This window comes from Myotis daubentonii, chromosome 12 (genome assembly GCF_963259705.1).
Source record: "Myotis daubentonii chromosome 12, mMyoDau2.1, whole genome shotgun sequence".
Taxonomy (NCBI): Eukaryota; Metazoa; Chordata; class Mammalia; order Chiroptera; family Vespertilionidae; genus Myotis; species Myotis daubentonii.
Window position 1 is genome coordinate 28931070 of NC_081851.1, and position 144179 is coordinate 29075248.

Consider the following 144179-nt stretch of genomic DNA (forward strand, 5'->3'; position numbering starts at 1 on the left):
CCCCACAAATCAGAGACTACAAAGAGGTCCTTGGTATGTATAATGTTAAATGTTCTGCAACTGTTTCAGGAAGTCAGATAAGTCAGGCCTCTGTTCAGTGGTCCTAATAACATTGTTTAACTTCTTTGAGACTCAGTTCTCTCATATATAATCTTATTACTTAAAGTGCACTCTAACAATATCTATTTCATAGGGATAGTATCCTAAGTTTTATACCGTTTATCCTCCCCTAAATTAGCTACCTTAGAATGTGGAACCACTTAAGCCATGTCGAACTCCAGTCTTTCAAAATGGGGATGCCCAGCTCATGCGCTTCCTTTGAGTCACGAAAACCCACCATATTCTTTCATTCTTTTCTGTAGCTGATCTTCTCTTCCTTGTGAGCCATTGTCCTATATACTATCTGGGAAACTTACATTTTTCAATGTAAAACATCTCATTCCTTCTAGTTTATTTTTCTTATTTTTTTAATTAATCAAAAATTTTTATTGAAGTATAATTGGCATACATTATATCAGTTTCAGGTGTTGAACATAATGATTCTAGATTTGTACATATTGCAAAGTGACCACCTCAGTAAGTCAACATCCATCACCATACATAGTTACAGAGTTTTTGTGTGTGATGAGAATATTTAAGGTCTACTCTCTTAGCAACTTTAAAATATGCAATACCTCTAGTTTAAAAAAATATCCTTTCAGTTTAACTATCCTTCTAAATATTCTAAATATTTGATTACATTTAAAATGTTTAAAATTTTGAAACATCTATCTCTTATCATAAATAGTTTAAATAAGCTCTTATAGATGATTCAGTCCATTTAGGGGGAGGGAAAAATCATCCCTGAGTTCTGTCCTTTACTCTTAATCCCCTTTATGGAATCTGGGCATAGACAGGTACTTAATGCATTTATAGTTGTAGGGATAAGGGGCTCTTCTGTGGGCGCTGTATTTTCTGGATCTCTGTTGCATATTGACTAACTGAGGATCCTCTTCCAAAGGTGATTTTGAGGTAACATTGCGACGTGACATGCTGGAAGTCACTGCAGGAGTTGTTGGTCAAAGTAGTTGCTCCTGCTATCTAAGCCACTAGAGGGGTTCAGAATATGTCTTCCCAAAATATGTCACTTTGTTAGACTGATTGCTTTGAAATAAAAGCATTTAAGAAACAGCAGGTGTAGGGAGGGCACTCTTTCTGTCCTACTGAAAGCAGGGGGGAAAAAACCCCATGTGAAAGGGCACACCCTCATCCCAGAAGGCTTAACACATGCCTGCCACCAGAGACAGGGAATCGGGGGCTAAGCAATCTGTACAAACAAACCTTGTTAAACTAACCCTTATCGTCCTGATTACATTTCCATCATTTACTACCCTTGGCTTAAGCCCCTTTGTTTTGTCAATTCTTTACAAATTCATCATTTCTTTGCCTAAAAGGTATAAAAGCTTCTTGCTTTGGTCACTTCTTTGGGTCTTTATGTTCCTCGCGAAGGATCCCCTGTGCATGTGAAAATTCAATATAATTTGTACGCTTTTCTCCTATTAAGGTATCTTATAGCAGTTTAATTCTTAGGAGTATCCAGAGACCCAAAGAGAAAAGAGGAGAATTTTTTACTCTCCTACCCCACAGACACCTGGCCTCTGGGCCCAGCTGAGCTTCACGTAGGGCAGTCACCAAAGCAAGCTGAACACGGGGGCCCAGCAGTCTGCAGGCAGCTGAGGAAGAGCCAGGAACCAGGCCTCAGATTCCTCTGAGCAGACATGCCCCATCTAGGACTTTGTGCCCTGCCCCTTTCCCCCTTAGGAGTAATCATTTGCAGGATTTCGCTTATTACTTGGGTGCTTTGGTCTGCAGTGGTCTCAGACTTCCCACAGCCATCTGAATCTCCCTCTCCCTTCTTCCACCACCTCTGGGGTAATGTGGCTATGTCCACCGATACGTGTTAGCCTCTCTCATTCTTTTCCCCCCAAATCTCTGACCTAGAAAGAGTGGATTTTCATACACTCCAAGTTCCCTGCTGGCTTTTATTCTTTTCTGGCCTGATATGATGGAGTGTCTGTGGTGTTAAGGAGCTTTCAAATGTAGTATTCTTTATCTTACTGTGATATGGCGGCATTAAACAAACAATCATCTCCCTAAAAGCAGTCAAATAATTCAACTGAATAGTAGCCTCTTTTCTTATAAAGGAACTTTTCGTCTCCTTCCTCAGGCGGTATCTCAGCCTTGGAGCATTAAGGCATGGAGAGAATATGATTCAATTGTGAAATAAAGAAAGAGAACTATGTTTAGAGTCGCCGTGTCATTTTTAAGATACTACACAAGTTTGGACATATAAAAATGACCTTGAATAACTTATTTATTTAGATTTTGTGCATATAATTTAATGGAGAAGAAATAATGTTTGAAATTATTCTTGTAGCAAATAAAAACATACATGTATTAGATGTGTGTGATTTATATGATAGCAGAGTGTAATTGGGAAGAAGTACAGAATGGGAGGCATGTGACCTGCTTTCTGGAGTAGTTTCTGCTTTGCAATTATCTTCAAGCCAAATCTCTGCTAAGTCTAATAGGCAATGATTCCATAAAATACTTCATAAAAATGTTAATATGAACTTTTGTGAATAAAGCTGCTTTTCTTTCATTTATCAAAAAGTCTTTCCTCCTTCATTTGAGTCTTGCATCAGGTATGTTGCATCTTAACTGCATGCGGCAACTAGTCCGCAGCTTCACCTGATTATGTGCACTTTATGTCTTGTGACAAGGCCATGTACACGCTGAAACATATCGCTCTGTTTCCAAAAATCAACCTGAAATGGATATCTGTCAGAAGTCCTGAAAGACCAGGTTAGAAAGGAACTAAATAGTGAATTCTGCAGGGGGTTTGCATGCTGTATGGTGAGTCAGCAGTTCTGTCTGTACCCGCTCATGTTCCATTGACTTTTTTTCAGAAGGTGTTTGAAACACAGGAATATGTCCTTAACCTGTGTGAAGACAGATGGTTAAAAAAAGCAAGACAATGTGTGGCCTGACACTGACCACTGGCTGGAAAGACAGCACAATGTCCTAGCACATTGTTCTGAGTGATTAAATCAGCATCTCCATGGATCAGCACATGGTGCTTCTGGAAGAGAGTCCCCTGAGTCGGTACATGGACAGTAAGCAGGGAAAACATTTCTCTGGTCTCTGAAACTGCAAGCCTCAGCCACCTAATATCAGCAGCACCGTTTCATTATGGAAAAGCATGCTGGTGGTTGTATGGAATATCAGCCGTCAAAAGCTGTCGGAACTTGAGCAAATCACTTGAAGGTGAACTTCAGTCCCTTTCCCAGCACTCCCTCCCCTGAGTCCTTCCCCTGTTCTAGTCACCATCATGTTCCACATAGATTATTTTTGTAAGAATCTTATAAGATAAGTACATGATATTTCATTATTTTGTGGGCAGGAAATCAGGCTAGAGAAAGTACAATTACTGGCCAAGGACCCATAGTAAATAGAAAACCTGGATATAAAGGTAGGCAGTCTGGCTTTCAACTTCATGTTTTCATAATCAAAGACTTCTGTTTGTGTCTATATTCAATTAGACCATGGATATCAATATTTTGACAATATATCATATATCTCAGTACAGTGTTATAACTACTCAGGTAAATAGGCAAGAAAGACTTTGTCTATCCCCGGAGGCAGGCAAAGTACAGCTCCCGGGCCAAAATCTGCCCCAACATCTGTTATCCTATCTAATAAAGAGGGAACATGCAAATTGACCGTCACACCATACCAAGATGGCTGCACTGTAACAAGATGGCTGCGCACACAGCGGAGGCAGGGATTCTGTTACACAAGACGGCTGCGCCTACAGCAGAGGCAGGGATCCCAATACACAAGATGGCTGTGACCACAGCGGAGGCTGAGTTCCCATAACGAGCCTTAATGAGCAATCAGCAGGGACCTGAGGCTGCATGGTGGTGGGCCAGGGCAGGAGACCCGAGGCTGTGCCCCCCGCCTGGTGGGGCTTCACAGGGGACCTCAGGATGTACCCCCTGGACTGGGCCAGGGGACCTCAAGGTGTGTCCCCTACCCCGGCTCTGGGTCAGGAGACCTGAGACCATGCCACCCACCTGGTGGGGCTTGACGGGGATGGGGCCAGCCGGGTCTGGATATAGCCCAATAGGGGTGGGGCCGGCCAGGTCTGGATCTCGCGCAATTTTGAGTCCCACATGGGTGGACAGGGACTTGACTCTGGTTTCCATGGCACGCCCCAGACTCTGACAGGAGGAAGATTTTCATATACATTTTACTAATTTTCTTTTATCTCTGACACTTCTACTATAGAGAAAGGGCAAATAGCAATATTAAAATATTTCCTCTAATTAATTCCCTTTTAATGTGCACAAATTTTGTGCACCGGGTTACTAGTTTTAAATAAAGTTCTATTCGGACACAGCCATTCCCATTTGTTTATGTATTATCTATGGCTGTTTTTGTGCTACAATAGCAGAATGGAGTAGTTGCAACAGAGATTTATGGACTGAAAACACTAAAATATTTACTCTATAGCCCTTTGGAGAAATGTGATGACCCCTGGTATCCTATAAACTTTATTGCTCTTTCTTGAATCACTTGAAGATCACTACACACCTATACTTTAGAATTAACAATCTGTCTGATTCTAGCTTTCAAATGTAGTGGCAGACTTTCCCACTCCAAGTGAGGCAGTGCGTCATCAGAGAAGTACTCAGAAATCGATACACACATCACATCAATGTGGATATTAGGTAGGATACCAATGCTAAAAGGAGATGGAACTGGGAATCTGTGAAGGTGGATTCAGTTCAGACATTGTGTCAACTTATTAAGGAATGCTTAATTTGTGACAAGGTCCACTGTGTGCACTTAGGCTAGAGTGGTGAAGGAGAAAAAAAAAAGTCTCACATGGCTGGTGTGCCTCAGTGGTTGAGTGTCAACCTGTGAACCCGGAGGTCACAGTTCAATTCCCAATGCCCAGGATGTGGGCTTGATCCCCAATGGGGGGCTTGCAGGAGGCAGCTGATCAATGATTCTCTCTCATCATTGATGTTTCTATCTCCCTTTCCCTTCCTCTCTGGAGTCAATTTTTATTTTTAATGTCTCTTGTGTTCTTGTCTTAAAAGAGATCACTGAAAACAAGAGACTGCTACTCTATTATAATGACTACATCCGACCATATAAAAATGCTCCCACCTTTGGTATCTACCTGGTGGGGGCAGTGCTAAGTCCTTCCCTCCCTTCTCCACTTTGCACACTGCTTCCTTAGGGTTACTTTCCTCTATAGCTACTTGTTTCCCCCAGTTGCTCACCCCGATCACTGCTCCTGTTCCTCTTGCCTACTCCCCAACTTACTGCCCTCCCCTCTATTTCTGAGCCCAGGATTTCACAGGGAATAGAAGCAGAGCTGGGGGAGAGAGCATACCATGCCAGTCACACTCACGGAGCTAAAATTGTAAGGTTAGTGGCTGAGATCGTAGAGGGGATGCTATATATTTGAGCTGGAGAAAAAAAAATAAGAAGTGTCTCATGAAGTTTCATATAGAAAATCGGTTCAAATTGTTTGGGAAAAGAACACTGTCAAACTGAGAATTGGCAAAGGCCTAAGAGGCAAAAACAATGAGCTTCAGGCTGAGTTCACAGATATCTTGGTTGTGTAAATTGATGGATGGAATTCAGGTTTCTTTTCTAGCAATAATTCAGGGAAGAGAATGGAAATCACATGTATTATATACCAAAATTTCAAGGAATATAATATAGCCCCACCACCTTCTCTCCAGCTCTGACCCTCTCCTATTATAAAACATGCTCCTTATTTCCATGCAGACACGTACACAAGCTGTTGAGGCTCACGAGGAAGGCAGGTAAAATTAAATCAAAGCCAGGCTGTAAATAAAACTGTTTTTCTCTCTTCCTTCCATGCTGTCACGTTAGATGCTTCCTTCTGCCAGATGTTCAAGATTCTGATTGTGATATTTTACTGCTGCAGGTCTCTAAAACTCCTTTTTGAGTTTGCCCAAAAGATTGTCCCCGTCCTATCTTCTTTTTATTATTTCTTTTTTATTTTTATTGTTGAGAGTATTACACATATCCCCCCCTTCACTCAGTTCCCACCCCATGCCAGGCCTTTACCGAACTGTTGTCTGTGTCCAGGGGTTATGCATATAAGCATATACATTCTTTGGTTAATCTCTCCCTGCTCCTCCTTGTTCCTTCCCTCTAAGATTCAGCAGTCTATTCCATATATCCATTCCTTTGTTTCTATTTTATTCATCAGTTTTTGTTCATTAAATTCCACATATATGTGAGACCTTCTCTTTTTCACAGCTGCATAGTATTCCATGGTATAAATGCACCATGGTTTTTTATCCATTCATTCACGGATCCCTATCTCCTTTTCTTGGCTTTATAGACTTTATTGTCCAACATAACTCATTCCCAGCACCTCCCTCCAACCAGCTGCTCACACCTGATCACTCAATGGTGGCCCTTTTTAAGCTCTGGACTCTGTCTTCACTGTCATTGCTGGTAGGAAGCAGCACATAACTCTACCTGAATGAAGGCAGCAGATTTGTTTATATCCCTAGTTCTCAAATGCTAGGAAATGACTGAATTATTGAATTATCTACGATGCTTGTTCAAACACTCAGGATCCACACCAGAGTTTCTGACTCAGGATTTCTGGGGTGGAGCCTAAAATTTTGCATTTCTACCAGATTTCTGGTCTGCAGACCACATTTGGAGAACTGCTGCTCTAGAACTCCAGGCTCTGTTCTCGTCCATCTACTTTGTTGTCAGAAGCTGGGTATTTATCTGAAGAAATTCAAAACACCAATCTGAAAAGATATATGTATCTCTATGTTGTTTGCAGCATTATTTACAATAACCAAGCAACCTAAGTGTCCATCAATACACAATTGGATACATTAAAAGTAGTACATATATACAATGGAATATTACTTGGCCATAAAAGAGAATAAAATTGTAGCTCTGGGTTGTCTAGCTCAGTTGGTTTGAGCATTGTACTGTGCAACAAAGGGTCGCGGGTTTGATTCCCAGTCTGGGCACATACCCAGGTAGCAGGTTCTATCTCAGGGATGTGTATGAGAGGCAACAGATCAATGTTTCTTTCTCTCTCTCCCTTCCCGTCTCTCTCTAGAATCAATGAAATTTAAAAAAAAAATTATCATTTGTGACAGCATAGGTAGACCTAGAATACTATGTAAGTGAAATAAGTAAGTCTGAGAAAGACGAATGCCATATGATTTCACTTATATGTTCAATTTAAAAAAATGAAAAACAAGCAAACAAACAAAACCAAAACAATCTCATTAGATACAGAAAATAAACTGATGGTGGCCAGATGGAAGGAGAGTTTAGGAAATGGGTGACGAAGGAGAATGGATTAAGAAGTACACATTGGCAGTTACAAAATAGCCATGTGGCTGTAAGGTACAGTATAGAGGATATTGTATGGTGTCAGGTGGGTACCACACTTATTGGGGGGATCACTTCTTAAGTTTCATAAATGTCTAACCACTATACTGTACACCTGAAACTAATATAACATTAAATTTCAAATGTAATTGACTTTTTTTTAAATTTAAAGCAAGTAAATTCTGACTTCTATAAATGGCTGCCCCTTGCTAGCAATCCCCAGGCAGAATTATGGGCAAACTGTTTCCCATGTAAGATCTCTAATAGTCAGTCTCAGGCTTACTTCCAGCCTTGCCTCCTGCTAAAGCCCTGGAATTCTGTCCACCAAACCCCTGTTGAATCTCCAGGGGTTCCTTGCCTTTTCTTCCTATTGTCTCTGCACATGCTGATTCCTTTTGTCTGCCTGCAAACTTGCTAGCAAGCACAGGTTTATATAGACAGCGTCCTCTTTCCCAGAGAGCAGCCTCCCCTCCCCTGAAAGTAGTAGGCACTTCATAGTCTACAGGTCTTGCATTTCCATGTGTTAGGGCACTTACTTTATTGTGTTGCAACTGTTTTCTTGTCTTTCTCTAGGAAGAGAATATATGTGTCTTGAGTGTGCTGACAGCGATGGCTTAATTGTCAATACACAATTCCATAGCATCTTTCATGGGACATGGCACACTTAAGAGCTCAATATTTTTTTTTCTGTAATATAACCTCACATTTATTAGGTCTTGCTCTGTGCCAGGTGTTATGCTGAACATTTTATTCATGTATTTTTTACTTATTCTTTACAGCAATTTAATTATTTTTCTTTATTGTTGAAAGTATTACAGATGCCCCCTTTGCTTGTCTGTCTGTTTTTTTCCCATTGACCCCTCCACCCCTCATCCACCCCTCTCAGGCCTTCACCACTCTGTTGTCTGTGTCCATACACGCATATAAGTTCCCTGGCTAATCACTCCCCACCCACCCACCCCCACCCATGCCTTCCCTCTGAAATTGGTCAGTCTGTTCCATGCTTCTATGTCTCTGGATCTATTTTGTTCATCAGTTTATCTTGTTCATTAGATTCCACGTATGAGTGAGAGTATATGATACTTATCTTCCTCTGACTGGCTTAACAATATTGTTTTAAATAAATGATTCCTCTGTATGACTCTCACTGAGGTCTGCTCTGTTAGCTAGATTATTTTTTCTTCCTAATGCTTCTATAAAACTTAAACAACACATTACACTAGCACTAGTTATAGGAGGCAGCAATTTTTCCCACAAAACCTTCACAATCCAATTAGAAGCAGTATCTTAGCCTCCCTCTATGTAGAATCAAGCTTAAAATAACAACATGGTACGCTTTATAATAAGAAGAAAAACAAACTTAACATATGATAATGTACTTTATTTCCTTCTTTTATGTACATGGAGATCTTGCTTACAATTAATTTCTCATTAATCTTAAAAACAATTTATCAAATGACTGTTATTATTAGTTCCATATTACAGATGGAGAAAAAGAAAAGTTAAGTATGTTTTTCAACTTCATCCAGATTGTAAATGATAGTTTGTTGATTTAAGTAGTCTGGAAATATGTTCATAAACATACCCTTGCAGATTAATGTTATTTTAATATTTGCAAAATTCCCAGGACAATTCTTGAATTTAAAGTGCATTTATATTTAAAAAATAATCTGTCCTACACTCTGTTTGAGAGAGATATGTTATTCAGATTTTATATTGTGACATTTTTTTTTTTCACTCAGTCTCAAAAAATTTGAGTGGTTGCCTAGTGTGACACATCTATGAGGCAGGGCTATACCCACAGTTCCTGGCTTTTAAGTATAATTTCTAGTTTTATTGGGGTACCAGAAGAAGACAACTCCTTTACTACCAGAACTCCAAAATAGGTAAAGGGTATTCCGTAAGAACTAAAGTGGATTTTAGAACTTCCTAGAAGTATAAACTAGACTGATTAGGCATAATGAGACATAGACTAGTATGGGGGTGGTTGCTAAAAGATAGGACAGTCAAATGAAAAATATCCTGCTAGAATGACCTTGGTTAGGACACAGGGACTCACTGACTTATCCAATAAACTCTATTTTTTCACAACAAAACTAGAAAGGAACCGTGCTTTATGTCTTTGTCATCATTATACTGCATTGTTGAATATTCATTATTTACGTTCTCTTACACCAAATAACAAAGAGCTTGATTCTATCTCATAATGCATTTTTTTAAAGTGGTAAGATTAGCCTCTTTGATGTAATAAAATTATCTTTTTAAAGCACTGTCACCTGTATTTATGTTAGCTGATTCCCATAAATGTTTGTGGGGTGACTAGTGTGTGTGAGACTATGAGCCAAGCACTTATCACAGATACGTGGATCAATAGGACTCGGCCTTACTCTTAAAGAGCCTAAAATCCAACAAGGAGGACACTAAAGGATTTGATGTACTTGAACCACGTTTCAAACTCAGAGTCAGCTGCCAGAGCCCACAGTCCAAGTCACCACTCTGCTCCCTTCAGTAAGGGGGAAATAATCCTTGATAAGGACACTGGTAAGATTAGAGGTACATGTTAGGAAGATGAAATCAGGTGGCAGTGTTGAGGGAAATTTACACTAACGTGCCTGCAGAAGGTATGACTCAGAGCGAGGAGGTGTGGGGCAGTGCTCCAAAGCTCAGGCTTTTGATTTAGATCCTAACCTCCTTTCTGACTATGTGATTTTTGAATAACTTGTTTAACTATTTGGAGCCTCATTTTCCTTATTGGCAAAATAGGGAAGATACCAATGTTACTGTGACGATTCATTGAGATAAGGCATGTAAATTATTTAACAAGGTGCCTGGCATTTACCAAGTGCTTAATGGTTGTTAATTATTAATGTGATTGCATTATTATCATGTCTATTAACTGGTGTGGAGATAAAGAGGGGCATAAATATGAGGGATAGTATAGGAGAAAAACAACAATAACAACAACAACAACAAAACACCACTTGCCGACATGTGGAGAAGGGAGCAAGGAGGAGATGCCAAAGTGACTGTAAATTATTAATTCAGGGTGAAGGGAGAAGAGCTCCATTAGTAGACACGAGAACCACAAAGATTCCTGCTCTTTAAGACATCTCTTGGCAACAGAATTATCGATAACAACTGCAAAGAAGAATATTTGGACTCAGCCTTTCATCATATCCTTTTCAGGTCCATTTGCTCCATGCACTGGGCTTATGCAATTTAGGAGCAAACAGTGACAACGGACCAACAAAATTATGCTTCTAAGTGATTATATTTTGGAGTTATGGTCATGCCAGCAAGGGAGTCAACAAAAAACATCTGTATTTTTTTTCGCAAAATAAGTTATATGCATGCTGTTTCCATGTTTTGTCTTTTCTTTTTTTAAAATATATGCTTTTTTTAAATTTCAGAGAGGAAGGGAGAGGGAGAGAGACATAGAAATATCAATGATGAGAGAGAATCATTGATCAGCTACTTCCTGCAGGTCTCCTACTGGGAATCGAGCCCGCAACCCAGGCATGTACCCTGACCAGAAATCAAACTGTGATCTCCTGGTTCATAGATCAAGCCTCAACCACTGAGCCATACTAGCCAGATTATTCTGTGTTTCTTATTGCCCATTTATAACCTGTCATATTACCAAACTGCAATGTCAATCTCAAAATGTTTCTTCCCAAATGTGTTATATTGATTGACTAGAGGCCCGGTGCATGAAATTTGTGCATCGGAGGGGGGGTTCCCTCAGCCCGGCCTGCACCCTCTCACAATCCAGGACCCTTTGGGCGATGTCCCACTGCTGGTTTAGGCCCGATCCCATGGGATCAGGTGGGTCTAAACCGGCAGTGGGACACCCCTCTCACAATCTGGGCCCACTGGCTCTTAACTGCTCGTCTGCCTGCCTGCCTGATTGCCCCTAATCACTCTGCCTGCCTGCCTCATCACCACTAACCATTCACCTGTCTGCCTCATCACCCCTAACTACTCTACCTACCTGCCTGATAACCCCTAACCCCTCTATCTACCTGTCTGATCACCCCTAACCACTCGCCTGCCTGCCTGATCACCCCTAAGTGCTCGCCTGCCTGCCTGATCACCCCTAACCACTCTATCTACCTGTCTGATCACCCCTAACCACTCGCCTGCCTGCCTGATCACCCCTAAGTGCTCCCCTGCCTTCCTGATTGCCCCTAACCACCTCTGCCTGCCTGCCTCATCACCCCTAACCACTAGCCTGCCTGTCTGATTGTCTCTAACCGCCTCTGTCTTGGCCCCTGGCTGCAGCAGCTTCGTCCAGAAGGACGTTCAGAAGATCGTTCGGCTGTCCAGTCTAATTAGCATATTATGCTTTCATTATTATAGATATGTCCTGAAAAGGTAAAGACTCTAGAATCTTCAGCATAACTTGTTTTGAATAAATGGTAATTTAGACAATGCCTAAAAAATTAGAAAGGATGCTCATTGCAACTTTTTTTATAGTCTTGAGAGAAAAAAAGATGATATCTATGTTACAATGCTTTTGCTACCAAATAAAAATCTAATGATTCTTGGCCACTGAGTAGTTTGACCATCCCTGGGCCAAAGGAAGGGAAACAGATTTGGTCAACAGAAATTTTCTTCTTTTCAGTAGAGAGACCTGGTGAACACACTGGGAGGCTTACTGACAAAGCTTAAGTTTTCTTGCATATGAAATCACAAGAAGTTGATTGCAAAAGCTACAAATAAACAGATCAAGTAAATCTACAGTTACTCTCATTACACAGAGCAAAAGTATGCTTTATTCTAAGAGAAATGTAAAGAAAATTGGTTTGTAAGGATTGTGTAAAAACGTCTGTGTAAAGTAGCACAGAGAGCATTAATTATTTCTTTGGCTTAGATCCATCTTGCTACTGTCTGATGAGTGCACAGGCACCTGCAGACTAATCTTCCACTCCAGGAGCCAGAGGTTATAATTAGCCCACACTGGGATAATATTTGATTAGAAAATCCTGCTTGCCAGCTGCATTGAGCACTTTAAGAAATGTCTTCAGGAGGTGCCTCCTGAGTATCCCATGATAAGGCTAAATCTTACCACCTGGTCTTTCATGCCTATGTCCCCTAGAAATCCAGGTTCTTTTGTTCATTTCCTTCATAACGCCTTCATAACCCATCACTGTGCAGAAGCTGTCCTCTCTGCCCAGCCAAATGTCATGGTGCTGTATTCTTATCCCTTCAAGTTCTTTTCCATGTATTGGGTTCTACAGATAACAAAATTGTGCTTTGTTTTCTAAGGGTTTTTCTTAGTTGGACCTTGATTTTCCCATCAACTTCTGACATTGTAAAAGCTGTATTTTATTTTTTATTTATTTAAGAGCTACTTTACTCAAGCACTCTCCCTGAAGTTCACCTTAGTGTCTCCTTGTCCTCAATTTGGCCTTTTGTCACTTTCAAAATGATCTTCTGAGGCCCATTAAGCAAAAGTATATTGTGAATATTTAACACTGGAATATAGAATTAGATAAAGAAGACTCAAAAGTATTTCACATAAATTAAGAGTTTTTACATCAGTGCCCTGATACTAGATTTCCTGGAAACACAATCCCATGAAGTGTCAAGTCGCCATAGAGCCAAAGGCAATGAGTGATTCAATAGATATAAAGCTTTTCAGAAGCAACAGTATTTGAGAATGAATAACAGATCCTATAGTGAGAGTTTGACATGATTCAAGCCTTTCTACACAAAAGATCTGGACTAATAGTTTATACTGATTTCTAAAGAACCCCTAAAATATAGTAGTGAGATAGGTATCTCTGGCCCAGAAATTAGTTTGGGGTCCTTGGTAGTTATATGTTAGACATGAAGAAAAGATTTTCCCTGTGAGAATAGTGTGTGAGTGTGTGTGTGTGAGTGTGCATGAGTGCGTTAGGGAAGGAGTGTGCAAGCATCCCAAGGATGAATACAACTTCACTACTATTTTGGCATCATGTGAATAAGACCCTATTTGTTCTTGAGATGAATATGTGTGTGATTTTCTTCAGAATTCCTGCCTAGAAGGAAATATCACAGGCAAAGAAGACTTTTACAATTTTAGTACAGCTTAGATGCCATGGTATCATCAAGGGAAATGGTAAATTCAGTTTTTCCAGGACTTTGAAGATTATTGAATTGGAAAAAAAACAACAACATATGATCAGAAAGTCTGAAGGGATAAATTTTGTTTGGCCACTGGAAATAAAATTTAAAGGATAAAATATAAAACCTTTTCATGCTTTTCTGCCTTCTAAAAATAATTTAGTTAGCTACATTTTATGTGGGGGGGAAAAACTCTTTTTAGAAATAGATGACTTTTTTTGGTTTAGATTATTGTCTTGTATGTCCTGTCATAACTTTACTTATCTGTTTTTATGTAACAGATTAAGTGTCAGCTCTTTATTTTATAAATTATTTTATGAATTTTATTTTATGGATTATTCATAGCATAGTTAATAAAGAATTAGAAACTATAACAATCACTAGACCAATAGAAAAATGATATAATTGATTATACAATGGATGGACAAATAACAAATCAAGCAATCATCCATCAAAACAGACAATCTAATATGTTCACTTCTTTAAAGTAGTACCTTAATTTTATGTACTTTGTATTTAAAATATTACCATATACCTGAATTCAGAATATAAACATGTTTTTTTGTTTTTGTTTAAAATATTACAAAGAGTATTACATATGTCTCCTTTCCCACCCCGCCCCTTGACATTCCCCTGGCCCCCCCTACCCCCCACCCCCCAGTGTCTTCTGTCCATTGGTTATGCGTATATGCATGCATACAAGTCCTTCAGTTGATCTCTTACCTCCTCCCCCCAACTCTCTCCAGCCTTACCACTGTTGTTTGACAGTCTGTTCGATGCTTCTCTGCCTCTGTATCTATTTTTGTTCATCAGTTTATAATGGTCTTTATTATCCATAAATGAGTGAGATCATGTGGTATTTTTCTTTCACTGACTGGCTTATTTCACTTAGCACAATGCTCTCCAGTTCCATCCATGCAAGCATGTTTTAATTTTTTTTTTTTTTGCCAAACTAACTTTGAAAATATCATTTAAAATTTTGTTAAAAATGCCCACATAAAGACTCATGAAAAAAATTAATATAATATTTCTTTTTAACAAATGACAAACAAAATTATAGAATTATTGACAGGATAGAACAGATTTTGCAATGTGTAAAACCAATAAGAAATTAATATCTAGAATTTACAATAAAATAAAAATGAATTATGCACCAAAATGTAAAATACAGCTTTATTTATAATTGTCATAACTCGGAAGCAGCTAACTATCCTTCATTGGGTGATGAATAAATAAGCTGTGGTCTATTCAGATAGTGCAGCCTTATTCAGCGCTAAAAAGAAATGAGGTATCAAGCCATGAGAAGGCATGGTTGAATCTTAATTGCATATTGCCAAGTGAAAGAAGCCAATCTGAAAAGGTTACAAGCTGTAGGATTTCAATATGACATTCTTGAAAAAGCGAAACTATAGAGACAGTGAAAAGATCAGTGGTTGCTAGGGTAGTGAAAGGGAGGGAGATATGAATTGGCAGAAGACACAGGATTTCTAGGGCAGTGAAAATACTCTGTCTGATATTAAAATGATGGGTATATGTGATTGCACATTTTTCAAAATCCATAGATTGTATAAAACAAACAAAAAACCCCCATAGTGTAAACTATGAACTTCAGCTGATTTATCAGTGCAGTTTCATCCATGGTAAAACATGTACCAATCTGGTGATGGTTTGAATAATGGGGGCAGCTATGCATGTGTGGGGACAGGGGTTACTTAGCAAATCTCTGTATATTCACCTCAATCTTGTTGTAAAACAAAAACTGCTCTAAAAAATAGTCTTAAAATAGTACTGGGCATGAGAAATAAAATGTTCAACTTCATTTATCACCAGATAAATGTGTGTTAAAATGATTATGAGATACTACTACATACCCACTAGAGACAAATATTCAATCATTTCATAAAATCAATTGTTGGCAAGAATTTGGGGCAAGAGGAATATCTGCGTACTGCTTAACGTAGCAATAGCTGATAACACTTTGTAATATGAGGATGACCTATACCCCATTACAAAGCAGTCCCAATCTTGGATGTGTTTCCAAGAAAAACTTTTATATAACCCCAAAGGAAAGGATATTGGACCTCATATTGAAAGACATTGTAGGCAATCTAGATGTGGATCAGGTGTGGAATAGAAACCAGGATTAGGGAATACAAGGAATGGGATTTTGTAGAGCATTAAAAAGAAATAAGGTGGGCACACAGGTGATTTGGCATGGAATTGTACACTTGCAACCTATATAATCTTATCAACCAATGTCACCTCGATAAGTTTAATAAAATAAAAAATAATGAAAAATTTTAAAAAGTAATAAATGAGGTTGACAGACATAGAACAGCGTGATACATCTTTTTAAAAGGTACTGAAAATTTAAAGTAAAAAGAAGATAAGATTTATAGCATATTCTTCTTCTAAGATAACAAAAATTAACAACAAAACATTAGCATGGAAATAACACTGGTTGTCCCTCCAAGATCCCCCATGCATACTGGGGCACATACACATCTCTCCCCTTATTATCATCTGGGTTTCCCCCTCTAACTCACTGGAGGAAGAGAGGAAGTTATCTCTGGTGAAACAGCAAAACCAGACAGAAAAAATTAGTCAGATAAGACAATAAATTTGTATTTGAAAAGTGACCAATATTATCAAAAGACCAGAGTTGTTAGATTGTTTATTTTTAACAGTGGACGCCAAGCTGTATGTATCTTCCCACCTGCCAGCAGATGGAGCAACCAGTGCAGAGGGTTAGTTTCAAGAAGGGAGATGAAGCCCCAGCTGGTTTGGCTCAATGGAGAAAGCATGGGCCTGCAGACTGAAGGGTCGTGGGTTCAATTCTGGTCAAGGCCTCCTATCAGTCTATTGCAGGGCCTCGAAGTGTTTCTCTCACATCTATGTTTCTCTCTCTCTGTCTCTCCCACTCCCTTCCAATCTCTCTAAAAAAATCTATGCAAAAATGCCCTCTGGTGAAGATTAACACACACACACACACACACACACACACACACACACACACACACAAAGAGAGAGAGAGAGAGAGATGAAGAGATGCCATACCATCATCTGAAGTCAAGTTTACATTGACCTGAAAAGAAATTCATGGAAATAAGACATACTTTTTACCTTTTATGATTGGTTAATAACTTGTTTTCATTCTTTATTATAATCTATCACAGCATTCCCTGTTGAAAACTTTAAAAACTTATAAAATAATTAAAACAAAATTGCACCTAACTTGGAGATGCCTATCTGTAGAATCATTCTGGAGGAATGACTCAGGAAGAGAAACTTATGGCAATAGGACTGTGGTGCAGAGTGAATGCAAATCATCTAACTTCAAGCCCAGAGCTCTTCCCTTCCTAATATATTTCAGCTGTGTTTCTAAAAGTGGTGATATATTCCAAAGCACTTTGTAAACTGTAAAATGCTAGACAAATGGACAGAATTTGTTTGTTGATACACTAGCTATCTGAAAATTATTCTTCAGTCCCAAATATTGCATTATGCATTCAGTTTGATCACTTGGGCAATATACCAAATTGCAATTTATGGTTGAATGTGTTATAAAACACACAAAAACAATGGCAAACTGGACAGATGTTTTGCAAAACACATAGCCTGACTTAGTTATATTTAATTAAATTCTACCATGCTGACAGATATCCCCAAATGACACTTAGGGACATAGATTTATAGATCTATTATCTCTGATCCCACTTGTTGAAGGCAACTTTTATTTTTAAAAATATATATTTTATTGATTTTTTACAGAGGAAGGGAGAGGGATAGAGAGTCAGAAACATCGATGAGAGAGAAACATCAATCAGCTGCCTCCTGTACACCTCCTACTGGGGATGTGCCCACAACCAAGGTACATGCCCTTGACCGGAATCGAACCTGGAACCTTTCAGTCCACAGGCTGACGCTTTATCCACTGAGCCAAACTGGTTAGGACTTGAAGGCAACTTTCAGCCTTCACAACCAGTAGTCAGATGTAGTTAATCTTTGAAAATATTCATCAGATTCCTAACCTGTCAGAAGTCCCATTATACCCAGGCTGCCAAGATGGCACAACTGAATTTAGGTTCAATAACAGTAATTCTCATTAGCCACAGTATTCAGCATATTTATATCCCATTCCACCATATATATTTGAACTTAACATTTAAATATAACATGTGGTCTTAGTTTCAATGTCTTCTATTGTAAGCAAACACAAAAAGCTATTAAGCTTCAATAAACAACCATTAAATGAATAAATATAGTTTGATTGGAGAGTTTAGGGAGAAAGTAGTGACCCTCGTCCTCCTTCTATATTGCAAACACGGTACTTTTAAAAGCACCCGAGCCAAGGAGATGCTCAAAGAATAGTTGCAAAAAGAAGATGAAGGGAGGGAAGGTAGGAAATAAAATAAATGTGGTTCTAAAATACAGTGTAGCCATCATACCACTTTACTTTCATTCTGTTTGAGTAGCTAATCTAAATGTCTCACATATTTTATCTCATTTAATTCTTATACTAACATACAACCAGTGATAATTTTTATGCATTTATACTAAAGATGAGGAAACTGTGAAGTATTTCCCCACAGTCATGCATCCAGCAAGAGGCAGAGTCAGGATTATCATTTGACCACAAAGCCCTTTTAAAAGAATTGTTTTACATCCCCATGACTATTATTATAACTGACAGTTTATACTTATCAATCCCTTTCATGTATTTCACCCTTCCTTCCAAAACCCATTCTTTCTGATGACCATCAATTTGTTCTTTCTATCTATGAGTTTGTTTCTATTTTGTTTATTCGTTTATTTTTTTAGAGTCCACATATAAGTGAAATCATATGCTATTTGTCTTTGTCTGTATGATTATTTCACTTACATAATAGCCTCTAGGTCCATCCATGTTGTTGCAAATGGCAAGATTTCTGCTGGGGTCCAACCCCAGCAGGTCCAGGGGTCCCCAAAGGTGTGGACGGAGTCGGCGAAGACTAAATGACACGGAGACAGCGTTCAGTTGATCAGCAGGCTAGCCAGGATCTCTAGCCAGGATCTCCAGCCAAGTTCTGGTCTGGATCTCCAGCGAAGTTCTGGTTAGGATCTCCAGCGAAGTTCTGGTTAGGATCTCCAGCGAAGTTCTGGTTAGGATCTCCAGCCAGGTTCTGTGTCCATGTTCTCTCACTAGGTTCTCCAGCCAGGTTAGGTTGCCAGGTTCTGTAGCCGGGTTCTGTCCAGGATCTTTTGCCATGTTCTGTCTCTAGGTTGTGTATAGGTTCTGGTCTAGGTTCTGTGCCTCTTGGTTCTGTCTTCTAAGTTCTGTGTCTTGCTGTCTTGTTACATCTGTATTTATACCAGTTGATTCAATCCTATCAATCTCTATTACAAAGGTTAGGGCGTTTCTTATGTCCATTCCAGGGAGTAAAGATTATGTAGCTTAAGCATGATTGTTCGTAGTTAAAGTGATTAATTACCCACGTGGCACTTAGTTGAAGGGTTTTATTCCCTCCCTAACTTCAGGGGAAAATCCCTACCTGGGGAAACAACCTTTCTCAGAGACCTTGGTTAAAACACATAGTGCCAAGAAGGTGAGCAAACATATTAAGAACAGTATGCCATATATGCCAGGTCCCTTGAAACAGCAAGCATGGACCGGCTCCCGGCAGATTCCATTCTTTTTTTTACAGTGTAGAAAATATAGTCAATAATTTGGTGTGTGATGCCCTAGGAGTAATAAACTTATTGGGGTGGTCACTTTGTAAAGTATATAAATGTTTGTACACCTAAAATTAATATATTGTTGTATGTTAACTATAATTGAAAAATATATTTTTTAAAAAGAAAAAATATTTTAATGAAGATAATTACAAGTCAGGCTAATTAGGGATGGATTCCTGGAGAAAATGACCCAATCTGTGAAGGAGACTGTGAGAGTGTTGTTGGCAGGAAAACAGCATGATTAATAAAGGTAAGGAGGTAGCAAATGGGTAGAGGAAGAGGGATGTGACAATAAGAAGATAAGAGAAAACATGTACATCATTTCTTACATAGTCCCAAGTGTAAGTCATTTACTTGAGCGATGTTGTTATGTCAGTGAATAAACTGAAACATAATTTATTTAATACTTTCTTTATATGGACTCACTTTTATCCTTGAATAAACTCATTCATGAAGAAAAAATGTAGTACATCCACAAACAGAAAACCTGCTTTAAGAGTAGGAAACCATAAAATAAACTTAGAGCAAAGCAAGTTTTTTTTTAATTCTAGTAAGATATGGATACCTGCCTACATGTCTAAGTCAAGAGTCTGCCTTTCCTGTTATTTCAGTGGGTAATAATACAGTGGGTCCTTGACTTACGAGTTTAATTCGTTCCCAGACCAGGCTCCTTAAGGAGCTCGTTAAGGAGCTCGTTAACTCAAATTACTCTATCAACTCAATGCAAAAAATCAGCCTAGAGACAGCTGGTATCTCAAAAAACTTGTTAGTCGGGACACTCGTAAGTCAAGGCCCCACTGTAATGATATTAACAATAGCAAACTGAATTTGAGCATTTATCATGAGTGAGTCAAGGTTTTTAAAATATTTCGTGTTGGCACAATACCCAAATTTTATCCTGGTGGCATCTCTTTGAGGTAAGAGCTTTTATTATTCCTTCTTTAAAGATAAGGAGACTATAACTTAGAGATTTATTTAGCAAGTAGTAAAGAGCTATTGAAGATATCCCCAAACAACTCTTTCTTATTCCATCAACAAAATGAGTTCAAAGAAGATGAGGAGGAGCTGATTTTCCAGCAACAACATTCAAAGTTTTGCCAGATATTTCCCAATAACAGCTGTTACAGGACTTCTCCTAACTTCTCCTCTTAGCACCTGCTCCATGCGTGGGGGCATGAAGGGAGGGATAGAGGGGGGTGTGACACTAAACTTATAACATTGTTTCCTATTGGTGAGCAAGACAGTGATGTACTATTTGGTGTACAAGTACATTCCTGTGGGAAGGTAGAGAGAAGGAAGGGCAAGTAGCCTGTGTTGAGTTACTTTACATCTCCATTGATCTATGATTCACATTTTGCAGGAAGCAGAGGGAAAAAGCATAAAGACACCTCTAAAGTAGAAGAGAATCTCATAGAAGAGAACCTAAAAATAATTGTGTGAAAAAATTTATGCCAAAAATGAGTGCCGGTTAGACAGTTTGACAAATGGAACAAGGAGTTAAATCTCAGGCAATCAGATGGAAGGTAGTCAGTCGCTCCATAGCATGCCCCCACCTCCCACTTTTTTTGAACTGAAAAACTGGTTTCTACTAAAGTTGCTGTTTCATATGCTGATGTATGCAACGTGTTTGTGTTACTCTATGGATATCCCTGCCTGGAACAGATTCATGGAAGATTTATAAATCGCACAGGTCGTGAATTGCAAAGATATGAGGTCCAGATGACTGTGAGCTGGTCTGACTGGCACCATGCAGTTAGATTTACTAGTGAGGAAAAGGAATGCATTTCAAATGCTTCATTGCCTCCTTCTCTTCTCATCGAGTGCATTTGCAATGCATCCAAGTCATACCCCCCCTGAGTAGTGTTGCAGTTTCCAGAGAAGAGAAACACTTCGCAAGGTCCACGTGAGAGGAGCAATCCTTTGTAGGGAGAAAAAGACAGAAACATGCAAATTTCCATTCTCCTAAGAAGAACTGGCCGTAAATAATTCCAGGATAGCTGCAGAGAAAAGAGAGCTTAGTGCCACAGAAAGCCATTTAGTCTCTGTGACTTGGTGTGCAGCAAAGTGCCCTGTGTCCACAAGCTCCCCATAGCACCTGCACAGTTGGACCACGAGACATTCATTATATTGAAAAGGCCAATGTCTGAGATAGGATGACCAGCAAACATCATCCCACCATGGGGAAGATAAACTGCTCTCTGAGCCTGATGTAGCCACGGGACAGGGAGGGAGGAACACGGTTTGCACAAGTGCTGCTAATGGGAAAATGCACAAGAAATTGCCATATTCAAAAACCCCGAAAGTACTACAGCAACTGGTGGGGAAGACGTGATTACTGAAAGGGACATAGAGCTGTGCTAAAAACAGCACACGTTGACCTCATGTCTTCGTTAAGTGTAGGCTCTGTATAATGTGTGTGCAGGCAGTTAATTAGCCAGTTAATTCAGTAGATGCATGTAGCAAGTATAGGTAAAAGCCAGGCCCTGGAATCCTTTTCTAACAATTACCTCTGCTGAAATTATTTAGACATATGTGCCTACGCTTCAGGTATAATTTCTGTCAGCTAGCAAGGAAAATTATTAGAATGATCATCCTTTGCTTATGGAAATGAGCAATGCTCACTTATAGTAACGGCTTACTTACTATTCAGATAACATCTTTTTTTTTCTTAATATATTTTTATGGATTTCAGAGGGGAAGGGAGGGGGAGAGAGAGAGACAGAAACATCAATGATGAGAGAGAATCATTGATCAGCTGCTCCCTGCACGCCCCATCTTGGGTATCAAGCCTGCAACCTGGGCATATACCCTGACCAGGAATTGGGACCAGCGAAGTCTTGGTTCTTGGGTCGACACTCAACCACTGAACCATGCTGGCTGGGCTCAGATAACTGTTCTTTATGCACCAGGATATTGAGCGAGTTTGAGTCTACAGGCCCATATCGCACACCGTACTTATTTTGATCATAGCTCTAAGTATTCAGTGTTCTACAAAAAACAGTAATCACAGGGCAAGGCAGCCCAAGGAATGGGCCATATATGAATTGTAACCAAACGTCAGGGGCACTAGAGATTTCCTAGAGTAAACATGGTGTGAGGGAGTGGTCACAGAGGAGCCAGTTAAACTAAGTGCAGGTGTTCCCTTCTTCCCCCATTTTCCACGGTTTGCACCCAGCAACTTTATAAAAGGCCTACATTAGTATCTGCTTTGGCTAACGGAGATACATTTTTTATTTTATTTTTAAAAAGGTATAAAGCAAAATTAGCATTCAGTGCTTGTTTTGCAGTGAGCATCATAGAAAAATCACTCAATGGCATAGGCAGTGTTGCCACCAAGCTCCCTCCGCGGGGACCACATGTAGCATCTCAGCATCAAGCACCAGAGCTTTGAACTCTGTCTGTGAGCATCTGGGCCTTATGTCGATTTACTCAGTGCATCTGCTAGCAACATGTGTCCTACGGTACCAGAAAAGCGTTAGAACAGCATAACACTGGACATAGTTCCGTGTATTTGATATGGTTTGATGGGTTATTTGGGGGGTTTGGTAAAGCTCGATTTTTTTCTCATACAAATGAACGGTAAGTGCTTCTTCACTTTATACCATTTTGTTTGCAAAGTGTTTCATAGGAACATCCTACTTTCATATAGTGGGGGACACCTGTATTGGAAAACTTATAGGGAATGGAGCAAGACACAAGCATCTCACTGCATGACAACTCTCCTAAATGCACGTTGTTTGGGATAAAAATGTGTCAAAAACTCTTCTTTCCGGCTCACATCACACACTGTATTTATTTTGATCATAGCTCTAAGTATTCAGTGTTATCCTACGAAAAACAGTAATCATGGGGCAAGCTGGTGTATTTTCTTGATGCATATTCCCAAAGTATTTTTTTAAAGTCTTTCTCCTTTCTTCAACCTCATGTATTAGAGAGCTGATCAAAGCAGAGGAAAAGACAAAACAATATGCATGATGAGTCATCTGGGTACCTGTGTTGCTAAGGCAACTGGTTCCTACTCAGAAGGAGGGAAAGGAATGTTACTTACAGCAAATGATTGAATCACATCTACCTCTCATAAAAATGTGTTAGCTTGAGCTGTTCTAGCCAATAAGTGCTTACAGTCCTGTGAGTTTCTTCACAATTGCTTTTGTGGATTTAACTTTCTCTAACAATGCACAATTGATTTTATGCTAGCAACCAACAATTTGGTTTCATTAATATACTCATATCAGTAATGAATTTTTACAGAAACACCTTTAATCTTTTCCCCTAGGTAGATATATTTATCCAAGGCACCAGTATTTCATACACATCCATTTTTCTAACACCTGTTGAAACTGAAAGAAGGAATGTTCTTTCAAAAACAGTTATACCAGCCAGGACATTCACATATCTAACCATGGCGATCAAACCCACATTTAGTTCTTTCCCCAAAGGTCTGTAAATGCTGGTATAAGTTCCATAGACTGAAATGATTACTGTAAGGTTAAGAGAATATCATTGTTAATGATGCCCCTTAGTGCACTTATAATTTCCTTCTAACAGTTATTGGCTGAGGGGCATTCCCAAGCCATATGGATATACATTCCCTCACAATAATGTAAATTCCAATGTGAGCACTGGTATTCTCATCTTTTACTGTGGGCTGCATGGGGCGCACAGGATGTCCTCAGCTTTCCTCTTTTTAAAAATCATCGTCAGAGAGGACCAATGTGGCATGGAAAATGAACTTCCTTCAAAGGCAACATTTCTTGGGAATGGTTCTGCACTACGTCTAGGTTTAGTTTCCATTTCGCTTGGATCATTAGGTCTTTTAAGTGCCATCGTTCAAGACATTTTTACAACTTGGTGCCGAATGGCTGCTTCTGGAAAATTCTTGGTCCCACTTTACACCTTAACATGTGCCTCTCCATCATCAGGATCTCCAAGAAGTAAGAAGAATCAGCTAGTAAGCCTGGAAAAGGAAAGGACTGCTCCAGGGGCTTTTACCACAGGTAGAGGCACTTGTATGCTAATGGAACAGGTTGGAGTATTGCACAAAACTGTTCTGATTCCTGTTCAAGAATCCCATCCAATAAATTGTATTATGCATCTCTGCTCAGATCTTGCTTGCCACATGGTCTTGTCCATGGGAATACTCATCCCTCAGTACAATTATTCTTGTCTGAGCATTTCCAGACCTAGATGTTAATTCAGTATCACCAAATAGTCTGTATATCATAACCTTATCACCTATTTTTTGTTGGGAATAATTGACAGTTTCTTTAGAAAATGAAATTGGTGTGTGTGTGTGTGTGTGTGTGTGTGTGTGTGTTGGAGGATATCCAACACTAAAATTTTGTTCTAAATAAAAGTAAGAATATAAGCATTCTGAAGCCTATAAACCAATAAATTAAAAAATAGATTCACATATGTATTTGTGTACCACACTTAATAACCAGAAAAATTAGGTGAATTTTCAAGTCTATAGGACTAGAATGTGGCTAAGACAGAACTTGAAGGCAGGTAAATTATTTATAATTGTAGGAGACTCTCAATAGCTATATCGTGAACTTTCATGGAATCTTATATGACTCTAAAATACAATTTTTAGGATACTTTTCATATTTGTACACTATTTGCTTCCATCTGTGATCAGTTCCCAACTTCTGTAAATTTATAGCACATTATCACCATTGACTTAACTACTGGGCATTCTAATATGGACTTTATTTCTAGTGTCATATTTGATAGTTCAATATTGGTAATATTGTCTTGTTTCATAGATGAGATCTGCAGCTTGGAAAGGTTGAGCTATTTTCTCGAGGCCCTATTGTCAGTAAGCTGAGGCTCAAAATCAGTCATGGTCAGTCCGTCTCTAAAGCCTGAGCTCATCCTATTTTGCCACACTGCCTTGAATTCTAATATTTTCCTTATCCAAACATTTTCCATCCTTTTCTCATTCTCTCAAGCTGTTGTTTCTTCTCATTTCTGGGTAATCTTCATTGTTCTTTGAAAGAACTCTCTATACCCAGTGATTCCTTATTTCAAAGCCTGTCTCTGCACCATTGTCTGTGCAAATCATCTGAAATGTAGCTTAACTCATTACTAATATTCCTGAGTAATAATGCCTTCCCTGCCCTTCCATGTCACTGCAATTGGCAACTCTCTACCCTTTTTGAATTCCCATAACACTTAGTTATAAAGTGCTCTGGTGTTTACTTTGTAAAGCTCTGCACATGTTTATCTATTCAATTACCCTAATAGATTTTTTTTTAGTGATTTAGACCTTTCACTCTCTTATCTTCATTTCTACCTCTATGTCTGGCCCATCCCATGACCTAACTCTCCAACTTTCTTTATTTAAGTCTAAATACTTGACTTTTTTTGTCTCATCCAATTCTACCAAGTATGGGTATTGATTTCTAAGACTTTGGACTTCCAAACTACCCTAAAGTGACAAACTATCCTGTCTTGTCTGGGACTATCCCAATTTCCCTGCAATTGTCCTACTTTTAACACTCCATTACTCATGTCTGGGGAAATTTTCTCAGTCCCAGGTAAAACAGGATGGCTTGTCATCTATGTACCCTCTAATAATCATGCCCCTTCTCTCTATTGACTTTTAATCAGTGGAGAGATTGCCAAGTTCTATCTGATTAATGGCATAACTATCACTTTTCTAGACTAATTAGATTATTCTGTACTCTAAGTTCTGCAAGTATGAGCTGTTGGCATTTCCCCAGAGTCTTGCCAGATTTTCTCTTCCACAAGAATAGCCTCCTTCCTTTATTTTTTCTGTTCCCAAGGCTTACATTTATACTTTCTTGTGTGTGTTTGTTGTTGTCCTGGTGTCTTTTTTCAATATTACATTACTTTAATCATAATGTTTCTGGTATAATGCATATCATAAAGATCTTTCAAGTATCTCTAGTCTAATTTTTTTTTTCTAGAGCTTGGAGTTACAACTCTAGTTTGTTTAATCTCTTCAATTTTATTTTCCTTTGAGGAAGGCTCCCCTGTCAGAGACTTTCTTCAAAAAACAGGCTTTTGATGGGTTGGTAAATGTTTGGTCATTAGGATAAATCTCACCATGACCAGGAAATGTCAGCTGGCCTACCAAGTGACCTCAACCAGCTGAAAGGATCTGCCTTTGGCCCTTTGCCATAATACAATGATAGCATAACCATTTTCAGAGAAGTGACTTATCTTGTGAAGTGAATGAAAAACTTGAGGATCCTAGGATGTCATTTTGCAAATTACATTCTATAATGCTACAGCTATTCCCTATAAAGAGCTGAGAGGGTTGAATTGTCTTTGGTGAATGACAGATTGCTGCCTTAGGACAAATTACTCAAGACTGATAACACTGAAAATGGAGAGGCTAGACAAGCTGTAAAACAAATGATTACTGAATAAATGGCCATGATGGGAACCTTGGCCTGTCTTTTGTAGGAGAGATTTAGTAAAACCATCTCAAAGATCTTGAATATTACAGAAAAAGCACTGGACACCCTCCTACAAAAGAAAGTAACAAAGAACCATACTCTTCTCATAGCTTTTCACATCTGTCTCCTACTTCACAAAAGTTCTTGGCACTTACAAATACTTAATGACAATTTCAAAAGGAGTTCATACATTTAATTTTAATGTATTTCTCCACAAATTGTAAAGTTTGTGTTGGTTTTGTGACACCCCTTTTATGATTTTCTATTTGCCAATTGCATTTACATAACCACAAAACCCCAATGTTCCACATGCACCTGTACACAAACTTAGCATTAGGCAGCCACTTAGGAAATGAACTATTATGAAATTAAAGTTGAGCAAGCAACTATTAGTAACTTCCATTCATATTTTACTAATAGCCTGGTTACCTTCCACTATAATAAGGAAGCCAGGGCTATAATTTCTGTCCCAGATGGGATAATGATTTAATTGCCTCTGACACTCAAATTCTCCTCCATTCATTTCATGCAAAATTCTTCAAACTTTCCCAGCAGTTTCTTCCTATAGATTCTATGAAATAAAATTACTTAGTCAGTTAAGTCAAAGGAAACACAGATTATGTGTTTACCCACTTAGTCTTCAAATGTGGATATTGATGGTATAGAAATCTGTAGATAGTCTCTGATGGAATTTGTCTTTTCTACTCCACTTTGGTCTGAGTCTTGTTAATAAGACCTGAGGTCAGATTTGAAAGTTAAATATTGACCAGGCTATAAAGCATATCTTTACTATCAGATTGGAAGAGAACTTGGAGATAAACTGTTCATGCTGTTGTAGATTAGTCTGATGGCAAAACTAAAAGGGCAAGTAGAAAATTGAAGATAAGGAGGTTGATTCTTCAGTTGCTAGCTTGAATTGAGAGAGCAAGAAGGCATATTGAAGGGTCTACCTGTGAGTTTCAGGACTAAGCAAAGATAGGCAAGTTGCAAAACTCTGATTTGGGAATAACGTAGGAGACTGGAAGTCAGTTCCAGGTATTGGATAACTCTGAGTCTAATTGGCAGCAAAGGAAACTCAAACATAAAATGATGCTGGAAAAACAACTCATATAGCTGTCCATTTATTTTTTCAATAAACATTTATTGGTCACTTATAATGCACCAATATCTACTCTCATCTTGAGGAATAAGCTGTATAAGTAGCTGAACTCTGAGTTCCATGCAGTAAAAAAGAGGCTGTGATTCATATACTTATAATTAATTTCAGAGAGAGGAGGGGAGAGGGACAGAGATAGAAACATCAATGATAAGAATCATTTACTAGTATAAGCTGTCTCCTGCCTGCCCACTACTAAGGATCAAGCCTGCAACCTGGCATGTGCCCTGACCAGGAATCAAACCATGACCTCCTGGTTCATGGGTCAACACTCAACCACTAAGCTACAGTGGCCAGGCATGTACTGTAATTCTTTGTCAAGATTGGCTTTTACACAAGGCAGGGCCTAGGTAGAGGTCTTTAATGAACTTGGGGAAGAAATGAAGAAGGCAGAAGTGGCAAAGTGAAAAAGGATAAGACAATTCAGGCTGGGCAAGGAATAGCCCTCTAGAAGTCTACCAATTATTGAGATAAATGTTCTTTAAAGATTACTATGATCTCTGCTCATAATTCTCTAAAGAAGAACACATTGGGTAAAAATTCATTAATGCACTGCAGGTGTTATTTCACTATTTTGGTTGTTTCTTGTCCAAACATTGTGTAAGTGTATGTGTGTGTGTGTGTGTGTGTGTGTGTGTGTGTGTGTGTGTGTGTGTCTGTGTGTCTATATAGCTTCACTTATCTCAAATACTTGTTTTTCTCTCTTTCTCAACAAGACTTAACAATTGATTTGTTTGGAATCTGTACATTAGATAGAATTTTAGTCTTCATCTCTGTCAATAAATGCTCATTTTCTACATATTCTTTTTATTCTTTTTAGGGCATTTATAGACTAATTTTATAATTATTTTATTAATTATCCATAGACATCTCTAATTTGAAATAAAACATTTAATACTACTGAATATAGCAAACTGGACACTAACTTCTACATTTTGTGATGTGGATTTGAGACAAATGAGAGGGAAATTTGCGACATATAACAGGATGGAGGATTTGCCTTTACAAATATACCTTTAATGGCAATATCCTATTGATCAGCAAACTTCATTCCTCCAATTAAGGGAGCTCTTAGTGGATTTTGAATATGCAACTGGAAGGTGGAACAGAGCGGTTACATGGCCAGATGTAGTTTACAAAAGTATCAGAGGTAAGTGAATGTCACAGGTAACCGCCATTTAGACTTACTCAGCAGGTAATGAATGCGCTGCAATTTAAAGGTTTTCAAGCAGTCATACACTTAAATCTACACTTTAACTCTCAGCTTTCCAGGACAGATTTTTCAGAAAGAAAGTGTGAAGGCAAAAGAGAAAATTGCTGATGGAAATATGATGCATATGTGCTATAAACTTTTTAAAAGGTTTTTGTCTTCCCTGAAATGAGGTGCCTAACTTTTCAGCAATTGTAAATAATTTTAGGCTCAGCAGTGCCCTCCAGGGTAAATATGCAGCAGCCAGCAATGCAGCCGTGTGGGGACCAAAGGAGGGCTATTTATCACTTACTGATCCAAGTAGTACATAGAGGTTATAATCAATCTGTACCTTTCAGCACACTCCAGGACATTAGAACTTATCCCCAAAGGAAATACGCTGGAGGATGACTGCTCTTTAAACAATTATGAGGTACAATTCCATCCAGGAATAAAAGAAAGTGCCAAAAGGATGGAGAGTGATTGTAAGGGTAAATGTATTTTAATTATTATAGCAAGAATGTATATAGTAGGATAATACAAGATAACACAAAGAGAAATTGGTTGTATATGCCAGAAAAATAAGATAATTGTATAATCAATGACCAACTCTAATAAGGGGGGAAAATTTGTATGACATTCACAAATGTTCTCAATTTTTGTATTCTCTTCCATTGTGGTTGTACATATATATCAAGAATATTAACAGGAAAAAATCCATTCTAATACTTTTATAATTTTCTTAGTGTATACCATGAATTTAAATTTTTTAAAATCTTGTTTTAATGTTTCACTACTGAATAATTTCAGTTTAATGTTTCACACTGTTTAAATGATTACTGTTTATTTTAAGTAATCATTTTTCACTTTTTTTTTTGCTTTTATTTCTCTCATTTCTCCTCCCCTTCAAAAAAATAATCTGAGATTTTACAAAAATAAAGAGGCCCAGGATGGTCAATATGGAGAGGCAAAGGCAGAAGTAGGCAGCAGTGCCGGGAGCAGCAATGCCTCAAAGGACTTAGCCAGTGTCCGTGGGCACTGATACAGAGCCTTGAAAGTCAGGCAGAGGTACAGACAAATTGGGTCAGAAAATAATGAACCCAGAAAAGCAATCATTCTTGGCAGTCATCAAGAAACATTATTATCAAATGAAATCAAGTGAGAAAACACTGCAAAAATGGCAGTAGAGGAAAAGAAAATAGACTACTTCTCATAAGCGATCATCTGACCATCCGACCAGTAGCTATGATACACAATGACCACCAGGGAGCAGACCTTCAATGCAGGGGCTGCAGAGCTGCAGTGGCTTGGCAGTGGCGCTTCTCAGGTGATGCCCTGGAACCAGAGAGGAGGGAGCCTGATTCCAGGGTGCATCACCCGAGAACCGCCCTCTTGTAATCTGGGGCCCCTCAGGGGATGCCAGAGGGCCAGTTTCGGCTCAATCCCTGCAGGTCAGGCTGAGGGACCCCACCTACTGGAGGAACCCTGCTCACTCCACAGATGCCCTTTGAGCCGCAGTGCCACCCTAGGTGGGGTCGGCTGGGGGAGGTTGGCTCCAGGGCGTGTCCAGCCCATCTCACCCAGTCCCACCCCACTGGCCACCTTCTAATTAACATCCTTGCAATGTCCATGAATCCATGCACCAGGGCACTAGTAAAACTATAAATTTTTTAGGCAAAATATTAACTTTGAATGATATTATACATAAATAGAATCCAGTCATGCATCACATAACAACATTTCTGTCAACAATGAACCTCATATACACTGGTGGTTACATAGATTATAATGAACTGAAAAAATTCCTATACACTGTTATAATGTGTTTGTGTTTTAGGCTAAGTGTTATCACAAAGGAGTGAAAATGTTTTAAAAATGTTAAAGTTTATAAAGTATAAAAGTTAAAAATGGTATAATAAGCATAGGTTAATTTATTATTGAAGAAAAACTATACTTTCAGAAATTTAATGTAGCCCAAGTGTACAATGTTTATAAAGTAGTGTCTTAATGTCCTAGCCTTCATATTTATTCATCACTCACTCACTGACTCATCCAAAGAAATTTCCAGTTTTGAAAGCGCCACTCATGATAAGTGTCCTACACAGGTATGCCATTTTTAATCTTTTACACTAACATTATTACTGTGCCTTTTCTATATTTACCTATGTTTAGATACACTAATACTTACTTACCATTGTGTTACAATTACCTATGATATTCAGTCCAGTAACATGCTGTCCAGGTATGTGGTGCAGAAGCAATATGCTTTTATTTCTCGCATTCTTCCTCCCCTTTAAAAAAAATCATCTGAAATTTTACAAAAAATAAATAGGCCCAGGAATTATAAGGAGGAGAAGGTTTAACATGAATCAGGGAGGATGATCAATGTGGAGGGGCAGAGGCCAAGGTGTGAAGTAAGCTATGCGACCTAGGTTTGTGTAAGTATATTCTATGATGTTCAAACAATGACAAAATTATGTAACACATTTCTCAGAACATAACTCTCATTAAGTGATGCATGACTGTAATACACTATGTAAGGATGGGTTATTGTATGCTTGGATTCATTACTGGAAAATCAGTCAATGTAATGAAAATGAAAGAGAATGTGTTACACAGAAAACCTCACGGCCAAATGCTGTCACTATGCTAAAGCCAAATCTGCATTTAAGACCTGGCCTAACTGCTGTTTCAGCCTTTCCCAAAAATATAATCTTACTCAACCAGTCTGGGATTTTCTGGTCAACACCAATGAGGTAATTTGTCACTTGGGCTCTCTCCACTTTCCCCCTCCCCAATAGAAAGAAGAGGCTATTGACATCATTTATAAAGATATATCTTTAGTATTTCCTTTCCCCCAAAAGATGTCTAGCCTAAAAATGTCTAAAAAGAACCCTTTCTTTTATTTTCATAATAGCTCCCTTACCCCAGGCTCATGATAGAAAGAACAGACTGATGGGAGGAGGGATTTCGGAGCTAGATGAGAAAGGTGAAATGATTAAGCAACAAACAAATAAACAAAAAAACCCTCATACCTCATAGACACAGACAACAGTATGGTGATTACCAGAGGGAGAGAGGGGTGGGTGAAGGTAGAATAAGGGAAGGGGGGAATACAGAGTGATAGAAGGAGACTTGACTTTGAGAGCTGAACACACAGTACAATATACAGATGATGTATCATAGAATTATATACTTGGAACTTATATGATTTTGATTAACCAATGTCACCCCACTAAATTCAGTTAAAAAAATAAACAGAGGGGGAAAAATGAGCTAGAGCTGTCCAAAATCTAGGTTGTGGGCTACAATTCCAGGGTCAGGGAACCAATAGATAATATGATATGAGTGAATCCAGTCCAAGAGAGTCAGTGAAAGACAGCAAGAGAGCTGCTAAAGCTTGTAGTGTGGTACATTAGCAATTATTAGCTAGAATATGGTTCAATAAATGATATACTTGAATCAGACTCTAAACATGGGGAAACGCCTTTGACTAAATCAGGATCCCAGCATTGCCTTTTAAATCTCAGAAGTCACTTGGCATTTGTCAAGCAGAGCCCTGATTGAGCAGAGTTGACAAGGTCACCTGGGACAGGAAAGGCAGCTTAGGAATGAGTTAAAAGAAGCGGTTCGCACATTTCATATGCATACAAACCACCTGGGGAGCTATTTTTGGAAAAGTAGTTCTTAACCTTAACTGTACCTTCTTATCATCTGAGGAGTGTTTAAAAAGAACCCATGCCCAGGTCACACTCCAGACCAATTACACCAGCCTCTCTTGGGTTGGGACCCAGACATCACTATTTTTAAATCTCTATAGACCAATGTTCAGCCTTGGATGACCTCCAGTGGTTTTAAAAGAGAAAGATCCCTGGAGAGTATGATTCAGAAAAACTGTAGGAAGGCCAAGTTCCTTGTCTTTTCACAAGTGTAACAGGTATGCATTTCTCATACAGACGCATGCAGGAATCCATTTTTTTTTAATCTGTTTTTTAAAACATGGTATAATTTCAGGGAAGATTCTCAGAAACAAATAATTCGACATGGACTGTTTGAACCTATAATTTCCAACAATCCCAACGCAAGTATTCAACAGTGAAAGCATCCCGTTTTGGGAAAGGAGGTATCTTATATCATTAGGAACAAGTTTATAAGGCAACTTCTCAAAGAGCAAAGATCTCTGTCTACTGTCACTTCTCCCATTTATACACTTGTATACTTGGGGAGGTTATGCTTTTTTTAAAAAAATATATTTTCATTGATTTCAGAGAGGAAGGGAAAGGGAGAGAGAGATAGAAGCATTAATGATGAGAGAGAATCATTGATTGGCTGCCTCCTGCAAGCCCACTAGCTGCCTAGCTCTCATCTTCATCTCTTCACTATCACACTCAACCGTTCTAACTTATAATTTTTGAGTCTTTTATTTCCCATTGGGAGCCAGAACCTTCCATTCTTCACCCAATTTGTTAGTAATACTTCTATCTGTTCCCCTGCTGCAGGTTTGTCTCTCAGAACATCAGGGTTTTGTTTTCCTTCAACAAAGAACCATCATCTTCATCCTCACCTGCTTTTATTTCTTCAGAAGAAGGTAGTAATTCCTTGGCTAACTTTATTACCACATTTTCAAGATACTCTGGCAAAGTTTAAAACTGCTGGTTGCTTGGCTAGAAGAAATGAGGGCTCTCCATGCTGATAGTCTCAAGACTCTCCAACCATAATTTGAATTATTCATAGTCTCATTTTCAGGATCTGCCTGTTTACAGGCTTTTTCAAAGTATACCTTCAAAATGGGCATATATCACCTTGTCCCTGATGTACCAGCTTTCATATTACCAGGGCAGGGATTCCAAAGCCTTGCTGACCCATTTCCCATCAGACCCTTTGTGCTGGGTCCCTTCCCTAGGACAACCTCTGCTACTGTTCTCTTCCATCTTATTCTCATCATCTTGGTATCTGATGTTTATTTTCCTTCGCAAAACTTGGGCAGCCTTTAATTTTCCATGAGTTCCAGTTTTCTTTGCTGTTTAATGCTCTGCCCTCTTTGAAAATATTTCTCCATCGGGTGGGTTTTTAGATTGCACTCAATAAACTGATTTTGTAGTATCTTCAATCCAGAGTGATTGCTCATTAGTTAAATATAGTTTGAATTTTTGAATTTGACCTGTCCCTTGAGAACATTGAAATAAGATGAGTGCCATGACCAATTTGGCTCAGTGGATAGAGCATCGGCCTGCGGACTGAAAGGTCCCAGGTTTGATTCCAGTCAAGGGCATGTACCTTGGTTGCAGGCACATCCCCAGTAGGAGGTGTGCAGGAGGTGGCTGATCGATGTTTCTCTCTCATCGATGTTTCTAACTCTCTATCCCTCTCCCTTCCTCTCTGTAAAAAATCAATAAAATATATTTTTTAAAAAATAAGTTGAGATCCTGATATAGGATTGCCGGGGTCCAACCCCAGCAGGTCCAGGGGTTCCCAAAGGTGTGGACGGAGTCGGCGAAGAAGGAATGACACGGAGACAGCGTTCAGTTGATCAGCAGCCTATCCAGGATCTCCAGCCAAGTTCTGGTCTTGATCTCCAGAGAGGCTCTGCTTAGGATCTCCAGCCAGGTTCTGTCCAGGTTCTCCAGTCAGGTTCAGTAGCCAGGTTCCAGTCAGGTTCTCCTGCCAATCTCTATAGTCAGGTTCAGTCCAGGATCCCTTGCCATGTTCTCTCGCTAGGCTCTGTCTCTAGGCTCCGAGGCCAGTCCCTGTCCAGGATCCTCCGGCATGCTCTCTCCAGCGAAGTTCTTCTGTCTCTAGGCTCCGTGTAGGGTCTGTCTTCTTGATTCTGTTCTAAGTTCTGAGTCTTTCTGTCTTGTTACAACTGTATTTATACCAGTTGATTCAATCCTATCAATCTCTATTACAAAGGTTAGGGCGTTTCTTATCTCCATTCCAGGGAGAAAAGATTATGTAGTTTAAGCATGATTGTTTGTAGTTAAAGGGATTAATTACCCGCCTGGCACTTAGTTGAGGGGTTTTATTCCCTCCCTAACTTCAGGGGAAAATCCCTACCTGGGGATTCAACCTTTCTCGGAGAGGTGACCTTGGTTAAAACACAGCGCCAAGAAGGTGAGCAAACATATTAAGAACCATATGCCATATATGCCAGGTCCCTTGAAACAGCAAGGATGGACCGGCTCCCGGCATAGGATGTTTCATTGAAAGTTACTGTTGCACAATTGTAAACCCATCAATTTTTCACTTGTTAAAAATTTTGCAAAATATACATGTCTTCCTGTTTTTAATTCTACTAACTTTTATCTTGAGAACTGAGTATCATCCAATTTATAACTTTTGAAAACAGCTAGAACTACTGACTACTAGAAAAAACTTTTCCATGAAATCTCATAGCATTGCACAGGGTTGCAAGTAATCCTGAAGTGACCAGGATTTTCAATGCAGATTGCAATCCATTGGAATGGAGCAAGTTGCTGGAGCTTCATCACCTGCCATTTCACTTTCTTCTACATCCATCCCTTCTTCTGTCTCTTCAGTGTGCCTCTGACTCAAGGTGCTCTCCTGCTCATTGGTACTGAAAACAGTGACATTTTCCAGACTAAACTGACTGCAACTTAAGAACTGATTCCTCAGGAAAAGGGAAAAGCCTGGCCAAAAACATTTGAATTCATCTACAGAACAGTGTATTTTGGATTTTGTTAATATTATTAAGAAATCAATGCACATGCATAGTAAATAATTTTCCCAGCAGAATAGAATGTATTTGAGCTCCAGAGAGCAATATTTTTTCCACCAAAGTAAATAGTATGTCACATTGATCCAAAGGAAGACAATCCCAACAATACAAAAGGTGTAAATGTGGTGCAAATACATTTAGTTACACCGCCAGTAACAAGAGAAACAATAGCTAAAATTGTGGCAAGTGATTAACTAACTCTAAGCAACCAGGTAATTATATGACTTGGGGTCATGGACAATGACAATACACACTAACACTGAGTACGAAGAAATTGAAATGAAAAAGCCCTACAATGTACAATCTTTGCATAACTATATTGTTACAGAATTTACCGGGCAACTGAAAAATACACAGGAGTACCCAGAGATACAGGAAAAATCCGTTTATTTCCAGATGTACTAATACCATGACTCAGGGGAGCCTGTTTCCAAATCCTGAGCAAACCAATATGGAGGAAGCTTTCTCTATATACCCTTTGGTTTCTTTGTCCCCCAAATATGGATCAGACTTCCGGACCTTTCGCAGGCTTTGCAAAAAGCCCCGTGTGTTGGGATGGGGGCCATATGACCACATGTAAAAGCCTGGCCTGGCTCCACCAATGATAACCCTCCACGGGTTGTATATTGTTCATGGTTTATGGCCTCTGTAAAATGTGAGTATTGCAAAACCAGATAATTAAGGAAGGGGCACACTAGGCTATAGGCTAACAGGAATGTGCATTAGGGATGCTAATCAACTAGGTACAGAGTCAGGGTGCTGGTCTTCCCCCGCAAAGTGTCTTATTTTCCTCATCAATATGACAATGCTATAGTATAGAGAAAATTGAAAATAAATTACTATTCCAGCCACAAATATCTTTAAAAAGTTTGTACACTCTGCAATGGTGTATTGCTTTATATTTTATCAAGAATATTTAATTGTCAGAAAACCTTGTTTGAAAAGATAGGTTGTTTTATTGTCACTGTATTAGGAATGGGGAAATCAAGCTCATAGAAACAAATTTGGTGCCTAAGCCACGGAATTGGTATGTCATTGATCTGGAAACTAGCCTTGGAGCTTTCATTTCCAGGCTGCTTTTCAGAATTTTCTGAGTCTGGAAAAAACAACAACAAAGGGTAGGGTATAAGGAGAAGCAGCAGAAAGGCCTTGAAGTACAGAATTCTTAACTATGAACTTCCCTGTTAGCTATTATAAGTTGTAAAATAAATTTGGAAATTTCAGAAATGCTGAAGGCAATATTTTTGCTTATAAAACATTTCACATCAACAGTGAAAACATTTACAGCTACATGTTGCCTTTGTTGTTGTTGTTAATAGAAAAGCAAATAGATAAAGGAGGTAAGGAACACTTCTCTAGATCTTCCCCTGGGATAGGTGGAATCAGGATGTGAGTTCATCCAGTTCTAAGTATTGGACTTTAAAAAGCTGTGCTGAGCTATTCCTACTGTCATCTAATTACTCTGTGCATAGTTTCCCAACCTGTAAAATGGGTAAAAGTTTTTGTTGGACATGTGACTGGAGGATGCCATTGACATTTATTTTTCAGAGGCCGGGAAATTCTGGCACAGTCGATTGCTGAGTCCAGCTACCTCTGACTGAATTGGTTTTTAATATAATATCTGAAAACAGGTATTCAGAAAGCATTTACAACATGAAAGATGTGAAGTCCAATGAAATCTATTGATTTGTTAAGTAAATGCATTTGCAGCCATATTTGACAAACATGTTTAGGTTTCAATTTTTAAGGGATTGTTAGCACATTTCTGATTAACTTATACTTGTTATTCTCTACTACTAACACATTAGAGCGGCTTCTTGCCTCAACACATGTTGCTATACTACTATTTCAAAAGCTAGTCACATTTCTTACTCTTTTTTTTTTTTTTTTGGCTCTCTCTTTGTTTTTCTTTTTAAATAGTGAGCCATGTGTGAAAAGGTGCTGGTAAGTTCAGAGATTTACAAATGCCTTCAGACCTTCTAGAAGTTGACATGAGGTTTATAAATGACCTTTAGCTGCCTTCAACCAGGACAGACAGAAAACAAGGCAGCTGAAGTCTCCCACTCCGTGATCAGCTCTCAGTGCAATTTGTGTCCCTGCTAACGTCTAAGGGAATAATTGTCATGTTCTGTTTGAAAGGGTCGACGAAGCCTGCGAAATCCTCCACACAGAGAACTGCCATTAGTCAGTTCTTGACTTTTTAACTTCTTTAGTCAACAGGTACTGAGTGAGCATCATAAGGGTTTTCCCAAACACCATTGAACTGATTCCCCCGGAGTTTTCTCCTCTTTTACAGGTAACCAGATGATGCATTATATACCTCGTAAACCCGTTTCCACACTACATTTCGAATGTATCAAAACACACCAAACAGCTTCTCAACCAAAATGAAGGAATCTAGGGGAGATTTCGTGCCTTGCTTTCTGTTTCACATAATGATTTATAATAATGTGCTGGTTTTTCCTTGAGCTCATATTATAGTTATGCTATGTATTATTTTGCTCATTTTCTACCCCAGAAAACAATAACAAAATTCTTTCATTTCTGTGAAGCAATAACCACTGCCTCGCTGGTTCTAGCACTGAATCAAATTGTATCACTCCATTTTGGGGGGTCTTAATTTTGGGTACCTTACTCTGGGGAAAAATATTGAAAATGCCAGAGTGCCACAGATTTAAATGCAATATTACTTGGAGTAATGCATTTCTGCTGAAGAAATCTCATCTTTATTTCAGCAAAACAATCACATAATCTCAGATATTGGTAAAATCTACTGCAAAGTTTGTCATTTACTTATGTTAATGTTCTCACAAATGGCACCAATTTAATTTGGGGAAAGGGAGGGAGCGGTAAGAAGAAATCTATGTGATTTGGCTGCACTTTTGTATGAAAGGAGTACCTTTGTTTTCTGTGATGGACTTTGGCATCAATTGATCTTTTCTACAGATGCTAATGCAGAAAGGTTACCAGAGAGGGCATTTTCCTCCAGGGGAATTACCAGAAGCACAGGCAGCCTGGTGGCTCATATGCTCCCACTCCTCTCCCTCCTAAGCACAAGTTCCTCCTCCTACCTCCCACCCTGACTCACTCCTGTTGGTTTATTTTGTCTTCAGGCCACCATTCAGGGGAAAACTTAGGTAATTACACATGTACAATTGTGACTTTTAATGAAAGCATTGGCAAACAATAGCTCAAGGATCAAATCTAGCCTATTTTTGTATGGCTCGTGAATAATGAATTGATTTTAGAAATGAATATCTGTGACCAATGTGATATATGGAACACTCATATTTAAGTCCAATTGAGTAAAATGTTAATTCCCAGAAGAGAATTTCATTCTCCTCATTTGTAAACTTATATAAAAATTTTTTGACTCAATTGTTATTATATTTTTAATGCATTATTATACACTTGACAGCTTAAATCAACCCACGTTTAGTATCCCAACACTCCGTAGGCCAGTAGCCTGGGTGTGCTCAGCTAAGTTCTCTGCTAAGGTTCTCAGAAAGCCATAATCAAGATGTTCTCCAGGCTGGACTCTTATCTTGAAGCTCTGAAGAGCAATCCTCTTCCAAGTGTTTTCAGGTTTTTGGCCAAATTCAATTGTTAATTCCATCATTTCTTCTTGATTTACTATTTAGCATTTTTCTAAAACATAAAAGATAGATTTTCTTGTGGCATCTATCTATCTATCTATCTATTTAATTAGCACTTCCATAATTGATAATTAGCTTGAAACCTTTTCATGGTCATTGGTCATTTGAATTTTGCCTTTTGAGTAGCCTGTGTTATCTATCTTATCCATTGGTAGGTGTTGTAGTCCCATTCATGCTAATGTGTGGGAGTACTTTATATAATCTTAATATTAATAAGTTAAGTTTTGCACATATTCCTGCATTCCCTAACTTCATTTCCTTTACAATGTGCATAGATGCTCAATTTTTCCATAACCATTTAATATATGACCCAGCCTTCCTCCAAAAGTCTATAGTGTGTGATGCCACTTGTCACATGTTAAATGTGTATAAAAGCCTGAGTTTCTTTCCAGGGTCTCCATTGTGTTGTATTACTCTATTAATTCATCATATTAATATCATATACAGTATTATTATATCATGGCGCAATAATTTCCACCTGCTTAAGAGTGGCTATTCAAGGGATTTTGCACATATGTATATATTTTAATGTCAGCTAGAATATTTAAGTAAAATTTGTTTTAGAGTTATTATTGGGATTTTGTCAAATCTTTTAAAAATATTTTTATTGATTTCAGAGAGGAAGGGAGAGAGAGAGAGAGACAGAAACATCGATGATGAGAGAGAATCATTGATTGGCTGCCTCCTGCACGCCCCACACTAGGGATTGAGCCAGCAACTCCAGCATGTACCCTGACCAGGAATTGAACTGTGACCTCCTGGTTTATAGGTCAACTCTCAATCACTGAGCCACTTAGGTTGAGTGGGATTGTGTTAAAGCTTAACATCAATTTGAATACTTAAATCTATGAACATTAAATATACTTCTTTTCTTATATGGGTCTTTTTAATTACTTTCAATACATATTTTATTCATAAATATCTATACCTTATAATGCTATTATATTTAAAATTTTAGTTTAATTTCTATCTTCCTATTCCTAGAATATTAAAATATATTTTATTTTTATATATTAATTTTTCATTTAGTAACTTAACCTCTATTATTCATTTTGTTGTATGTTTCTTCTATTTTCTACATGTGGAATTATGGCATTTCTTAATAATTTATTTATTATGATTAAAAACCATATTTGGAGGGTAGAATTTATTTATTTATTTAAAATTTATTTTTTTGCCTTATTTTATTGGTTACAACTACTAAAAAGTTATATAGAATTAATAATATATATCATCTTTACCTTTTTACTAATCTATCTATTTTTCAATATTAATTATGATGCTATAAGTTTATTTTGATAATATTTTATCAAATTAAGGACGATGCCTTCTAACTCACAGTTTCAAAGAGATTTTTTTAATTAAAACTTTATTTTTTTTAAGATTTATGTTTATAATAAAACTGGGAGACAGGACAGAGAATTCTCATATGCCCCCACATTTGTATAACATTCCCTATTATCAATATCTACCACCAGAGTGATACATTTATTACAATTTATGAAACTACATTGACATGCCATAATCACTCACAGTTCATAGTGTATATTATGTTTTTCTCTTGATGTTGTACATTGTATGGGTTTGAATAAATACATAATGACACCTATCATTATAATATCATGCAGCGTATTTTTCAAGCCCTAAAAATACTCTGTCTCTGCCTATTTATTCCTCCCCCTCTGGAGCTACTGAGGGCCTATTGTATATTTAGTGAAAAAACAATCTCCGTATAAGTGGATGCCTGCAGTTCAAACACATGTTGTTCAAGGTCAACTGTAGTTGGAATTATACAGTATGTAGCCTTTTTAGATTAGCTTCTTTCACTTGGTAATATGTGTTTAAGGTTTATTCATGTCTTCTCATGGCTTGATACCGCATTTATTTTTAGCGCTGAGTATTATATTGTCTAGATTTACTACACTTATTTACCTACTGAAGGATATATTGATTGTTTGAAAGTTTGGGCAATTATAAATAAAGTTGCTTAAACATACATGAGCAAGTTTTTGTGTAGGCATGAATTTTCAACTCCTTTGTGTAAAAGACAAGACTTTCTCAGTTTTTCTTTTCTCCCCCTGAGATGGGACAGAACCTCTCAAGTTGGCTGGAATTAGGTATATTTCTTCCCCAATTAGATATTATCAGTTAGGTTCTGATAATACGTTGGCTGGTTAGGCTTTAGTAACCAGTGTTTCCTGAAGACACAATGCTCTGGTATATTTCAAAATTGTTGCTTTTGCTCCTTCCCTTGCTGGAAGTATACGGGATTTTTCTCTGATGTGAACTGTGGAAACCTAGTTGAACTCCTGATCATAAACCTTACAATTATTGAAGAACCCCTGTCAGTGGGTCCCTATGGGGTTTTTAATTCTCAAGACTCATCCACACTGAGCCTCAGGCAGCCATTCATGAATTTCAGTTATGTCCATGGTTCTCCTGGCAGTGTCTGTGTGTGGGTCCACGTCCCAGGAAGGTGTGACTCCAATCTTGGGGGCAGTGTTTTGCCTTACATCCTACCCTCTGTTATTGATCGAAGAAGAATTATTGATTTCTTTAGTCTGCTTAGCTTTTTACTTGATGTTAAGACAGAGTAGCAAGTTCCAAGCTCCTTATGTAAAGAAACAAAAACCCGTTTGGTTTGTTTTTTAGCCTCAAAGTATGTTACATTTTATCAAAAGCTATTTTTTTCTACATAATTTGACTTTATCTTACACTATATGCACCTGCTAAAGAAAAAAAAAATTCAACTGAGTAGATTTAAAGTTCTAATAGGCTTTATTAAGGTGTGGACGAAAAAAGGGGGCACATACTAAACCTGACAAGCTCCAGGGAGGCCTGCGTGGCAGGCCTTACAAACTCAGAGACCTACAGTGACCACATAAGATAATCTGAAATTAATACTGCTTAACTAAAAGTGAGCCATGGAGGTAGTCATTTCCTAGGCCGATATCTTCCTTGACAAAGGTCAAACTTCTCCTTAACTGAGCCTGTTATTGTATTTTTGCGTCTATGATAACAATCCTTAGGAATAATCCCCTATTTTCCAGACCCCTCAGGGCCCTTGTTCCCCTCATGCCAGTGTAGTTACAGAAGATGATGGTTCCAGAGGCAATACATAGTTGAAGAGACAAAAAGGCAAAGCTGCATGGAAATATTTATCTCATGGGGTGGGGGTATGAAACATGACTAGGTCATCATGCATGCTGTGAAAGGCAAAACATGATCAGAAAGTCAGAGGTTAATGAGTTCCTTAGATCACATATTATCAAAAAATAAGAATAAAAGGAAAGTGAGGTAGACAATATGAAGAATATTACCTTAAAGAGGTGATTATAGGAGACCAGGGAAAGAGAAAATTGTTAAAATCTAGAGGTTTTCACCAATCTCACATGCTATCTAGCCATTATTAATTCATAGATGCAAAAATCAGCATGAGAAGAGAGATCGAGGGGAAAAAATAGCATGAATGGTTTTTATTTTACTACTTGGAACTATAGCCTAGAATTTAAGAGCCTCATATATGTTTTATGGAATTGCTTATTTTCTATCTTAGGAATTTTTATTGAAGCAAAAAGCTGGTATTGATTTACTCATTTTGGGAGACAGGCACTGAGAGATTTGTGGGGCTGTTTGGGTAAAAATACAAGATATAGTGGCCTTGGCCAGGTATCTGTTGGTTAGCATGTTGTCCTGATATAACAAGGTTATGGGTTCAATTGGGTTCAATCCCCACTCCGGGCACATACAAGAGCCAACCAATGAATGCATAAAAATAAGTGGAACAACAAATCTCTCTCTCTCTCTCGCTCTCTCTCTCTCTCTCTCTCTCTCTCTCAGAAATCAATAACTAAAAAACAAAATAAAAATACATATTAGCTCAGCAGCCTAATTTTGATTTTTAAAGGTTGTAGCAGTCTTCAATCATAGCATGTAATATAAACATCTAAGGGTCCTAGGTAAAGCAATGGAAAATCCTTAACGATGAGCATATGATATATGATCAGGGGCTAGCAATACTGGATGCAAAGGCAGGAAGTTAGTGCTTGCTGCAGCTTCTACTATTGGCTAACATGATACCAGCCATTGCCATTATGCCCAGTGAGAGAATGAGGTACTTCAGAATTTAAAAGAACAGGTTTCAGAATCCAGAGCATAACCAGATATCCTATATCTCAAGATTTGGGATCTAGAATTCTGGCATAGACGACTTCATAACAGTATGATAAAATCACCACGCTTAAGGGAAACACTGATGTCAGCATTAAGATAATGAATATGGACATATTTAATGTTAAGCCCCATCGCAGTTGAACTAAATGGACTGAGAGTGGCTAAAATACTTTAAAGTTTTCTGCCACATTCAGAAATGGTGTGGGAAGCACATTGTTAATGGGAGACATCAATAGATCCAACTGACAGTGGTAGAGGAAATATAAAGGAGGCAAACTATAATCTAATAATTATAAAAGCCCAATAAATTTATATGACTTATTTTTTTGCCAGTTCTGATCACTGTCTATTAATACAGACAAGCTTCAGTCTAAATATTGTACTCTCTCTTTAATAAAGTAATTGACATTTTGATTGATTAGTGTTATTATTTCTTAGCAAAACTTGTTCTACCTAATCATTCCTTCCAAATTGCTTTCCTATATAATTTGATGTATCATCAATTACATCTGCTGTAACACTGATCCCAATGCTCTTCCCTTTTGCTCTCTTACTAGGGAAGATTTTAGAGGGAGTAAGGGAGATGGGTAGAGAGATAGAAACATCAATGAGAGAGGAACATGGATTTCTGCCTCTTTTTCATGCCCCCCTACCAGGGATTGAGCCAGGAACCCAGGCATGTGCCCTGACTAGGAATCGAAGCGGTGACCTCATGATTCATGGGTCGACACTCACCCACTGAGCCATATAAGTCAGGCTCAGCAGCTATATCATTAACATAATTTGTACATTTGGGTCTTTCTTCATCATACCCTAGATTAGCAATTTTCAACCAGTGTGCTGCAAGAATTTTTAGAATATGCAATACCTATTTAGTTAGGGGCACTGACTTCTTTTCCCTTAGATTGTCAGATTAAAATATGACAGTAGCCAACACAACAATAGTCATCCAGTGTGAATATCCTGTCTTGAACCATAAATATATGTCACATGATAGACTTGCATATTATCTTATTGGTCACATCATGTAATAATGTTGTGAATGATTGGCTAATTCTTGGTACCAGAAATACCTATATACAAGTACAAGTACCTGATTTTTAAAAATTTACTTCAGAGCAAAAAGGGTAGACAATTACTTTTTTTTTGTAAACCAATCAAAATTATACCTTTTTTTCAGATCATTATATATATATATATATATTTTTGGTGTGCTGTATAATTTTAGTAATTAGTGTATGTGTGCCATGAGATGAAAAAGGTTGAAAATCACTGTCTTGGATGAATGACTAAGGCAGAGATTAATTCTAGTTTGGACCATGAAAACAAGGACATCTGGCAAGGAATGTGTGAGGCCCAAGAGAAAAAAGTGCAATGCGATGGCTGAGTTATTTAAAAAAGGAGCAGACACACATCAATAGAGAATCATACAAAAAAAATGCAGAAAATGAAAGTCAGGTATAAAAACAGCTCTCTCAAGACCACGCTGGCTTCATTATCACATTATGGAAGGGTAGAAGGTGATTTTGTCAACAGCCATCATATCCCGTGTGCCCTGTGTGTTACACATCGCGTGCCTTCCTGGCAGTGGATGCGTCCAAATTACTCCTGATGTCCTAGACCTGAACCTATTCAGAATACTGACATTTGTTTGTATGTCAGTAGGTATATATTTCGTTGTTTTAAGCTTTTCTTCCCACCAAGTCTTGTCTCCTCTATTGTGCTTCCATTGAATTTCCTCACCTTAACACATCCCCAAACCTTCCCAATTCAGTGTTGAGTACTCCCTGGAAGAGGTCAACATTGGTAAGAAACCATGTCTATCATTTCCTCCATCCACAAATAGAGGTACCAATTATACCAGCTGCCCATGCTTAGCATAGATGGCTATGAGGATATTAAGCACATGTGAGAAAGTATTTCTATTGCCTTGAGGATTCTCAGAGCTTTTCACTATTCGGAGCCCTTTTCTGGCTTCCCAATGACCTGTGAATAGCATTTTCCAGAGAATGTGTAGAAGTCAAAGCTGTGAAGTGAGTTTTGTGTTCAAAGCAAATAGCTGGGGAAAGTCAGGATTGCTGTGTGAATTTCCAAATGTTCAGTGAAGCCTGAATCATGTGAACCAAAAGCTGCTATGTAGCAAAAGCATAAGGATCAGGGGTTTCAAGATCTTTTAAATTGTATATCCCGGTACTAAGCTATTTCCCCACCTACTGAGAATGTTATAAACAAATACAATTAATCCTAGAGCTCCAAGGGAATGTAAGGTTCCGTTTTAGTTGGCCTGCATTATAACAAGCACACATGGGATTTGTCAGTATTAAATTGTGATAATCTGTAAGTATAATAGAACTTCAGCATCAAGCTCTTACATTTGGGCAATAGCAGGTGGTTTCATGGAATTGATGGGACTGCAGCTACTGTCTGAATGAGTAAATATTAGTTGTGTGAATGGAAGGGAAAAGGTAATACTAGGTTTGCAATCAGCATGAACACAGGCAGAGTGTGGGAGAAAATGTATTGACTAAATGCTGTAAAATGGCTTTCCAGGAGAAAATGGGATTTAAGCGTGGGGCCAGATACACAGGGTAACTATAAGAATTATTACTTGATTTAAGAGGCAATCATTCTCTTTTCTTAACTACATAAAAAGAAAATGTGTTGGGAAAAATAAGCAGGATGGATTAGAAAAGTATGTAGAAAGACTGAAAACAAAGTAGCAAGCTGAAAAAAAAACAACAACATTTAGGTACCTTGCCTGGAGGCCAGGGAACCCTGGCCCAATAAACTCATTTGCTGTGGAGCGCACTATTTCTCCTGGGGCCTTTGCTGAAAATAAAGTGGTCTGAATTGGGGCAGATATTTTGTTGTTCTTAGATTCTACGGTCAATAATACCTTGAAGGTATTCATTTCATCACTTCTAATTCCTCTTACTAAAGTAACCTCCTTAATAGTTTTTTTTCATTCTTGAGTCTCTAAGTTATCTTCTGAAAACCCAATTTAGATGGTGCTACTTCCCAAAATATTTATTAGTATTACTATTATTTTTAATATGTTTTTATTTATTTTATGGAGAGAGGAAGGGGGAGAGATAGAAAGAAACACTGATGAGGGAGACACATTAATTGGCTGCCTCCTGCACAGCCACTCCTAATGAGGATCAAGCCTGTAACCCAGACATGTGGTCTGACCAGGAATCAAACCAGTCAAGGCACATGTCTGACAATACTCAACCACTGAGCCACACCAACAGGGCGCAATTTTTTTTTTTTTTTTTTTTTACTGAAGCTTCACGGCCTCTTGAATAAAGCTCATACTCCTTAATATGGTGAGACCTTCTTTTGAATTTATATCCAATCTCTTCTTAAGAATTCTATGCTGAACATGCTAAACTAGTGTCTTTCCTGATTATGTTATGCTTTACATGATTTCTGCCTTTCTAACTTTCATTTCCTGGGTCTCTAATGCTGACCCTATTCCTCAACTATCTTTAAAGTTTCAGATCTAGCGTTACTTTCTTTGTAAAATCTTGACTTCCTTAAGTTGAACCAGTTTATCCTCAGGGGAAGCATACATTGTTAAAAAAAAATCAACTTATATTTGGACAGACTATATTGGAATATATTCCACTTAGCAATTCTTGGAGTTGGCCACATTAGTTTTCTGTTCTATACATTACAAGTATCTCATTATCTGTAAAGCATAGATGAAATCTATATATCATGTAGTTGTTTGTGAGAATTAAATGAGATAAAGTATGAAATTTGGGGCAATAGGAAAATCTCATTAACTAAAAGTTATTATTACAAATTACACAAAACAATCATTTCACTTTATTGTAATCAATTCTTAAGAACTACAGAAGAGAAAACCGTTTTCTTTATTTTTCCAGGTGTGCTAATTCTATTGCAGTGCCTGCAACATAATAGGCATCCAGCAATTGTTTTATTTACATCAGTAGGTAACATTTATAGAAGTACATTGAAGTTAGAATGAATAGTCTCATTCATAAAGGTAAAGAGAAGTAAATTTAAAACTGAAAAATAATTTTTGAGAACCCAGTTTTCTATTATTTCTTCTTTTTTTTCTATTATTTCTTCTTTAGCAGAATGTTTGAACATATATTTTAAATAATCTGAGTCCTATGACTAAGAAATAGAGGTCTGTGTTCAAACATCATGTTAGACACAGCACACCATACCCTGTTTTTAATGAATTACAGTTTTATATTGAAGCTGCAGGAGGTCCTTTAGCAACTGTTTAACACATAATTCTCTAATGCATCAGCAATGCCTAGTTCCATCCATAGAAATAGTTTTCAATGGCACATTCATTGGGAATTCTTCACTGTGAGATTGATCCTTTTTCAAACCAAACCCTTTTACATCTACATCTTATTAAAATTCCCTTCAATGAAAAAAGCTCTTGGCTATAGACATGCCTAGCCTATGCCACTGGGATGCCATGAATTATTGTCCCAGGTATCATGTGATCCTTTGTACTTGTCACAGTTATTTTTTTAATTATTAATTTTGAGAAATCCTATGAAGACCTATGGTTTAAAATAAATTAGCATCTAAGTAAACAGAAGATTATATGAAAAGAGCTAATAAAGTTTTATGGATCTTGGGCACAAAATCTAAAGACAGTGAAATATTGAATAATATTATTCCAGGAGTCTGTACAGAAATTATTTTTCTCTTAAAGGAAAAGAAAGGAACAAAAATTAAAACAAAACAACCTTTCTTCTTACCTTTCTTCTGTGATACTTGGACATCTGCCTTATAGGAGAGCCACATGTCAGAGAAAGCAATAGAGCAAAAATGACAACAACCATGGAAGAAGCATTTTCAGTTCTCAAGATGATTCTTTTTCCTTTGATATATTTTGAAGAAAGCAGAGAAACAAGACCTCATTTATCCTGTTTATCTATAGGAAAATAGTGGAAATTTGTTGGAAACTTAATGTTTTTCAAAATACCATTAAGGAGAGACTTTGTATGAGGAAGTGTATGTACCTGGAGCAAACACAGACTGTAAGAAGTTGTTCACTCTTCTAAAGTAGATTCAGGAGTTGTCCTTCTGGATTCCAGATGATAAAGAGCTAACTTTGTCAACGCCTTGTTTGTTTGCGATAGGAGTGACAAGATGAAAGGATAAATTTGGTAATTAAGAAAACAATTTCCATTTGAGAAAGTGAGGGGATCCAGACTGTCCAACATTAATGATCCACAGAGTTCTTTTATAAATGCACTCCCTGCGATTGTGAACTAAAATGTAGTTGTGTTGTTGGAATATGATACTACCAGAAAGAAAAGTGAATTATGGCTGTGTGCATTCATTACTGTCTGTCAGCCAGTCATTTTCATATCTGATCACCTGTGACATCACATTGATGACCAGCAAATGTTCACTAAAATATCAGACAGTGAAATATGCCGTATATACATTTCTAATGTATATTGTCCCACAATTCACCAACATGTGACTTCTGTTATGCTAAATATAAAAACCAGAATTTCTGAGATGTAGAATGAAATCAGATGAGTGGTCTCTTTTGCCACTGATTGATTAACTATGTGTGTTCAAGTAAGTACCTAAGCTAAATGAGGACTGGTTTTCTCCGGTGAAAAATAGTTACCTGCAGTTTGTATGGTGACCACACTCAACTAAATTTAATAAAATGTGTTGAAAATAGTGCTTATAAAAAAACTAAAATAGATCCAATAAATGGAAAAGACAAAAGCTTGCAAGCTCATAAAACTGTAATTATACAAAAGGCATACAATTCTCCATCATTAGCCTAGCACACCTTCCTTCCTTTTTTTCTTCACAGTAATGTCATATATATTTTGTCTTCAAATCCATAATTAATTTAGTGAATGCCATTACAGCAAATGATATAATTACTCATTACAGTTGTGGGTAATCATTTAAAAAGCCATTATGAGGTAGTCATTGTCTTTTGAGTTGTTAACTAGAAACAGTATTAGGATCCCCCCCCCCCCCAGAGGCAAGATTAAGGGAGGGGGGGAGTGTATATTGCAGTATTTATTTTCAGTTCTTGAAAAAAATAATTTTTAAGACTGTGTCTTCAAAACAGAGAGATTTCCCATCCTATTATTTTAAACGTGAAATGATTTAGCACTCATAAACCCCAAAACCTCAGGCAAAACACTAAACCTATGACTACACCCATGTTATAATTCCCCCAGAACTGAGTCACAATGAGCAGACAACTAAATAGGTTGTATGTTTTACTCCCTTGTTACACATTTGTAGAAACTGTGGACCAGTGAAGTAAACACCTTAGACAATTATTCATTTACCACAATAATCCAAGCCCCTCTCAACTCTAGAAGCAATTATCTTTCTCCTGTCTTCTATTTGAATACTCCCTATAATTTCTATAAATAAACCAAGGTGGTCTCTATCGCTTCTTTAATACTGATGGTCTGGCACTTCACATTCCATAACAACTTTAAAGACCTGCCCATGTATACTCCTAACCTACCTGAATTATAACCATTCTTTCAGGCCAGCACATGTCCTACTTCTCCTAAAAGTTGTACTTAAACATCCCAGCTATTGGTGAGCTCTCTCTTGTTTAACATTTGTAGTCTTGCATCTCTTCATAATAGGAAATATTTACTGAGTGCTTGTTCTGTCTTCACAAATGTCTTTTTTTCATACTTTCCCACGTATTGTTTCTGACGTTTTTTAAAAAATATATATTTTTATTGATTTCAGAGGGGAAGGGAGAGGGAGAGAAAGAGAGAAATATCAAGGATCAGAGGGAATCTTTGATCAGCTGTCTCCAGCACGCCCCCCACTGGGGGTTGAGCCTGCAACCTGGGCATGTGCCCTAACCGGGAATTAAACTGTGACCTCCTGGTTCCTAGGTTGACCTCAACCACTGAGCCAACTGACTGGTATTGTTTTTTCATACTTATTTAAATTTCTGTTTTACATCCCTTGAAAGGGCTATGCCATCTATAAATCTAGGTTGTGAAGTCCTTGAAGGAAAGTGTTGGGGTCTGTGAAATACAGTGTTTTCTGGATAGAGCATGCTATTTGACACACATAGTAAATATTTAGTACAAAACTGTTCACTAACAGGTAAACTATCAAATAAATCAATATATACTCATCTATTTCCTGTTTTTACCAAATGTCTGTCCAGTATCATTTTAGTTTCTGTTATGCAAGCATAGACTAAACTGAAACTGTTCTTAATATCTTGATCAAATTATCTGCTGGGAAACTGCAGTAACCAGAGGACTCACTTGGTCTTTCCCCAATCCTCTTGTTCAGCCTGCTATGGAGCCTATTTTTTATTTTTTCCCCATTTTCATCTTTACTTATCACAGCATATGTTCTGGCATCAGTTAAGACAAAAACAGAACAAATAAATAAAAAGTCCTGTTTACTTCTTAGTGATGTTATTTATGTTTATTGAATACCCTTTTTTGTGTCTTTATTGTTATATATTATTTTACTCTTATTTATTTTGAGTAATATCTTTTATATGTATAGGGGAGCCTAAATAATATCATTTTCTTGCAATAAATCTAAAAGTTCATAATATATAGTATTTGCTCACTTCAGGAAGAGATTCACAAAATGCATATTACTCAGTGAGAAAAATTATCAGATTTAGCTTTACCATATAAACAAATAGAAAAGCAGAGAAAGTAGAGAAAAATATATTTTAAACATCACATATATAAATGTATATGTCCACATTTACATATCAAAGGAACCACTATTCAACTATGCAGTATAAAAGCATGTTCTCTTATACTTTTCTTATCATTTATACTGATACTAGAGGCCCGGTGTACAAAAATTTGTGCACTCAGGGGGTAGGGGGGGTCCCTCAGCCCGGCCTGTGCCCTCTCACAGTCTGGGACCCCTCGGGAGATAATGACCTGCTGGCTTAGGCCTGCTCCCGGGTGGCAGAGGGCAGGCCCAATCCCTAGGTGCAGCCCCTGGTCAGGCTCAGAGCAGGGCCGATTGGGGAGATGGGGCGCCGCCACAGTCATGCACAGAGCAGGGCAGATCAGGAGGTTGCGATGCCACCCTCACTCACGCTCAGGGTAGGGCCGATTGGGGGATTGGGGCACCGCCCCCTGTCACACTCAAGGCAGGGTCGATGGGGAGGTTGCGGCGCCACCCCCTGTCACGCACAGAACAGGGCCAATCAGGGGTTGGGGCGCTGCCCCCTGTCACGCACAGAGCAGGGCCGATCAGGTGGTTGAGGAGCTCCCCCCGTCACTCACAGAGTAGGGCCGATAGGGGAGTTGGGGCACTGCCCCCTGTCACACACAGAGCAGGGTGGATCAGGGGGTTGGGGCGCCACCCTCTATCACCCACAGAGCAGGGCCAATCAGGGGGTTGGGGCGCTGCCACTGTCACACTCAGGACAGGGCTGATGGGGAGGTTATGGCTCTATCCCTTCACACACAGAGCAGGGCCCATCAGGGGGTTGGGGCACCGCACCCTGTCACACACAGAGTCGCAGGGCGATCAGGGGTTTGGGGAGCTCCCCCCTATCAGGCACAGAGCAGGGCAGATCAGGGGGTTGGGGCACCTTCCCCTGTCATGAACAGAGCAGGGCAGATAGGGAGGTTGTGGCCCCGCCCCCTGTCACACACAGAGCCGCAGGGCGATCAGGGGGTTTGGGCGCTGCCCCCTGTCACACTGATCCTGGTTCCGGGAGGCCTTTCGGATCTGCTGATCCCGGTGCTGGGAGGCATATTACCCTTTTACTATATAGGATAGAGGCCTGGTGCACGGGTGGGGGCTGGCTGGTTTGCCCTGAAGGGTGTCCTGGATCAGGGTGGGGGTCCCCACTGGGGTGCCTGGCCAGCCTGGGTGAGGGGATGATGGCTGTTTTCAGGCTGGGACTGAAGCTCCCAACTGCTCCTTTTTTTCTTTTTTTTTTTTAATTCTGGGCCAGCTTTAGCTTTGGCTCCACCTCTGAGGCCTCAGCTGCTGAAAGTAGGTATCTGGTTTGTTTAGGTTCTATAATCGAAACTCTGTATCAACTCCAGCTCTGAGATCCCGGCTCGCTGAAAGCTGGTTTCTGGGGTTTTGTTTAGCTTCTATTTTTGTTACAATGTTTCTTAACCTGCAAGCTCAGAGGCCGGCAAGGCAGGCGGGGAACGTTGCAGTCCTCCGTCACTGAAGCAAGCAAGCCTCATGTTCAGTTTAAGCTGCCTGGCTGCCGGCCGCCATCTTGGCTGGCAGTTAATTTGCATATCGCCCTGATTAGCCAATGGGAAGGGTAGCGGTGGTACGCCAATTACCATCTTTCTCTTTTATTAGATAGGATATCTATATACAGTGGGGCCTTGACTTATGAGTGTCCCAACTAACAAGTTTTTTGAGATATGAGCCATCTCTCTGCCAATTTTTTGCTTTGAGTTGCAAGCTAAAATTCGGGTTACAAGCCAGCTTCAGCTACCCTACCGCTAGTTGGCGCAGCAAACATCACAGTGAATGCCACAATATCAGCCCAGCATCACGTGTCTCACTCCTTCACTTTTTGATTTGACATACGAGTAATTTGAGCTACGAGCTCCATCACGGAATGAATTAAACTCGTAAGTCAAGGCCCCACTGTATATAAAAACCTAAGCGATTGTTTGCTATGATGCGCACTGACCACCAGGGAGCAGACATTCAATGCAGGAGCTGCCCCCTGGTGGTCAGTGTACTCCCACAGCAGGAGTGCAGCTTAGCTGATCCAAGGGGGCTGGTGCCAGATTCCGGGCTCACCACTGGCAAGTGCAGCTGCAGCTGGTGCACAAATCTGTGCACTAGGCTTCTAATATATATGTGTATATGTTTGTGGAGAAGTTCTTTTTCAGTCAAAAGAATAGATTGAAACCATGACACTGATGGGTATTACTGGGCAAAAGAGGGGTTGGCGTGAAGTTAAAAAAAAATAAAAAAAAGATAGAACCAGTCGTATGTGATGGGAAGATAGCCAGTTTAGCTCATTAGAACATAGACTTCAAACTACATGGTACCTTGCATAAAGAAGACATACTGGAGTGACAGTTTTGAGATGTACATCCAGCCACAACTAACATATGTGTTATACCAGACAGTGCTAAAATTTTATCCCAATTGTAAACCACAATATGAAAAAAATTCTCAAAGAAAGTTATTTTGTTTCAGGAAATCACCAAAAGTACTATGTTATTTTATTATATACCTAGGTTAATGAGGTAAACAAATGAACAAATTTTGGAAAAAAAACAACTGTAGATATCTTTGCATAGATTCAATCCTTGTAATCAGTTTCCCTTTGATATTTCACAGAGGAATTTTTTGAGGTTGGGGTTATAATAAACAGTGGGTAGAAGAGGTGGGTCCTGTGAAGATTTGAACTGAAATCAGTTTGTCTATTTGATTTTCCCAATAACAGAGAAAAATATGCATTATTATTTTTAAATTTTTTATCCATCTCCATTAGAACTTTGAGGAAATGTCTTACATGGTATGACTCCTTTTCACCAAATATTAAGCCCAAAAGCCTATTTTAGTGGCAAAAAATGCTGTACCTAGGTTCCAGATATCCATCTTCTAGTTGTGGCTGTGTCCCTTACTTTTTCCTGTGATAATGGGCAAGTCATTTGTTTTCTGGGACTTTAGTTTTCTTTAAGTTGAAAAGTTTGGCTTAGTTGTTCTCAATCAACCAAGAGCCAACAATCTAATTTTGTTTCAAATATATGATATAACTTCTTTATAATCATGAAATAAAAATAATAGAAATGTGGTTTAGCTATGCATTTATCTTAAACAACAAAATAACACCAATAGTGTAAAGGAGAGATGACAATAAATATTTATAATGACAATAAGATGCAATCACTGAACTTGTCCACATAATAAGATTCCCCTTAGAGGAAGGTACAGAATGGGTTTCCAGGATAATTTTAAGTCTAAAATTTTATAACAAATTTGCATTCAAAACCCATTTTACATTTGTTCCTTCCACAATTATGTAATATATGTGCATGTGTATTTCTATTTAATTTCACTAACAAAAAGAATTGGTGACATATGTTTAAGGATGAAGTGTAGTCTTTCTGTATTCTGATTAAATTAATCACTTTTTTTATCCTGTGCATTTGTTGATGTGTTCTTAGATAATCCAAAGCAAAAGAAGACATTTGTAAAACTATGAATGTGCTGAAAATATCCTACTCCATAGAATGAAAGCTTTGCAGAACTATAGAACCTCTTAAATGGCAAGGTTTTTTTAAGCACATTACTTGATAAAGAAAGCTATGCCAGCCACACATACATTCATCTTTCTCTTGAGCACATCCAGGCATAGTGATTTAATTCATGGGCTGTCAAGAGACAACAAACCAACGTGAATTTCAGGAATCTGGGAATTCTTTCACCACTCGACGTTTTCATGTGATTTTTAAAACCCTTTGGCAGGGAATGCTCGCTCTCTCCTTCTGGAAGTGTGGCCAGGTAGAATGCTAATCACCACAGCTAAGCTGACTTGAGGAATTGAAAACGACAGGCTTTATCTGAGTGTGCCCTTCTCCCCATGAATACATTTTTTCCTCTTCATATCCAGCAACAAAGACTTGTATAATAAATGACTCCACGAAGCATGGTCCTTCTCAAGCATTAAATTATGCCTTTTGCCTCAGGACTTATCATGCATAGAACATATAACGCACCTAGAAGGCCCTTCCAGTGAGCGATGCTGCTTGCTAGCGCTGAACCAAATTTAAATCTCTTTAGACTCACAATGAAATTACTTGCTCACTTGGTTGTTTTATTCGACTAATGATTTTGCAATATCACATTCGGTTGAATAATTATACCGAGAGAGATCCTGAATGCCCATCTTTGCTAGATTAGAATAATTTAGAAGTGCAGTTTTTCTATTCCATTAAGCGGTACCACCTTCTAATGAGACAAGCACAACAAGGTAGACGCAATGATATGTAACAAACAGGAGAAAGAAAATACAATTTGGGCAGGCAGAAATGTTAGTGGAATACTTGTTAGGGAAAGCCATATTTATTTATCATCATGGAACAATATACTTGAAAGGGACACCAGAAGAGCGCTCTCTCTCTCTCTCTCTCTCTCTCTCTCTCTCTCTCTCTCACGCGCGCATTTATATTTAACAGTAAATGGGAGACTAAAGAATTGACACATTTCTCATTCTGCATGGTGATTAGTAGCAGGGACAGGCCTCCAATTTTTAAAATCAGTGCTTATTTTCCCCCCAAAATAGCCTGACCCTGTCCTCAGAATGTGGATGATATGTGTGCTTACTTCTCTCTTGAACATTTTAGGGAAAGATTGCTTTGTCTGCCTTCCCCCCGCCCCGCCCCCACTGTCCGTGCCCTCAGTACATTCTCCTGTTTTTGCCATACGGCCTCTCTTTACACGGAATTTAAATCTGACAGGCTGGTGCTATTTATGAAGGCCCCTTTGGGATAACAGATGGCAGGACTATTCATCTCCCCTGTGGGTGCCTGGCCATGGGCCATAGGTTATTCATTTCTAGTTTTTAGTTCGACTGTGAAATGGGAATTGGTTATAACATGCTACTTTGGAAAAACCAGAACCTCATTTTAAAATGGCCTTGATGTAAGTGTATCTGTATAACTAATTAGAAAAAAAAGTGAAAAGAGTTTGCATTGTTTAACGAAATATTTACATTAAAATTCTTCTTCAAAAAAAAATCTGGGCTTTTTTTTGTTTGTTTTAAAAAATGTTTTATTTTTAGCCTTAGCTGGTTTGGCTCAATGGATAGAGTGTTGGCCTACGGACTGAAGGATCCCAGGTTCAATTTTGGGTATGGGCATGTACCTCGGTTGCAGGTTCAATCCCTGGCCCTGTTCAGGGCAGGTGTGGGAGGCAACCAATTGATGTGTATTTCTCACATCGATGTTTCTCTCTCTGTGTCTCTCCCCCTTCCACTCTTTCTAAAATCAATAGAAAATGATCTTCGGGTGAGGATTAACAACAAAAATAATAAAAAAACTGTTTTATTTTTAATTTTATGAGTGTATGGGACCTTTAAGTGTGAAACCATTCCAGATCCCTACTAATAGTACATTTAAATCAAACAATCAGGTACATATTATGTCTTATATGTCTAGAGCATCATATCATGAGGCAGTTATAAGGCTCATGCCCTTCATTTAGGTGAATACCATTTAATTGCATGCAAAGATGTACTTCATTAAAAAAAAAACACAAAATCAATTGGTGTTATAGACTAGTAATGAACACCTGTCTCTTATGTGTACCTCTCACACTACTGAAGGGATCAAGATTGAAAGAGTTTTACAGTTAAGCTTCTCCAATCCCACTTCATCCAGAGGAGCTGGGGCGTGGAGGGTTGTATGTGTGTGGGTTTTAAATTTTCACCCAAGGATACGGCTTTGTTATTGGTATGTGTGTTTGTGTGTGTGTGTGTGTGTGTGTGTGTGTGAGAGAGAGAGAGAGAGAGAGAGAGAGAGAGAGAGAGAGAGAGAGAGAAAGGGGGAGAGAGAAACATAGATGTGAGAGAAAAACATTGATTGGTTGCCTCCCATACCCACCCTGACCAGGATGGAACTGAAACCCAGGTATGTGCCCAGACTTGGAATCAAACCTGCAGCATTTTGGTGCACAGGACGATGCTCCAACCAACTGAGAGACCCAGCCAGGGCCAGGGCAGCTGTGTTTTTATCTTAATTATGTTTGAAACAAGGCCTAATCATTAGAGAAGAAAAAATAGTTTGGAGTAAATTCCAGGAATTTATTATCACTATATTTCACTCACTTTGGCAGTATCTGCATTTCCTGGAGGATGGCACAAACCATGTCATGGCAATTGATATTTGGTACTAAAAAAGGAAAAGCAGTCTTCACTGAAGCAGTCTGGGAAGGCATTTTTGGGAAGGGGTCTTCACAGCCACTAAAATTCTATCAAAAAGGCCCATATCACCAATGTGTAATTGACACCCATTTTCTTCTTTACAATAAGCCGATCATAGAATTATTCATTGATTAAGAATTCTTCCTGCTGTGACCATCTTCATACACATAGGCATATTTTAGAGTACTTCTTGAGATATTTTTATCATTGAAATCATATCATTTCTGATATTTAGAATGTATGCAGTAGTTTAATGAATTTCTGCAAGATTCATTTCCAAAACATGGCATTCGTTAAATGTTAAAATATGTTTCATTCCTTTCAGAAAATGAACCACTCTGGTGTTGAAATTGTATAGTCATATCAGAAATGTCACAAAGGGGGCCATTTTCCTGTAATACATCACTTTTCTGTTTAGATTGAAAGTGATAAAGATGGCAAGGCAAAATAATAGATGATATGCCTCACTCTTAATGCTTTTTTACTCTAAAAACAACCCCATAGCCATCTGTTATGTGCATGTCAGGTTGTTGCAAGTGAGTGATATTTTTTTCTTTTTTTCTTTGAGAAGAAATTTATGGCAATTCTGAGCACAGTTAACTTAAAAACATATGGCGATATTAATACAGTACCTATGTAAATACTAAATCCTCATTACCTTTTGCATTCATGGGCCTGGGTTAGGTTTAGCTGTATTGTGGAAGTTGCAGAGCAAGCCTTGCTGTTCAAAGTTAGGTGGAGACTTGTTCTGTGTCTATGTGGGCAATATGAAATAAAATGTTTGTCAATTTTTAAAATTATTCTAGACTATAAACCATATGCTGTTAGAAGGTTAAAAATTAAGCTTAAACTGTAGTTATCATTTCTTCTCTTAGACATGTATTTCCTTCAAGTTTTTATTTCTTGTGTTTTTATGTTTATAATCTTAACTGCTCTAGAAATTGATAGGCTAATGCCCTGACCGTGTGTGGCTAAGTGGTTAGAGTGTTGTCCCTCATACCAAGGGGTCTTGGGTTTGATTCCCAGTCAAGAGCTGTACCTGGCTTTCAGGTTTGATTCCCCACCCTGATTGGGGCCCGTGCAGGAGGCCAATCAGTCTCTCTCTCTCTCTCTCTCTCTCTCTTCTCTTTCTGTCTCTCTCCTTGCTTCCTCCTCCCTTCCTTCCACTCTCTCTAAAATTAGAGGGAAAAGAAGCTTTCGTTTCCATTCAGGTGAGACCTGTTGAGCTGTTCTGGAAGGGTTGATTTGACAGGTGCATGATTCAGGCATTAGGGAGACCACACATTCCTTCCCAGTGTCACTAAGGCATGCATATGTAGTGTCTTATTACGTTTTCTTATTAGAGATGAGAAGCTGGTTTAAATTAACTGAATAGAAAGTCTTGTGGTTACACATAATCCAGTTCTTTCCACCAACAATTAGACAGCAGTCAGCATTAATTTATACGTGAGCAGAATAGTGGCCACTTTGTGAGCTAGTACTTTAGAATTTCTAAGAAGTGCTTATAGCATAGATTTACTTAGTGATGCCAGAGATTTGTAGAACGGTGATGATTCCTTTTGTACCAGAATTTGAGCTAATGTTGTAAAAGTATAAGAATAGGAAAGTAATGACTCATGTTGGGTGAAATATTATATATAATGTAATGCTATTAATGTCGCTATGGTTATACTCACAAGAAGGGGTAAATGACTGTTAAATTAGATTATATCTGAGCTCAAATTTTGTAGAGGGTATGAAAAGGGAGCCTTGGGGCTCATTATAACTCTGAAGAGGGGAAAGGAGAGGGTAGGCATTTAGGAGGAAGCACACACAGGAGTGGGAGCATAGATGAAGTACTAGTAAGTTGTACCCATTCCATGATTCCATGATTCCAGCTACGGGAAGCACAGTATTAAAACTTTATTGATTGCTCTGGAAAATACATTGAGAGTTTTGTAGAAGGCAGATGCTAGATGAACAGTCCCTGGTGAATGCTGCCTGGATATTTAGGGCAAAATGTTCAACATCGTATCAGAAGACCTACAACCGTGGATATTCTGTATGGCCTTAACCAAGTAACTGAAGCCTTGTACAGCTTTAGTTTCCTTATTTGGAAAGTGGGAATTACTGCACCTGCCCTTTCTATAAACCCACCTACCTACCCCCCAAGGTTTGGTGGGAGCAGAAAATAAGATGTGGTCAAATACTTTTAATATATATATTGCAGTGTCGAGAGTGACTACAGTGTTTGGACAGGTTCAAGCCTTGGACTAATGAGAGGGCACAGTCCAAGCTTGGAGGTCAAAGCCCTCCAAACAAAATTGTAGCCCAAGGCTGTAATTGTAAGCTTGAACCTACGGTCTGAACACATGGTCTCATGTGTCTGAGTAATGTGGGCTTGATAGAGTTCAGGTGCATGTAATTGAGTAGATTAGAACATTGTTAACATCATGACCACGCCCTTACATTACCTCCTGGAATCTGGCTATAAAATAAAGACTTGGCTAGCGGGTGCTGTCACTTTCTCTCCCACTGAGACCCAGCTTTCATTCTCTTGTCTGTCTTTTCTAAATCCTTCACCGCCCCCACTCAGGTTCACCCTTGGCTGTGCTGGCATGGCACATATGGCACCCAACGTGGGGCTGAGCATGGCATGGCCTTGCTGGCTCGCCATATTGTAGCATTGAAAAAAATCTTCTTAAGAGAAATAGAAAACTAAAATGTGTGACAAGACTATTTTTTCCCTGTAGAATCCCATGTATTTATCCAGTTTGGTCCTGTGTAAGATAATTTTCATCAGCATTGTGTGATTTAAGAGGCAATCAAAGAAATTCTTGTCAACTATATCCCTCTAGCTCATCAAGGAAATGTCCCAGCCCCACAGGATGTTTACACTATGATAGACACTGTACCAAATTGAAGATTTCATGCAGTTTCAGTGTTTCTTTCAAGAGTAAAATGATGATAATAACAGTGTTCAGCCATTACTAAGAGAAGTTTAATACCTCATAGGCAGTAAGAGGGCACATGGTTCTAAGAAGGGAGATGGAAGCACAGAAAGCTGGGAGAGATGTTCCAAAAAGTAGCCACTCTTCTGAATTTTCTTTATTCAAGACTTATCTCAAAATAACAAATAACATTCTCAATACACCAAGCCATTGAACTATGACACTTTGAAAATAAAACAGCATGTACACACTTCCAAAGTTGAGTGTCTATTTTCTCTCTTATCATGATTACCACATATGTGATCATGAAAATGCTTTACTATATATGGGATTGGGCCCTTGTGAGGGTTGATATATAGGTATACCTTCAATACTTAGAAATTTTTTAAATTACTATTTCTATTATTTACCAAAGACAGAGAAAAGCGCTATCTGCTGAGCTACGATTTCTAAGTTCAACCAATGGCTCTCTGTGCCCTCTGTAACAGGGGCTCAACACTGAGCACAGAAAAGCACTTGGGTGTTCCCAGTTTGGCAATATAAGTAGCATAGTTTTAAAGGTCAAAAAAGTAATCTTTACTTTGCAGTTCTACCATTGCCTGTATGACTTTTGGTGAAGAATTTGTTTCTTTTGAGTTTCTGGATCATCATCTATAAACTGTGGAAACAATGTCTACCTTATAGAGATATTAAATTAATAAAAGTTAATAATGACTTTAAACATTTAGCATGCTAACATTAAGCTCCTTCCTTTATTCACTTGGGAAATCAGAAATATGGAGCCTTTTATTTATTTTTATTTATTTATTTATTTCTCTTCATTCTATTTTTATTGTTATTTTTATTTTTATTTTTTTAAACTTTTTATTGATTAAGGTATTACAAATGTGTCTTTATCTCCCCATTGTCCCCTCATCCCCATTGTCTTGCTTTCCCTCACCCTCACCCCCTGCTGTCTATGTCCATCGCTTAGGCTTATATGCATGCATACAAGTCTTTTGGTTGATCTTCTCCCCTTACCCCCACATAAACCGATGAACAAAAACAGATTCAGAGACAGAGAAGCATCGATAAGATGCTCAAACCTCAGAGGGAAGGTAGGGGAGGGTGGGGGTAAGGGTGGGGAATATGGAGCCTTTTAAAACACATCAATTTTCAGCAACTTTTTTAAAAGTAAAAACTAAATAAAATACTAGTGTGTGTGTGTGTGTGTGTGTGTGTGTGTGTGTGTGTGTGTGTGTGACATTTTTCTTCATCTATTCATTTATCTGTTGACAAGCAACTAGGTCATATCCATGTCTTGTCTATTGGGAATAATAGTGCAACAAACTTGGAAGTGCAGGCATCTCCTCAGTATCCTAACTTCATTTTTGGGGATATATACCCAGAAGTGGAATTGCTGGATCATATGATAGTTCTAGTTTTAATTTTTGTTAAAAATTAAACCTCCCAATGTTTTCTATAATGGCTGTACCAGTTTACATTCCCACCAACAAAGCAAATATACATATAAGGGTGTCCCCACCAAAAATGTATATGTAGTTTAATAACTAATAGCTCAATTTTGAAACTGAAATGTATTTTAATAAACACTGTATTCATAATTATTCAAAGTATGCATATACATTTTTGGGAGCACCCTATATGTAACAAACACATTTAAGTTTAATTAGCATGTTATTTTCTTAGAATGTATAAAATGAGCGTGTGACCATCTATAACATATGCAAAAGAGCAGTACTATTGTGGTGCAAACTCTACAATTTTCTTACTTTGGTCCTTTCTAATTTTGATGTGCAGGAATTTTCATTTCATTGAGGCTTACTTTACATGACATAAATTTCCTTTTTAAATGTGCAATTTAGTAATTCATAGTAAATTTATAATATTGTGAAAATATTACCACAGTCCATTTGAAAAATATTGTCATTACCTCCTAAAGATCCCTTGTATTATTTTCAGGTTTGTTTTTTTTTACCCATTTCTATGACCATTCTCATGCTATAGGGATCTACTATTATAGACTTTTTTTCTATATAATTCCCATAGTGGAATCATAAAATACATAGCCTTTCTTATATAAATGCTGTATTTAGCATAATTCTGAGGTTCATTCCGTTTGTAGCTTGTATCAGAATCAATGGAAATGCAGAATAAATGGTTGCCTACTCAATAGGTATGACTTGCATCAAACCCTTCTTGTGACCAGGTGTCATTCTTATATCCCCCATGACCAGGTGGGAAGATCATAGGCTTCACAATCAGAAATAATTGCTTTGGATTTTGGCTCCTGTAAAATGTTCTTTCTCTAGAAAAGCCCCAGTTTCTTTATTAGCAAAATGGATAAAATGGTATCTTTCAGGACTGCTGTGATACTGTGATGACTAAACAAATTAAGCCTTGATCTGATGCTAGGTAGTGAGAGTTATAGCAACTATTATCCTCTTTAGAGCTGGTGATGAATAGAAGTTCTTTGTACTGGAATTATCTGCCATGAATACCCCCCCAAAAAATGAAGAAAGCAATTAAAACAGCAACCTCTCTTCTTCTACCTCGATTTATATCTTCATTAGTTGCTATCATTTTCCCTCTTTACAAAATCTCAAATTTCTGCACTAGCATAGTCTTTGTTGTTATATAAGGTGAGGGAGAGAGAGAGAGAGAGAGAGAGAGAGAGAGAGAGAGAGAGAGAGAGAGAGAGAGAGAGAGATTTCAGGTTTCTGTGGGGCGCTGGTGGGTGGTTTCAGGAAAGAGAAATTATACTTGTTTTACTTGACCCCAATGTCAATGAGATTATAGAATAGTAGTCTTCATCTCAGTACTGTGGAAAAAGTATTTTGTAGCATTTAAAATATATTTACTCTTTGTTCTCCAATAATCAGAAATGTCCACACCAGACCAGTCTGCCTCAGGACACAGTGGACTCACCATCCCTGGAGGTCAGGTGTAAAGAGCTCCTGATCATTATAAAAAAGTGATGTCTTGACTAACATGGGAGGTAGAGTCACTGGTCCTGAACATCCTTCCAGTCATAAAATCCCTATTCTGTGGGGGTATTTTTAAAGGGATTTAATGGCTTATACAATGAAGTTACAGATGGTAAAATCTCAGGATGGCAGGAAAAATATTTTGGAGTAGGAATGGTTCCAACCAACTGCTCCTTTTGAAAGTTTTTCCTTGGCAAAACTGTCAAAATCTGACACCTGCATTCCCAAAGATATGTTTATTTTGCAGTTAACAATACAAAAGGCAACTGTTTCTGAAAGTGACTGTTTTTCTTCAAGAATCTGATTCTCAATGTATGTATCTCAAGGGAAATGGAGAAAAGCTATATGGTATGGGCATCTGTTTTATTTTATTTTTTTCCACTCATCATACCTGCCTCTTTTCAAAATAAAATACTTATTTTCCCGTGGAATTTGCCATTCCCACGTTCAGGTAGTTCGGGGCTATAGCCTCCATAGAAGTAAAAATGTGACCCAGTAATTGTTAGTCATTATACCCCAGGCCCCAGCACCTTTCACAGTGATTGGCCAAATAGGCTCATTAACCATAGGCTCCCCTGAGAGGCCTTCCCTTCTCTTTTGGTTTATAAAATGCAGACAATTTAAGCATTTATTTCTCTGTAGCCAAGGCTCCCTTTCTAGAGGAAGGAGAAAATAAGAACAAAACATTTAGGGTCTTGGAGCAAGAAGGACAAAAATTGAAGTTTTATTTATTTTAATTTCTAAAGTTTCAGAGGCATAGTCAACCACAGGACTCTTCCGGTAAGTGAGCTAATGCATTTTCATGATTTTCTCTTAAGCTTGTATGAAATGGATCTCCATTTTCTCCAATTTGAACCCTGAATAATATTGACAATGCTACTACCATCAGTGAATATTCCAAGTAAGAAATTTTAATACACTGGTTTGACTGAGTTGAGGTGGAATAATAAGTAATGAAGACACCTTTATACCTGATTAGGAAATAATAATAACAATAATAATAATACTTATTATTAAATCACATTTAAACTACCAGTCCCAGAACCTTCAAAGGCATTGTTATACATGCTTGGGTTTTGGGAGTTTGATAGGAAAAAAATCAGAAACTTGGGACTGTGTGTAGGCTGCCTCTAGCATCCTTTTAAAAGTTCCTACAAAAAAAAAAAAAGATCCTTCTAAGCTAACGACTTTCGACTTTCGTGGCAAAAAGGTGCTGCATAGAGTTTTGATAAGAGCTGAACACCTCAAGAGCAAAAGAAAAGACTGATTTCCCAGGATTCTCCCAAATGCCTCCTGCTGAGCACCACATGACCTGAAAAGGTAGTAATTTCACTGGAAAGTGCATTTCAGTGAGGGCAGCCAAGTGGCAAAGAGGCAAGTTGCCAATGTCTTACTGTTCCAGCCAAAGGCAGTCATCTTTCCATGGATTCACTTTTTTGCAGTTTTAGTTACCTATAGTCAATTACATTGCAAAAATATTAAATGTGAAATTCCAGGAATAAACAAGTCATAAGCTTTTGGTTGCACTCCATTCTGAGGAGCATGATGAAATCTCACCCTGTCCCATTCTGTCCTGCCTGGAATGTGCATCCTCCCTTTGTCCAGTTTATCTAGGCTGTATACCCTACCTGCTCACTAGTCACTTATCAGATCTACTGTCCCAATATTGTAGTGCTTGTGTTTAAGTAATCCTTATTTTACTTAATAATGGCCCCAAAGCAAAAAAAGTAGTGTTGCCGGAAATTCAGATATGCCAAACAGAAGCTATAAAGTGCTTTCAAGTAAAATTGTATACATGCATAGGGAAAAAAAAAAGAAAGAAAGAAACAACACCGTAGAGCATATGGGGTTTGGTAATATCCATGGTTTCAGGCACTTACTGGGTTTCTTGGAATGTGTCCTTCATGGATAAAAGGGAATAACTGCATTTCACTTTGCTCAGACACAAAGTGCAAGCATAAAGACATTTGTTGTGGTCTAAACCACCTGACATTGAAAAAAGACCAAGTAGGGTATATGTTGAAGAACAATTTCTCAGTAGGATTTCTGTGTATTAATTTCTGGACAATCCAAGAATGGTCACTTAATGCACCCATTTTCAAGGTTGTATTGACAGAGAAAACCCAAGCTTGCCAATGGTAACAACACTCCAGTCAGAGAAAGGAGAGCCACGTAGCTGTGCCACATAACATGGAAATGGCTCTGGAGAAGATTTATTTACTTTCTCTTCTTTTCCATCCGTTATTATCTACTGCAGGTTTTGTAGTGATTGCAATGGTCATTGACCAAAAGGGATGAGGGCCCCTTAGAGCACATCTGGATTTGGGCATCGTTGCTGATGCACTAACTTGACACCACCCTGTCTCAGTTTTGATCTGAGTATGTTCTGGTTTTTGAATTTGGAAAATTTGCATTGTAGTACGAGAGGAAACTCTTTAAAATATATTTATGTGAAAACCAAGGGAGATTCTCTCTTTGACCAAGTTCTCCTCAGGTTCTTTTGAGCTTGTTTGCAAGTAGGCCTTGCCTTTTTGACTTTCCTGTTTGTCTCTGCATCATTCAATTTTAGCACGAATCCCAGCAGGTGGGTTAAGTCAGAATCTGCCCTTATCCCTAATATTCCCTTTTAGAAATTTTCCATTGTTGGGGGAGAAGAATTTTGCTCTACCTTATGAAGGTTCTTGGGACTGGTCTGATAATATAATTGGCAAGAGCCAGATTAAGGAGAAAATAAAATTTAATTTCATATGTACAGGAACCCATATACATAAGAGGTTTTAATACAGAAGGGTAAAATGAGGTATACATGCCATCGAGAGCCAAAGAATGGGATAGGGGTCTGAGGCTTCAGAGGGGAAGAAGGCAACTCATAAGATAATAAGAACACATGTTCAATAATTAAATGTTTGCTCTGACATACAGATGAGTCAATACATTTCTTTCTGGCAATAACTCATTGTGGGTAAGGCCCCCAATTAACATTATTTAAAGTAAAGGTGAAATTTCTCTTGAGCTCACAGTGTCTCAATTGCTATTAGGTCAAATAATCCTCATGGCAAAAAGGCCCATCTTAGGTAGGCCTGTCCTGAACCCTCCCACCATCCTCTGACCCCTCACATTGCTCCTAAGGATAAATCCCTACTTTTCCTTCTTGTATTCAGAGTTGAGCCTCATCTCTCTCCTCTACTACAAAGTTCCACTGTAGTAGCTCTCTTGTGTACCTATCTCAATAGTTCCCCTTGAATAAAATCTTTCTTGCTGTTATTTGTCAAATGCCCTGCATAATTTCCTAGTTAAAAAACAAACAAACAAACGAAAAAAACACCAATAGAGAATCCACTTCCTGTTCAGGTTTTATTTAATATCCGCAAAGAGACATTTGCATTTTTGGAGTGTTTTTATTAAATGCCAGTACATTAATGTTTATTTAGGGGATTTCAAACATCAGTTGGAAAGGTATTACAGTGCAGAGACATTTTTAACCACCCTTAAAAATCACACAATTTGGCAACAATTAGTCCATCAATAAGTAAAATTCAAGTTGTGTTTTCCAACAAAAAGGCAAGAAGGGGTTGTAACTTTAGACACATGGACTTTGTGTTGGCGATTCTATCATGGAAAACACACACATTTTCTAAGGTATGTATGATGAAAAGAAAAAGAAATGAGACCAGTGAGAAAAGGCCAACAGTGTCTAAAAAAAAAAAAATAGTATAAAAAAATTTCCTGTGTGTGGCAAGAAAAACATTTTCTTTTAAAAAACAACTAAGATGAGACAATTGAATGTTAATTGTCTACCAATTACAAACAGTAGAAAATGATGCCAATGAGCTCACCAAATTGCTGTTATTTTCTATTTTCATTGGATTTTTTAAATTATCATTTTATTCTACTCACCATCCCTCCCTGGCTATAGAATTTAATTACCTCCTTTTTGTCTGAAATTATAGCTCAGATTGAAAGACCTAATTAAGAAAGAGGAATTTGAGCAACTCTGACAACTCCTTTTCAATAGAAAAATCTCAATGAGCAATTCAGTCTATTCAGGAGTAACTACAATAAAGTTTCCCCTTAATGATCAATATTGTTCTCCACTGAATCTCTGACCTTATCAAAGTAGTTAGTCCTATGGGTTTGGAAACTTTCTTCCAAACAATCTTTGAATTTAAAATTATTTGCTGCCTGGATGTGTAATATCTCTGTCAGTAAACATTATTACCTACATAGCATATTGGTGAGATTTAAGCTTAACAGAGAAATTTTTAAAAATGAAATAAAGAAAATTAAAGAAAGGAGCCAAAAAGAAAAGAGAAGAAATAAAAATAAAAGAAAAGAAAAAAAATCAGAAGTAGTAAGTTCTCTATCTACATATATAAAAGGCTAAGAGACCATACAACCACCTGACCAGTTGGTAGGTATGACACACTCTGACCACCAGGGGGCAGAAGCTCAATGCAGGAGTTGCTGAGCTGTGGTGACTTGGCAGTGGTGGTTCTCGGGTGACCCACCCCAGAATCAGAGAGGAGGGAGCCCAATTCCCATGTGCATCACCTGAGAACAGCCCTCTTGCAATCCAGGACCTTTCAGGGGATGTCAAAGAGGCAGTTTTGACCCAATCCCAACAGGCCAGGCCGAGGGACCTCACCTGCAGGAGGGACCCCGCTCAGTCTACAGATGCCCTTTGAGCTTCAGTGCAATCCCAGGCGAGGCTGGCTGAGGAAGGACTGTTACAGGTTGGCTCCAGGGTGTATCTAGCCCATCTTGCCCAGTCCCACCCGGCTGGCCATTTTCTAATTAATTTCCTTTCAATGTGCATGAATCAATGCACTGGGGCACTAGTGTTGACCATACATATATTCAAACCTATAGAAAATTTTATGAGTGAAAACCCACTGCGTGGGAAAACATATTTGCCAATGTCATATCTGATAAGGGCTTAATCTCCAAAATTTATAGGGAACTCATACAACTTAACAAAAAGAAGATAAACAATCCAATCAAAAAATGGGCAAAGGATCTAAAGACACCTTTCAAAAGAGGACATTCAGAAAGCCAAGAGACATATGAAAACATGCTCAAAGTCACTAATCATCTGAGAGATGCAAATCAAAACAACAATGAGGTACCATCTCACACCTGTCAGACTGGCTATCATCAACAGATCAACAAACGACAAGTGCTGGAGAGGATGTGGAGAAAAAGGAACACTCGTGCACTGCTGGTAGGAATGCAGACTGGTGCAGCCACTATGGAAGACAGTATGGAATTTCCTCAAAAAACTAAAAATGGAACTCCCATTTGACCCTGTGATCCCACTTCTGGGAATATATCCCAAGAAACCAGAAACACCAACCAGAAAGGATATATGCACCCCTATGTTCATAGCAGCACAATTCACCATAGCTGAGATCTGGAAACAGCCTAAGTGCCCATCAGTAGATGAATGGATTAGAAAACTGTGGTACATCTACACGATGGAATACTATGCTGCTGTAAAAAGGAAGGAACTCTTACCATTTGCAACAGCATGGATGGAGCTGGAGAACATTATTCTAAGTGAAATAAGCCAGTCAATGAAGGAAAAATACCACATGACCTCACTCATTCATGGATAATAGAGACCATTATAAACTTTTGAACAATAATAGATACAGAGGCAGAGCTGCCTCAAACAGATTGTCGAGCTGCAGCGGGAAGGCCGGGGAGGGTTGGGGGGCAGGAGGGAGGGGGGTAAGAGATCAACCGAAGGACTTGTATGCATGCATATAAGCATAACCAATGGACATAAGATACTGGGGAGTAGGGGAGGCCAGAGGATTGTCAAGGGCGGGGGAAAAAAAAGGACACATATGTAATACCCTTTGTAATACTTTTAGCAATAAAAAAAAGAAGAAAATTTAAAAAAAAAAGAAAATTTTATGAGTCTACTTATTTGAGCTAAACCTTATTGAGGACATGCCCAGAAGCAAGATCTCAATAGATTGGTAACACGTTTCTGGAAAATGGAAGTTTTGCAGTTCCTTTTATGCCTTTGGAATCAAAGGAGGAAACATAGGGATGATTACATCAAATCCACTGGTGATAGATTAAGGAGACTAGAGAAAGCCAGGCTGGGAAATACCTATGACTGGATAAAGTAAAATGAAGAGCTTTATGCTTCTTTTACATGGGTTGGTACAGCATAGTTAACATTTACAGTAAACAGGGATGGTATACAGGCAACAAGGCGAATATAAACCTTTCACTAAGGAAGTCATAGTCTGGGCCATAACTACCCACCATGACCTAACCACTTAGGATTTTATGATTATCTTGTGAGGTTACTTTGGTCATTGAGCTTGTAATTCTGAGAGGTCATCCTACTTGCCATTTGTCCTTGTTCCTGCCACCATTTTGGCCCATTCCCTACTTCCATACTAACAAAGACTTCCTGTGACCAAACTTTAGTCAGGCTCCTCTGAGCCCCCTATTCGGTTAAGTCAACACATTTTGGCATCACTCAGGTGCAACAAGAATCCTGCTAAGTTAGTTTAGTGAGAATTTTTTATCCTCAATATATAAACCCACTTCATATCTGATGAAATTATTCAACCCCTATCTATGGTATCCGATCACCTTGACCTACCTTCAGAAGAATCCTGTCAAGTCAATTTAACCAAAATCACCACCCCTCCATATAGTGTTATTTTTTGTCTAATGATCTTATTCTGCTCCTTGAATAAAACACCATTTGTCTTCATTGTATTTGAAATAGAGCCCAGTTATATACTGAGATGTCTTTTTCTCTATTGTAATAATTTCTGAAAAACACTTGCTTTTACCACTTTACTGTCCAACTCCGGTTTTCTTTTCCAGTTATGAAACCCTTTCTTTTTCTCATGGTCAGTAAAACTAAACTGACCCTAATATGATGCATCATTTGTTTATAATGTTCCCCTACACATCTCAATTTAACTTGAAAATCTTTAAAGATAGTGAAGGAGTCTAGAATAAAGCAATATGGCATAAAGGTATATATATATATATATATATATATATATATATATATATATATATATATATATATATGATGGAAGGCATTTTAGTTCCTATAAAATTTGATATTTTTATTTGTCTTTTGTTAATTTGATTTGCATGCTCCTAATCAAAAATCTAAGAGGGTAATATATCCCTCCCTGTTCCCATAACCCTCCCTGGTCCATATTATAATAGTATATAAACCTCAAATTTTTACCTCCTTGCTTCACATTTCTTTGTGAATCCCAGTGTACATAATCAAACCAATTTATTTATTTATTTATTTATTATTTATTTATTTATTTTTTATTTATTTATTTATTGTCTTCTTAAATGCTTTCTGTTTGTCCCTACTTTGTCTAGAATGTGAGACTTACTAAGGTAATGGCAGATTTGTCTTATTTATCATTATATTCTAATAATGCCTAGGGCCCATAGTAGCTACAACACACACACACACACACACACACACACACACACACACAGCTGTGAAAACAGTGAATAAATGGGCATTATTGTTATTATTGGTTAGAAGTTAGTTATCTTACATGAAATTCACTTCTCTCAATCCTATCATCCTCCATTATTTCTCCCACATGCTCCCAGAAGAATTCTCATGCCACACAGTCTTTTATCCAAGGACTATTCTTTGTGAAAGTATCTAATACGTATTAGACATATAATTAACATTATTTAGGGCCGACTATTTTCAGTCGTATTGCCTGGAGTGGTTTATGTAATTTCACAGGAATGCTTTGACGTAGGGATTCCTAAATACATAAGGGCAAACTGAAGTCCATATACTGGAACTTATTTAAGATAATGCCTGTAATGAGTCCTACATTTGAAACTCAACATTTTTACGAGTAAATCATAGGTTGTAGTTTTTAAGCAGTTCAACTTGAGTTTCCTCCTTGTAAATTGTTCCTTTTTACTCTGCAATGACAATAGGAAATTAAAGAGATTTTCTCTCTGAGAATGGGAGAGTGGAGAAAAACTGCCATGCTCCAGCTTCTGCCAGCTGTTTTTCCTACTGAGCGTTCAGTTCAGCAAAATAAGGGAATTGAGTTTCAAGTAAGAGCATCCCAGTGTGATTAAACTAGAAAAACTACTTCAGGGAAATAACTCTGTTACATGTGTATATCTTCCAAGGGATGTAACAGTCAGCCTGGGGAGATCTATCCTCTTGAGGAAATATAAATCATTGATGAAGGAAACAGAGTAAACACGGGTTCCATGAATTAAGTAGCTATTTGGAAGATGTCCTAGTTTGTTATCTCTACTAGAGCACAATAAAAGGACGCAGAAGAGAATTAAGTGAAAGCAAGCAGAAGTATTTCTTAGTAAGAAATCAGACAAGACAATTCCAGAAAAGTTAGAAACAACTCTGAAACAGGAGGCATACTGGAAGGATCCTCATTTAAACATAGGGAGGGCACTACTGGTCCAATAAACACATTGTGCCACTAAACAATAGGTCAGGTCTAGACAAGGGACTGTCAACTAGCCTACAGGAAATGTTAAGTTGTGTGTGTGTGCGGGGGGATGGGGGGCTGGAGGGGAAGGAGACATACAGCAATGAGGCTTTTAAAGGCTTGCACTAAAATCTGGCTAAGTTTTCTATTTATGTCCTACCTTAAAAGTTATTTTCTCGAAGAGTCCATAGAAACAAAAGAATATCTAATTTCACTAAAACACAAAGAAGTGACATTTTAAGAACTCTTTTTAAAAGTGATCTTCATACTTTTTTTAAATATTAATGAGAACTAAGAAATTAAACACTGTCAGTTAGAGATGGGTATTTTTTATATATGGTTTTTATTCATAAAGTAGACACCCAGTACACAGATTCATGCACTGGTGGGGTCCCTTGGCCTGGCCTGTGCCCTCTTACAATCCAGGACACCTCAGGAGATGTTGGAGAGCCAGTTTTGGCCCACAGGATGAGGGACCCCACCGGTGAATGAATTCATGCACTAGGCCTCTACTATGCATATAAAATCTTTAGTTAATCTCTTCCCACCCTCCCCACCTCTTCCCTCTGAGATTCATCAGTCTGTTCCATGTTTCCATGCCTATGGTTTCCACTCCTGCATTCAGCATCTGCCCCCTGGTGGTCAGTGTGTGTCATAGCTATTGGCCAGTCAGCCAGTCGCTTAGATATATATATTTGTGCACTCAGGGGGGTCCCTCAGCCTGGCCTGTGCCCTCTCGCAGTCTGGGACCCCTCGGGGGATGTCCACCTATTGGCTTAGGCCCGCTCCCCAGTGGATCAGGCCTAAGCTGGCAGTCAGACATCCCTCTGGCAGCCCATGACCCCTCAGGGGATGTCCACTTGCCAGCGGGGAGCAGGCCTAAGATGCAGTCGGACATCCTTAGTGCTGTTAAGGAGGCGGGAGAGGCTCCCGCCATCACTGCTGTGCTGGCAGCCTTCAGCCTGGCTTGTGACTGAGCAGAGCTCCCCCTGTGGGAGTGAACTGACCACCAGGGAGAAGCTCCTGCATTGAGCGTCTGCCCCTTGGTGGTCAGTTTGTGTCATAGTGACCAGTCATTACCAGTCATTCTGCTGTTAGGGTCAATTTGCATATTACCCTTTTATTATATGCCTGGTGCTTGGGTGGGGGCTGGCTGGTTTGCCCAGAAGGGTGTCCCAGATCAGGGTGGGGGTCCCGCTGGGGTGCCTGGCCAGCCTGGGCGAGAAGCTGAGGGCTGTTTTCAGACTGGCCATATCCCCTTCAGGGTTGGGGTCCCTGCTGGGGTGCCTGGCAAGCCTGGGTGAGGGGCTGAGGGCTGTTTTCAGGCTGGTCAAGCCCCCCAGCAGGGACCCTCACCCCTTGAGGCTTTGGCCAGCCTGGGTGAGGGGCTGATAGCTGTTTTCAGGCTGGCCATGGCCCCCAGCCACCCAAGCTTCCAGTGGAGGCTGGCTGGAAGCAGGTATCTGGGATTTATTTATCTTCTATAATTGAAACTTTGTTGCTTTTGGTGGAGGCCATAGCCGGCCAGGGCAGGTGGGAAACTTGGCCTCCTCCATTGCCGGGGCAACCAAGCCTCCTGCTTGCTCCAGCTCCGTGGCTGCCGGCCGCCATCTTGGTTGCGTTAATTTGCATATAGTCACTTTGATTGGCTGGTGGGAGTGGCTTGGGAATAGCGAAGGTATGGTCAATTTGCATGTTTCTCTTTTATTAGATTAGATGGCTATCTATACAGATTTGATTAATTAAAATAATATTGCTTATCAGTTTTATTATATCACTAGAAGCCCACGGCATGAAGAGATTCGTGCAATAGGCCTTCCCTTCCCCTGGCTGCAGGCACAGGTTTTCCTCCGGCACCTGAGACCCAGGGATTTGCTCCGGCCAGAGCCTTCAGTCTTCGCTCTGCCGCTTTTTGCCTACGTATGCAAATTAACTGCCATTTTCGTTGGGTTAATTTGCATACTCTCCTGATTAGCTGGTGAGTGTAGCAGAGGGATGGTCAATTTACATGTTTGTCTATTATTAGGTAAGATGTTATCTGTTGACACCATATAATTCTCATTCTCTCAATCTCTTAATATCTTTATATATAAACATAACTTTTAAATGTATTATTTCAATGTACAAACATATGTAAATTATATAAGTATTTCCCTCATAATGGGTATTTCAGGTTTTTCTTCCTATGAGAAATATATTTCTTCAAAATTCTGCAGGCACATCAAGTATTTTTTAATCTGGCTAAATTTCTCAAAATTACTAATTCTAAAAGATGAATATTTAAACAGCATGTACATATTTTCTATTGCCCCACTGGTCTTCACTCACTCAGCACAAATGGCCAGGCTTTCTTCATATTGATCCATGCAGGATATATGATTGCTTTGTGCTCATCTGATATGGTCTAAGATAAAATTATTAATAAACCATAAGACTTTTTATACTGAAACACATATAGGGCTAATTCTTCTTACTTTTCTATCCCACCACCACTACCCCTGGTTCATATGTTTCTGCTACCAGCTCTTTGTCTGTGTCCAGTCTCTGGATGTTGCAATTCCATCTTGAACTTTGGGAACAGAGGATGTTAAGAGAGGATACTAAGAGAGGATACTAGGGCTAAAGAGAGTTTTGAATTATTTAAAACTAGAGGCCCGATGCACAAAATTCTTTCAAGAGTAGGCCTCCGCAGCTCCAGCTGCCTCGGTCCTCATGGCCCCAGCTGCCTACACCCCCCCACACACTGGTCGTTCCAGAAGGTTGTTCTTCCATCCAGCCTAATTAGCATATTAGCTCTTTATTATATAGGATTAGAAGCAGGGACAGCTGTGTAATTTTCTCGCTAGTACTTGAGAACATCCTCAGTCACACTGTGACTGTCAAATTAATGGCAAAATTGTTTGAAAAGTTTGATATGGTCTCTAGTTCAAACTAAGGCTCTGAAGAGAGATTGGCCTAACAAGTGGCAGCCTCCATAACATTAGTCTTAATAACAGAGATGCCTGCCAGTGAATTAAAGTATTTTGAAAAACTGTCCTGGAGTTGTTGTACATTCCCTGTTGCCCTCTCTATTCTGCTCACCTTTGCCTGAACAAAAGCCTGAATATCAGTATTTTCACTTTGTATTTGGTTGCTGATTTTTCCCCCCAAAAGACTAAGTACTTTGTGGTTTGCAGGAACAGGAGAAGAATTAATATTGGGTAGGGTAGGTAATCAAATAACCCATTTGACAAAACACTTGGCATGTAGTCAGTAAATATGTGCTAATATTGTTAAATATCATATAGAAAAAATAGATATAGCATTTTATAAAAAAGTGAAAATTTAGATATTTCTTAGTGTGTTTTTTTCTGAATGTGTGTGTGAAGAGGCCCCTTACTCACTCTTAGACATATGAATATATCCTAGGTTCCTACCTGTCCAACACATTCAGTTGTGAGAATTGTGTTTCCACAATTCCCACATGCCTACTTCTCCAACTGGAGCATTTTCATCCTGCACTACAATGGTGGAAAACTTTAGTGGGAAGGGATCATCTTTCAAATAGCATTCTACCTGAATTTTTCTCAAGAGATTACAATATTTCTCAAGCCCTCCCCACAAACTCCTTCATATATGGAAGTTAATAACTGAAATTTCCCATGTGAAGTCTGGTTGTGCATTAAAGGATTGATCAATATAATCCTGAGATGCTTTCTCTAGTCCACGAATGTCCTTGACCATAGAAATTATCTTTTTAATATTTGCAATACTTAGTATAGCACTGCTAACAAACCTCAGGATAAATAAATGTGAATTACATTTCCATTAAAGGGAAGTAGCTATTTACATAAAACTCTATAATTACCTGTTTTGAAAAAGAGAATAAGGGCTTTGTGCTTTATGGAAAATATTTTAGCGGTTTTGCAATCAGGAATTTCGTATTTCACTTTTTGCTGATAAAGAGTAAACATTCATGGTATTACATGTTTTTCATGAGGAAGTCTTTGTATTTTATTTCTTGTTGACAGTAGTATTCAAGAGTCAGGTTTGGGTGTTTTCAACTATCTTTAAAACAGTGAGAAAATTAAAAAAATAAAACAGTGGGAAACTAATCTGAGTTATACAAAAAGTCAGTGAAAATAGATTGTGGGGAAATTAACTATTCCAGGATTAAAGGCTGATAATGAAACAATATATCATAATCTTAAGGATGTGAAGACTATTTTTTTATTCTGTTGCACACCACTGCCCGCTACATACCAATTAAGACAGTGGTTCTCAACCTGTGGGTCGCGACTCCTTTGGGGGTCGAACAACACTTTCATAGGGGTCGCCTAAGACCATCGGAAAACACCTATATAATTGCATATTGTTTTGTGATTAATCACTATGCTTTAATTAGGTTCAATTTGTAACAATGAAATTGGGGGTCGCCACAGCATGAGGAACTGTATTAAAGGTTCGCAGCATTAGGAAGGTTGAGAACCACTGAATTAAGAGGATGTTCTCATTGAACGATATCCAGGAAGAAGTAAACTTCATCCAGGTGTCTGTTCATTCCACCTTCCTTATTGTAAAGATTATAAAGTGGTCAGTGATTCAAACCTTAGTAGAATTTACATACTGCTGCTTATTCTTTCTAAGCCAGTTTTTTTTTCATCTACCCTAAATTTATACATTTCTGCTTATTATTGCTAAGGCAGTAGCTTTATCTGCCTTAGCCATGACTAACGAATACATACGAGAGTATAAAAAAATTATATGTTCTCTTCCAGTATTCACCTGAAAGATTAAAAACATTTATAGTAATAAAACTCACAAGAAATAAGAGATCAGAATTGAAGCATTGCTTTGCAAATCTGTGTTTAATTAAAAGTACTATCATTAGCACTTTTTGTTACATTTATTATATACTAACCAAAGGGATAGGGTTAGTTATTTGGACCTCATCTAAGGTGAACTTTAATAAATAAAGAGGAGAAAATATTTGGATTTTGTCATCATTACATATCACAGAGCTTATTGCAAAATAGATTTCTTTTCATTTTTTGCTCTTGCTAAACTTGTTCCATATTTGGGGTTTTGCAAGTTGTTTCCTAGGTTTGGAGCAGTTTGAATGGAAACGGTTATTTTTTTTTTTGAAACTTTTAAATTATAAAGTCCTCTTTGTCCTTCAAGTTTCAAAACTGTCATTCAAGAGCCAGGCCTTCCTTATCAACTCATGGATGAGGAAATTTCCCACTTGAGTAATGATTATATCACTTTATTTTTATGTCTTATAGAAAAGATAGTACCAAAAGTATCACACTAAATTATTTGTATAGGCAGTTTGAAAATAGAATTATAGTACAAAAATATGCAAAGACACTGTAGAATGTTTATGTCATAAAATTCATGCAATATTTTTTAAGAACTCCCCTACTATTCCCTACTAAAAACATTGCCACTGGACTTTTTTCCATTTATATTTTGGTCCATTAATATCTCTTTTAAGTTAAAATGTGCTTTTTAACAGATTTGATATTCTGTTCATTCAAACCAGACGTCAGGTAAATACAGTTTTGGGTCATCTAATTTAGTAAATACTCAGTCATTCCCTGTTCTGCACCCAAAGCCCCACCAACTCTCAGGGCGGAGTCATAATGCACAAAGAGGTTTACTCTGCCTTTGTGGCATTAGAGCCATCTTGTTCTCTGTAGTGAAATAGCTGATGAAATTTTCCTCCAGGCACACACAGAAAAGTGACTGATTTTTCTGCACATTTATAAGGAGAATTGGAAACAACTATGGAACCAATGCTTCTCACCATGGTCTTAAATACTTCTGCATACGTTGGCATCTTTGATGTATGATGGTCTGCATTTCTATCAAAATGGTCACATGTTCCCACTCATTGTACAGAATTGTGCACCTGTACTCATGAGGAAACAGATGCATTAGCATATATTCATCTATCTGATTTGTTTTATCTGCTATTTCTCTCACTATGTTGGGTATGGAATGTAATCTTCCCCTTGCTTCTTTTTTGAGGATTAGGTCACTACTTCTGATGCTTACACTTTGCATTACATTCTGTGCAGATATGAGTCTGAAGGTGAGCAGAAAAACGGGTAACATAGCAGGAATGACCCTGCTCTCCTTAGAATAACCTGCTTGCAAGATGAACCTTTGGCAACAGCTAACCACAAGAAAGGTTCACCATCCTTAGACTCTTTGTGAAAATGATAGGATTATGCTGAACATTAGCTTTCCTTCTGGGAGTCTGAGGTTTTGATAAGCAGTAAGCAGAAGATACTTTGTAACCAACTCTCAATACTACATACTTTGGGCACTGAATCTTTAATGAGCTTCAAACTCATGTTGCATTTAGTTGCTGTGAAAGATTATGCTTCATGAGACCCCCTCATATGAAAAAGAGAGAATAAGGAAACCTGTACATAGTTTTCCCCAGATACTACCTATGTCTTAACCCCTTATTATCTTCTGGTATAACTTAACTGTTGGGGTCCAGCCCCAGCAGGTCCAGGGGTTCCCAAATGTGTGGACGGAGTTGGTGAAGAAGGAAGGACACGGAGACAGTGTTCAGATGATCAGCATAGGTTCTCCAGCCAGGTTCTCTCTTTATTCTCCTGTTACATCTGTATTTATACCATTTGATTTTAATCCTATCCATTCTATTCCAATGAACTCAACTACGCGCATCAGTTCAAACTCTCCATTTTGGTTCTGGCTCTTAATTTTTCTATAATCATTGTACAGAGGCTCCAAGTATTTGTAGCAATCAATTGCAGTGCCTGTCAGCCTCACATAAAGTGCTCCCAACATGCGTACATACATGAAATCTTCATTTTTTATAAACTCAACAATGATATCCTTCTTTGGTTGAATCTGAAGCATCTTCAAGGTCAAACACAGAAAGGGAGTTGGCTTTATGTTGCCACCATAGATGCCACTGACAAACCTTAACTCCATGGCTTTATCAACTACAAGTTCAGCTGTAAGTCCAAAGCACTCCTCTTTCCAGTACTTGGACTCATAGATTTGAGTCCGAATGATCTTCTCTATCAGATACTGCAGGTGGGTGCCGTGAAAACTGTGGGCATCCTTCACCGTGCAGTTCGCCATTTTAGAACGCTTTCAGTTCTATTTCTGTCGGGTCCTTTAGTGCGTCATATCCCTGTTAAAAACACACACAAAACAAATACAAAAAAGGATGGAGGAAGTCTCCTTTAAAAAGCTCACATTACCAGCTTGAAATCGGAAATGCTGCAGTGTAGGGAACTTGCTGCTGCGATAGAATCAAGAATAGCCAGGTTCTCTCTCTATTCTCCTGTTACATCCGTATTTATACCATTTGATTTTAATCCTATCCATTCTATTCCAAAGGTTAGGGCATTTGTCATCTCCATTCCAAGGTCACTACTCTACTGTTTGGTTAAGCTACAAGGAAGTAACTGAAGGAGATTATCCTAAGTAAAGATTATGTAATTTAAGTGTGACTGTTTGTAACTAAGGTGATTAACTAGCTGCCTGGTACTTAGTTAAGGGGTTTTACTAATTTATTCCCTTCCTTACTCCTGTTAATCCCTACCTCCAGGGAAAAATTCCCACCTGGGAAAAAACCTTTCTCAGGGAGGTGGCCTTGGTTAGAACACATAGCGCTAAGAAGGGGAGCAAACATATTAAGAACAGTATGTCAGGTCCTTTGAAACATATGCTTTGCAGATGTTTCTTCCTTGCAGCGACTGTGTTAAGCAACAAGGATGGACCGGCCTCCAGCACTTAACCACTAGGGCAATACATCTTAGCTGTCAGATAACTATATGCTGAATCCAGTGAGTCCTTCTAGTGAATATCCAAAAGCGGGTGATCTTAAGGGCCCCCAAAACAGAGGGGTCGTGTGAGACTCAAACAAACAACAATGACAGCAAAATGGTGTCTTTTCTTCTTGCTTTCACCACTCTGATCTATCTTCTCCTGTCTACAATCTTCTAGGATTTTTACTAAATAGGATATATTTTACAATGGCCTCTGTCTAAAAATAAAAAAAAAAATGATTTTTTTGAAAGCATTTGACAATTAGCCAGGTACATTAGAATGATTTTGAGGGAATGTATACCTATTTAAATTATTGGCATGTTTTTCCAGTAGGAAAAAGAATGTCTGTGAATGATTTCAGTCAAAGGGACCATATGGAACGCCAAAGAACGAGTATAGAGCGGATTGCATTGCGTTGGTAAGGAGGCATTTAGGATGCTGACCTGATACAGCAGTTTAGGATGAAAGTGGCCTGAACTAAGATAGTTGGAGTGGAAAAGTGATATAAGAAAAGCTTAAAGATCACGTTTATATGCCTGCACAACAAACAGAACACATCAGTTGCACTTTTAGAGAACTCTCTTAAATATCCTTTTTCCTACCTGTCTTACACTGGGGAAAATAAAACTTATGTACCTGGAAGGAAAAAAAAAATAGCCTCACTATCTAACTTTATGTTGGCATTGAATATGATACAAAGTCAATGGCTTCTTTCTGAGTTTTCTTCTTATTTAGATTTTGTCCAGTCAATTCAGCCAGAACTCTGTCCATTTTTATCTGATTACTTCCATAAACTTTAACATATTTTATAATACAACTTTGAACAAAATGAATTGCTAAATGTGGCAATTTCTGAGATACCAGAGAAAAGAGAATAATAAAGCATGTTGGCCTTTCCCAGTCTCAAAGGCGAATTTTCTCCTTCCTCTGCACCATGCATTGTGTTAAATTCTGCAGCACACTTACTAGTAGCTAAAATAAATAAGAATGAGGGGGAATATTCTCTGATAACATAACAATGGGGACTTGAACAATGACATGCATCAAGGGCCCAGTTCAATTTTTATAGAAGAACTTATATTTTGAACCAGGCCACATCACAGGTGGCAGGAGATTTACAAAAGTGAATAATGTATGAGTCTTTCCTTAAAAGAATTTATAGTCTTTTTGTGATTAGAGGATTTGAGAACTATGCCTGTGGCAGTCATTTCGTTCTTCTACCCAAATAGTTAGATGGTAAGCCACAGTCTTCTGGCCTTTCCTAGAATGCATTTTTCGGAATATCAAACTTATCAACAGTTAGAAGGATACACTGTCTAGGCCAGAGAATACAGTGGCAGGAATATTTAGCAGGAGACAATAATAATATGTTCTCAGTGAAGAGGTCATTAAAAAGTGATAAGAGGTGGGAGTGGATAAGATCCACCTTGTGATTTGGGAAAAATAAATAGGATTTGGGAGGTAGGGAGAAGGGAGAAAACATGTAAGTCTTATGTTAACTTGTGGTAGAAACAAATTTTAAGCTCTCTTTTAGAAAAGCAAATATATGTACAAAGATATATTAAATGGGGACATAACACAGTTGAGGGGATGGGGAAGATTTCTGAGATTGTGTTTGTTTTAAGGCAGTTTTGTCTCGAAATAACCAAACGAACATTCTTCTGGATGCAGTTGTTTTTGCATCAACTATCACTATAATCTACTTCTATTTTTTCACATGATGCTCATTATTTATTGCTTTAAAAGTACCACTTAAAGATAAATATCATTGATTTCACTTATATGTGGAATATAAAAACAAAACCGAAACAAACTAATAGATCCAGAGAGCAAACTGATGGCCTAAATGGGAGGGGGTGGGGTTTCTGGGTGAAAAAGGTGAAAGGGATTAAGAAGTATAAACTACCAGTCATAAAAACAGAATGGGAGGTAAAGTTCAGTATAGGAAATATAATCAATAACATTGCAATACCTATGTAGTATCAGATGGATACTACTTTCTACCATGGGGATTACATCATAAAGTCTAATAACAATTGTGTCCACCTGAAACTAATATATCAACTCAAAATAAAAAATAAATGTTTAAAATAAGTACACTTTATCGGGCACTCACTATGTTACAGACATTGGCTATATGCTTTACATGCAATGTATCATTTTAAATATGAGAACAGTGTTGGGGGTAGTGGTATGACTTTCCTAACTCTACACTTAAAATCCTGAAGCTGCGTGAGGTTTTATGGCCGACCCAGGTTTTAACAGTCAGAGTCGGATCTAGATACTATACCCTATATGGTTTTAGGAAATAATGCATGACAAAGACACGACACAACTTCATTCTTAAGTGATTCTATGGGCTTCCTTACATGTTATTCACATGCAATAGCCGGTGCAGGGGTGGCTCCCTTGATGTTTTGCTTTTAGTTACTAAGTATAAAGAGAACAGGCTGCTTTCTGCCCCAGCCAGGGTGCAGCGATTCCCTATTGCTGTTTGTGTGTTGAATCCATAATCTTTGTTGATGTGGAGACAACGTGGAAGTTTTCTTCACCTCATTTTGGAAGAAATAATTAAACTCCCCATTCAGCTAGAGGTCCAGGAGGCTATTCCAAACTTTGTTACTCTGTAGCCTGGACAGCACAAGATTGTGAGGGGCAAATTTAGACGCAGGCTAAATGTTGCCTAAGAAAGTGGAATCCAAAAATAAGTTATCTTGATGGCAATCAGTGAAAAAAAATAGAGGAGGTTTTGAGAGATTCTGGAAGGGAGCTGAAGCAGTTTGCAACAGATTATTATGCAGCGTTGAAACCCAAGGTAATGATAGAGAGCACCAATGATTAAGGAAACAACTCAGCACTCTTATAATTGTCTGCAGTAATCCTTTAAACATAATAAGGGAAGAGGAAACAAATATTGGCAAGTTACCTTAGCATCAGGTTGACAATATAAGTTCAAATGAAGACCAAAAGTTGAAGTGCGTGGGAGATCTAGTGAGGCACCACTGACGTGACAAATGGGGGCATGTCTAGTGGAAGTGGCAGATAAAGTGAGTGTGGGTTGACGACACATGTGGAAAGACAGGAGGCCAAAATATGAGTCAAGAGCAGCTAAAGTAACAGCAGGGAAACCAGAGCTAATAACACTAACTTAGGAAGAATTTCCAAATCACCATGAATGACTTAAGTATGGCTACTTTTGTGGGTAACAGAGTGAAGTAAATATTGTCATTAGCAGAATATAGGAGGACTTTGAGGAACTAAGATATAATGATGCTAAGAAATTAAATAAAGGTAAAATATTGATAAGATTAACTCAAGTTGAAAGATTATTTATTTTATTTTTATTTTTTTGCCTGCAAACCGAGTCTTTATTTTATAGCCAGATTCCATGAGGCAAAGTAAGGGTGTGGCCAAGATGTTTACAACGTTCTTGTGGGTTTTCAATCTACACCACTACATGCACCTGATCAAGCTTTGTTTACTTGCTGCACCTCCCAAAACCCATATCACTAGCCACCTGGGAGCCTCTTTGCACACCACCTCAGACACATATCTGGATTTTAAGAAATAAACAATAGAGTTTTATTTATTCAACAACTATTGGTCATTGGAAACGTGTCAGCCACTCCCTTCCTCCCTGAAATCAATAAAAATATAAAATAAAATAAATAAATCTACAAACACACACACCTTACAGGGAGGAAGCTCCGGGCATGGAGGCCCTGGATTTGGAGGCCCTGGATATGGTGTCCCTGGATGTGGAGGCCCTGGACGTGGAGGCCCTGAATGTGGAGGCCCTGGGCATAGAGGCTCTCTGCATGGAGGCCCTGGATGTGGAGGCCCTGGGCGTAGAGTCGCTGTATGTGGAGGCCCTGGATGTGGAGGCCCGGGGCGTAGAGGCTCTGTGCATGGAGGCCCTGGGCATGGAGGCCCTGGATGTGGAGGCCCTGGGCATAGAGTCGCTGTATGTGGAGGCCCTGGATGTGGAACCCCAGAGGTGGTGTCCCCGGGCGTGCAGGCCTTCCTCTGGTGCTTCCGCGGGTGGCGGTGGAAGGTGGAGGACAGGCGGTAGGTCCTTCCGCACTGAGCGCACGCGTAGGGCTTGGCACTGGTGTGGATGCGCTCATGCGCCCGCAGGTCGGTCGGGTGGCTGAAGGCGCGGCGGCAGGGGCTGCAGCAGAAGGGCCTCTTCTCCGCGTGGATCAGCTGGTGCACACGCAGGTCCGAGGCCTGGAAGGGCCTTTGCCGCACGTGGCGCAAACGAAGGGCCGCTCGTTGTTGTGCCTCCTCTGGTGCAGCTGGAACCGAGAGAGGTACCCGAAGACCCGGGGACACTGGTCGCACAGGTACAGCTTCCTGGCGCCCCCCGCCTCCTGGGGCACCTCTGGGGGAGGCTCTTCCTGGGCGGTGGGGGCGCCTGGACTTGCTGAACCAGAGCTGCGTGGACTCTCCCAGGACACCTCTCTCTCTGCCGGGCCCTGAGGGCTCTCTCCCTGCAGGATGGGCAGGGAGGGCGGTTGGTGGTCTGGACTGGAAAGGTTGTCGCCATCTGCATCTGCATCTCCTGGTGCTGTTGGCCGAGGTGTCTCTGGGGGAGTCCGGGAGGGTGTCCCCGGGGTGAGCGCCCTGGGGGCTGCTGCTGAGCGCTGCTCCTGGAGGTGGGCCAGGACCTGTCCTAAGGGCATGTTCTTCGAGAACAGGGCTTCCTGCCCCTGCATGCTGACATGGACCGAGCTGGGGGCCTCAGACCCTCATCCCCCAGGTGCTCCATGAACGCCTCCATGTATCTGCCACTCGACTCCCACTTCTCCCTCCAGGCGGCCCTCTCGCTGCTGGGCCTGTGGAGCAGGAACTGCTCCATCGCCAGATGGGAAATCATCTCCTGCTTACTGTGCGCCTCTGGCTCCAGCCCGAGCAGAGGGACCCATAGATGCCCTGCAGCTCCGCCTTCCCAAGCCCGTGGCTGCTGCTGTTCAATGAGATGAGCCCAGGGCTGGGGAAGCCCACCTCCTCCGCCTCCTCTCCCTCCCCCAGGATCGTTCCTGGCTGGTTCTTGAGATGCCATTCTCCTCAAGGACACAGACGTTCACGCTGGGTGATCCTGGCCCAACGCTGAGCTGCTGTGGGGCTTGGCTGTCAGCTCTGGTGTCTCTCTAAAGATGATTGAGTCCTGGCTGGTGTGACTCAATTGGTTTGGCGTTGTCCCATGCACCCAAAGGTTGCCAGTTCAATTCCTGGTCAGGGCGCATGCCCAGGTTGTGGGATCAATCCCCTAGTAGGGGGTGTGCAAGAGGCAGATGGTCAATATTTCATTCATACTTTGGTGTTTCTCTCTCTTCCTCTCCCTTCCTCTCTCTCTCTAGAAATCAATTTAAAAAATCTTTTTAAAAATATTCTTGTAAAGGTTGGAAGGCAATGATAATAAAACACTGAAGTTTTCTCTTTGCCCCTTAGTTATCCTCCTCAATATTTTACCTTATACAGTATTCAGTATCTTTAACTCTAATCGTTTATATCTCTTCCTACACCAGAATGTGAGCTCTGAAAAGGCAGAAAATATATTTTATCTTCTTTATTTAAAAAATATACAGTTTTACTAATTTCAGAGACGAAGGGAGAGGGAGAGAGTGATACAAACATCAAGTATGAGGGAGAATCATTGATCGGCTGCCTCCTGCACACCCCCTATTGGGGACCAAGCTAGAAATTCAGGCATGTGCCCTGACCTTTAATGGAACTGTGACCTCCTGGTTCATAGGTCCATGCTCAATCACTGAGCCTCACCGGTCTGGCTTATCTACTTTCACATTTGTTAGATGAATGGATGAGTGTATGGGTGGAAGGATGGACAAATAAATATACCAGTAAAAATATAATATAATATAAAAATATAATCCAAAGTTATGGATTATACAGAAAAAAAGATGTTATTGACATGTAGGGTATAATTATGCAAATCTATAGGTATCATGGTGTAAACACACTGGAAAGTCCTATGTGTAGAAAATGTACTTCTTTTTTTTTTTTCTTGGGAGAAAAAGTAATTTTCTTTTACCCTCCTAAATTCTTCTGTCTGGTCTAATAATCAGATTAAGAAGAGCAAGATTGTCAGGAGAAAATAATCAAATTTTTTATATAAGTACAAGGGGACACATAGAAGTATATGGGCCCGAAGACACGTCAGGCAGGTAAGGCTTCTATGTCTCTGTGGACTAAGGAGAGGGAAACAGGGAGAGAAGCAGGGATCTGGGATTTCAAAGAGAAAGTAGCCAGTCATTTCATAGGTAAAGGTGAAAGAGCAAACATTTAGTTAAGGTGAAAGAGCAAACATTTAGTTAGTTTCTGTGCCAACCAGAAACAATGGCTAGAGAGGGGAGTCTAGCAAACAAACTTTGGGAGAACTACTCCTTTTCTGTCACACTGAGTTTATGTTCAGCTAAAGTGAGAGCTCCCTTCCTCTAAACAGGTTTTTTCTATCTGAATTCCTCTAGGGATGTATTGGGGAGGGTTCAAGTTCATTTCTGAGTCCTTTGTTTCTTTAAAATAATGAGCTTAAAGCAATATCTTAAAAAGGCATATTCAGGAGTGACAAACTCAGATTCTCTTTAATTTCATGAATTAAAAATATGAGAAAAATAAATGTCTTCTCTTAAGAAGTGCTTGTCCTGGCCAGTATGGCTCAGTGGATAGAGCGTCAGCCTGCGGACTGAAGTGCTCCAGGTTCGATTCCCAGTCAGGGCACATGCCTGGGTTGCGGGCTCGATCCCCAGTAGGGAGCAAACAGGAGGCAGCCGATCAATGATTCTCTCTCATCATTGATGTTTCTATCTCTCTCTCCCTCTCCTTTCCTGTTTGAAATCAATAAAAATATATATTTTTAAAAACGAAGTGCTTTTCCTAGAGAAGGGTGCCAACTGAGGAAAAGTAGGAGTTGAGAATGCTGCTTCTGGAAATATTAGGAGTAAACGTCATCATGGAAGGAAGAGAGGGAATATAGTTGAACTAGACTGAAACAAGCTTGTGGGTGGAGCTAGCAGAGGAGTTCAAGGAATTCAGCAGAGAGAGGGATGAAAAAGGCAGGAACCTGAACAGCTGGCTGCAGGAACTAAAGTTCAGCACAGGGAGCAATGCAGAGGCAGGAGGAAGCCCAGGTCCCGGGTACCAGAGGGAAGCTGGTTCCAGCAGCCAGGGAAAGGGAAGCCTACTCTTGCACGAATTTCATGCATCGGGCCTCTAGTTCATAAATAAATGAGCAGGCTGTGCCCCAATAAAACTTTATTTTTGGATACTGACCTTTAAATTTCATGTAACTTTAATGTGCAATATTATTCTTTTTATCCTTGTTCAACTATTTATAAATATAAAATCATTCTTCACTTGTAGGGAGTAAAAAATGCAGTGGGATATTAAATTTGACCCATGTGCTTTGACAGGTATATGCATATTTATGTTTCTATATAATTTACTCATTCATATGTTGTATAAGTATATATTACCAATTACAGATACATCTCTCTTTAAAGGTGTGTTACTTTCTGTAAGAAAAAATGTAACTGAGCAATAATATTTCTTAAGAGTTGATCAGTTTGATTAAAAAGGAAGAATTCTGCCTTAATGGTTATAAATGACACTTAGGCAGGGTTTTCTTTTCAAGTGGCTGAATGAAAAACGATCTTTCAGAGCTGTTAGTGCAGCTTCAGCTGAACAATAAGAATAAATGGGGAAATAAAATGTTCAAACTTAAACACACTGAAGAACTAGTCAAATAATTTTGATCTCAGCCTCCAGATATTTTCCTACCCTAAAATAAATGTGCCATGTAAATGTTGACTTGTTTTATTATTTTTGTGGGTAGTAAGATAAGATCCTTCTATAAACTCTGAGGATATCACATCTACATAAATTGTGCTTATAAGTAACTTTATAATTTGAATGTTGAAATTTGTGTATTCCCAACATCCTCCCACTCAAATAGAAGTGTCTGATAATTTTATATTTTGTGCATTCTAAATATTTGGGCCCCTAGGTCATGGGCCACTTCCTCACAGATGGTCACTGTGAGACAGACTTTTCATTTATTTTTCTACTCTCTCTTCTTTATGAAAGTTCTCTCTTTTCTCTAGGTCATCTGATTATAGCTAAAGATATATTCCGGGGCTTTATTTCCAATTCTATTGCTAGCTTATTTTATAACCTGGAACAAACTTCAGCACTTTATAAAAGTGCTTGAGTATCAGAGCTGAAAGGAAACTTTAACATCATTTACTCTAATATCCTTTCATTTTTCTGAATGAGAAGATGAAATTAAAGCTCAGAAGGGTGAGGAGAATTGCCAGATGTCAAGAAGTTTGTCAGTAGCAAAACCAAAGTGAAGCCAGACATCTCAACAACTCCTTTAAAACTCATAATAGTGAGCCATTCAGCTTTAGGTAACAAAAACAAAAAAAAACAAAACAAAACAAAAAACAGTGAAAAATACTTGCTTATTTTATTTAATAGAATAGGCAGACCTATGTGGGAAATTCAGTAATAATCAAACATTTAGTAGCGATGGTATTCCTATATAATAAAAGCTAATATGAAAATAGACCAAATGGCAGAAGAACTGGAACAACCGACCAACCAGTCGCTATGATGTGTGCTGGCTACCAGGGGGCATGCATGGAACATGGCAGGCATCAGCCATGGTGGGATGGTGGAGCAGGTGAGCAGGGCACCAGACCAAGGTGGTCACTGGTCGCTGTCATGGGGGAGAGAGTCTCTGGTGGTTACTGAAAATTCTGTGCTTCGTGATCTGGCCAAGCACTTGCATCTACTGCCAGTGCCAGCCCCGCTCACACCCACAGCTGGCGCCGCAGTTGCTGCTCACACCCGGTGCTAGTGCCCAGTGCCAGTCCTGATTGCTCAGTGCCATCAGTGGATATGAGCAGCAGCTGCCTGCCTGATCACCTCTGAGGGCTTCTTCACCTCCCCCTGTTTCTGAGGGTTGATCAGGGCAGCAACCACCACTCACACCCACTGACAGCACTGGCCCTGCTCACACCCACTGCTGGCACTGGCCCCAGTCGCTCTGTGCTGTAAGCAGGTGTTAACTGGGCCAGCACACTCAGAACATGGGAGCAGTGGAAGCAGGAATGGTGCTGCTGGCAGACGTAGGACAGGGAGCCACTGTGGGAGGGGCCAGGTGGGGCATGGAGGGTGGGTTGAGACCTGCCCCTGTGCCTAGCACAGCCTTGCAGCCCACAGTTCCTTTCAAGGAGCACAAATTTGAGCACTGGGCCCTTAGTGTGTGTGTGTGCACCTTTTTTAAAATCCTCAACTGAGGATATTTTTTTCATTGATTTTCAGAGTGGAAAGGAGGGAGGAATGGAGAGAGAGAGAGAGAGAGAGAGAAAGAGAGAGAGAGAGAGAGAGGAGAGAGAAACAGCAATTGATTGCCTCCCACATGAGCCCTAGTTGGGGGTCAAACCCAAAACCCTTGGGTCCCAAGGCCAACATTCTAACCACTGAGGTAAACCATCCAGGGCAAAAATTGCATCTTCTTTATCCATTCTATCCATGGGCACTTGGGTTGCTTCCATAGTTTGCCTATCCTAACTAATAAAAGAGAAACATGGTAATTAGCCATACATCTGCTACCCTTCCCATTGGCTAATCATGGTGATATGCAAATTAACTGCCAGCCTAGATTGCAGCCAGCAGCCAGGCAGCTTGAAGCGAACATGAGGCTTGCTTGCTTCAGTGACGGAGGACTCCAATGTTCCCCCGCCTGCCTTGCCGGCCTCTGAGCTTGCAGTTTGAAACATTGTTACAAATATAGAAGCTAAACGAAACCCCAGAAACCTGCTTTCAGCCAGCTGGGATCTCAGAGCTGGAGCTGAAACAGTGTTTCGATTATAGAACCCAAACAAACCAGATACCTGCTTTCAGCAGCTGAGGACTAAGAGCTGGAGCCAAGCCTCAGAGCTAAAGCTGGCCCAGAATAAAAAAGAAAAAAAAAGAAAAAAAAGGAGTGGTTGGGAGCTTCAGTCACCCGCCAGCCTGAAAACAGCCATCATCCCCTCACCCAGGCTGGCCAGGCACCGCAGTGGGGACCCCCACCCTGATCCAGGACACCCTTCAGGGCAAACCAGCCAGCCCCCACCCGTGTACCAGGCCTCTATCCTATATAGTAAAAGGGTAATATGCCTCCCAGCACTGGGATCAGCGGAGCCGCGAGGCCTCCTGGCACTGGGATCAGCGTGACAGGGGGCAGCGCCCAAACCCCCTGATCGCCCTGCGGCTCTGTGTGTGACAGGGGGCGGGGCCACAACCTCCTATCCGCCTTACTCTGTTCATGACAGGGGAAGGCACCCCAACACCCTGATCAGCCCTGCTCTGTGCCTGATAGAGGGGATTTCCCCAACCCCCTGATCACCCTGCGGCTGTGTGACAGGGTACGGCGCCCCAACCCCCTGATCGGCCCTGCTCTGTGCATGACAGGGGGCAGCACCCCAACTCCCCAATCAGCCCTGCTCTGAGTCCGATCAGGGATTGGGACTGCCCTCTGCCACCCGGGAGCAGGCCTAAGCCAGCAGGTCGTTATCTCCCGAGGGGTCCCAGACTGCGAGAGGGCACAGGCCGGGCTGAGTGACCCCCCTCCCCCGAGTGCACCAATTTTTGTGCACCGGGCCTCTAGTTCTATATAATAAAAGCTTAATATGCTAAGTGTCTGGTCATCCAGTTGCCTGTTCAACCAATCAAAGCATAATATGCTAATGATATGCTAAGGCCACTCAACCACTCGCTATGACATGCACTGAACACCAGCAGGCAAACGCTCTAGCAGGTAGGTAAGCTTGCTTTTGGGGTCCAGCTGATTGGGACTGAGTGAGATGGTCTGGACACGCCCTGGAACCCTCCTGTGGTTCCTCCCTGACTGGTCAACCTCCCGTTCCTCTCCCCGGCCCCAATCATGAACCCATGGGGTCCCTTGGCCTGGCCTGAGCCCTCTTGCAATCCGGGACCCCTCAAGAGATGTCAGAGAACTGGTTTGGCCAAATGGAGGAACAACTGGTCGCTATGATGCACACTGACCACCAGAGAGCTGATGCTCAATGCAGGAGCTTCTCCCTGGTGGTCAGTGCATTCCCACAGGGGGAGTGCCACTCAACCAGAAGCCAGGCTCATGGCTGATGAGCTCAGCAGCAGTGGCAGGAGGCTCTCCCATCTTCGTGGCAGCACTAAGGATATCTGACTGCAGGCTTAGGCCCACTCTCCCTGGGATGTGGACCTAAGCTGGCAGGTGGACATCCCCCGAGTGCTCCTGGACTTTGAGAGGATGCAAGCTGGGCTGAGGGACCCTCGAATGCATGAATTCATGCACCGGGTCTCTAGTTATGAAATAAAAAGGGTTTAAGTAAATTTAAATGCTATATGTATTCAGATTAATATACCCTTATGGATGCAATAATGAAAAGAAGCTGCTATTTTAAAAATGTTATATATGTATATGCTTCCTTACTATGAAATGACTCAAAAGGCATATTAATAAAAAGTATGACCAAAAATGAGTGAGGGATTTGTCTAGTGTCATTATAGTAGGCAGCTAGCCAGGTAATTAAAAAAAGAGAAGGGAGCCAGACATCTAGTTAAGCCAAGTTAACTAGGAAGAGGCAACTTCCCAGTCACTGAGGCTTCTGAGTGGACAGGACAGATCTGCTTTCCAATCTCCCCAGTCCCTCCGCAGACTACTGGAGGGAGGAAGAACCAGTGAGCGAAATCCCCCTGCTGAGGCCTGCTCCATAGAAGCCAGACTGGCTAGTGTAAAGGAGCTGGGCTTAGCCTAAGAAAATCTGGGGGGAAATGATTAGCATAAGGAGATCCAAGAAAGGGAGTGGCTAGGGGCTGGGCCCAAGCCCAAGCCCAGGAAGAGTTAGGAAGATTAGTTAGTTTGAAAGAAAGAATACCCCTTCCCAAACCAAAGGAAATATCATCAAAGCTTAACAAAGGCCCTATAGGCAGCACCCACATGAGTTCCCTCGGGTTCTCATTCCATAGCAGCGGCCCAGGTCAAAGCGCTGCATCCAAGGTGGGCCAGAGGGGAACAGGGACTGAGCTGGACTGCTGATGCTGGGCTAAGGGCCCGGCAGCTCCGGCTCCTGGTCCTCCTCCTGGTGAGGCCAAGTGTGGGCTTGCACCCCAGAGATGCACTTCTTCCACAGTGAGACAGAGCTGAGCCACCTGGTTGTGGATGAGGCACCGTGGCAGCCTCTTCAGGGGCATCTATGCCCCATGTGCCCTTCCGTTAAACCTCACCATTTACCGTAAGTCCTCCTATGCATGAGTCCCTCAAGTGCATTTCTCTTGACTTTACTAGAACCCATTTCCAGACCAATCCGGCAGACCCGCCTTGGTTCTGGTCCACATCCAGCAACAGTGTGAGAGTAGAAAGAAACATTCACCTTTTCACCATCCAACTTGACTAAGAGAACAGGGGGTGGATTTGTTAATGACAGGAGAAAGGAAAGTTAGCGCTCAATCCTCTCTTAGGTGTCGGGAGAATTTTGACTAAACCAAATTAGGATGAAGCTCAGGAACAATGGATGAAGCATGTTCTGTCCAAATAGCGCCCTGTTTGTCTCCAACAACAACACGGCCTTCCCTGACTGGGACTGAGTCCTTCCTTGCCCTTTGATCATCCTCATTCTCATACTGGTGATTCTGCTCTCCCCTTTCCTTACTCATCTCGATTCATTTGTTCTTCACTTTAATTCTGAACTGTCTGTTTCAAAAAAATGAAATTTCACAGGTATCTACAAGGGTAGAAGGAAGCCCTTAAATTTGGCGATAGAAAGTTACACACCATCACAAATAAGAAACAAATTCATCCTTTCTCCCACGGGCACCTCAATTTAAAAAAAGAGAGTTGACTGGAATAGTTATATTTATAAGAGAAAAAGTTAAATCCAATCATTCGGTACATTAGCATAAACCAGGACTACATAGTCAATGATAAGGAAACAGAAAGGGAGAAATTCACAGCATCAAGGTATTGGGGGGGAAAAAACCTGTACCTTAAAAATAGAGCAAAAAATTCAACTTGTAGAGTTTGTGATTGTTCTCAGAAGAAAATTCAGAGAGATTGATTTGATATGACTGTTTTATAGAGAAAGAAACAAACTGTGATCTGGGAGACTTCCAAAGGGAACTGGTATTAAGTTCAGAGGCGTGATATTCCATGATGGCTTATAAAGTGAAAATGAGGAAGTTGTTTAACTTACAATTGGAGAGGGGGGTGTCTCCACACAGTAAGGGGTTAGTTAAAAGTGATTATCTTTCACCATTTTAGAAACAGGACTTAGGTTTTATTTATGATTATCAGAAGCAATTACAAGAAGTAACCTAAGTTTCACTTTCATTTACTGAATAAACTAAACGTTTGCTTTATGTAGCTTAAATGGCTTTGTCTATATATGAGGATCTTCAAAATTGGTCTCCATTTTATTTTACCAGTATGTTGTGTATGTGCAACATACATAGACAAAACTGAAAAATGTATACTTGTAAAGCATAAACAATTTTAAAATTTGAGCAAACTCCAATGAAGATTACCATATAAAAAATAAATAGAATATCACCAACTCCTAGTCAACCTTCATATATATATATATATATATATATATATATATATATATATATATATATAACTGCTTGATTGAGGATTGGTGTGATTCTTGATTCGATGGCTTGATGGGCTTGATTAATTTTGGAAATGTGTACACTATTAAATATGCAATATTTATCCTGCCTTGTTCTTTTTATGTTATCTAATATGTTCAAACTTTCAGTATTCTGCAATATCCTATATAATAAAAGCCTAATATGCTAAGTGTCTGGTCATCTGGTTGGCTTTTCAACCAATTAAAGCATAATATGGTAATGATATGCTAAGGCCGCTCAACTGCTCACTGTACGTGCACTGACCACCAGAGGGCAGACAGTCGACTGGTAGGTTAGCTTGCTGCTGGGGTCCGGCTGATCAGGACTGAGCAAGACAGGTTGGACATGCCCTGGAACCCTCCCGTGGTCCCTCCCTAGCTGGCCAACCTCTCATGTCCCTCCCTGACCCCGATCGTACACTGGTGGGGTCCTGCGGCCTGGCCTGCACCCTCTTGCAATCCAGGACCCCTCGGGGGATGTCGGAGAGCCAGTTTCAGCCTGATCTCGAAGGCGGCTGCACTCACTAGCCACAAGCCAAGCTTATGGCTGAGCGGTGCTCCCCCTGTGGGAGCACACTGACCACCAGGGGGGCAGCTCCTGCACTGAGTGTCTGCCCTCTGGTGGTCAGTGCATGTCATAACCACTCGTCATTCTGCCGTTCGGTCGATTTGCATATTAGCCTTTTATTATATAGGATTCTTTTGTTCTCTGTGCTTCAGTCTGAATAATTTCTACTCACACATGTTCCAGTTCACTAATCTTGTACATAGTTGTGTCCAAATATAAAAGCACCTATGGGAAAAAAGTTTACCTATAAATGTTCCAAAAACAAACTATTCTAGGGTATATTTTTCCAAAATTACATTTTAGATAAACATTGGGAAATGCACAGACTAGAATAAAAATTTGAGAAACTATTTTCTACTAAAGAACTCATTATTTTGGGGGGTGAATTTAAGCAAATGTCATTATCAACTGCACAGAGGCTCAAATATAATATTGAATAACAGAGAGCAAACACACACAAATTAATCTTGATTTTGAATGACAGAAACCAGACACACAAGATGCTTCCATTTAAAAAATTCAATTAAGATAAACTACAAATATAATAATAAGGAAACTTACTGTGAGAAGGATGGAGAATTAAAATTAAGGAGAGATGCAAGAAGGGCTTATGGAGTATTGGCAAAGTTTTATTTCTTGACGTGAGTGTTGTTTGCATGGCTGTTACCTTTTAATCATTTATTAAACTGCACACTTTTGCATTGTTGTTGTTTTTGCCATTTTATATATAGCTATTTAATAAGAACATGTAGTAAACACAAAGGTATAGATTAAAAACAACAAATTACATAAGTGACAGAAAATGGCCCACCCATATATACAAAGTTACTTAATGACATTAATTAGATCAGTCATTTTATTTTATATTAATTATATTTACTGAGATAACATTTGCTAATAATGTTATATAAATTTCAAATGTATAACAGTATAATTCAATATCTATATACTCAACTCCATGCTCACTACCCAGTCTACTCATGAGTATATAGTCCAGATAAATTTATGTAGTTATTTACCTGGGATGTATGTTAAACAATGTAGCAGCCTTATTTGTAATAGCAGATTAAAAACAACCAAAAGTCCATTAAAAGGTAAATAGAAAAATAAATTAGCATGTATTTATATAATTGAACAATGTATAACCAAACAAAGGCATAAACCGCAGGTACATATATTAGTTTGGTTAAATCTCATAAAACCCCCAGATTAGAAAAGCAGCCAGTCATCTAAATATACATACAGAATGATTATAGTCATGTACATTTCTAAAATAATCAAAACTAAAACAGATATTACTTAGGAATACATACAAATATACTCACACTATTAAGAAAAAAAAGAGAGAATTAACAAAACAATCAGGACACTGTTTATTGCTGAGGGAGATTTAGAGTTGGCCTATGAATCCAACAGAGAAATATAAAGTATATAAAACATCAATATAATTTATGATCTCCTTTGCTCATATATATCAATGTGGCTTTTAATATGATCGTCATCTGCTATGTTTTCAAACCGTTTCCATTTCCTTTAAGAAGGATTTAGACAGAAGAAATGAAATACAGACATAGTGACAATGTCCACTGACTTCTCTAACTCAGAGAATGGTTCATCTCCCGGAATTAATTTTCAGGAATGAGGCCAAATTAGTAATACCCGATAGGCCATGAAAAGGGCACTGCACTAGAGTTAAGAAAAGATGATGAATCTGATTAATGGGTGTCTAGTTGGTTCTGCATAAATGGGATCAAGAGCAGGGTTCTGGCTCAAAGGCTACAAGGGGACTGATAGAGTTAGGGAAAGTAGTCTGGCAAGGTCCAAACCACAGGTCATAATTTATCTCATTTCTCTTAAGAATAATGCTCTTGGGATGTATGTTGGAAGGATAAGTATTTATCAGAAAGTTTAAAATCCATATTGTTTAATATATTATTATGGAACATGATCATTTTGTAAAAGTAAAGTCCATTCTTGCCTCTGCTATTTTCTATGAGTTAAGAGCTCCATGCCTGTACATTTGATGGGAATAGAAACATTTTGTGTGCCAAAGCACTGGGTAGAAGGGATAAAGATGAGAATGGAGAAATATTTTTCCAATACCCTGGTAATAAATCATGCATCTGGATGGTTTATGATTTTGTTATGGAAATGATGAACTTCTCCTAAGTGGATTACAATATGCCATACACATCACACTTTTTTTATTTCCTTTCTTGGCACAAACATAAAAATCCCATTATAAGTGATGGAACTTACTTAATGTTAGCATGAATGTGTTTTTAATGAAAATTGTTGATAAAGCCATTATGTGAGGCAGAAATCCCAGGGCCCTTTCTTCTACAAGATAATTTTGCTTTAAATACTTTCCTCTGCCATTTTAGACATTCTAATAACCCAGGGACTGCTACAAAATTGAGCAAAACAAGGGTATACTCAAAGACAAGGAAAGGGATTTCTGTCAGTCATCTCAAGACTGCTTTCAGAGGGAAAAGAGTATTTAAACATATTGAAATGGCCTTATTCGTTACTACTTCATTCAGTGATGCTTTAATACTTTTTAAAAATGCAGAGAGAAAAAAAAATGCTAAATCCTGACTCAGAGTTAAACATAATAAATTAAAGGCAGAAATTCATTTTTCTATTTCCCTGCAGATTTCACTATGGTAACAGAAAGGGGGAAAGGTAACAAACCAATGGGAAATAAGAAATTGAGAGTTTAGATAGCAGGGTCCAATATACCAACAGGATTTTAGAAGGTAGAAATGGACAGTAGAGAATTATTAATTGACTTAGCAGATGAAAGGGGTTTTATCTGATATAACAGACTAGAGTGAGTTCCTACAGAAAAGAATAGCAAAGAAAGCATAGTTTACCAGATAGAAATTTCAAAAATCCCATGTTTGATGGTACAGGCTATCCAGAAGACAGGGGTGAGCCTTTAAGCTAAAACCCAAGATATTAGTTGAAAACCTATTATCAGAGTTGTAATAACTATGGCCATCTTCCCCATCACCCTCAACCTCACACTCATGTAATTAACCGCACCCACCTTGTTAGATGATGTTCTTTTTTGAAAATATTTTACTTGAGAGCTTTCAGATTTCTAAATATAGTGGTAGCAGCATGGGCATGGAGAGCTAGGTGACAAAAATAAAAACACAGCAATAAAATGGAAGCTGAAAACAGAATAGTGAAGTATTTTAGACACTTTCTATCACCTTGCTCTCATTCTATATTCTCCCTAACCCGGAGCATAGGAGATGGTTTCTGAAGAAACTCAGTGTCATGAAAAAAAACCTATCTTAATAAATCTGAAATGTGGGATCTTTACTCAAAAAATTTATTTGTCTACCCAACACCTTGCATTCAAAAGTCCTCTTGTCAGTATGCCCATCTGTTAACTGGACCTCATAATCAGTTTTTCAGTGCCTTATTTTTCATTATGAATAGAAAGTCAATGATTACCAGAATGATTATGAGATGTTTGAGAGAGCTTACATGAATGGGAGGAACATTAACAAACAAAGTTGAATAAAATCAACAGTACCGGAAGCAGATGAAAATAACACACAAACACTAGCTTCAGTTATATCAAGATATCACATTATGCAAAAGAATAGCACTCCAAAGATATCCTGGATAAAAATATAATTGGAAATTATTAAGAAAAAGAACTAATTTGAAAATTAGAATTAAAGTAATAGAACAATAGTCATGCGTTTTGAATATATATTCAAGGAAATGGTCTACAAAGTAGAACAATAAAGTCAAAGAAATGAAAAAGAGGATCAATCCAAGGAGGTCCAACTACCAGAGATAATATGAATAATGGAGAAATAGAAAGGGGGAAATGCATATAGACACTTCAAATAAAAAATATAATAATATATGATAAAATAAAAATGAATTCTCCAAAACTGATGTACATGTATGTTATAAACAATATATGAGTAAGTGGGCAGTACATTTAATGATAAAAAGTCCACAGCTAGTCACATTTTTATTATCGAGAATAAAGAGTTCTGGCTGGTTTGGCTCAGCTTTGGCCTGTGGACTGAAGGGTCCCAGTTTCAATTCTTATCAAGAGCACATGCCTGGGTTGCAAGCTTAATCCCTAGTGGGGGACATGCAGGAGGCAGCCAATCAATGATTCTCTCTTATCATTGATGTTTCTATCTCTCTCTCTCCCTTCCTCTCTGAAATCAATAAAAATATTTTAAAAAAGAGTAAGGAGAAAGACCCAAAAATATCCAGAAAGAAAGGCAAAATACAAAAGAAATGAGAATAAAGAGTATTTTATTTTTCTTAAGAAACACCCAATATTTGGGAATTAAATGCATAATTATTTTAAAATCTGAGAAAAGTGTATTTTAACCAAGAATTCAATAATAAAGATAAAATAAATATATTTTAGGCCTTTGGATAATAACTATTTTCCTGTCATATATTTGTACAACCTAAGTTTCCCAGCGATAAACATTAATAAACAAAGTTGTTAATGGGAAGAACATTAACAAAAAAGTTGAATAAAATCAACAGTACAGCAAGCAAATGAAAATTACACACAAACACTAGCTTCAGATATATAAACATATCACATTATACAAAAGGATAACACTCCGAAGATATCCTGGATAAAAAGATAATTTGAAATTATCTAGGATAAAGAATAATTTGAAAATAAGAATTAAAGTAATAGAACACTAGCTTCAGATATATAAAGATATCACATAGGGTATGAAGACACAGAGACAGATGAGGAAGTCTCCATAAACATATGAAAATGAGTATTTGGTGTTATTTTTTACCATTAGGAAGAACTATTACTCTATTTGTGGCAGATCTGTTTGTACAAATTCCATGAGAGAGAAGAAATATTATCAGGGGACACCACAGAGTTGATCAGTGAAAAATATTTTTGGAATTATAGTCACATAAATAAAAACTGCTTATGTAAAAAATGGACATAGATTACAGATGGGGGGTTTCAACGTGTGGAGGTATAGAAAGCTCAGTTTCAACAACTATTAAGGTTAGTAATATGACCAACTGTTTTATTAAAAATTAATTACAAGCAAATTATTTATAAATAAGAGGACAAAGCGTGTGAGGACACAGGGGAAAACTGAATATGGTGGCCTCTGATGATCAGGAAAGGTGTCTGGGAGAGGTTGAAACAGTACTCAAATACATGCTACAATGTCATATATTGTAGCACACATCTGAGTATTACTTAATGTTTCAAATGTGTAAGAGGTATAACTTTTTAAAATATATTTGTATTAATTTCAGAGAGGAGAGAGAGGGTGAGAGAGACAGAAACATCAATGATGAGAAAGAATCTTTGATCGGCTGCCTCCTGCATGCTCCCTACTGGGGACCAAGCCCACAACTCAAGCACGTGCCTTGACATGAAGCAAATCATGACCTCCTGGTTCATAGGTCAACGCTCAATCACTGGCTGGGCAAGAAGTATAACTTTGGTAAAAAGTAAAAAAACAACAACATAGAACTGATAATATGAGGTCATATTTGGGTTTGATACTAGCAAATAATTAATGGATATGTCTCCAGCAAATATACCTCTCTATAGGATGAATCATGCATTTCTAGTTTTGTTTGAAGTCATCAGTAGTCATGAATAAATTGTTACATTATTAATTATGTTAATATATTTAAACATCTCTTTTTACTTGATTAGAATCAGAACTCTAACGTGCTACAACATTGCTGAGGGCCTGCCCTTGTCTGAGGAATACCAAGTGTTCACTTCTGATTTATTCAGACATGCAACTTGATGTGTTTCTAGTGATGTGAGTGGGCTTACTTCCTTTGTTTGGAGAACTGAAATAAGCTAACTAGCTATGTATCTAAAAACTCTATGCATGCATAGCTACATTATTGTAAAAACCAGAAACCTATTCAAAATTCTTCTTCTGGGACAATAGTTTACTAACATGGAACACTGAGAGAGAAAAAAACCTGCACACATTTAACTTTGGATAATACTTGATCTCAAAACAGAAAAACATAATTTTATACATCCCTATTTTTCTTGCAAAAAAACCATAAATATGTAACCATAGGTTCTGATAGTTGAATTCCACCGAGTTACACCCTGCTGTGAAAGGCAAAAGAAAGGAAGATGACTCTAATTTTATGAATCACCTTTAAGAAATAATTGAAGAAACTCAGCTAAATACAAAACAAGAAAAAATGTCAACATTGGATTTTTTTCCACTTCCACTGGGTGACAAAAAAAAACTACTTATTCTTTGTTTGACCACATCTACTCAGACCAAATTATGTTTTGGTTTGTCTTATGTATTTTTTATAATCATAATGGTCACATGTGATAAATGTAGGATAGTAAAGATATAATGGTTCTATTTCAAGGACTGAGAGAAGCTATAACTCACAGATCAAAAACTCATCATCTTAAGGATAAGTTCAATCCAAAAATGTTGCTTGTTTAGAAAACAGAAAAAATATGGAAGAGGCATGATATATAATAAGATATTTATGTTGGGTGTTAGCCTCTCTGCCTTTTTCTCCCCTCCCCCACCAAAAAATTTGAATAATGGGAAATCATACAAAAATCAAATTTTCTCTTAAAAATACAGATTCCCGGATTCTCTTGGAAAATCAAAAGACCTGCCAGTATTAGTCCTGTCCTCATAGGTATGAATAGGAATGAAGAGTGGGTTCCTGTGGAAAGGTAGCTTGAGCCCTAACTTCATTCACCAATACTTCACTACTGATGTTAATCCATATGAACCCCAAAGGCACTGAATATTTTTTTCTGTAATAAAGTACAAAAACAAAAACAAATGATAAAAATCATTTCTGGGGTTGGTGGTGTTAATTAACATAATTAATGAGGGATTTAATGTTTATTACCTAGCAAAGATAGCTTCTTCTATAATATATAATCTATATCATACCTATTCAAAACTTATTCTGTTTTCTAATTTTTCAAGAAAATACATAGCCGCTGGCCCTGAGGAAACTAGCCCAAAGAGAAGCAAACAAGAACACAAAACACCTTTTTTTGTAGAATGGCATGCCTTCGACATCTAGTCGCAGGAGCTAAAAAACATTAGCTTTATGTTTGTAGTTCACTTGTTCTGATTCCTTCATACTTCCCTCTCCCCGCCCCCCCCAAATCTTTTATCCCTTTGAGCCAGATATTACTCCTCAAAGACATTCCTCTTCCTCTTCCCTCTGTACCTCTGCTCATCTTTGTGCCAACTGAAATGTTACTCTCCTGTCGTTTTCCATCAACCTACTTCTCAACCTTCAAGGCAAAACCATGCCTTCCTTCTATTAGAAAAGCTTCCCTAACCCACCCCTGAAGGTGCCAGCTTGCGTGCCTGTGGGAAAAGATGGAAGAAGAGAACCTGCTGGCCATTCATGGTGAAGTCATTTTTTCTATTTTGAGGAAAAGGGATATATCAGAGGAAGGTGTCTGAAGTTTTAGTACAACACACACCCACACACACACGCACACATGCACACACACTTTAAAACATGGATGTATGTCTGATGTCTGCTATAATAGCTGTTTGAATTTATGCAATTTGTGTAACTGTTCTAACTTTAAATTTTATCCATAAAACAGAGGTACTAGTAAAAACACTCATTATGTTGTTCAAAGAAACGTGATATAAATGATGCCAATGTGTTGTGCTTAGGGTAGCACAAAGTAAGTTTTAATCTGTCTAAATGAAAACCATAATATAAATATTTCGATTATTTAATAAAACTCTGTTTCCAAATTAGCTTTGATCACTTTCTTGCCTATGATCTATTTTTTATAAAATTTGTTAATATTAGACCTTATTTGTTTAATTCCATTTCTTCATGAAATATGTGAAGAAACAGATAAAGGTAACGTTTTGATCACTTCAGCAGATTATTAACTTTCTTTTTCTTGATGAAACAATTAAGATTTTGTGTCAAGAGTCTCAAGTATGTTCTTTCTATTGGGTTCCTGACTTGATGTGTGAAGCCGCTACTTTTATCAGGGAATCAGAACATTGTGTTGTGTGTTTTTTGTTTTTTGGTTTTTTTTGTTTTTGTTTTTTTTTTCATAGTGCCTCTCCTATCAATTATTGGAAATTAAGCCTAGTAATTTTTTTGAAGCTTTTCTCAAAAACTTGTCCACAAGGCTGTGCCAACAAGACTGGCTATTGTGTAATCCCATAGAACTGTTAGCTGAGAAAAGAAAGTTCTATCCCTTTAACATTCATTCCAATGTTGTTAAGTAACCTGAAACATATCATAGGTTAGAAACCACAAGCATGTTAATGGTGGAACCTCAGGCATTGTTCTGAGTATGTTGGGGGAGATATTTGGGTAGCTGACAACTTTGCTCTGTAACCAAAGTATACTCATAAAGGTAACTCAGGTTTCCTCTGTGAGGCAACTGCTGATCATCTTATGCTGTGTCTCCAGTTCTCCTGGTCAATTCTAAAATGTGTCTCAATCTTTCTAATTTGGTATCCTTCATTATTTCAGAATGTGTCTAGCCATGTGAAAAATAAAACTTAGACTAATGCCTAGCTAATCTGCTTGAAGATGAAGCAGTTTTCAGAAAAATGAAAAGTGTTTAAGACTTAAAATTAAAGTATGTCTGGGAAGAGAGCCCTGCAGAGAGATCATGGGCCAGTTCTAAAGCTCTGTGTCTGCAGAAAGGCTCGTGCACACACAATAGTGGGTTGCTTTCTTTGTCCAGCCATATATACAAGAGCTTTGAAATCCTTAATAATTGATAAATTTGGTAAATAAACAAACAAATAAAATGCACACACACACACACAAAAACCTCTAAAGAAAATAGTTAACCAGCTATTCTGATAGCAGAGAAGACATGTGTTCATTATGCAAACGGCATTGATCTAAATACTTTGCATATTTTAACTTATTTTATTTTGGCATTGATTTTATGAAATGGATAATAGTGTTTTTTCTTCATTTTACATATGAGGAAATGTACATAAACAGAGAGATCAAGTACCTTACCCAAAGTTAGAGAGCTAGCAATGGAGAAAAGCAGTATTTTAATATACTTAGTTGAATCTGTGCTCTTTACAAATCAGTATAATTACATCCAATTTTAATGTTATATTTCTTTGAATGTATAGATAAAATCTATAATGTGTCAATCATCCTAATATATAAATACCCAGGGTCTGTAACGTCCAAAACAACCAAAGGCTTAACCAACCAGGGCGCCTCGACCCAGCACCGACTGCCAAGGGGGCTGTGGATCAGGCCCAAAAATAGGCCTGGAGAGAAAAGCGGGGTCTGATCTGTAGCCTCTGTGGCAGCTGTTGATCAGCACCTGCCTCTCTCTTTTGCTCTGGGCTGGCGGGGACCCTTGCCTCTCTTTCTCCCAGGCCTCTGTTGGGGCTGCTAATCAGCCCCACATCTCTGATCAGTCCTGTTGATAGGCCTGGAGATGCTGATTGGCATAGAAACTGACCAATCAGAACCTAATCTGGGTAAACTGCAAAGGCAAAACCTAAGGTGGGGGCTGAGGAGTGGTTTTAAGAGCAACAGCTGTTTGGTGGAAGGTGGAAGATAGTGGTTCAACTTTTTAATGACTGGTTTGGCAGTATAGTGCATATGGCTGGCTATCAGTCCAGATATAGGGATTATGTATTTGTGTCTGCCAAGACCATTTCCTCCTGATGAAAAAGGCTTCCCCCCATTTAAGCAATCCTATCCTATATAATATATCTATACTACTGAAAGTGTAATATGTTAATTAGACTGGTCGACCAGCCATCTTCCGGACATCCGACTTCCTTCTGGACAAAACCATGGTGGTGGGGACCAAGGCAGAGGCCATTAGGGGTTATTAGGCTGGCAGCAGAGGGCAGTTTGGGTGATATCAGGCTGGCAGGGGAGGGCAGTTAGGGGTGATCAGGCAGGCAGAGGCAGTTAGGGGCCATCAGGCAGGCAAACAGGTGTGCGGTTAGGAGCCAGCGGTCGCAGATTGCAAGAGGTATGTCTGACTGCCAGTTTAGGCCTGGTCCCTATGGTATCGGGCTAAACCAGAGGTCGGACATCCCCCAAGGGTTCCCCAATTGGAGAGGGTGCAGGCTGGGCTGAGGGAACCTCTCCCCCCCATGCATGAATTTTGTGCACCAGGCCACTAGTATTATATAAGTAAGTCAAATTACATTCAAAGCATATAAATTTATTTAGACTTGATTAAAATCAAAGCAAGCATTTAAAATATTTTTTTTCGGTAGGGCTGTCATATATATTAAGCATTTTTTATAAATTGAATAAAAATGTCACATCACATTACTTTATACTGGTGTATCCCATTGTCAAAGTGTCCTCCTAGCTAACAATCAGTATAATTATAAGAAAGAATATCTGCTCAAAAGAGAATTTGGAGAGTCAAATTGTATTTCTCTCTTCCTCATGGATATATAACTACCCAAGGATTTGTCCATCTAAGGACCCATCCCTAAGGGAAGGGGCTAGGATTTCAATGTGGAGATTAAAACCTAGAACCTTATGGCAAGAAAGGGAGCCTTGATTAAACTCCAGAGTATAGGTTAGTTCTCAGAAGCAGCCATTTTCATCTCCAGGATACTTGCCAAAACAACAGAGGAACTGTGACCAACAAACAAAAATAAAATCCATCTGGGTGAACAAACTTGTTTTACTAATATGCAATTATCTAAATTCACTAGGAAAGTAAGTATTCATTTTATTCAATTCTGGTGCTTGGAAGAGTGACAACATGCTCAAACAGAAGTCAATCACAAGCATGTCTAGCTATCTGGAACAATGAGAAAAAGGGAATACGATCTTCCAAGCAGCCGAAATGATGTCGAGGTGCTCAAATGCCATTGAAAATGTGGTCAGGCCTTTGATCAGGTTCAGTTGAATTTTACCAACATAAATAAAGTAAGTTTTCTGCCTTTCTGTCCCTGTATTGCATGAAATCAGCATAGTGTATTTTTATCAAAATCAAAGGTTGTATTTGAAATGGTACTATTAGAAGAACACATTATTTGCTAAGCAGAATAATGATACCCCAAGGTACCCATACCCTGGTGCCCAGGCGCTGTGAATATATTATCTCACAAAGCAAAGTGTAATTAAGGTAGAAGTTTGGCATTGTTTGCTAATTAGCCAATGGTGAATTATCCAGGTGTGCCCACTGTAGTCACTAGAGTCTCTGAGTGGTGAGTCCTTACAAGGTCTTTCGAAGGAAGACAGGAGACTCAGGAAGTCAGAAAGTAAGATTTGCTGGCTTTGGAGATGGAAGTTGCTTATGATATATATATATATGGATGGTTTCTAGATTATTGTAAAGGGAAGGCAAGAGATTATTCCCAAGAGCCTCCAGAAAAAGATACAGATCTGACTTGATTTTTAGTCCACTGAGACTGATTTCAGACATTTGACTTACAGCATTGTGGGGTAAGAAACCTGAGAGACTTTACAGAAGTGATAGAAACTTAATAGATGTTATTTGGCTCATGAAAAATTCACTTTGAGGGCCTTGATGAGAAACCCTTCAAAAAGATAAGCAGCCATCATTTGAAACTTGAGTCTTATACCATGTGTTATCCTGTTACATTATCCCTCTCTGTCCCACTCAGTGGGGCAGGGTAGTCATTCTTCACATTTAGTTTCCCTGGTTCCTGTGTGAGCTGATTCCCTCCTGGGTTCAGTCAAAGAGAAAGTAGTGAGACTTTGCTGGTGGGAACACGAGGAAAGAAGCCAGAGCATCTCTGCCCACCTTTCTCTGCCTTGGTTAGTATCCGAGAGGAGATTCAGGTTTTAGCTACTGTTTCAGGTGAACTATAGAGGGATGCTTGATTCATCCTTTCTGCGGGCCCATCCTGCACTGAATTTTGCTGGCATTGGTTTTAGTCCTTACTACACGGTCTCAGGTTCTTAGCTCCAGAAATATGTTCTCTCCATTGTTCTTTAGTTCTATCAGCTTATTCTTGGGAAACCTCATTCTCCTCTGACAGGCTTGCCTGTCACCTGTGTACCGAATCCTTTGGTGAAATTCGCCCTGTTTGATAAACCTAGAGAACATTTGTTTTGATAGCTGGAACTTGTTTTTGAGTAGTATGAGGTTTCTTAGGTAACTTAAAATCTATTTATAACAGTCATGGTTCTTGCTGAGGAAGCTTATCTTTTGGATGACTATCAGAAACAAGACTCATGAACAGAGAAAAAAAATCAGGAACAATATTCTGTATAACATGATAAAGATGTGGTTTATGATGATATTGCTGCTGCTATTGTCACTCATTGTGGAGATTACAACAATATCAACAATGACAAAAGAATTCCAGAAGTAGCAGATTACTATTGAATAGAGGTTTGTTCTCAGACTTTGTTATCAAAACCAGTATTATCTGAGTAGGTGATCTGCCATTTAGTAGCTGGGTAGCTTACATAAGCTGTGTCTCGGTTGTTGAATCTGTAATGTGAGGATGATAATATATACCGTATGGATTTGGGGGGATTATTAATCAAGCATGGGAAACCATGATACTTTGGCACACAAGAAGCTATAATACATAGTAGCAACAAGGCTGATCTTTTCTATCGAGCTCCAGTATTAGTAAAGAAAGATTCTGATTTTCCTAAAGGTGAACACTCACTTTTTAAAAATTGAGGTCCTCTCACATTTATCTGGGGTTCACCTGCTTACAGTTCTTTTTACTTACTATCCTAATACACTGCTTGCCTAGCATAAGGAACTCCAAATATTGTTCCCTCCTAGCTCTTGCGTTGCCCTGCTCCATCTGCCTGGTGGATTTCACTTGGCAAATCCAGACTCTAAATCCTCATGCCACCTGTCACCACATGCTTAATACCAAGCTCTGTCTACCTGTTTGGACTCTTTCCAATTATTTGCTGCTAGGCTCCTCCTATGCCAGAGAAACCCTCTTGCCTCATTTAACCCTTCTGCGCCGAGCTATTGAAGACACAACAGGAGCCACAGGAGCATGTTATTGGTGAGCGCTCTTATGTGCTTGAGGACAATGGTCATATTCCACTGCTAGCATAAAAGGAAAGACACTTCCCCCGACATTGGAGATGACTGAACAAATTATTGTCCCCCCTTTTCTATGAAACAATGACCAAAACCGTTTTTCTGCAAATGAGTATTGTTAATCATTGGGTCATTAACCTTTACAATGTCAATGTGTTCTCCATATCAATCCAGCGAAATGGCTGCCAGAGGTAACAGTTAAGGGAACATTTCACATAGATGAACATATTAATGCTTTATGTAGTTCTAAATGTACTGTGAAGGGTTGAGCAGAGGGCTAACCTATGTTAAGGAAGCAATATACCTTAAAGAACAATCTCACTGCAAGAAAGTGGGAGTTTGACAGATAAAGTATAGCTTGCTTTCTAATCTTTCACATTTCTTTCTTCCCTACTTTTTACCGTATCACGTATTTTGCTTTTTCCCTTCCAGTCAATAGAGAGCACTAACTAAGCAGATTGCACACCAGTAGAGAAAGGATTACTGTATGTCTGGTGTTTGTGTGTGTGTGTGTGTGTGTGTGTGTGTGTGTACATGTGTACACATGCACCTTGCAGTTCATGCTCATGATGAGCATCTCTGCCAATCTGGGTGGAAGAAATTTGTCTCTTCATGCCATCTACTTGTAGGTAGACACCACTTGTTTCCTCAGAACACCATTTTATACCCTTTTTTATTTTTCTTCCATTGCTCCACTAATTCAGAAAGATTTTATATTATAAGAGCAAGTCATTTATATTATAAGAGCAACTCATTACCTTCACATTTTTTGCCCAAAAGAATCTAAGTAACTTCTCTAAATTTTAATATACCTTATTACAATTTCCAGGTTAGAAATTAATTAATAAATGTGCTTAGAATACTTTGTAGCTAGCTTTCTATTAGTATATGAACAGCATATTAGAAGTCAGTCAAATATATACTATGCCCAGCCTGTTCTGAACACTGAGAAATAACACCGTGTAGTAGAAAACCGGCCATATTCACAGAGAACAACTGATGAAAACTGCTAATGTCAAGATATACCATGCAGTGTAACTTACAAATCTGCATTTCTTCATGTTAGAGCCGCTTACATGGATCTAACAAATTTCAAGATTTCCTCTCAAGAAAGAACAGTGGGGTAAAAAGAACAAAATGATCTTTCACAAAAAATAAATTGAATTGAATCTAATTATATAATGGTATACTCCGTTTTTTAACTAATAGTAGTAACAAATTTCTATGACTCTGTGTGTCTAATATTTTCACTGAGAATCTCTGCTCCAAGTCCTAACACAGAGACCTTGAGGGCTGGATCATTGAGTGAAGGCTCTGCGATTTGATATTTCAGGATTCAATCATCAAATCCTATCACCACTTGAATACCATCAATCAACTCTAATTTCTCCTGCCACATGCGCATCGCTGATGGTAGACTGCCTCTATGCAATGCCAGATCAACCACCCAGCTTCATCAAGCAGATGAAAATGTCTGTCAAACGAATCACCCCAAGCTGTGTAGACATGACAACTTGCTGATTCAATTAATATTTCACTCTTCATAATGCTACACTGGTGTCATGAGGACAAAGTTATTGATTATGTCTTGGTTTGATGCAAGAGTACACAAGACATGTGGATGTAGGGACAATTTGTCTTTAGCTTATGTCATTTCAAATCTTAACCCTATTTGCCCTCCTGTGGGACAACTGAGGCTCCTATTTTAGTTTTTGTTTAAATTCTGATTTCAAAATGTATTATTATAACAAAGTCAAAATCATACTGGTCAAGATGCATAGTAAGTTATATGCAACTGAAATTATTAGTATGAATTCTTCCTGATGTATTTCAGTAAATGCCTTAATTTTAAAAATTATGCCTTCAACACTGTGGGAGTGGTATTTCAGAGAACTGAGGAGTCTGGTAGCCCTGAAACTGTCCATGTAGACAGAATCTCATCTACCATAAACCTCCCATGCCAGTAGGTTTATGCGATCTTGTTTATCATTCAAAGCATTTCCTCATTTGAGCCTTTGCAGAGCTCTAAACTTAGGAGTGTCAGTATACCTGTGGAAAAGAAATCACAAAGAAAGGCTTGGAAAACCATATGTGACTTGTTAAGTCTGCATCTAGCTAGTGACTGAGCTGGAACTAGAATTCAGACTTGGAAGGCCCTAGTCCAGATTATTTTTAATTATTTCAAACTTTGGGACATAAACTTGTTCATATAACTATACTCTTAACGTAAGGTGGTCATATGTCTCAGTTTGCCTGGGATAATTAAATTTATGTCATTTTTCAGTGCAGTTATTAATAACACCCCTTTTCACTCTCATAAGTATCAGTGTTTGGCTGCTGTAGTATGGAATTGGCTGTTAAAGTATAGATTTGCCTTCACTTTAGAATTTTAAGAGATTTCTTTTTAGAATGAGGTCTTAGTTTTTAAAATAATTTATGCTGCCCTAGCCAGTGCTGCTAAGTAGTTAGAGCATCAGCTGGTATACTGAAGGGTCATAGGTTTAGTTCCCAGACAAGGGCACATACCTGGGTTGCAGGTTATATCCAAGGACGAGTCAGAGTGAGTGCAGGGGGCAATCAATCGAATTGTCTCTCTCACATCAATCTTTGGGTCTCTCTCTCTCTCTCACCCCCCTCTCCCATTTTCTCTAAAAATCAATGGAAAAATATCCTAGGGTGAAGATTAACAAAAACAAACAAAAAAGAATTTATAGCATCATACTTTCAGGAAAATTTTACCTCTTGTAAAACCTAGCTTTTACTTATTCCTACAATCTTTGACCTCAGGTTTTCTTAAAAATTCTGGTTACACTTACTATTTTGGACTTGGACTGTACAGTTAAGTTATTATAAACTGATACCTATGCCTGGACATGACCCTGCTTTTGTTTTGGTGTCTAAGTTCAGGTATCTTGCCTGTCTCTCCTGTCTTTGAACCTCCTATCCTTCTTGTATCTCAGTACTAATAGTTGGAACATTTTTTTGTCCTATTTTGAAGCCAGTTAACATTCTATTCTGTTTTTTAAGTCTTCTGACTATTAGAACAATTTGAAATTCTCTGAAATGCTTTGACATTTTTTATAGTTATGTCCTCAATTCTGAAGCTTCCTTATTCAGTTTGACAAGAGTAATAGTCCATGAGATTGACCTTCCCAATGAGTTTCTACATCCAGTAGGTGAAGGGTTTGCATGCCTAAATATTTGCTATCAGCCCAGCTGGTTTGGCTCAGTAGATAGAGTGTTGGCCTGCAGACTGAAGGTCCAGGTTCTATTCCAGTCAAGGGCACATGGCCGAATTGTAGACTCAATCCCCAGTAGGGGGTATGCAGGAGGCAGCTAATCAATTATTCTCTCTCATCACTGATGTTTCTATCTCTCTTTCCCTCTTCCTTCCTCTCTGAAATCAATAATAGTATAAAAAAATAAACATTTGAGATCAAAATGCTGCCAGAACTTTTTAGTGATCTTCATCAGTATACTAGTATTTGGCAACTAGGAGAGAAAACAGTTATCAATAACCCCACTCCCATCCCGAGATCTGTGACCTCATTACCACACACAGTGTAGCTTTTCACCATTTTGTCCTTGATTTAGAGGTTATCTTCTTCATCAATTTAGAAGAGACGAGAAGTTAGCAAAATAAGTAAGTATGTGGTATCTGAAGCTCTACTGCTTGAGCCTCAGTTATATCTCCACTATTAACTAAACAGTTAGTCTTTTAATACATTTCTTTATCTTGTAAATCCTCGATTTTTCTCATCTGCAAAATGGAAATTGTTATAATACTCTAAATCATAGGGTTGTTGTGAGGATTTAATGAGTTATAATATGTGAAGCACCCAGTGCATGCTACCTTTTAATACTATTAACATTTCAGTCTAGAGGGACCAGTTTGAATAAAAGTAGCTAACACTCTGAGAATACTGAATGAATAGTGTATTTGCTTTCAAGTGAAGTTCAGTACATGACCATGGTTAATGGAGCATGGGCTCTCTGCTCCTTGAAATAATAATTTTTCTGTGATTTTAGCAGTCATATGTCCTTGATGCCTGTAGAGACACAGATATAACTGAGGGAGAAGTGGTCAAGTGAGAAGTGTCTATGTTTTTATTATAGGAAAGCTGGCCACTATTTGATGCTCCTCTCTTGCTGAAGAAACTAGGAAGACCAAGTAGTCTTGCATGGTCTACAGATTAAAACTGGAGGAGACATTGTCTATTACCAGAAGCAGTGCACCAACTCATGAGAATGTAAGGAACCAAGGAAATAATAATGAGAGGGCTTTGAAAGTTGTAAGATACAGCCCAGTAATAGATATTAGAAGATAAAATCAAAAGCTAAACAATCTCAAAGCCGGAGAAATTATATCAGGGGAAAATGTGAGGAGAAACAGTAAAATTATAAGAGTATGATACTACTAATCTCAATCAGAATGTTTTGTATACTTGTTGGTTGTAAGTAAATCCATTTGTTTCTGAACAGTCAGGGGTAAAGAAGTAAGCTTTTCAAAATGGGTCATCTCACTTAGAGCACTTCTGTTGCCCTCTAGTAAGGAGGACACTGGAATGGCCATTCTGAGACTGACAATCAACTCTTGACATAGACTTCCTTGAAAAAAATATGAGTAATCCATTTATTTATTCTTTCACATGTATTTGTTCCTTGGCAGCCTTTTGTGGCCATATGAAGTTGTAAAAAAGCATAGGAAGGATGTGCTTATATAAAGTAGATGGGTTCACCCTATTAACATATATGAAGGAAGAAAGGCCAAGGCAAAAATCAGATCAGGTTGAGTTAATGAGCCATTTATGACTACAGTTGACAAAGTGCAATACTGAGCTTTGTATGTTTAAAAAGAACACCAAGAACTAACAGAATTCTTTCTGATGAAAATCAATATTGAGTCATACTCCAATTCTTGAGAGGGTCAGAGTTCATTGGAAAGAAGATTATTTCGGTAAAAGGAAAAACACTTTATGCAAGGTGAAAAGTAAGGGATGGAAAAAAAAGAATTGTTTACAGGAAGTAATAAGAAGAGGAGAAGACTAAAAATTCTTGATTCAGTATTACCAAAGGAATATCTATGAAATGTAATGGAATCCCACTCAAACTATTTCAAGTAGAAGTAGTATTACAAACACACAGGGATTCCTATGGTAGCCAAGTTTAGGAGGTAAAGCCAGTTGTCATGGTAAATGGAGACTCATCAGGCAACTGTCTCTCTGTGTTTTGAAACACAGAATTTTTCTGAATATTCACTCTGGTGTTTGTTTTTATTGTTGCATAGTTTCCTCTTCTTAAGAACTCTCAACTTGCATATCACTTTAAGGGTCCATGTTGCCCATTCTTTATTTACCTGTAATGATCTTGGAGCTTAGCTCCCAGATCTAACAATTCAGTTGTTGAAATTGTCTAGGGTTCCATATCTAAGTTTCCTGGGAAGTGCATTTTTGTTTTGCTCTGCCTGTATTGCATTTTCCCAGGTCAGGTATCACACCAGATCTAATCTTCTATGCCAGAGGGTTGATTCATCCTGTACATATAAATATTGTACCGGATACATACAATATGGATGTATTAAGGAAGGGTGATGTATCCACCACGAGCAGAAACTGAAGTAACTGTTTGAGCTAAAGCTGACCCACAATATGGATGTATTAAAACAAGATATTCCAAAGAAGAGAATGTGAACTGTGTAGGTACACCAACCTAGATCTTTCCGTTACCGAAGTCAATGGCCCCTCTTTACTCTTTAGTCTCCTGAAACTATTTTAAAAGTTAATGTATTTAATTCCCTTTTCTACCTTGTCCACCACTTAAAATTATTTATGTTTTTGCCTTCCTAATGAGTGAATAGTGAATAATTCTGGATTAATTTTTAAAACTGTAAATGTTTTAAAATATTTGTAACACTGTTTTTGTTTGTTTGTTTGTTTTGTTTTTGTTACTTTCTTGACATTCTGGGCAATTATTTCCCCTCTGTGTACTTTACTATTGCTGCATATTAAGATATACTTCAAATTTTATCTCGACATTTTTATGGTTCTATCCCAGGCCTTTTCTTTAAATACTTCAAGCTCTTCTATGAGAGGAATCACATTCTCAGCTTCAATTGTCATCTCTTTATGGGTAATGCTTTCATCTCTATTCCAACCCCTAATTCTCCCCTAAAATTCAAGCCAGCTTCCCATTTTCTAAAGTAAAATCCCATCTAATAATACTGAATGTTTCTTAGACAACTCAAGTCTTCAAAATCTTATTTCTGTTTAGCTTTATTTCTTATTGAATGAGGTAGAAACCGAGATCCTGAGTTCTAGAACCTAAAACAGTTTCCCAGATATGTTGCAGATTACCTTGATGAAGGTAGAATGCAAGAATTAAATTCAAATACTAGAGCCTATCATTTCTGCTTCTAATGTCAACTCTTCCACTTGTTGAATTCTCTTTGGAAGACCATAACTTCAGTTTCTAACTTTTCTCCTCCATAAAATGTGGGTAATTATACTTTGTCAGTATGAGGATTGATGAAGATGCAAGATATGATATGCTAAAGTTTCTATTTATATCATATACATTTTTATATGGGATAGGTAAATAAGGACATTATGTTTAGTCATACATTGTTAAGTAGGAAGTTAGATATGAGTGGCTCAGGTGGGGCCTGCCCTGAGGTCCTGACAGGGGTTGGACCAACATTGCCTTCAGATCACCTCTCTATGGGCAGCTCAGCAGCCAGCGGACCACCAGGGGGCAGATTTGGAACCAGTAGGTTCTTTGCCCAAGCTCAGAGGGAAACAACATGACCTCAGTGGGACCTTACTAGGGCCCTGGATTAATTATAATAAAGTTTGCATTGTGGCTTTGACCCTTCCGCCACCCCTCCCCCCGCCCAAGGAATTTTCTGTATGCATTATGGGTAAGGTAATGCCCCCCGCCCAAAATATAATTATGCAACCCATTTCTGTCAATCATCCCTAAATGCAAATGAAAGTCTCCACCCAGAAAATACCTCATTTAAACCATGTAACCCAGGAGTCCAGGGCCTCTTCTCATTTGGAATTTTCTTCAATAAATCCCACTTGGGTTTACTTTAATATTTATTGACCTTGAAATCTTTTCTGTGTCGACCAGAAGAACAGAGGTCCCAGTCAGTAACCCTAATCAGTAACATGATTTCCCCCATTCTGTTTATATTTTGTATTTGTAAATAAGAGAAGCTTAATAAAAAGTGCATTAACACATGAACTCAAGATTAAACAAATTCACTCAATTTCTTCTTCTGAAACGATCTGGTCATATGCTTTGCCGTGGATGTTCTTGATTCTCACCAATCTCTTTACATTATTCCCTTGTCTTCACAAATCAGTGGACTCAAGTGTTCCTTTTACCCTCTTTCATCAATCTACATTCAGCTTTATTTAAATATAAAATTCTATATTTACTGTTATTTCTTTACTAGGAATTTAAAATATCTGATGAACAGGGACAGATCCAAAGACAGAGAAACAGTGATCAGACTATTATTCCCCAGAGGGAAAGTAGGGGAGGGAGGGAGTAAGGTGAAGAGATCAACCAAAGGACTTGTAGGCATGCATATAAGCCTAACCAATGGACATGGACAACAGGGGGATGAGAGCATGAGTGGGGGGGGAGCGGGAAGATGGGGGTTAATGGGGGGATAAGGACATATTTGTAATACCTTAACTAATAAAGAATTTTAAAAAAAATATTTAAAATTGTTCTTGTGTATTTAATTGGATTGTCATAATTTTTGTTAATATACTAGTTATAAAATTGCAGAGGTTTTAAGTGATCCACTCTATCTGAATTATTTGTTTTTCTATGAGCTCCTTTATTTTTGTGCACAAGTTTGAAGCACATGTTGATTTTTGGAAATGCAGACACCTATATATATAAAGTATTTAGAACAGTACTTGGCCTAGAGAGTATGTTTAGAAAATTTTCACTTTGTTCACAGCCAGGAGATGAGCACTAAAATATAATGTGTCTTAAGCACTGGGATGGGTCATATTTTCCCTAAACAAACTCCTTTTTTTGTTTATACTGTTCCAATAGGAAAATACACTTTTTGGCTTCTTTCTGCTTATCTTTTTTTCTCAGCACCTTAACAATCTAATGGTAGAAGGAAACCTTGAAGAATAAACTCAAAAAATATAGAAAGCACTTTCCCAAGACTTAGAATAAAGTACACCTGGATCACCCATCCCTGCCTCTTTTAAATAAAGACTACACTTCACCCCTTACATTACCCAGATGTGCACAGTCTTTTGTCATTTTAGAAATAGAGAGAAACCTTGTTTGTTTCTCAAAGGATAATAAAGGATCATTTGTTTAAGGGCAAACAACATTCTGAGTGTTTTGTCAAACTTTCTATGACATGGTACAAGGATCTCAGTCTTTCCCTTTTTAGGAACCATCTTTTTATTTTATTTTTCTGGATTGTATGTTCTTCTTACAGTTCATCAGGGGAAGAATTGTTTCTCTTATCCAACAAAGTCCCAAATTATGTTATTTCTTGGAGTCATAGATATTATCTAATTTCAGAACTGGAGGCATTATCATTCTTCGAGGGAAGTTGATGAAATTTCTGAGCTCCATACCTACATCTTTTGTCACATCTACATTTTTTATTTTTATTTATTTTATTTCTTCCATCATCTTTTATCCTCACCCCCTCTTACCCCCATACCATCACTATACTGTTTTCCAAGTACATATTTTTGTTTAACAGGATTTTAGGATTCCATAATCCCATAACACATGTTCCTGGTGATCCGCTGCTCTCCTGGGTATTTGAGAGCCATTGATGTGGTCAGACTCCTTACCTTTCAAATGAGGAGGCCCCTGAGTCATCAGCAGTATAGTGCATTTGGACTGATGACTCTACTGATTGCTGGTTTGACAGCTAGTTAACCTTGTCTCTTCTAATATTAGATGACTCATTGTATCAATCTGACTAATAAAGAGTCAAATTTATTGAACTTCAACTTGGCAAAAGCTCCAAGTCCTGAGGTCTAACTATCCCACTGGAACCACCTGTGCTTCCATTTTTCTGGCAAACCATTAGCATGATGAAAATGTGGTTTCTGTAGAGAGGACAGAGTGATCAATTTAAAATAAAGCCAGAGAATTAGCCTCATATACACAGTTACATTCAGCTTAATTAGGAGATAAGCCAGGATTCATAGCATCTCATCTTTCTGCAAATACTCAAAAACCAGCAGGAAGAAAGACATGGCATGACAATCTGGAAGAGCTGATAGAGCCAATAAAAAATATCAACCAACACCAAGGCCACACATCAGATGTCATTTGCTAATGAACTGGCATACGGAGCATCTTGGAAGACACTGAGGGACCAAATCCTCTGGCAATCAAAAGGTGCACAGAATGAGTGGAGTTAATAGGTTTTATGGAAGCATTTGTGGTCGCTTGCTCTGATTGAATGCAAAGGCTAACCCTGAAATTGCAGAATAATGAAGTACAGTCCAAGGCAGCGATGATGTCCCTGAATGGCAATAACTTCATCAGCTAAGAGAGGATTTTTTAGAACTACCCAATCCAAACAAGATGATTCAGCGAACAGTAACATATTTTCTGATGGTGAGAGTGAAGAGAGTATGATAGGAACAAAGGAGGGAAATGTCCAGGTGAACGGTAAGATTCTAAGTTAAGTTGTGTAGCTGACACCGTATAAATGGTGCCCAAAACATAATTTATTAACATATTCAGTTAATAAATCATAAGGTTGTTATTCTCCTTTGAACATTATTGCAAATGATGGTACAGAAGAATGGCCTGAAATTTTCAAATTGTTTTCAACATTTTAAAAGTTACTTATGTTTCATTGCCAATAATAAAATACATATTATGCCTTTTATATAGACTCTCCCAGGATCAGGGTTATAGAACAATGGAGTGGAAAGAGAGCTGAGTCACCCAAAGAAGTTGCTCCCCAATGCTGATAAGCAGGGAAGTGCTGAATTATAAGCCTCAGAATCATTGAGGGAGACTGAGAAATGCAGAAATGTGGGCTCCATTAATAAAAACTGAGTCAGTAGGAATGAGATGGAGCTCAGGAATCTTGTCAAGTGATTCAGATGTGCAGCCATTTTAGAAAGTTCCATTGGATCACATGAAGCATTCAGTATCTTGAAAAGCTTTTTCTCTACCTTCTCCCCTACCCCTCATTTTGTTTTGGAAAACTTCTATGAAAATTAATTAATAACTCATAATTTAATAAATGATTTATATTGAGTCACTAGATTTCCTTAATAATCCAGCAAATTGGCCTGGAACAAGTTCACCTGCACATTCCTTCCCCAACCACGTGTGTGTGTGCATATCACTAAATTCAGGGAAGAAAAACACAAAGATCACCCAGCCTTCTTTGCTTCTCACCTCACCCTCATTTCCACCATTTCTAATTTACTGATTATAGTAAAAGATGTATGGAAACTGTCTTTGTACACCGAAGTGTCAGGTATAGTTAAGCTTTGGCATATACACACCACCATGTCACATAGACTATATCATGATGCACCAAAGCATATGTCTCTTTCTACAAAAATTAAACAGTATTTCTGCCTGGAATAGAGAACCATATATTTAGACTGGAAAAGATGCCTTTAATCCCTCCCTTGTTCCACAAATAAACTAAAACCATGGGGAAGTGTCTGAAATAATCCAAAATAATCGCCATATTCAATTATTATTATTAGAGAAGGGAGAGATGGAGAGAGAAACATCAATGTGAGAGATACATTGATTGGTTGCCTCCCACAGTTGCCCCAAATGGGACTAGGATTGAAACTGCCACCTAGGTATATGCCCTTGACTGGGAATTGAATCTGCAACCATTTGGTGTGTGGGCTGACGCCCTAACAACTTAGAAACACCATCAGGGCCACCACATTTTAACTTTAAAAAAATCAAGTAAAACTGCAGCATTTAAAAAATTGTGTCTATAAATATATGTGATTGTGTGTTTAGGGTACTTGAAAGTTGCTGAGATTCTGATAGATATTCTTTGGGTCTATTTAGTCAAGCTAGCTTGTGGGATAAATCTAAGAGAAAGACTTGCAGCACTGACATTCAATCTATCAGACTAAAATAGTGTTCATTTGGCTATTCTGAAGGAGAAGACAAGAAAATAAACATGAAAAGACACATGTGCATTTGGGATTTGATCATTTGTTCATCTATACTCTAGAAATCACACAGGCAAGCCATTTCCCACGGGCATAGTACCAGATATATTTTGGTTGAATTCATTTAACACAAAATTCAGGTTTTTGTGTCAAACAATTGTGGGCAAATTGATTGATGTATAGCCTTCACAGGAAACTCTATATAGTACCTAGTTTTGAAAGGGACAGTAGATGTAATGATAAAAAAATAGGTATTGTTAATATCTAGATAAAATATATCCCTGATTCTATTTCTTCACAAAGAGCTCCAGGCAAGGTAAGTTTCTACAAAAACTATAAAAAGTTTGGGCACCTTCTCTTCACTATGTCCTTATTCCTTATAAATACTGCTCTTTTCTTGTTTCTTTTTTTTTTTTGAGAAGTTATAATTATAGGTATCATTCTCATTGAAGTCTAATTGATTGAAAGAAAGCTCAAATACCATATTTTTCACAATGCTATGTGCATTCTAAGAGGCATCAATATGACCCAGCAATCCCTCTTCTGGGTATCTACTCAAAAAATTTTGAGAAAACATATTCATAGAGATATATGTATCTCTATGTTCATTGTAGCATTATTCCCAATGGGCAAGCCATGGGGGAAAAAACATAAGTTTCCTCAACAATTGATTGGATAAAGAAGATGTGATACATACCGTACATGCAATGGAATACCACTCAGCCATAAAAAATGAAATACTGCCCTTTGTGACAAGGATGAATCCTGAGAATATTATGCTAAGTTACATAAATCAGATAAAAAAGGACAAGAACTGTATGATTTCACTCACATGTGGGATATAAAACAAAAAGCAACAAATGAACAAACAAAACAAATATGTAAATAAACAAACAAAAAAACCCTCTTAGCTTCAGACAACAGGATGATGGCCACCAGAGGAAAGGGGCTGGGGAAAGGATAGAAAGGAGGAAGGAGGTCAAATATATGGTGTCAGAAGAAGCCATATATTTAGACAGTAAAGGATGCCTTTAATCCCTCCCTTGTTCCACAAATAAACTAAAACCATAGGGAAGAGACCGAAATAATCCAAAATAATCACATTTAATTATTATGATTATTATTATCATTATTATTACTTTTAGAGAAGGGAGGGATGGAGAGAGAAGCATCAATGTGAGAGACACATCAATTGGTTGCCTCCCGCATGGGCCCCCACTGGGATTGGGATTGAAACTGAATGATTAAATAATAATAATAATAATTCAGGTGGGGAGCACATAATAGAGTCTACAGATGTCGCATTATAAAGTTTTACACCTAAACTTTATGTGATTAACCAATGTTACATCAATAAATTGAAGGAAATTTTTAAAGCTTTCCTAAATGATTACATTTTAACTCTATCATTTTAGGCCCCTTACTGTTCATTTATTTAAAAAGCATTTAGTGAGTACCTTATATGCTAGGCCTTGGTCCAGATCCTAAGGCTATACAAATGAATGGTGCTCAATGTGCTTGCCACTAAGAAATCCACACTCATGTATGAGACAGAAAAATAAACAATTGTAAAATTGCACTTAATGTATTTAATTCTGTTTGCTCTGGGAGCAAAAAGGAGGGGCATGAATTCCCTCTGGAAAGTGTGTGTGTGTGTGTGTGTGTGTGTGTGTGTGTGTGTGTGTGTGTGTGTGTGTTGTACTAAAACTTCAGACACCTTTCTCTGATATATCCCTTTCATCAAAATAAAAAATAATGACTTCACCATGACTGGCCAGCAGGTTCTCTTCTTCCATCTTTTCCCACAGCCTCCCTCTGTCTTAAAAATCTTTATTCACAAAGATATATAAAAAATAATAATAGTTGAAGGCATTGTCTTCCTGAACACATATTTATATTAATAGTCATTTCAGCCTCAAATAAATATAATTTCTGACCTGGTGAAGTTGGGTATTGGGTTGGAAGGGCATCTGTTGGGGACCTTTTCAGCACCCCATAAACCACATGTTCTAGGCCTGGAGTGTTCCTTACACTGTCTGAAATAAGTGTCTTTTCTACTGGGTTTTTGTTTTCTCTTCTTGGTCAGTCTAATATTTCTTTCCCAAGTTGCTCTATAACAATTTATAGCAACATTCTTTCCTCCGGCTAAATACTGATGTGTGTGTGTTCATTTTTGTTTCCCCATAAGTTGTTCCTGGCTTCCTTCCACCTTAATAATGACTTTCTTAAACTAAATTTCTTTATGCTAAACTATCTTCTTGTTAGAATAGTGGTTCTTAAACTAAGCTTCATATTGGAATAAACTGGGGAGTTTAGAAAAAGCCCCATGCCCAGCCCAATTAAATCAGAACCTCTGGAGAGAAGGCCTTGGCATAGCAGTGTTCTAAGCTCCCAGGTGATGAAATTGTGCAGGCGGGTTGAGAACTCTGTGCTAAGCTTTCATCTCAGACTGCCTAGTGATTCTTTTCCCCTCATTAATCCACTTTTGAAAAAACCCATGAGCAGACTGCCCCCTAAGAGTGATTCATCTTTTTATTTGGTGGTTTTATTAGATAGAACAAGGGTCTCAAGTTCTGGGCCATCCTTACAAAATGCTATTCTTGCTAAATGTTAAAATGCAGCACAGTGTTTTGCAGACCATCTGTAAACATGATGAGCCGGACAGGAACTCCACTGGATAAATGTAACCAGCTGCAAAGAAGAAATTGACCAAATAGTACACATAAGCAATTGGTAAGCCTCCCTTTGGGGAAGACAGAGGTTTGGTTGTGAACCCCCTGTCTCCTTTACTTGCTGCAAGTATATTAAAATATTGTGGTAACAGCCATGCCTCTTTCTCTAATAGAACACCCCAGGCAGTGAACCCCTTGAGTTCCACAAGAACTACAGGCAAAGGAGATGCAAGGTGCCCAGGGCAAGGTCTCTGCAGGATAGGAAATGGGGATATGGGTGTGCAGCTTCACTGCTTTCAGTCCACCATCAGAGGAATATATATTTTTTATTCCTTTGCAGTGGTTCTCAACCTTCCTAATGCCGCGACCCTTTAATACAGTTCCTCATGTTGTGGTGACCCCCAATTTCATTGTTACAAATTGAACATAATTAAAGCATAGTGATTAATCACAAAAACAATATGTAATTATATATGTGTTTTCCGATGGTCTTAGGCGACCCCTGTGAAAGGGTCGTTCAATCCCCAAAGGGGTCGCGACCCACAGGTTGAGAACCACTGCTTAAGAGTCTCATTCATTCACTCATTCAAGTAACTGGGGTGGGGGGTGGGGACAGCAGGCAAAGAGTATAAGCAGAATTGGTCCTTAGGGAGGTAATGCTAAGGACAGTGGGTATAAGAGAAATTAAAGAATTTCAGACCCCAGAAAAGTAGGTGATCCTAGCAGAGCCCAATGAGGTCAATCATGGTGAGAAAAATACCTTTCACCTACATGCAGTGTCTGCCCAATGTTGAAAAGTTTTATGAGTAAATAGATTTTGCTTTGCCTCTTGGCTGAAATTATAATACAACAAGGAAATGAAAATCTCTCAACAGGGGTCTCCAGGCTTTAGCCACATTAAAATCATGAGGGAACCTGTAAAAATCCCTATGCTGAGGCTGAATCCATGCTAATTAATTAGTATGTCGAAGACTGAGGCCCAGGCGAGGATGGTTTTTAAAGCCCTGCAGGTGATGACAATGTGCATCATTATCGAACCACCCTGCTAATATGAGCTTTTCAAAGGACAATTCAAACTTTTCTATCATCTATCTATGGGGTTTGGTTGGGGCAGAAAGGCCAAACAGGACATTTTGATTCTCCAGCATCATCATAAGTTACTCACCCCTCTACTGAGACAAACTGACTGGAGAATGTGTAACTGATCCTGTACTTCCTTGACCTTCGCACTGGACTAATCCCTTCATTGCTCTGCTTTATAAAAAGACGTTGCAAATCCTCTGAAAATGATTTGTAGGAAATGTGCCCCAAATTTGTTTATATGGACCAACTTATAGGCATTTTCCCCTCTAAAAGTAAATAATCTATTTTTTTTTCTTTAAGTAGTCAATGAATGAACAATTGCCAAGTGTCTGTGAGCTATGCATTATTTCATTGGTCCTGTCAATAGTAGCATGAGTAGACCTGATGATTCTCACTTTCTGGAGCTCAGAGAAATGAAGAAAAAATATTTTTTTCTTTACAGTTTTTTAGAAATATATTTTTATTGATTTCAGAGAGGAAGGGAGAGGGAAAGTGAGATAGAACATCAATGATGAGAGAGAATCATTGATTGGGTGTGTCCTGCACACTCCCTACTGGGGACCGAACAGGTAACCCAGGCATGTGCCCTGACTGGGAATTGAATCGTGACCTCTTGGTTCATAGTTCGGTCGATGCTCAACCACTGAGCCACGCCAGCCGGGCTACAAACAATTTTTCAATGTTATGCAACACCTCCCAGTTAGTAATTGAGAGATTGGCAACCGATAAATGTGCATGTTTTGGAAACTTACAGTTTAGTTGAGGAAACCGAACACATACTTAAACTTGGTGGTTTTTAGTGGTTCTTAATTTTTAGAATGGCTATTCACCACCCAGTGTAGTAGAGAAAAAAAAAGAAAAAGAAAAGTCAGATTCCTAAGCCTTATTTTGAGACCTTATGGCCCAGTAGTTGCTTTCTGTTTTCCTGGAATATGCATGTTTTATCAAGTTGCCTTAATGGTTATGCCATAAATAGTCAACTTTCTAAGCCTCAGTGCTTTCACATATAAAATGGCAATAACAATGCCACCAATTTGTTATGATGATGGAATGGTATAATTTATGTAAAGCACTTAACATTGCCAGGTACATAATAAGTGATAGCCAAACTACATGTTAAATGTCAAATCATGTGGTATTGCATTATTATATATTACAAATGAATGCAATACATTTTAAGAAGCAGCTTAAATAACAAATGAAGGGATGCAGAGAGTTGGTCAAGGTCTGATGGAATTAAAGGATTATTCACTGTATTAGTGAAATTTAAAGGGCCTTAAATTATTATGGGGCAAAAAGCAATTACTTCTGTTAAGGAAATTGACATTTGACAATACATGAGAATCCCATAACTGACCAATTTAGCTAAATCAGCTTGTTATTTGTATAAAAATGTCCAACTTTACGACATTGTATTGTAACATTGCAATTTATCATTGTTGGTTAATTCCTTTGAAGAAACATCAATATCAGATGTAAATGTCAATTGAATCAATACTCTGAGTTAAGAAAATGTGCAGCCTAACCGGTTTTGCTCAGTGGATAGATTGTCGACCTGTGGACTGAAGGGTCCCAGGTTTGATTCCGGTCAAGGGCATGTACCTTGGTTGCGGGCACATCCCCAGTGGGGGGTGTGCAGGAGGCAGCTGATCAATGTTTCTCTCTCATTGATATTTCTGACTATCTCTCTCCCTTCCTCTCTGTAAAATATCAATTATATATATATATATATATATATATATATATATATATATATATACACATTAAAAGGTAAGTAATACTTAATAGAAGAAAGATGTCTGTGTAAGGTCTAGGCCAGTGGTCAGCAAACTCATTAGTCAACAGAGCCAAATATCAACAGTACAACGATTGAAATTTCTTTTGAGAGCCAAATTTTTTAAACTTAAACTATATAGGGAGGTACATTGTTATCAACTTAATTAGGGTACTCCTAAGGCTTAGGAAGAGCCACACTCAAGGGGCCAAAGAGCCTCATGTGGCTGGCGAGCCTCAGTTTGCCGATCACGGGCTAGGCTTCCTTGATGAAAGGTGGGGACTTTGATACATCAGGAAAACTGAGAAATTTTCAATCTATCCATATCTTTTATGACTAAATATTTAGTGTGGAGGATGTGGCTAAGCATGGATAATTTTAAAAATGCCTTGCCGAAACCGGTTTGGCTCAGTGGATTGAGCGTCGGCCTGCGGACCGAGGGGTCCTGGGTTCGATTCCGGTCAAGGGCATGTACCTGGGTTGCTGGCACATCCCCAGTGGGAGATGTGCAGGAGGCAGCTGATCGATGTTTCTCTCTCATGGATGTTTCTGACTCTCTATCTCTCTCCCTTCCTCTCTGTAGAAAATCAATAAAATATATTAAAAAAAAATAAAAAAAAATAAATAAATAAAAATGCCTCAGTGAGATTCTGGTAAATGAGATTGTGGTAAATCATCCAACAAAAGAAAGAAAGAAAGAAGGAGTTGGGTTTTTGTTTGTTTGGTTTTCCCCCCCTCCAAGAGGTTCCTGGAAAGCCTTCGGGAAGAGGTAACTTAGAAATAATTCATTAAAATACTAAAAACAAGCAAAATCCTTTGAAAGAAAATGTCATTTCAGAAAGGGACAAATCATTTCTTTCCAAGGCATGGGGTACACTGGCCATGACTCATGGTTTTGGAAAGACAACCATGTTACAAGCTTGTAGACTTACCTCCTGCATGGTGACACTTCAATGTGGTAAATGTGAAAGGGAAGAAGGGTATCAAAGGCCACTTCTCCATGCAGGCATCTCTGAGGGGTGTGTAATGGTTAAAGCCAGGTGGTTTACACACGGCCAGTTTCATGGGCACGTGACCAGTGCACTTGCACCTGGACATATATTCAGAAGGGAGTTTCATATTCTGTAGTTGTTGTCTTTAACTATTAGTAATTTTCTCTTTGAATTTTCGGGTTGTAAGTGAATTTCAAAGTGCTAATGGAACAAGCCCTGGTGGCTTGGAGCATGGCTCACAGGCAATGTGGTTTCCCATACACCCTCCCGCCGCCCCCACAGCCCCAGCATGGGGTCCTCAGCCCTGGCTCCCAGCTCCCTGGAGTCTGGGTTTGCTCAGCTTCTCTTATCCTCCTCCGCCTCGGCACTGCTACACCCCACCTGGAGTGGCAATCAGTTCCTTCTTTCAGGAGATCTGCCTTCGACAACCACCCTCTGCTGCTAGTGGGAGCTTTGGTACCGGTATGAGGAGACTCAAGGCTGGGCATGCACATTCCACAGTGCCGTAGGGCAGGACATGCTGAAACCATCCCTGATCCAACCTGGCAGTTCCATGGCCACTGGGCAGGTGAATCAGAGTACGTGAAGCTCTGGCTCTCCCCAGATCCAGGCAATGAGCATGTCCTGGGTTGCAATCCCTTGAGGGTCAACTGTATGGCATGAGTTGGAATGGAAATCAGAGGGAATAGGAGATTGATTTCTCCACTCATGGCCATAAAGACAAGCCAGTTTATCTGCTGGCAGAAGGGGGAAGCCAGCAGCTGGTGAGTGATGTATGCACAGTGATTCCTGGACCAGCACTGTGGGTACATGTGCACTCTGCACATGCCCTGCAAATAGCTTCACGTTGCAGGGAGGGTGAAATTAAATAACAAATAAAAAACACCAGGCTATGTCAAGAGAGAGTCTGTGAAAGAATGGAAACCTTTTATATTTTAGTACTTGCTGTGTTTTTAATATTAAAATATGCATGTTATAAATATGAAAATGGCATGATTATTGCTATATTTCTGCTTTTAGAAAAAGAAGTCCTCCATTTTCACTTTGTTCTGGGTCACTCAAATTATGTAGCTGGCCCTGTGCCTCTGAGTGCTCTTGTCTAATTAGCCTGCATCTAAATGAATCCACATGGCAAGATGAGAGCACTCACCAATAACAGATTCCTGTCTTCTTGGGGGCATATGAATAGACTATTTTCCAGCCTTGCAGGTGGTGAGCCTATGTGATTAATTCTCACCAGTAGAAGGTGAACAGAAGTGATGTGGGTCCCCTTCAGGCTAAGGCAGTGGAAAGCAGGTGCGCCTTCTCCTTTTTGGTTTACCATCTAATTACACAGGGCAGTAAGCCTCCAGACTGATGGGTCCTGAGACTCTCAATAATGACATGTTGCAGAACCCCTTCCCCACCTCTCTCAATCAACATGGACCCATCAGACTCTAAATTCAGTGAAAAGACAACTTGAATGTGTTAAGCTACTTAAATCTGGGAGTTGTTTGTCACTTGATTACCCTACCCTGACTTAAAGCAAGTCATGATAAGAGTCACCAAACAGTACTTGCCTGCCTCTACCCCAATTCAAATGTAAGAACTGCCTTAAATCAAATTTCCTCTGAGTTCCTTTTGGAAACTATAGGGTATCAGTAACATATACTCCTTAAATACTATTATTACAAAATCATGTGCAATTTAATCTCTTCCTTTTCCCCTGTTTTTGCATGACTTCAAAAAAGGGTTGAGTATGGTTAAGGCACTCCATTGAGTCTTAGGATCTAGGCATCAGAGAAACTCCAGAAAACCAGGTTGGGAACATGTAGCCATGAGATGGAGAGAGCAGCATCTCTAGCTATGCACTGAGAAGTCCAAGCAAAATCAAGAAGTCACACAAAAATATGATTCATCACTTTTAAACCATTGAAGAAAATATTAAACCTATGAACATGGTGTAAAGAGAAGAACCTTCTCCAACTGGTGTTTCTGCAAAAGGCCTTGACCTTCCAAAGCTAGTCAGTCCTGTTTGCTTACGCAGCTCCTTCTATACCAGGGGTGGGCAAACTTTTTGACTTGAGGGCCACAATGGGTTCTTAAACTGGACCAGAGGGCCAGAACAAAAGCATGGATGGAGTGTTTGTGTGAACTAATATAAATTCAAAGTAAACATCATTACATAAAAGGGTACGGTCTTTTTTTTTTTTTTTAGTTTTATTCATTTCAGACGGGCCGAATCCGGCCCGCGGGCAGTAGTTTGCCCATGGCTGTTCTATGCTCAGCTTCACTCACGGAAACATGTGCTACTAAAAAGGTTAATTTCTGGCTACCAGAAACATTGAAGTAGAAATGGCTATATGCACAAATAGAACACTTGCTTATTACTCTATTTCTAAACTAATTATTTTATGTAAAAAGAATACATTTGAATTTCTGCTTCTATTCAACCATTTGATAACTATGAAAAAAAGGAAACATGAAGAAACTCAAGCATATATTTGGACTTATCATGACTTCTGGAATAAAACAACAGTTCCCTTGATTCAGTCATCTCTTTCATTTAAAAAGTGAAACCAGGGCACGGCTTCCATTTTAAACTCTTTTTATGTTTTAATTACAGCAGTTCTCACTTGGCACAGTAATGTAGAACGGTAAAATAGGACATGCAAGCTGAAATCACAAAGGGATCATAAAAATCAATGAGAAATATTCTATTTCATGACCTTTAAACATTTTTGTCAAAATATCAAACATTCACTTCTTGTCCATGATAAATGCATAGGAAAATGGGGGTAGGGGAGAGGTTAAAAGAAATATTTTATACACTAACATTTAAATTATAAAAGTGGAAAATTAAAGTTTTTTATTTCTTTGTTACAACAAAACTTACAAAGAGTTTAAACATTACTCGTAGTCATGTTGTACACTTATGATAGAAAGCAAGTATCTTGCATAAGCATTGTCAAAGTGTCATACCCTTTCCTAAGTTTCAATCAGCATTTAAAAAATTAACCTCTTCTGCTTTCAGGGTCATAAAATATATCCAAGTGTTCTCTATGTGTTCTTATTTTTATCACTTTATAACTTTCCCTGGGACATTTTCCTTTTTGTCACAATCACTTTCCTCGCTTACACTGATACATTGATATGCACTTAGTCCCTGTAGCTGGGTATCTAGAGTCCCTGGAATGACAGCACTATCAACATCCCACAATCAGCTATTTATTCTCTAAATTCCTGTAGGTTTAATTCACCATCACTTGCATCATTATCACTTTTCATTTCTTAGCTAAACTTTCATTTTTCTTTACTAATTTCCTTTTTTCCTTTGTAAAATGTCATATGGGCTTATGTCTGAGAAACAAGGAGGCAACTATACACTTTGCAGTCTGTGTGTGAACTAACAGATGTGCAGTGACCAATGCCCAACAGACTTTAAAAGAAGTGATGTGACTGGTCACTTATCGCAATGTGCCTGTGTTCATTATATAGTACTTTGTGAACTGAAGCGCTGTTTCAGTGAAGATTGTACTTTATCCAGTTACAGTTAATATACAATTATAACTGAAATTTGAACTGTGCTGCTGGAAACTGGCATTTGTTAGCAAAACTGTCAGTAACTAAAATGTATGCACAGTAGAACCATGGAGAGAGCAGACTGCCTAAATTTTGCCATATCCTCAAAGATGTAAAACAATAATGTCATAGTTTCAGATATTATTCAGTATTTTTATCTTTTCCCTACAAAACAAATACATCTTTAACTCTGTATAAAAATAGCTATTGCTGCGCATCAATTAGTGGCCTGTGAAAATTAATGCTCTTTCTGGACTTGCATGTGGTTCACTATTTGGCCACATGTCCTGAATTATAATTCTTTGTTTTGTATGAATAACTAATTTTGCTGGTGAAATACCTGTCTATTTGTATAAGGTCAATAGTCCAAATATTTCACAGTAACTGTTATCAAAATATCCTCAATGTGCAAAAGTTGCTATGAAATATTGCTAATTATTTCACATAAATAGAGTTGTCCTAGGCAATATTGACACATTTGCTTTATTAAAATTTAACTAATTGTTGAATTATATCATACAAAGTCAAAAATATTGACCCATTGCTTTCATAAGGAGAAAACAGATCTAGATAAATTATCCCAATAAAATCTTCATACCGCATGTTCCATACAGGATTAGAGAGGTTATAGGTTTCACAGACTCAGCACAAAACAGATATTTTTTTCTTTGGCAATTCATCTGAAATATTAATGTTAATTAAATGATGGAAATAAATGATATTTTGGTCCTGCAATGCCAATTTTCACTGTTTTGGAAGTTCTGTATATAACAAACAGAGTTCTATAATTTGATTAGTGTGATATAGTGAAAGAAAAGTTAGATGTATTCTTAAAATGTCATGTAAATTTTATCCCTGCTGTATTCTAGAGTAGAGAGAACAGAGGAAAAGAATAACATTCCCTAACCTGATGATTGACACTTTATACATGCTATTCCACTTAATTGTCATAACTAGGCTAGGATTAAAGCATTGCTATTATCATTTTTTAAATGAAGACATAGCATCTAAGAGGGAGGATGTAACTTTTCCAAAGACACTAAGCTAGTAAATAATAGCACTGAGATTTATATCTATATCTGTCTAGTCCCAATATTCACACTAATTTTTGACACTGGCTGGTACAACATTTATACATTCATTGAAGACTTCCTTTTAATGTAAACTTGAAGGGATGAGAGATATAAAAGAAAGACAATTAAGAATAATCACAAAGTCATTTATACCATGGCATAATATTGCATTACACAGCATAAAATTACTCAATCTGATCTCAGTATTTACATTACCACATGGGTCCATGTCAGTGCTTTAAAAGAACTGTTTATGGATAAAATTTACTTAATCCCAAGCACATAATAAAAGAGTAATATGCTAATTAGACCTGATGGCCGAACGACCTTTATGGACGACTTTCCAGACGAAGCTGGGACTGTGAGGGCCTAGCCCCTTGCACGAATTTCATGCATCAGGCCTCAAGTTCAGTAATAATTGTTAATATCTGTGGTTGTCACCTACTATATAGTGAGATTATCTTAAGCAAGTCTGCTGGAAGGACACATAATTCCAGCCCTGCCTACCTCAAAAGCTTGTTCAAAACTTTAAAAAGATAGTAGAAATAAATTTTAAGTTTACAAATAAATGTTCAATGGGCTTCATTATTATGTAGTTCTATGTATTTTTTTTATGTAAGTACATCACCATTCTCAAAAGGTAATTTAAAACATTATTTGATTTTATGTTCTTAGATCAGTTGAGACAAATTCCTTATGTACAAGGGTGGGTGATCTGGAAAAATTATTCTCATAAGCACATGAAACATTTGCTGTAGGACAGTAAGTATGAAAGACAGCCAGAATTAGGCAAGCATGGCTGTCTGGCACTACCGAATTAAGACATGGTGCCTCCGTGTGGGTATTTATTTTGCTATTTCCATTATCTTCCATTCTGAGTACTATAAATGAGTAATACTTCAGGAAACCAGAGAGCTAACTTTTTCCATAAGGTATTAGATGTCTTAAAAAGAAATGCCTACAGCAAGTTCAACATTAATTTGAAATACTGTGAATTAGAAATCTCTGGACTGGGGGATATAAGGAATTTCAGTATCTAGAGACTGTGAAAATCTAACACACATTTTACTCTATTGCACTCACAATTCTACATTACTGTGTAATAGAAAAAGAAACGCATCCCTCCAGATATAAAGCAAATAAACCAGACATTTGAATTATACATCACTACAAAAAAGATCAGAACTTGTGTCTTTGCAATAAATAGAAAGAACAGACATATGCAATTTTTGGCCATTTAAGATTATTTTCATCTACTTATGATATTCCATTTTATTTTTTAGAGTTCTTAAAGTATCCCTTTGGATTCCAACAAAAGTTCTTGAGATATACAAGGTAGCATTATATTCATTGAACATAACAACATAAATTACTAAGCAGTCAGTGGTTTCGGCAAAACCAAACATAAAAAAAGAAAATATGGTAATTAGACGAAACCTTGTATAAAAATATTTAAGCACCTGGAATTGCATCTTAAAGTACATTTTTTGAATCAGACAGGCACTTGTTAAGTATAGATAGATGACCTTCCTGTCCTTTGGGAGTTTATATTCTAGTGGGAGGATCTGATATTAAATTTAAAATAACAAATCACTATAGAATTACATCGAAAGAAATGGATGTTGCTGCTTTTATAGTCATATCAAGGGACTTATATTGGAATAAGCAGAGATCGTATAAGTTATTACTACTGTGAATTGAGAGTGTTTAGTGCAAGTAAAAATGTTAGAAATGATACAACTTAGCATATTGGCAACATTCAGAGTGTGGCTATGGAAGTAGCTTCTAAAATGGAGCAGAGGTGAAAGCCAGTGGAGTTGAGGAGACCATAAAGCCTGATGCGATGATGTAGGAAAGCTCTTACCTTCCATCTCTGTGATAACAGCCAGTCTAGAGGGAGACCATGACATGGCAGACATTTCTGTCCTTCTTGACCTGGCTCTATCTTTCCCATTTGCAACAAATGGCTCTAAAATAGGCAAAGTTTGTCAAGCTAGCTATTTTAAAAAAAATTACTCTTTCTCTTCAGTTGACTTTCGTAGTCAATTAGACTCATATTTTATCTATCTTAACTCTTCGTTTGTTTTTTAAATCCTCATCCAAGGACATGCTGAGAGAGAGAGAGAGAGAGAGAGAGAGAGAGAGAGAGAGAGAGGGAGGGAGAATAGAGAGAAGGAGAAAAAGAGCCATTGATCAGTTCATTGATCGGTTGACTTCCATATTTGCCAAATTGGGCTGGGCTCAAACTGACAACACTCAATGCTTTGGTGCACAAGACAACACTCAATCAACTGAACCACTCCGGCTGGGCCATTTATATTATATATTAAATCTCAATTATATTTTTCTTCATCCCTTTTTCCTCCAACATTGTTATTTATCAGATTTTCATCTTTCCTAGTTGGACTATTTCTAAACCATTATAACATCAACTTCAATTTCAAATAATCTAACATGTTGTCAGAGGAATTTTTCACAAATGCATTTGTTCATATCTCCTAGCTACTCATGGATGCAGTGCCCTCTGAAACCTCTAGTAGCATCATAAACCAAGGGTGGGCAACCTTTTTGTGAGTGCGTGCCAAAACCAGCAAAATCTCTGACTCAAAATTCTTCTGCGTGCCAACCCTAATTTTTTGAGAACATGTTACGCCTACTTGATATCTCTTAAGGTGTATGTATGTGAAGAACCTTGAAGAAATAATAAAATTCAGTCAAGCGACAAAAACACAGTATATGATGATGAAAAATACATTTATTTTTTAATGTATACATGTACACTGATAGTCCCACAGAAAACTTTATGACTCCGTTTGATATTATCAGTGGTACTTTTGCTACTGCATCACTGATGACAGAGATTTTACATCATGTTTATATTTTGTGACCTTCAGAGATATGCACGAGCTACTGCTTTCATCAGTCAGGCTACTCCTATTATGAGACTTAACAAAATTCATCACTGAGAACAAAGACTCACAATTGTAAATGGAAGATTATAAGAGAGGGTTTCACGTGCCAGCAAAAGTTACTGGCATGCCATGTTTGGCATGCGTGCCAGGGGTTGCCCACCCATGTCATAAACATTCTTCTGGGCACCTTTATCTTATTCATAGAACTATGCTTCCGCTAGATTTTCTAAATTGGCTCTTCTTCCTCTCGTTTTGTATGTTATGTGGAAGTTGCTGATTTTTCCACTTTACGTTATGCTCAAGTCAAATGTAGTTTGTGCTATTTCAAGAGCACTACATTTTCATTCTTAAATACAAATTTCCCCTTCAAATACCATGTCAACAAATACTTTGTCCTCTGGCCCTCCTTCAGTGGCTACCCTGGGCTGACAGAGATGACAGAGAGGCTCTAGAAGTTGACTTATTGGTAGATGGACAAAGATTAGTCTGTTGAGTTTGAGATGCTTATGGGAAATTCATGTGCTAATAAACACCTTTATTTTATTTTCTTCCTTCAGTAATTTCTTTCTTTTTCTCCTTCCTTTCTTCCTGTTTCCCTCTTTTCTTTCATTCTTTTTCCCTCTCTTTCCTTTCTTTCACCCCCCCCCCTTGCTTTCTTTATTTTTTTTCTCTCTATCAAGGAAGAAGACAGTGTAGACTGGTGATACTCAGACAACTCCCTGCCCATGAATATCTTGGCAGAAAGTCTCAAATCCTTCAAAGCAGTGGCCTACGGAAAAGTCCAGAGTTGGCACCAACATTCCTACTAATCCTCAAATTTCACATATTTCCTGTTCTCTTTTTTCTCCCAGTTTCCTCCTTCCTGGCGGAGGCCTCTATTCTGAGCCATATATAAAATTCGACCATTTTTTAATTAAAAATTTTTTTAAAGTACTATAGTATGTATTTTAACTAGAGTAGAGTCATTGGCATTTCAGTCAGAAAAGGATTCAGTTGGGTGGACAAAGGACAGACACCTCTATTATGCCAGCAGTATATTATTTAAATAGGGCAGAAGTTTGCAACATTCTTAAAATAGTCTTCAGCCTTTATATAGTAGGAAGATTTGCTGTCATTTCTCACCTAGTGCAATCTCTCTCCACCCTTGTTTCCCCTCTTACTTCTCCTCCTCACATGTCTCCTGACCCGTTATTGTCCTTCTCCAATCAGGAGCACAGGTACCATTTTGTTTTACTTTTTGTCTTATGAATATTAGCTTCCACTTTCTCCCAGGTCTTGGTATCTGTCAATATCCATGTCCAAGTAGTTTATGAAGGTATTTGTGCCCAACATAAACTGTCAAAACTTCACTAATATAACTGAGACTAAAAAAAAAAATTTTGAGATTTCTCTTTCCAGGAATTTACATTGCCTTACTCTAACAACAGGATAAAGACAGTGTGCTGCCTGTTTTCTTCACTTATCTTAACATTTAGTCACTAAGCGCTCACATTCTTGTTCACTCAACTATCTATACTGACTGAGCAACTTTCTACACAGCTTTCTCTTTGGTGCAGAGATCTTAAGCATATATATTTTGGGAGGCTCTTTTTTATACAGAATAAGACTATAAATTTAGTTATAAAACAGTATGTACTTATGATTAATAATGACAAATTATAAATTTTAAAAATATGACTAATACCACCAATAATAAAATGTTGTTTGAATAAGGTATTTTTATTCATTAGTAGCTGACAGTTGCTCTGTTATTTCCCCCATACATTTTTTTTTTTTTTTGGCTACAAAATCATCTCTTCCTGTGACAACATTTTTTTTTACTATTGTCTGTACTAAAAAATAATTTAGTCATTCATTTATCATGGTTATTTTTCTTATTCATTCGTTCACTCATTATAGTATTCATTTTTCACTTCACAATTCATTGTCAGTGATGTCATAAACTTTCTTAGGATTCTTGTCAAATTTAGAAAATGTGTCTATCAACTCCATTCACAGACAGGCTCTGAAAATTTGGGGCATTTCAAGTTTTCTTCCAGTGAATAAAGACTGTTTGAGTTGATACCACTTGTACGAGTTTTTGTGGATGTCTTATTGGAGTGGCATATTGTGCATCTTATGTTGTCTTCTTTGATCCCAATATTTCTTGCCAACTTCTTTTAATCACTCCTTAGTGAGTAACCATGGTCCCACCTGACAGAAGAACAGGTGTGATGGGGATGTCAGTGTGGCGAAAGCCCATTCTTAGGTGATTATGGTTAAAATATTACACTTGGTCAAATATTATGACAATGACCAAGTGCACACAGTGCTCAAACCCCTCTTAAGGGAGCTCAGGCAAGTGAGGGGTCATGAAACTTAAGCTTCCTTTGCTTTATGGCAACTGAGTAACTCTTCCTCTGGTTCTTGCTTTCAAGACACTTGAAGAGCATAATGACAGTTGATCTATACAAACAGTTTTAAATTTTCTCCTAACAGTAACAGTTGTATGGCTCACCTATGTCTTTAAAAACATCCCAATTATGGTTAATAATAGTGATATATAACACCCACCCCCCAGAATGAAGGGTGTATCTTAACACAGGAAACAATGTAGCCTTTTTTCTTTTAGACACGATAATATGATTAACAACATTATGCAATGGAACTTTTGCATTAACAATGATATCCTAATAATTTAGCAAAGCAATTTAAATTACATTTAAGTTGATGAATTGATTGCCCTTAAACTAAAACTAGCAATTATCAGTAGTAAATAATGAATCTAATTTTCTCCTTCAATGACCTCTTCATTCTGGAATTTAACTTTTGATTTGGAATCCAGAAAATCAGGAAAGAAGGTCCAGGTTATATCCACAGAACTGTAAATCCAAATGCCTCATCTCTCCCCCACACCTAGTTCAGGTACCATGACTCTGTTGAATGGTAGGTATTATCTCTTTATTTCCTAAGAAGAACAAAGGAAGTCATTCTACTCAGATTGTGCTCATCTGCACCTATCTTCCCCTTTGTACCTTCATAGATATGTCTCTAATCCAGGCACTTACCTTCATTTACCTGGGTTAGAATAAATATTCCTTAAACCTCATCCTTGCCTTTATGATGCTTGCCTCATCCCCAAACTAATCCATTTTTATTACTACAAAAATGCACTTTTTGAGACACTTTTCATGTTATTCCTTTTTAAAAATTCCATCAGTGGGAATACTATGCTGCTGTAAAAAGGAAGGAACTCTTACCATTTGCAACGTCATGGATGGAACTGGAGAGCATTATGCTAAGTGAAATAAGCCAGTCAATAAAGGAAAAATACCACATGATCTCACTCATTCATGGACAATAGAGACCATTATAAACTTTTGAACAATAATAGATACAGAGGCAGAGCTGCCTCAAACAGATTGTCAAACTGCAGCGGGAAGGCCGGGGAGGGTTGGGGGGCAGGAGGTAGTGGGGTAAGAGATCAACTAAAGGACTTGTATGCATGCATATAAGCATAACCAATGGACATAAGACACTGGGTGATAGGGGAGGCTAGGGGACTGTCTAGGGCGGGGGGATAAAATGGATACATATGTAATACCCTTTGTAATACTTTAAGCAATAAAAAAAAAAAGAATTTAAAAAAAAAAAATTCCATCAGTGTCTCCCGATGACTTCTAAGATATAAAACAAATTTATTTGCACATTCTATTAGACCCTTCATGCCTTGGTCTGGCCTGTATGCCTGTTAATGCTTTTATTATACCAATGTAACTCTTGTTCCAGCCTCCAGAAATATTGAACTCCTTGCAGTTTCTCGAACAATTTCTGACACATGTTCTTTTTTTTCTATAATGTGTGAATTTACACATTTGTAGTTCTGAGAAGTCCTGCTCATTCTTCAAGTACTCACTTTACCCTATACTTTATGATGATTTCCCTAGGCACAGATAAATATTTTTATGCATTCATTTCAGAGATAAATTTGCATCTGAGAAATTTCTCACAGATCTTTTTTCCTTATGATTTACATATTTGTTTTTTCACTAGACTATAATAATTTCCATCATATATATATATATATATATATATATATATATATATATATATATATACTGTATATTCCAATATAAAGCATAGTGTCTGGGGAATAATAAGTACTTCTTAAATATTTGCTAAAATAATTAAATAACAAATATAGTTATTGTCTTCAAATTATTGTCTGCATTGACACTTTCCTCAAAGTTCCCAGTTTTTGTTGCTTTAGTCACCAAAAGAAAAATATGATTTATATTTTCTATTATTGTGACAATTTTTCAGAGGATTGAGAAAATACATTTACCATTTCATCAGAATTCCCTCCATGCATGTTACCCAAATAATTCTGCATATATGTATTGAGTCTGAAATGGAATATCTTTGCCTGTTATATAGCATCTAATCAAAAGCAAAATGGACACAACTTATCACCTAGAAGATCTGACATGCTCACCAGCTTCCTAGCCACTAAATGATGTCATAACTTGATCACTCAACCCTAGTAGCCCAACCTTGAGAGCAACAGAGGTGCTTTCTTTATTTTCAACCGATGTCCAGTGAGAAGTTGCTGAGTCAGTGCCTGCTTAGAACACCCTGGAGAATGGCACCTATTGACCAACCCAGGAAACTGAAGCTCAGTGTGTGATCTCTTCACATTCAGCCAAGCCCTTATGTTATCCTGTCACCACATTGCTGCAAACTTCTCTTACTCATCCCCATTACTCTTTCTAATCCATCTGGGTCATTTAAAAAGCCACCTATGCTCAACTTCCAGACACTAGTCCAGTTATCTCAAAACTACTGATTTGGGCCACTCTTACATTTTATCTCCTGTAATGTATAATATGTGTCATGGCCTTTCACTTGGAACTTTCACTCTACTGACAAAATATCTTGATCACCTGTTCCTGCACTTGTAGCAACCAGAAGAGTATTTTAAGACTTCACAGCTTCCTGTCTGCTCTGTTCCATTTTTCCCATGCAGCTGCTATAATGTTTTCTGTGGGTGTTTTTGGTTTTTTTTAGACCAAATTACTTTTCCTATGCATCAGGGCTCAAAAAAGTACCTTGAGCAGAATGATGCATGGAATATATTTTGAATTAGAGAATAAAATAGTTATCCCAGTTTTGCCAATTGTCTATTTATTTTGGAAAAATTGGAGTGTCTCAAAGTTTTAAATATAGAATAGCTCTTAAAGAAGTCCTGTGCCTCTCCTCCCAGTGAGAAGACTGAGTACCTAGAAGAGTTTAAGTAATTTATAGCAACAGCTGGTTTAATGAGTCTGGCTTGTAATTCACAGCTCTTGGAACTGCCATGGGTTACCACTGGTCATATTCAATTTTCTGAGCCTTTGTTTCCTTATCTTTAAAATAAGAGTCATACAATCCCTTCTTACCTCATAAAGTTATTGTAAGTAATAAGCATACTCATGGACATACAACATTCTGATAAGCAAAACTGTCCATCTCAGATACAGTATTATTAGGGCAGGGCCTTCCAGAACCCCCATTTCCTGTGGAATGGCAGATAATTATTATTCTGCTCTATTTTCTTAAATTGTGCTTTGATTACTAAGCCCTCCCTAATTCATTGTACACTGTAATTATATCTCTTTACGTGGTAAACAAACAGCAATCTATGTGAATATGCTGATCCCACAGTGGATTTTCTCTATTCTAAAATCAGCTGGAATTAGATTCAGATAATGTAGCAAGTGGGAGCAATAGGCCTCCTAGGACTGGGAGGAAAGGAACCTATTAGCCAGAAATATAGTTGAGAGGAAGTGAAAACAGTAAGGATTGTTGATGATGGGAAAATAAAAAGTAAGACTTGTTATGCATCTAATATATGTTGGACATACTTACCTCCATTTTCACATCTAACATTCACAAGAGGAGAAAGACTGATGGGATAACTCATCCAAAACAAGTAGAACCACAATTTAAACTGGGTCTGTCTATGGAACACCTGTTCTTGTCAGTACTCCATGGTGGATCTTGATTTATTATTGCAGATAATTGAAATCAAAAGCTAGAAGCCGGAGAGCCGCAGCTCACTGGGAGTTTTCCTGGGCTACATAACAGAGGAATATAAACATTCATCAGATTCTGACAAGGACGTCCTGATGGTGATGGGTGGCTGCTGTGATTATGCCAGAGCCTACCTGCTGCTATGCCAGGAGCCAAGCTGAAGACAAGACCTGGGGATGGGGAAGGCTTTCCTGGCAGCCCAAAGGTTAGTGAATGTGAGCTGAGGAGTTGAATGCCTTAAGTCTGATGAAGTTCACTTAACTACTGTGATTTCTAGAAAATTGATGCTTTAATGCATGAATGAATACCATTTCTTGCTGTCAATATCACTTCCCTTTAGGATACCTCATACACTCTCATCAAAGAATCCCAAATAAAAAAGGTTAACCCATATGTCCAAATACCTAATCAATATTTCCACTTAAAGGTTTCATGGTAACTCTTACAATGTATAAAGAATTTTTTTAAATATTCCCTCCAAATTGGTTACTATAACACTAACCTGCTGGATGACAAAAGTATTTTTTTATTGTTTTATTGCTTAAAGTATTACAAAGAGTATTACATATGTCTCCTTTTTTTCCCTGCCCTTGACAATCCCCTGGCCTCCCCTACCCCCCAGTGTCTTATGTCCACTGGTTATGCTTATATGCATGCATACAAGTCCTTCGGTTGATCTCTTCCCCCCGCTCCTGCCCACCAACCCTCCCCGGCCTTCCTGCTGCAGTTTGACAATCTGTTTGAGGCAGCTCTGCCTCTGTATCTATTATTGTTCAAAAGTTTATAATGGTCTCTATTATCCATGAATGAGTGAGATCATGTGGTATTTTTCCTTCATTGACTAGCTTATTTCACTTAGCATAATGCTCTCCAGTTCCATCCATGCCGTTGCAAATGTTAGAGTTCCCTCTTTTTTAGAGCAGCATAGTATTCCATCGTGTAGATGTACCACAGTTTTCTAATCCATTCATCTACTGATGGGCACTTAGGCTGTTTCCAGATCTTAGCTATGGTGAATTGTGCTGCTATGAACATATGGGTGCATATATCCTTTCTGATTGGTGTTTCTGGTTTCTTGGGATACATTCCTAGAAGTGGGATCACAGTGTCAAATGGGATTTCCATTTTTAGTTTTTTGAGGAAACTCCATACTGTTTTCCATAGTGGCTGTACCAGTCTGCATTCCCACCAGCAGTGCACGAGTGTTCCTTTCTCTCCACACCCACTCCAGCACTTGTCGTTTGTTGATTTGTTGATGATAGCCATTCTGACGACAAAAGTATTCTTGTTGATGCTTTTATTTCAGATAGATTTTATTACCCATTACATCTCCATTTCCTTCTTGGAAAGATAATGAGTCATGGAATAGACACTCCAGCAATCTAACATTGTCACTATGATTTTTGACATGAGACTTTGTATGTAACTTCATTAAAAAAATTGCCTCTGAATGAAAATTAGACTTTTATTTTAAAAGTATCTGCTAAATCAAAGTTTCCTGTTTATATAGACTTATATAAATGTTAAGACTTCTACAGTGTATTTCAGATTCCTGTGTATTGCTAATGTCTCCTATTGCTTTACATCTTAGAAACATTTTATGCTACAGATATAATACTCAGAGTTTGTGTAAATTAATGAAAATCTTTTCTGCACATCAGGCCCAGAGGAGTTTTAAAGTCAATCTGTTTACATCTTCAGAGACATAAGCACATCAGGTCTGTGGACAATCTTCATTTAACCTGTAGTTCACCCCACTCAACATTTTTATTAGAAAAAATTATGCCTCTAATAAGCAACCATTATATCCACAATTTTAAAAAAATAATAATTAGAAATTACAAAAAATTAAACCAGAAAAATAGCCTCCCCCTTTAGCATATCATATTATGTCTTAACTATCATGGCAGTGGCATGAGCTATGCTTGATACACTGAAATGCACAGGTGTGGTTAGATAACCACAGATTTGGAGACATTATTTTGCCTTGGTCAGAGACCTTAACAATATAATTCATTAATCTTCATTTAATTCTTTAGAGATTGGTCAAACAAGCCAAGCTTACACAATTAGGTCTGTATTTTCTGAATAAAAGCAGCCTAAGACAGATAACCTTACCAGGGGTCAAAAGCCGTCTGAGCTTGCCTATTCTATTATTAGGCAGCAAACCATGGAAAAGGGCCTGTGTTACAAGCATTGTGAGGCAGAATTCATAAAGTTCTATGTGCTATAATTAAGGATCTCTTACTCAAATCTTATGGAAAAGACACACGAATGCATAATTTTAATGGTATGAATTACTTGATGGGGTACTCCCCAGAATGCAATGGGAGGGGCCTGAATTGCCAGTGTTGGCATGCATGGTAATTATAGCACTTAATGTGTAAAGCTGTTAATGCTGATTACCTCATTAAGTCTTCAATATAGTCCTATGAGTTAGAGAGTACTGCTTCCTGATTTTCATCTAAAGATGAAAAACAGAAATATTTCATTAAATTGTCCAGTGCCCTAAAGTTAGCAAATAGTGGAGCTAAGATTTGGACCTAGCAAATGTAGCTCTAGATATTTTCCGAGATAAAGAAAATGTGCAAATAAGAGAACAGGAGAAAGTTACCACACACACACACACACACACACACACACACACACACACACACACACACACGAAAAGAGAGATAGATGCTGCTTGAGGTAATACTTAGAGAAAGTCCTGATAAGGTGAGGTTTCAAAGAGTGGGATCAGAATTCGCTGGGTACCATCAGGAAATGTCAGTGCTGCTTCAGGAGAACAAACACACACACACACACACACACACACACACACACACACACACACACACAGGCTCCAGGAGAGAGCCATCGGAGGTGCGGGAGGACTTGGAGAAGACAGATTCATAGTTCATCATCTATCTGGCTCTCTGTCGAGTAAGATGTTTTTCGTTCTTAACATCATTTGTGTGGTTAATAAGGAAGCAAGTTGCTAGTGGCAACAACCAATTTCTCAGAATTTAATTATTCATAAATAAAATCAGAGCTACATTCAGGGCTACATTTCAGCAGAGTTCCAGCATATCTTTATGACTCTTTATCTCATTTCTTAATGAGCAAACTCTAGGAGAACACAATGTATCTGCCGAGACAGTGGTTAAGCTGAGGTAGGTGGGGAGGGGACGTTAGAGTTTGAATAGAACAAAAATGTTTTCCTTACACACATTCACACCCAACCAAGGATTTTGCTCATCATAGTTACTCTAGAATCTAGGATAAAAGAGGCTCTAGTGTGATGTATATTTCCAAGATTATTAAAACAGGAGAAAATAATATATAGAATTACATACCAGTTTTTAAAGCTTCTTTCAAGAGTGACATACACCATATCTATTGGCCAAAGTGAGTCATATAGCCATGCTTACCTTCAAAGGGAGCAGAGAAGTGAAATGCTACGATGCCTGGAAGTATATGGTGATTAACACAAATGAATGTCACACGTACAGGAAGTATGACACAATATCCTAGGAGATGTTATGGTCTATTCTCAACCAACCAGGTATAGGAAATGAGTCTGAAAATGAATGCATTTGAGTTAGTAGAGTGATGTTATTTCTTTCAGAATTCACACACTACAACTTGTTGGGGATTTTCAGTTATTCATTTCAGATAAACGGCAGAGGTCTCTACCTTGGAATAATAAGATTTCTTTTTCTTTTGTACCCACAGTAAAGATTATGAATTGTCCATTTCACCAGTTTTCATTGAACTACGTAACAGTGGCCCTTTGATGGAAGAAAGTAGAAGCTGTAAAGAAACCGAACTTACAACATCTGCCAGAACCAGTGATCTACACGGGCCTGAAATCTGAGCAGCCTTTTCGATAGCTCAGTCAGGCATGTACAAGAACACTCCAGAGCCGTGAGCTGTTCAGCTACTGATATATTACATCGGACACCTATGGAGAGATACCTGATGTGAGAAATAAGATGCAATTTCCTAATGCATAAGTAAGTGCTGCCTGCAAAGTCTTTTTCTCAGAAAGAACATACAAAATAACCATATGAAGCAACGTTCCCTTCCCTTGTCAAATTGCTTTTGTCATCCAAAGGCAGTCATAATATTTTCTTTTCAAATGATAAGTTGAAAATATAATTCAGGTCTCTTAATTACCAGTACTTCACTATATACTTCAATATTCAGTGATTGGACTTGAGCAAGTAAATTCAACATTTCATTTTTATTTAATTTAAGCAAGTCTAATACCCATGTAGAATAAATTATGTTATGATTCCTTAGGAAAATCATTCACCTGGATAAAGAATTTTTGTAATTTAGAATGTTTTCTTCGCAAATTCAAAAATCCCTGATGGCTACAAGTAGGAAATTTGAAGAAATTTGTCATATGTATTTCTTCGGCCTTTCCTTTGGAGACATTTATTCTTAGCACAAAATGAAATAAAATTACTTTTATTACATAGACAAGGGGATCTGAGATTATGTCACTCAAAAAAATAATCATCCAATTGGACAAGTAAAATATCTTTTAAAGATTCTTAGATATTTCATTTTATCTTAAAGAAAGTATCACTTTTGGGTCCTGGAGAAGTAACAGAGGAAATTACAAACAAGCTAAAACTGATATGACTTACACATACACTTCCAAGATTCAAAGAGACCTGGTTTTAAATCTTAATTCTGCTACCTACTTTCTATGCTCTTTTGCCAAGTTATTTAATCCCTCCAAGTCTTAAGTTTCACATACAATTTTGTCATGTTACACATATTATTCATAAAAATTTGTACTATGAACCGAGACCACAATCTAAATAAGAAAAACCCTAGATTACCCTAGTATTATTATGGATAAAACATTTGTATTTGGGATGATATTAAATATTTAGTGCCATATAAAGGTCACAACTGGCAAAGTGATGGCAATAAATAAATACAACGAAGAGTTTTAGATGAACCCAAGGGTCCATTTATCAGTAATTGATTATAAATATTATTTATTTCATTATTGCTAGACAACCATTATTTTTAAAAAGGTAGCTTCTAAAAGTGGAAAAAATGTTCCTCCCTTCCTTTTTTTTTTGTTTTTTTTGACCTAGGGGCTAACATACACACACATACTTCAAAACTACTACTTCTCTATTTGATGTCTAGCAGTTAATTGATTGCCAGCCGTATTAACCTGTATTAGAAAACTTTTGAAACTTGATTTTTTTAAAAATTGCCCAACAAACTGTCATTGTCATTTTCTCAGTGTGTCCAGGCCAAAGGAGGACAAAGTCTTTTTCTTTGACATGCATTGAGTAACTGTTAACTTCAGGGGGAATGTTATGAACTCATAGTCAGGCTTGACCTGAGACAGAGAACCAATTTACTTATTTCAAAATAAATTTGAGGTCACTGTAGTAGATCATTTTCTTTTTATTCATTTGGTTACCCTTTGGGCTTATGACATGTGCCTTCATCTTCTGCCTTAAGTCCGAACAATGCAAAATCAATGACATATGTGCGTCGCTGTCACGGATAATACCTTGTTCACTGATATTGTCTCTCCTTTCTCAGACAACAGAAAAAACTATACTCCCCACGCCCCATCCCTGGCTTCACATTGGGTGTGGTTACATGACTTGCTTCAACCAGTGCAATATGAGTGGGAAGTGAGTGTGTTACTTCTGGGGTTAAGCCTTCGGTGAAAGGGCTGCTGGGATTAAGGGATGTGTGCTGATGAGGAGGTGAGTTGCTGGACCTTCTGAAGCAGGACAGGCTCCCGGGACAAGTGGCTGAATGCACAGTGGACTAAGCATCAAAACATAAGCCCTT

General features: G+C 38.4%; 2 pseudogenes; both read right to left on the reverse strand.

The window, feature by feature from the left end:
- The window catches only part of LOC132213946 (serine/threonine-protein kinase 35-like), a 10488-nt pseudogene extending 9457 nt beyond the window's left edge, over positions 1-1031 (reverse strand).
- Positions 1032-31978: 30947 nt separating this feature from the next.
- Positions 31979-79055, reverse strand: LOC132213948 (THO complex subunit 1-like; annotated as a pseudogene).
- Positions 79056-144179: the final 65124 nt, after the last annotated feature.